This window comes from Halteromyces radiatus (assembly GCF_025201355.1).
Source record: "Halteromyces radiatus strain CBS 162.75 chromosome Unknown BX664scaffold_11, whole genome shotgun sequence".
In the NCBI taxonomy this organism is placed as follows: domain Eukaryota; kingdom Fungi; phylum Mucoromycota; class Mucoromycetes; order Mucorales; family Cunninghamellaceae; genus Halteromyces; species Halteromyces radiatus.
The window spans coordinates 1-125,452 of record NW_026251697.1 but is presented as its reverse complement, the minus strand read 5'-3'; the positions used below and the strand labels follow the sequence as shown (position 1 = coordinate 125,452).

The 125,452-nt window shown below is 33.3% G+C and overlaps 52 protein-coding genes across 52 annotated transcripts in view; 23 read left to right on the top strand and 29 right to left on the bottom strand.

Moving 5' to 3' along the window:
- Window positions 1-250, top strand: part of BX664DRAFT_303865 (uncharacterized protein) — a gene marked incomplete at its 3' end in the record, with an annotated part of 2,922 nt that extends 2,672 nt beyond the window's left edge. The window contains exon 5 of the mRNA XM_051542498.1: window positions 1-250. This exon is cut by the window's left edge and continues 1,246 nt beyond it. Within this exon, the coding sequence (XP_051395965.1) occupies window positions 1-250 (250 nt within the window).
- A 183-nt stretch (window positions 251-433) lies between these two features.
- Window positions 434-2,013, top strand: BX664DRAFT_343325 (uncharacterized protein). The gene is made up of 2 exons (XM_051547286.1): window positions 434-1,723; window positions 1,787-2,013. Exons 1-2 carry the CDS (start codon window positions 509-511, stop codon window positions 2,000-2,002), a joined length of 1,431 nt encoding a protein of 476 aa, XP_051395964.1. The 5' UTR covers window positions 434-508; the 3' UTR covers window positions 2,003-2,013.
- A 168-nt stretch (window positions 2,014-2,181) lies between these two features.
- BX664DRAFT_343323 (uncharacterized protein) lies at window positions 2,182-3,512 on the bottom strand. The gene has a single exon (XM_051547285.1). The coding sequence runs from the start codon at window positions 3,446-3,448 to the stop codon at window positions 2,288-2,290; it is 1,161 nt and encodes a 386-aa protein (XP_051395963.1). The 5' UTR covers window positions 3,449-3,512; the 3' UTR covers window positions 2,182-2,287.
- A 689-nt stretch (window positions 3,513-4,201) lies between these two features.
- On the bottom strand, window positions 4,202-8,611 carry BX664DRAFT_270300 (uncharacterized protein; the record flags this gene model as incomplete). The annotated part of the gene is made up of 8 exons (XM_051541085.1): window positions 4,202-4,769; window positions 4,835-5,233; window positions 5,466-5,643; window positions 5,718-5,919; window positions 6,097-6,790; window positions 6,859-6,981; window positions 7,056-7,437; window positions 7,531-8,611. The coding sequence occupies 8 exons, from the start codon at window positions 8,609-8,611 to the stop codon at window positions 4,202-4,204; spliced, it is 3,627 nt and encodes a 1,208-aa protein (XP_051395962.1).
- Window positions 8,612-11,922: 3,311 nt separating this feature from the next.
- Window positions 11,923-14,037, top strand: BX664DRAFT_270471 (uncharacterized protein; the record flags this gene model as incomplete). The annotated part of the gene is made up of 6 exons (XM_051541098.1): window positions 11,923-12,085; window positions 12,146-12,481; window positions 12,734-12,786; window positions 12,878-13,033; window positions 13,130-13,477; window positions 13,585-14,037. The coding sequence occupies 6 exons, from the start codon at window positions 11,923-11,925 to the stop codon at window positions 14,035-14,037; spliced, it is 1,509 nt and encodes a 502-aa protein (XP_051395961.1).
- Window positions 14,038-14,299: 262 nt separating this feature from the next.
- Window positions 14,300-14,913, bottom strand: BX664DRAFT_42710 (uncharacterized protein). The gene has a single exon (XM_051549577.1). It carries the CDS (start codon window positions 14,753-14,755, stop codon window positions 14,315-14,317), a length of 441 nt encoding a protein of 146 aa, XP_051395960.1. The 5' UTR covers window positions 14,756-14,913; the 3' UTR covers window positions 14,300-14,314.
- A 294-nt stretch (window positions 14,914-15,207) lies between these two features.
- BX664DRAFT_270527 (Myc-type, basic helix-loop-helix domain-containing protein) lies at window positions 15,208-16,082 on the bottom strand (the record flags this gene model as incomplete). Its single annotated transcript, XM_051541101.1, has 3 exons — window positions 15,208-15,305; window positions 15,377-15,546; window positions 15,715-16,082. 3 exons carry the CDS (start codon window positions 16,080-16,082, stop codon window positions 15,208-15,210), a joined length of 636 nt encoding a protein of 211 aa, XP_051395959.1.
- A 2,263-nt stretch (window positions 16,083-18,345) lies between these two features.
- Window positions 18,346-19,476, bottom strand: BX664DRAFT_343312 (uncharacterized protein). Its single transcript, XM_051547284.1, has one exon. The coding sequence runs from the start codon at window positions 19,415-19,417 to the stop codon at window positions 18,476-18,478; it is 942 nt and encodes a 313-aa protein (XP_051395958.1). The 5' UTR covers window positions 19,418-19,476; the 3' UTR covers window positions 18,346-18,475.
- A 444-nt stretch (window positions 19,477-19,920) lies between these two features.
- Window positions 19,921-22,381, bottom strand: BX664DRAFT_343306 (mitochondrial carrier domain-containing protein). The gene is made up of 7 exons (XM_051547283.1): window positions 21,793-22,381; window positions 21,673-21,719; window positions 21,168-21,562; window positions 20,787-21,103; window positions 20,512-20,722; window positions 20,328-20,454; window positions 19,921-20,258 (listed from the first exon to the last, which is right to left on the bottom strand). The coding sequence occupies exons 1-7, from the start codon at window positions 22,265-22,267 to the stop codon at window positions 20,190-20,192; spliced, it is 1,641 nt and encodes a 546-aa protein (XP_051395957.1). The 5' UTR covers window positions 22,268-22,381; the 3' UTR covers window positions 19,921-20,189.
- Window positions 22,382-22,747: 366 nt separating this feature from the next.
- Window positions 22,748-24,160, bottom strand: BX664DRAFT_343300 (uncharacterized protein). Its single transcript, XM_051547282.1, has one exon. It carries the CDS (start codon window positions 24,118-24,120, stop codon window positions 22,801-22,803), a length of 1,320 nt encoding a protein of 439 aa, XP_051395956.1. The 5' UTR covers window positions 24,121-24,160; the 3' UTR covers window positions 22,748-22,800.
- Window positions 24,161-24,272: 112 nt separating this feature from the next.
- Window positions 24,273-25,256, bottom strand: BX664DRAFT_270230 (P-loop containing nucleoside triphosphate hydrolase protein; the record flags this gene model as incomplete). Its single annotated transcript, XM_051541083.1, has 3 exons — window positions 24,273-24,532; window positions 24,613-24,793; window positions 24,861-25,256. 3 exons carry the CDS (start codon window positions 25,254-25,256, stop codon window positions 24,273-24,275), a joined length of 837 nt encoding a protein of 278 aa, XP_051395955.1.
- An 886-nt stretch (window positions 25,257-26,142) lies between these two features.
- On the bottom strand, window positions 26,143-27,720 carry BX664DRAFT_343296 (pyridoxal phosphate-dependent transferase). Its single transcript, XM_051547281.1, has 4 exons — window positions 27,041-27,720; window positions 26,841-26,958; window positions 26,558-26,700; window positions 26,143-26,501 (listed from the first exon to the last, which is right to left on the bottom strand). The coding sequence occupies exons 1-4, from the start codon at window positions 27,662-27,664 to the stop codon at window positions 26,187-26,189; spliced, it is 1,200 nt and encodes a 399-aa protein (XP_051395954.1). The 5' UTR covers window positions 27,665-27,720; the 3' UTR covers window positions 26,143-26,186.
- A 732-nt stretch (window positions 27,721-28,452) lies between these two features.
- On the bottom strand, window positions 28,453-30,288 carry BX664DRAFT_343293 (uncharacterized protein). Its single transcript, XM_051547280.1, has 6 exons — window positions 30,163-30,288; window positions 29,552-29,987; window positions 29,204-29,488; window positions 29,051-29,134; window positions 28,914-28,931; window positions 28,453-28,840 (listed from the first exon to the last, which is right to left on the bottom strand). The coding sequence occupies exons 1-6, from the start codon at window positions 30,196-30,198 to the stop codon at window positions 28,683-28,685; spliced, it is 1,017 nt and encodes a 338-aa protein (XP_051395953.1). The 5' UTR covers window positions 30,199-30,288; the 3' UTR covers window positions 28,453-28,682.
- A 954-nt stretch (window positions 30,289-31,242) lies between these two features.
- On the top strand, window positions 31,243-33,636 carry BX664DRAFT_343287 (cytochrome P450). Its single transcript, XM_051547279.1, has 8 exons — window positions 31,243-31,501; window positions 31,577-31,733; window positions 31,824-32,155; window positions 32,249-32,335; window positions 32,423-32,588; window positions 32,678-32,852; window positions 32,955-33,037; window positions 33,137-33,636. The coding sequence occupies exons 1-8, from the start codon at window positions 31,466-31,468 to the stop codon at window positions 33,259-33,261; spliced, it is 1,161 nt and encodes a 386-aa protein (XP_051395952.1). The 5' UTR covers window positions 31,243-31,465; the 3' UTR covers window positions 33,262-33,636.
- A 1,380-nt stretch (window positions 33,637-35,016) lies between these two features.
- On the bottom strand, window positions 35,017-35,613 carry BX664DRAFT_318289 (uncharacterized protein; the record flags this gene model as incomplete). Its single annotated transcript, XM_051542794.1, has 1 exon — window positions 35,017-35,613. One exon carries the CDS (start codon window positions 35,611-35,613, stop codon window positions 35,017-35,019), a length of 597 nt encoding a protein of 198 aa, XP_051395951.1.
- A 683-nt stretch (window positions 35,614-36,296) lies between these two features.
- BX664DRAFT_343279 (uncharacterized protein) lies at window positions 36,297-37,368 on the top strand. The gene is made up of 3 exons (XM_051547278.1): window positions 36,297-36,673; window positions 36,754-36,899; window positions 37,167-37,368. Exons 1-3 carry the CDS (start codon window positions 36,330-36,332, stop codon window positions 37,202-37,204), a joined length of 528 nt encoding a protein of 175 aa, XP_051395950.1. The 5' UTR covers window positions 36,297-36,329; the 3' UTR covers window positions 37,205-37,368.
- Window positions 37,369-39,000: 1,632 nt separating this feature from the next.
- On the bottom strand, window positions 39,001-39,609 carry BX664DRAFT_318288 (uncharacterized protein; the record flags this gene model as incomplete). Its single annotated transcript, XM_051542793.1, has 1 exon — window positions 39,001-39,609. One exon carries the CDS (start codon window positions 39,607-39,609, stop codon window positions 39,001-39,003), a length of 609 nt encoding a protein of 202 aa, XP_051395949.1.
- Window positions 39,610-42,358: 2,749 nt separating this feature from the next.
- On the bottom strand, window positions 42,359-43,772 carry BX664DRAFT_318287 (uncharacterized protein; the record flags this gene model as incomplete). Its single annotated transcript, XM_051542792.1, has 7 exons — window positions 42,359-42,645; window positions 42,777-42,889; window positions 42,930-42,934; window positions 43,009-43,141; window positions 43,164-43,353; window positions 43,476-43,531; window positions 43,612-43,772. 7 exons carry the CDS (start codon window positions 43,770-43,772, stop codon window positions 42,359-42,361), a joined length of 945 nt encoding a protein of 314 aa, XP_051395948.1.
- A 1,436-nt stretch (window positions 43,773-45,208) lies between these two features.
- Window positions 45,209-47,636, bottom strand: BX664DRAFT_42355 (uncharacterized protein). Its single transcript, XM_051549576.1, has 7 exons — window positions 47,395-47,636; window positions 46,949-47,305; window positions 46,737-46,856; window positions 46,156-46,673; window positions 45,952-46,086; window positions 45,599-45,884; window positions 45,209-45,483 (listed from the first exon to the last, which is right to left on the bottom strand). The coding sequence occupies exons 1-7, from the start codon at window positions 47,614-47,616 to the stop codon at window positions 45,403-45,405; spliced, it is 1,719 nt and encodes a 572-aa protein (XP_051395947.1). The 5' UTR covers window positions 47,617-47,636; the 3' UTR covers window positions 45,209-45,402.
- A 2,535-nt stretch (window positions 47,637-50,171) lies between these two features.
- On the bottom strand, window positions 50,172-50,750 carry BX664DRAFT_353538 (uncharacterized protein; the record flags this gene model as incomplete). Its single annotated transcript, XM_051547707.1, has 1 exon — window positions 50,172-50,750. The coding sequence occupies one exon, from the start codon at window positions 50,748-50,750 to the stop codon at window positions 50,172-50,174; it is 579 nt and encodes a 192-aa protein (XP_051395946.1).
- Window positions 50,751-53,148: 2,398 nt separating this feature from the next.
- BX664DRAFT_270376 (mitochondrial carrier domain-containing protein) lies at window positions 53,149-54,455 on the bottom strand (the record flags this gene model as incomplete). The annotated part of the gene is made up of 5 exons (XM_051541090.1): window positions 53,149-53,367; window positions 53,445-53,656; window positions 53,763-54,042; window positions 54,099-54,181; window positions 54,302-54,455. 5 exons carry the CDS (start codon window positions 54,453-54,455, stop codon window positions 53,149-53,151), a joined length of 948 nt encoding a protein of 315 aa, XP_051395945.1.
- A 503-nt stretch (window positions 54,456-54,958) lies between these two features.
- On the bottom strand, window positions 54,959-56,706 carry BX664DRAFT_343260 (uncharacterized protein). The gene is made up of 5 exons (XM_051547277.1): window positions 56,609-56,706; window positions 55,996-56,476; window positions 55,859-55,907; window positions 55,471-55,795; window positions 54,959-55,379 (listed from the first exon to the last, which is right to left on the bottom strand). The coding sequence occupies exons 1-5, from the start codon at window positions 56,625-56,627 to the stop codon at window positions 55,243-55,245; spliced, it is 1,011 nt and encodes a 336-aa protein (XP_051395944.1). The 5' UTR covers window positions 56,628-56,706; the 3' UTR covers window positions 54,959-55,242.
- A 1,282-nt stretch (window positions 56,707-57,988) lies between these two features.
- On the bottom strand, window positions 57,989-59,565 carry BX664DRAFT_343259 (uncharacterized protein). Its single transcript, XM_051547276.1, has 2 exons — window positions 58,370-59,565; window positions 57,989-58,268 (listed from the first exon to the last, which is right to left on the bottom strand). The coding sequence occupies exons 1-2, from the start codon at window positions 59,533-59,535 to the stop codon at window positions 58,076-58,078; spliced, it is 1,359 nt and encodes a 452-aa protein (XP_051395943.1). The 5' UTR covers window positions 59,536-59,565; the 3' UTR covers window positions 57,989-58,075.
- Window positions 59,566-60,459: 894 nt separating this feature from the next.
- BX664DRAFT_343257 (uncharacterized protein) lies at window positions 60,460-62,584 on the top strand. Its single transcript, XM_051547275.1, has 3 exons — window positions 60,460-61,039; window positions 61,117-61,608; window positions 61,679-62,584. The coding sequence occupies exons 1-3, from the start codon at window positions 60,569-60,571 to the stop codon at window positions 62,360-62,362; spliced, it is 1,647 nt and encodes a 548-aa protein (XP_051395942.1). The 5' UTR covers window positions 60,460-60,568; the 3' UTR covers window positions 62,363-62,584.
- A 635-nt stretch (window positions 62,585-63,219) lies between these two features.
- BX664DRAFT_343253 (uncharacterized protein) lies at window positions 63,220-65,327 on the top strand. Its single transcript, XM_051547274.1, has one exon. It carries the CDS (start codon window positions 63,408-63,410, stop codon window positions 65,310-65,312), a length of 1,905 nt encoding a protein of 634 aa, XP_051395941.1. The 5' UTR covers window positions 63,220-63,407; the 3' UTR covers window positions 65,313-65,327.
- A 278-nt stretch (window positions 65,328-65,605) lies between these two features.
- BX664DRAFT_343251 (uncharacterized protein) lies at window positions 65,606-67,071 on the top strand. The gene is made up of 3 exons (XM_051547273.1): window positions 65,606-65,832; window positions 65,947-66,070; window positions 66,133-67,071. Exons 1-3 carry the CDS (start codon window positions 65,640-65,642, stop codon window positions 66,974-66,976), a joined length of 1,161 nt encoding a protein of 386 aa, XP_051395940.1. The 5' UTR covers window positions 65,606-65,639; the 3' UTR covers window positions 66,977-67,071.
- A 138-nt stretch (window positions 67,072-67,209) lies between these two features.
- Window positions 67,210-68,340, bottom strand: BX664DRAFT_362488 (FRG1-like family-domain-containing protein; the record flags this gene model as incomplete). The annotated part of the gene is made up of 5 exons (XM_051548318.1): window positions 67,210-67,433; window positions 67,496-67,637; window positions 67,696-68,073; window positions 68,155-68,216; window positions 68,282-68,340. The coding sequence occupies 5 exons, from the start codon at window positions 68,338-68,340 to the stop codon at window positions 67,286-67,288; spliced, it is 789 nt and encodes a 262-aa protein (XP_051395939.1). The 3' UTR covers window positions 67,210-67,285.
- A 99-nt stretch (window positions 68,341-68,439) lies between these two features.
- BX664DRAFT_389301 (uncharacterized protein) lies at window positions 68,440-69,486 on the top strand. The gene is made up of 4 exons (XM_051549530.1): window positions 68,440-68,522; window positions 68,656-68,730; window positions 68,795-68,895; window positions 68,981-69,486. Exons 3-4 carry the CDS (start codon window positions 68,848-68,850, stop codon window positions 69,275-69,277), a joined length of 345 nt encoding a protein of 114 aa, XP_051395938.1. The 5' UTR covers window positions 68,440-68,522; window positions 68,656-68,730; window positions 68,795-68,847; the 3' UTR covers window positions 69,278-69,486.
- A 68-nt stretch (window positions 69,487-69,554) lies between these two features.
- BX664DRAFT_343238 (quinon protein alcohol dehydrogenase-like superfamily) lies at window positions 69,555-71,126 on the bottom strand. Its single transcript, XM_051547272.1, has 8 exons — window positions 70,892-71,126; window positions 70,738-70,789; window positions 70,638-70,687; window positions 70,313-70,582; window positions 70,174-70,251; window positions 69,997-70,118; window positions 69,797-69,939; window positions 69,555-69,699 (listed from the first exon to the last, which is right to left on the bottom strand). Exons 1-8 carry the CDS (start codon window positions 71,081-71,083, stop codon window positions 69,575-69,577), a joined length of 1,032 nt encoding a protein of 343 aa, XP_051395937.1. The 5' UTR covers window positions 71,084-71,126; the 3' UTR covers window positions 69,555-69,574.
- A 154-nt stretch (window positions 71,127-71,280) lies between these two features.
- Window positions 71,281-72,006, top strand: BX664DRAFT_42097 (50S ribosomal protein L19). Its single transcript, XM_051549575.1, has 2 exons — window positions 71,281-71,427; window positions 71,490-72,006. The coding sequence occupies exons 1-2, from the start codon at window positions 71,364-71,366 to the stop codon at window positions 71,933-71,935; spliced, it is 510 nt and encodes a 169-aa protein (XP_051395936.1). The 5' UTR covers window positions 71,281-71,363; the 3' UTR covers window positions 71,936-72,006.
- Window positions 72,007-72,198: 192 nt separating this feature from the next.
- On the bottom strand, window positions 72,199-75,111 carry BX664DRAFT_270385 (uncharacterized protein; the record flags this gene model as incomplete). Its single annotated transcript, XM_051541092.1, has 7 exons — window positions 72,199-72,962; window positions 73,029-73,440; window positions 73,545-74,037; window positions 74,102-74,243; window positions 74,304-74,507; window positions 74,602-74,697; window positions 74,826-75,111. 7 exons carry the CDS (start codon window positions 75,109-75,111, stop codon window positions 72,199-72,201), a joined length of 2,397 nt encoding a protein of 798 aa, XP_051395935.1.
- Window positions 75,112-76,742: 1,631 nt separating this feature from the next.
- Window positions 76,743-77,633, bottom strand: BX664DRAFT_343235 (uncharacterized protein). The gene has a single exon (XM_051547271.1). The coding sequence runs from the start codon at window positions 77,570-77,572 to the stop codon at window positions 76,847-76,849; it is 726 nt and encodes a 241-aa protein (XP_051395934.1). The 5' UTR covers window positions 77,573-77,633; the 3' UTR covers window positions 76,743-76,846.
- Window positions 77,634-77,709: 76 nt separating this feature from the next.
- BX664DRAFT_343233 (MRG domain-containing protein) lies at window positions 77,710-79,028 on the bottom strand. Its single transcript, XM_051547270.1, has 6 exons — window positions 78,778-79,028; window positions 78,604-78,705; window positions 78,448-78,521; window positions 78,186-78,352; window positions 78,041-78,125; window positions 77,710-77,961 (listed from the first exon to the last, which is right to left on the bottom strand). Exons 1-6 carry the CDS (start codon window positions 78,871-78,873, stop codon window positions 77,898-77,900), a joined length of 588 nt encoding a protein of 195 aa, XP_051395933.1. The 5' UTR covers window positions 78,874-79,028; the 3' UTR covers window positions 77,710-77,897.
- Window positions 79,029-79,685: 657 nt separating this feature from the next.
- On the top strand, window positions 79,686-81,481 carry BX664DRAFT_343232 (trehalose-phosphatase-domain-containing protein). Its single transcript, XM_051547269.1, has 5 exons — window positions 79,686-80,201; window positions 80,284-80,382; window positions 80,455-80,828; window positions 80,909-80,990; window positions 81,081-81,481. The coding sequence occupies exons 1-5, from the start codon at window positions 79,701-79,703 to the stop codon at window positions 81,333-81,335; spliced, it is 1,311 nt and encodes a 436-aa protein (XP_051395932.1). The 5' UTR covers window positions 79,686-79,700; the 3' UTR covers window positions 81,336-81,481.
- Window positions 81,482-81,542: 61 nt separating this feature from the next.
- On the bottom strand, window positions 81,543-83,902 carry BX664DRAFT_362479 (uncharacterized protein). Its single transcript, XM_051548317.1, has 4 exons — window positions 83,760-83,902; window positions 83,380-83,698; window positions 83,115-83,314; window positions 81,543-83,033 (listed from the first exon to the last, which is right to left on the bottom strand). Exons 1-4 carry the CDS (start codon window positions 83,864-83,866, stop codon window positions 82,010-82,012), a joined length of 1,650 nt encoding a protein of 549 aa, XP_051395931.1. The 5' UTR covers window positions 83,867-83,902; the 3' UTR covers window positions 81,543-82,009.
- A 1,030-nt stretch (window positions 83,903-84,932) lies between these two features.
- On the bottom strand, window positions 84,933-86,368 carry BX664DRAFT_287150 (cyclin-domain-containing protein). Its single transcript, XM_051541733.1, has 2 exons — window positions 85,935-86,368; window positions 84,933-85,866 (listed from the first exon to the last, which is right to left on the bottom strand). Exons 1-2 carry the CDS (start codon window positions 86,083-86,085, stop codon window positions 85,079-85,081), a joined length of 939 nt encoding a protein of 312 aa, XP_051395930.1. The 5' UTR covers window positions 86,086-86,368; the 3' UTR covers window positions 84,933-85,078.
- A 213-nt stretch (window positions 86,369-86,581) lies between these two features.
- On the top strand, window positions 86,582-89,260 carry BX664DRAFT_362477 (dihydroxyacetone kinase). Its single transcript, XM_051548316.1, has 8 exons — window positions 86,582-86,725; window positions 86,796-86,824; window positions 86,883-86,952; window positions 87,050-87,458; window positions 87,533-88,155; window positions 88,291-88,428; window positions 88,567-88,761; window positions 88,853-89,260. The coding sequence occupies exons 1-8, from the start codon at window positions 86,710-86,712 to the stop codon at window positions 89,143-89,145; spliced, it is 1,773 nt and encodes a 590-aa protein (XP_051395929.1). The 5' UTR covers window positions 86,582-86,709; the 3' UTR covers window positions 89,146-89,260.
- On the bottom strand, window positions 89,261-91,627 carry BX664DRAFT_343220 (uncharacterized protein). The gene is made up of 10 exons (XM_051547268.1): window positions 91,400-91,627; window positions 91,297-91,338; window positions 90,875-91,192; window positions 90,717-90,774; window positions 90,417-90,662; window positions 90,230-90,362; window positions 90,018-90,143; window positions 89,884-89,940; window positions 89,686-89,816; window positions 89,261-89,520 (listed from the first exon to the last, which is right to left on the bottom strand). The coding sequence occupies exons 1-10, from the start codon at window positions 91,464-91,466 to the stop codon at window positions 89,475-89,477; spliced, it is 1,224 nt and encodes a 407-aa protein (XP_051395928.1). The 5' UTR covers window positions 91,467-91,627; the 3' UTR covers window positions 89,261-89,474.
- A 185-nt stretch (window positions 91,628-91,812) lies between these two features.
- On the bottom strand, window positions 91,813-94,715 carry BX664DRAFT_343212 (uncharacterized protein). The gene is made up of 4 exons (XM_051547267.1): window positions 94,306-94,715; window positions 93,966-94,233; window positions 93,782-93,890; window positions 91,813-93,706 (listed from the first exon to the last, which is right to left on the bottom strand). The coding sequence occupies exons 1-4, from the start codon at window positions 94,621-94,623 to the stop codon at window positions 92,047-92,049; spliced, it is 2,355 nt and encodes a 784-aa protein (XP_051395927.1). The 5' UTR covers window positions 94,624-94,715; the 3' UTR covers window positions 91,813-92,046.
- A 1,077-nt stretch (window positions 94,716-95,792) lies between these two features.
- BX664DRAFT_303808 (uncharacterized protein) lies at window positions 95,793-97,484 on the top strand (the record flags this gene model as incomplete). Its single annotated transcript, XM_051542497.1, has 3 exons — window positions 95,793-96,357; window positions 96,667-96,857; window positions 96,990-97,484. The coding sequence occupies 3 exons, from the start codon at window positions 95,793-95,795 to the stop codon at window positions 97,449-97,451; spliced, it is 1,218 nt and encodes a 405-aa protein (XP_051395926.1). The 3' UTR covers window positions 97,452-97,484.
- A 425-nt stretch (window positions 97,485-97,909) lies between these two features.
- Window positions 97,910-100,704, top strand: BX664DRAFT_287142 (uncharacterized protein; the record flags this gene model as incomplete). Its single annotated transcript, XM_051541732.1, has 10 exons — window positions 97,910-98,776; window positions 98,836-98,902; window positions 98,979-99,039; window positions 99,116-99,385; window positions 99,511-99,681; window positions 99,796-99,899; window positions 99,984-100,090; window positions 100,153-100,270; window positions 100,344-100,387; window positions 100,490-100,704. Coding segments are annotated over exons 1-10 (2,007 nt in total), but the record flags the coding sequence as incomplete, so codon positions are not given.
- Window positions 100,705-101,274: 570 nt separating this feature from the next.
- Window positions 101,275-102,349, top strand: BX664DRAFT_270429 (kinase-like domain-containing protein; the record flags this gene model as incomplete). The annotated part of the gene is made up of 2 exons (XM_051541094.1): window positions 101,275-101,925; window positions 101,996-102,349. The coding sequence occupies 2 exons, from the start codon at window positions 101,275-101,277 to the stop codon at window positions 102,347-102,349; spliced, it is 1,005 nt and encodes a 334-aa protein (XP_051395924.1).
- Window positions 102,350-104,512: 2,163 nt separating this feature from the next.
- BX664DRAFT_41802 (uncharacterized protein) lies at window positions 104,513-105,696 on the top strand. The gene is made up of 4 exons (XM_051549573.1): window positions 104,513-104,986; window positions 105,096-105,251; window positions 105,337-105,601; window positions 105,684-105,696. The coding sequence occupies exons 1-3, from the start codon at window positions 104,627-104,629 to the stop codon at window positions 105,520-105,522; spliced, it is 702 nt and encodes a 233-aa protein (XP_051395923.1). The 5' UTR covers window positions 104,513-104,626; the 3' UTR covers window positions 105,523-105,601; window positions 105,684-105,696.
- BX664DRAFT_41810 (uncharacterized protein) lies at window positions 105,697-107,175 on the top strand. Its single transcript, XM_051549574.1, has 6 exons — window positions 105,697-105,862; window positions 105,942-106,002; window positions 106,079-106,330; window positions 106,421-106,578; window positions 106,649-106,828; window positions 106,897-107,175. The coding sequence occupies exons 1-6, from the start codon at window positions 105,789-105,791 to the stop codon at window positions 107,021-107,023; spliced, it is 852 nt and encodes a 283-aa protein (XP_051395922.1). The 5' UTR covers window positions 105,697-105,788; the 3' UTR covers window positions 107,024-107,175.
- Window positions 107,176-107,294: 119 nt separating this feature from the next.
- On the top strand, window positions 107,295-108,215 carry BX664DRAFT_343199 (uncharacterized protein). Its single transcript, XM_051547266.1, has 3 exons — window positions 107,295-107,600; window positions 107,677-107,816; window positions 107,912-108,215. Exons 1-3 carry the CDS (start codon window positions 107,327-107,329, stop codon window positions 108,113-108,115), a joined length of 618 nt encoding a protein of 205 aa, XP_051395921.1. The 5' UTR covers window positions 107,295-107,326; the 3' UTR covers window positions 108,116-108,215.
- Window positions 108,216-108,383: 168 nt separating this feature from the next.
- On the top strand, window positions 108,384-109,307 carry BX664DRAFT_343198 (uncharacterized protein; the record flags this gene model as incomplete). The annotated part of the gene is made up of 3 exons (XM_051547265.1): window positions 108,384-108,743; window positions 108,836-109,070; window positions 109,204-109,307. Coding segments are annotated over exons 1-3 (605 nt in total), but the record flags the coding sequence as incomplete, so codon positions are not given.
- On the top strand, window positions 108,961-110,143 carry BX664DRAFT_41793 (uncharacterized protein). The gene is made up of 3 exons (XM_051549572.1): window positions 108,961-109,059; window positions 109,204-109,876; window positions 109,992-110,143. The coding sequence occupies exons 2-3, from the start codon at window positions 109,256-109,258 to the stop codon at window positions 109,998-110,000; spliced, it is 630 nt and encodes a 209-aa protein (XP_051395919.1). The 5' UTR covers window positions 108,961-109,059; window positions 109,204-109,255; the 3' UTR covers window positions 110,001-110,143.
- Window positions 110,144-110,525: 382 nt separating this feature from the next.
- Window positions 110,526-114,721, top strand: BX664DRAFT_362469 (uncharacterized protein). Its single transcript, XM_051548315.1, has 10 exons — window positions 110,526-111,315; window positions 111,389-111,674; window positions 111,759-111,792; window positions 111,858-112,418; window positions 112,498-112,657; window positions 112,724-112,804; window positions 112,857-113,077; window positions 113,141-113,458; window positions 113,542-114,029; window positions 114,121-114,721. Exons 1-10 carry the CDS (start codon window positions 110,539-110,541, stop codon window positions 114,588-114,590), a joined length of 3,396 nt encoding a protein of 1,131 aa, XP_051395918.1. The 5' UTR covers window positions 110,526-110,538; the 3' UTR covers window positions 114,591-114,721.
- Window positions 114,722-115,805: 1,084 nt separating this feature from the next.
- Window positions 115,806-116,631, top strand: BX664DRAFT_343189 (uncharacterized protein). Its single transcript, XM_051547264.1, has 2 exons — window positions 115,806-116,134; window positions 116,223-116,631. Exons 1-2 carry the CDS (start codon window positions 115,846-115,848, stop codon window positions 116,555-116,557), a joined length of 624 nt encoding a protein of 207 aa, XP_051395917.1. The 5' UTR covers window positions 115,806-115,845; the 3' UTR covers window positions 116,558-116,631.
- Window positions 116,632-117,885: 1,254 nt separating this feature from the next.
- Window positions 117,886-121,961, bottom strand: BX664DRAFT_362467 (uncharacterized protein). Its single transcript, XM_051548314.1, has 7 exons — window positions 121,823-121,961; window positions 121,307-121,354; window positions 120,914-120,987; window positions 120,808-120,837; window positions 120,527-120,603; window positions 120,310-120,363; window positions 117,886-118,432 (listed from the first exon to the last, which is right to left on the bottom strand). Exons 1-7 carry the CDS (start codon window positions 121,860-121,862, stop codon window positions 117,904-117,906), a joined length of 852 nt encoding a protein of 283 aa, XP_051395916.1. The 5' UTR covers window positions 121,863-121,961; the 3' UTR covers window positions 117,886-117,903.
- Window positions 121,962-122,912: 951 nt separating this feature from the next.
- BX664DRAFT_353509 (uncharacterized protein) lies at window positions 122,913-123,668 on the top strand (the record flags this gene model as incomplete). Its single annotated transcript, XM_051547706.1, has 3 exons — window positions 122,913-123,009; window positions 123,190-123,244; window positions 123,473-123,668. 3 exons carry the CDS (start codon window positions 122,913-122,915, stop codon window positions 123,666-123,668), a joined length of 348 nt encoding a protein of 115 aa, XP_051395915.1.
- Window positions 123,669-124,339: 671 nt separating this feature from the next.
- BX664DRAFT_41633 (uncharacterized protein) lies at window positions 124,340-125,452 on the bottom strand. Its single transcript, XM_051549571.1, has 3 exons — window positions 125,310-125,452; window positions 125,092-125,234; window positions 124,340-125,029 (listed from the first exon to the last, which is right to left on the bottom strand). The coding sequence occupies exons 1-3, from the start codon at window positions 125,410-125,412 to the stop codon at window positions 124,502-124,504; spliced, it is 774 nt and encodes a 257-aa protein (XP_051395914.1). The 5' UTR covers window positions 125,413-125,452; the 3' UTR covers window positions 124,340-124,501.

The window sequence follows — 125,452 nt, the reverse complement described above, 5'->3', positions numbered from 1 at the left end:
GGAACTTCATAAGAAAAAAATGGAATTACAAGCATGTCAAACTGAATACGATCGACTACAACGACAAATCCAACAAGCTCGACATGATAGTTTGGCAGCCATGGCCCGTGATCTTGAACCACTTGTTCGTCAAATTAATAAATTGAAACAATCTGTTCATGATGAACATCAAGAAGAAGAAGAATCTACTAATCGACGCTTCAAATCATCCAGGGATCGAACATTGTCAAGTTATTTGAATAGGAATTAGACTTGCATGAAAAGGTTGCGGAGTTGCGCATACGCCACCATCTCTTATTATATTTTTTGTACCTTATTTTGAAATAAAAAACCGTCTTTTTTTTTTTTTTTTTCTTTTTATTATTATTATTTCCTTGTTTTCTTATTTTTCCCGTTTTATATATCTATATTTTATACCCCCCCTTTTCTTTTATATCTATTCTCCTTTTCTTTCTTTCTTTTTTTTTTTTTATCTTATTGTTTTATTTATTTATTTCTTTTTAGAAAAATGACTCGAGGCCTTGAATTAGATGTCTCCTTTTTATCTGGTGATACCTCAGAAGTAAATCTACCAGAAGGTTGGGTAGTAAAAGAACGTAAACGGTCACTAGTTGAAGTAGAAACCAATATCCGTACTCTAGGACAATTATTTCGTACATTGACTGATCTCAAGAAACAGTTACCTTCTCCTGTGGCGGCGGCGGTGGAAAACAATAATACTATTAGTCTTCTTGGACAACCGGTCAAAGCAAACAACCATGACAGTGGCGATCTTATTCCAGTGACACCTATTGATCAACCTTCTTCAGCACAACATATTCTTTCGAAATACCCAGCTTCTATCTTTGATCGGTTGATTGAATTACATCTGTGTTGTTGTACATCTTGGCGTGATCCTGACCAGTTTATGATGACGTACCGTCAAGGCCGTTTGGCGCCTGGTTTGATGTATGCGATCTTTGCTCATAGTGCTATCCATGGCATGATGTGTCATCCCGAGGCTTTCCCACAACCATACCTGGTATCGCTTGGACAGGATTGTTATCAGTTGGCATGTGATTGGGTGGAATTTGATGTCATCACGACAAGTACGGTGGAGGCGTTGGTGACCATGCATTTGTATTGTTCCTTTTTACAACAAACAACAAATCATCATTTTTTTGCATTGGCGAAACGACATGTTGATTATTTGGATGTCAAAGGTTGGGGATTTCGTGCTTGGTTACGACGCATTGAATTGGCAACAACGACTTTGGAAGATCCATGTCCATTTGTTTTAAATAAACCACAACAACAACGACAACAACAATCATCAGCATATCCTACGCCCAAGAGTGATGATGGATTTTTGGATCAACAACAAATGTGGATGTATTATGAAATCAAAGGTTGGGAATTGATTCAAACTTCAGCTTCTGTGTCATCTTTACAAAGTTGGATGGATCAAAGTACTGCAGATATGGACAATACTCCGTTATGGCAAACATTACGACTACAGACACTTTATTTGGCAGGGATCCTGAATCGATATCAAGCAGATATGATGGATGTGTTTGAACGTGATGATCGATGGTTATTGGATGATCAAGTGACAGATTATTTTTCGGTGCCTACTCAGAATCGGATTGAACAAGGCTTACATCGGGCCATGTTGGCAGGTTATAAATTGATTCAAGTGGTTTTATATTCTTTCAAGATCAATCATCGATGTTTGTTACCAGAAGTAAATTTAAAAAAATAAATGCGTATGATTTATTTTCATATTTTCTTTTTTATTTTTATTTAGATGATGAATATCATTTCTGCTGCCGTTACCATTCTTTATTTTGGTCATCAAGTGACGTTGGATGAAGTGATTACACAACAGGCAGAACAAGCTTTAGTAGATCTGGTTAAAACATTTGAAAATGAAAAGGGTATGTTGATGAACCCCACCATCTCTTCTTCTGTACTGAAATGGAAAGCCATGGTCAATTCATTTGGAACATCAAGAACTTTTTGATTATTATTTTTATTAGATACAAATTCAATAAAGTTTTTTTTTTTTTTTTTTTAAAAAAAAAATAAAGATATATTTTATTTTATTTGTTTGTTTGTTTGTACAGAAGAAATAAAAGAAGTAATGAGTGTATATATAGTGGAGGGGGGAATCAAAGGAGAAAAAGAGGAAAAATGTGACTAAAAAAAAAAAAAAAAAAAAAAAGGAGAGGAAATCTACCTGGTGTAAAAATCAGTAGAATAATAAGAAAAAAAAAACAAATCAGGAAGTTAAATAAAAAGTGGCTCATCAGGAAGGTTTAAAAGCACTAAAGGCGGCAAAGGTATCTTGTAACATGGAGGTCAAATGATGAAGATCCAATCGATCCAAGTGTCTATCTTGACGTTGATCATGAAGTTGTCCAACCACCACACGTACTAAATCCAATAAGATCATCATTCGTAGTTCTGTTTCTTGAAACCATAATTGCCAACGAGGATGTTCCATACGCATGACAATGTTCCCACCAATGGTATAAATTGTACCTTCATCATCATCATCATCATCATTCTGGTCATAAAGATCGCCTAATCGTCCAAATTGTACATCACTTGGTTGTGTAATAAAGAATTCAGGTAGTTGCCGCGCAAAAGCATTGACATCCGAGACTGAGAGTAATCCATGTTGCACCAGACGACAGATAAATAAGATACAGACACGGAGACCCATCTTTGCCGTTTCAGATTGATCCTTTTTTCGATATTGTTTAGTTAACTGGACAAGTACACGATGAAGATGAGACATGAGCAAACGACGATGAGGTGGAGCCACAAACAAGACATTCAGAATACTATCCAGGATAGATAAGAAATCCGCCATACGTAGAGCTGCACATGTTGTTGAAGTATCATAAGAAGAGTTCATGGGTGTTACATTGTTGTTCATGGTGGTGGTAGTGGATGACGTATTTGAAGAAGCTAAAGAAGAAGAAGAAGAGGTGGATGGATTGGTATAATATTGTTGATCATAAAAAGGAGGACTGAGTTGATTCCATTGGTGATCAGAACAAGTAGAAGGTAAATCTAAAAAGATAGAATCAATAAGAATGGCAAGACAATGGTCTAGTAAAAAATCCAACGTGGCCGCCATGCCATGAATATCGTCATTGTCGTCTTGATGAGGAGTACGGTCATTGATGGCGACAGTAAGGTGATTAGCAACAGATTGAATGGTAGTGGTAAGATGACCGTAACGTTCCAGATAAGCAACAGCAGCATGAACAAGTTGAGCAAATGGATTGATCACTTTAGGTCGAATAAGATTGATTTGATACTTGGTGAGAATCAATTCCCAGGCTAATCGTCGTAATGATTTAGAACAGGTGCCAAAATACCACAAGTCAGAAAATGTCAGGTGCTGGGCTACTTTGAAAAGAAGTTCATAAGGTAAATCTGAAAGGATGATGGTCATATGTTTGTAATATTTTGTATAAAGAAAGAAAGAAAGAAAGAAAGAAAGAAAGAAAGGAAAGAAAAAAAGAGATAAAAAAAGAAAAAAGGGATGCAGAAAATGGTGAATTTTTATGACCTATTTTTATGTGGGCGTTTGAGTCACCGATAAAAGCATATCCACGCTAACAATTTCCTACTTGCCGATCCAAGGAAGTTGGCAATGGCTTTTTTATTCTTACAACTTATCCTTTATAGGGAAAACTCATGTGAGGCTACATCGGATCGCCAATATCAAAAAGGGATTCCCTTTTCTGGTACTTGATTGTAACATACGATGATATCATAAAAAAAAAAAATAAACATACTGTAAATATAATTTTTTATTATAATATATTGATATAAATATTATATAGTAAAAAAAAAAGGGTAAAAAAAATAAAATAAAATAAGTACAAGGTAGCGTCAAGAACGAATTTGAGAAGGAGGGTAAAATGCTGTTATTACGGTCAACGTAACCAGAAATAATCAAAAAGGAATGATGAATAAATAATGTCAGTAAAGAGTAAAAAAAAAAAAAAAAAAAAGTAAATAATAATGATGATGATAATGACGATGATAATATGATAATGAAGATAATGAAAATAATAAATAATAAAAATGATGATGAAAATAATAATATAAAGTTAAACTAAACACATGACAGCAAAAGTTAAAATATATAAAAATAGATAGATAAATATGGAGGAGTATAGAGGAAACATAAAAGTATTTATCAATCTAGTTTCATATCCATGAGCTTTCTTGATCGTCCTTTGCTTTTTGTATTTGTTCCACCATTACCACGTCTTGCCCTTTTGTTTCGCTTATCATCAGTTGTTGTTGTTGCTGTCACTGTTCCCGCATTCGAATTAGTGGTAGAAGTGGCGTCATTGTAGTCAAAACCATACATGGTTTTCACCTTCCTAGTAGCACGAGTTTCGGATGAATACATTTTCCATTCATTCAGTAATCCAATGCGAATATCATCTTGTCCAAGCCACTCTAGTATATCAGCAGCAGTATCACGATCTTGAGGTCGAGTACGAAGACATTTAAGTAATAATTGTCGACTTAATTCACCATGCACTTCATGTTCCAATGCTCGTTGAATCCTATAATCATCTTCTGCCACATATCGTAGTCCTTGCAAATCTGTATCCAAAATTCCTCGCCATGGCTCTGTTTCCGTAAATATTTTCCAAATCATGACTCCAATCGAGTAAACATCTTCTGATTGTGGATGAATTAGCCAAGGTAGTACTTGAGTATCTGAACGTGTCTTTGGAAGTGTTTGAATGGATCTAAAAAAAAAAAAAGAGTAATCATATTTGAGTAAAATCAATAATATGAAATAAAGTTATCTTACCTATACATCCTATATCCATGATCAGGTTTGCCTTTAATCCAAGGTAAAGATTCACACCATGTTTTCAATTCTTCTTCGCTTTCAGGTACCACATCACCATCATATTCACCAGCAGAACGAGGTACATCCACAAACCATTCACATAAATCTTGAGAATCACAAAAGACCGCTTTACCAAAATCAATCAAATAAAGACATATTTTGCTAGTGCCATCTTCTAATTCCCCATCGATCGTATTCACCATAATGTTGACTTCAGATAGGTCCCGATGAGCAAGTCCAGCCTTGTGGATTGTTTTCATACAATCAAGCATCTGATAAACAATGTCATATTTCTGATAAGCTGTCAAACGATGATGGGAGTGGGCATGTGTATATTGTTTCAATGTTGTTTGGTATCTATAACACAAATAAAAATAGATTATAAATATTCTATATTCAATATGATATCTCTCTTTTTTTTTTCTTTTTCTTCATCTTCTTACCTTTCCATGGATAATCCAATAATATCACCATTGTTATTGTAAAGAACTTCCCTTAATTGTGCCATATGTGGTAAATTACGTAGTTTCCTATGAATAGATGGTATAAATATACTATTGTGATAATCTCATTTTTTTTATTTTCTTACATGAGACATGCCACTTCAGTGATACGTTGATACATGGTCATTTGTCGGAATGTCTGTACAACCACTTGATTCAAAAAATAAACTTGTTTGAAGAAACCTTCAGAATCGGGTGCACTCCAATTGAGGTGATCATATTTTTCTTGAACATTGACAATATCGGCACCTTTCGATGTACAAACTATAAAGAAAATAAATACAAAGGAAGAAACAGAAATGAGTTATGATCTATATACCTTTTTTTTTTTTTTTTACCATTCAGTAGTTTTTGCCAAACTTTGTGAGACATTTCAGATTTTCTTGAATGTGAGACAGGGATAGTCGGAATGACTGTTTCCAAGGCTTTGGTTTGAGGAGAGACAATGGATGAGACTGATTCTGGAGATAGTGTAGATCGCTGATTATCTTCTGGTGTCGAAAATGATGCTGAAGAGAAAGACTCATTGGGTTTTTCTTTCTTGATTGTCATGATAACATCTTCCTGTTGCATTTTTCCAGTCCAAGTATCCACATCCATAAGATCCTTATCCTTCTGGTCTTCATCACCAACATGATTCTTATTTTCATCGTCCACTTCCATTTCTGACGATGAGATTCTTCCAACTTGCTGTTTGATGTTTCTAACATTGATAACTGATGTTGTTGTCGAAGCGGATGGTTTGTGATGTTTTTGTTTTTGTTGTTGTCGATGATTTGATGACTGTCTCCTATCAAGGATTTGTTCTCTTGAGTCTTCATCTTCATTGTTATCATCAGTCTCTGGTAGATCCAATATCTGTTGCACCATTTTCTTTAATATCCTTTTGGTTTCACTTTTGTTGTTGTTGGCCGCGGCAGAAGTTGGCTTGTTGTTGTCATCCATCACTGTAAATTTGGAAGTTGCAAACATACGTCGAAAGTAGTCCCTTTCAATTGTTTCATTGACACTAAATACCATCTTTTCTATCACCTTGAGAGGCCGAAGATGGATCCAACCTTTGGGAGCAAAATCATCTGTTTGATCAATGTCAAAGAGAGGGCTTGCTGGGTAAGCGATCACTACATCCGTTTCCACCTTATGAGCTTTTGATCCAGTTCGAGTTGTTTTTGTATTGTAAAAAATCGCCAATACACCTTGAGCGCGAACCTGTCGAAGTAGTGTACGATTCTTAGCAATGTAAAATCTTGGTACTGGTGGATGATTCCCAAAAGGATCTTGTTTCATTTGTTCAACCGCATGGAAAAAGGGTCCGTTAAGTTGAAGGTATAATTGTTTGTCGTAAGTGAGTCCTTTTGGTTTCTTTGCTTTTGGTTCCAAAGGTGAGATAGCTGCAATACCATACAGAATACTAATGATAATGGATTTTAGTTTTAACATTAACATTTCCTTTTTTTTTTTTTTTTTTTTTTTTTTTACCTTTGTTTGGAGAAAACCTGTTTCATAGGTGGGTATGAGAAATCAGATTCTTCAGGTAATGCATCAGAGGTATCAAATTTGAACTGGCATGTAACACGTTGATGTAATGGTTTTCGATAATTACTATATATATATAAAATAAAAGATGAATAAAAAGTTCTCATATTTTTTACTATCTGTTTTTTTTTTCTCTTTACCTAATTTGCTTCTTCAGGTCCAGTACCACCTTGTAAAAAAGATTTTCCAAGTTTTCAGCGTGCTTTGGTATTGCACCAGCATTCCGGTGAAAAGATTTGGCGTTCTTCCAGATTAGTTGCATATCTTGTTCAAACTTGGCAAAACGAGTATACAATCCATTCCACATATTTTGTTCAATTGTTGATAAATCCATGGGGTATTTGATTTCTTGATGATAAAATACAGCAGATGCAGGCACAGGTTGAATAAATGGCCAGCAATCGGGTGTGGATAAAAGTATATTGAGAATAAATCGATAAAGTCGTAGAAACAAACGAGTAACATTAGATGGTGTATGATAAGTGACTGTAGATAGGTCAAAAGTAACCTTTTGAGATGATACTCTTGACTTGGTATCTCCATTGTCTTTGGTGTTGTTGATGTTTGTTAAATTATTTGATTTTTGTTGCAGATGTGTCTTTGTCTCGCTGTTACCTGCTGAAGGCGTTGCTATAGAAGGTGATGATGATGAAGGCATAGATGTTTGTACGGTATGTATGACAATATTTTTCGTTTTCAATCCAGCCACTATCATTCGTTGTAAAGCCACTAAATCACCATTACAGATTTGAGATCCAACTGTTTGCGATACCTCTTTATCCCCAGACGTTCCCAAAATCATTGTTGTAATCAATTGCATCGCAGCTGCAGGTAGTACTTGTTCTGAATCCGTTGGTAAATGTTGATCTATATCTACAGTTGGTAATTCATCGACAGTCATCACAACACCAAGATTCTTCAAAATGGCAACCGTAAGACGTCGAAGGTTCACCTTATCCAGTTCAGGTAACATTGGGTCGGTATCCTCTTTCACACAAGGTCTTGGACTTTGTGGTCGTCGTTTCTTAATATGAACTCGTAATTGAGGGCGAGGTTGTAGAACTTGCTTTGGTGGAGGTGGGGAAGCGGTTTTCTGTTGAAGCATGGGTGACTGTTGCATACCGATCATTGATCTATTTGACTGTGGCAAATGTTCAGTAGCAGTGGTTAGTCGATTTGTTGTTGGTGAGAGCTGAGTAGTCATATCAGAAGTAGTAGTAGTTGTAATAGTCGCAGTAGCGGTAGTAGAAGCGAAAGAAGAAGGTGATGGAGCAGTAGTAATATTATTATTAGTAGTAACAGTCGTCGTCGTCGTCGTCGTCGTAGATGGTCTCTTTTGTATCGGTGATTGAAGGTCAGTAATGATAGATCGACTTTGTACTGGTGATTGGCGACTGGTAATGGTAGGTCGACTTTGTACTGGTGATTGATGACTGGTAATGGTAGGTCGACTTTGTATTGGTGATTGATGACTGGTAATGGTAGGTCGAGTTTGTACTGGCGATTGATGACTGGTAATTGTAGGTCGAGTTTGTACTGGTGATTGATGAGCAGCAGCCGGCCGAGTTTGTGCTGATGGATGAATATGAATATTAGATGCATTAGCTACTGGTGAATGAGTCGATAATGAGTGCTGAGCAGGAGATGATAATGGTATAGATGCTGAACCTAACGGTGATCCAGCGGGTATGTTCATAGGAACACGTTGTATAGGTGTTTGCTGCTGCTGCTGCTGCGGTGGAGGAGTTGCGTATGGTTTCTGAGGTGAAAAGATTGAAGAAGAACCAAGTCGTTCGATATCAGAAGTTGTCGCCTTATCTTGCAAATTCAAAGGAGAGTTATCGTAAGATGATTGAGGTGGTATTGCTGTTGGTGTGGTAGATACTGATGTGGTACGATACGGAATGTTGTATATGACTGGATTGATTATCAAATTATTCCCTAACGAATCTGGATCTACAAATGGTTGCCTATTAATAGTAGGAGTAAGTTGTTCAGAGTTGGTAGGTGAGTGTGATCGTTTTCGTGATGATGATAATGTTGGAGAAACAGTGTTAGCATGTTGATGCAAGTTGTAACTTCCTGGAGAGAGTAAAGGGTTGGATGATATGTGACCAGGAGATATGTGCGCTTGACCTAAAAAAAAAAAAAAAAAAAAAAAAAAAATACAAATACAAATAAAGAAAATGAATGGGTCAGACATGATACGTGCATACTCCTCCCCCGTTTTAACCCTCCTTTGATTTCTCTTGTATACATACCAAGAGATGATTGACTATGATTGAATGTTTGCTGTGTACGATGTTCTTGATATGAAGGATGTACTGTTTGATATGAAGATGATTGTTGTTGATATTGTTTGTGTAGATGTTGTTGTTGTTGTTGTTGCTGTTCCTGCTGTAACTGTTGCTGTACATGTAGATGCTGTTGCTGCTGTGCTTCTTGTTGTTGTTGTTGTAAAGTAAAAGTCTGTTGGAATAATTTTTCAATATCTTCCTGAATATCAGTTGATGGCATTTGACCAGAGGTAAAGGACAAAGGTTGTTGAGGTGAAGATAAACCATTGTCTTCCGTATTGGATAAGTTCAAAGGATTGAAAGGGGATTGTTTCCAATATCCGGCGGTACCCACCATACCGTTGATAGAGTTAAGCGTCGAGTCAGGGTTGTCCGGCAAAGACCAATCCTCCATCTGGGAGTGAAAAAACAATAGGTATAAAGAGCAAGTATGATGTAAAAAGGTTTGTAAGATTTGGTGATAGGAATAAAAATTGGCAATAGGTGATACAAGTATAAAGAAACCGTTTGAACCTGTAAATGTTTAAAGGATGAGTTAAAAAAAAAACGTCGTCATGCTTTGTTTTGTTTGTTTTAATAATATTATAAGTATAGCAATTTCAATAATAAACATACCAACTATCTATTATAGAATCCCAAAATCAGTCTGTTCCTGTAGTGGTCTTATATAAAGAAGAAGAAGAAGAAGAAGAAGAAGAAAAAAAAAAGGGATTGAAGTCAAGAACAACAAAGAATACTAAAAAAGAAAAAGAAAGAACAAAAAAAAAAGTGGGAAAAGAACAAAATAGAAAGACAGCCAATCAGCCAAATCGCCAGCCAACCAGTCAATCTATTCTGAACGTCATCGGCCATTCCCAAAAAGGTAATTACAGATCATAGAAATTAGAAATCACTCATATATTATATATTTAAAGATGAAGAGTTAGTTACTAATAAATAAAAAAAAATGTTTTCTATATGATTTACATTATATAATAAACAATATTATTACAAGTAGGATAAATATTGTATGAATATATATATATATATATAAAAGAAGAAGACCCTAATGTTCATACGGTATTGATCATTGTAATTTAAGCAAGTGGGAAAGAATAATTATTTTTTTTTTCTTCTACTCCCTAATTATAGGTCTTACATTTGTATTAGTCAAGGTATGATGCGGGAAAAAACAACCTTATCAATTGTAGAACTCTTTTTCATAAATAAACCCCTTCCCCACCGAGTAACCTTCCTTTCCTTTTCTTTTCTTTTCTTTTTTTTTCTTTTTTTTTTTCTCTTCTTTTTTTTAAATTTCTTACTTTATTATTTTTATCATGGTATCTAACTATCAAACATATGATTTACCAAATTCAAGAATGGTAAATGATACTTCCTTATTCGACGCGCTTGTTCATGATATAAATAGTAAGTTCATAACTATGGTTGTCATCATTAAACAACTTATGTTTTATAATTAGATCATCGTATAAAATCATTCATTAATACTGAATCCACTTCTTCCAATGCCTGGTTCAAAGTAAAAGAAAAAAAAAAGAATTTTTATGCTTCAATCCATCATTTTCTTATGTTCACCCCCTTCTTTCGTAGAGATTGAAATCTTTCTGTGTCTCAAAACTACGCCCATGTGTAGGTTAACAAAATGTCTTTTTTGAACTTGATTTTTTAAAATACCGCCTTTTTTTCCCCTTTCTCATTTTCTTTTTTTTTTTATTATACATAGACTTCTACCAGCACTATAACAACAACCTCATTTCGTCAACATGATATCCTCTCCCATCATTCTAATGACTTTTGTTTTATGCTTGACCAAACTGCTATTCATCGTTTATCTATCATTGATGCTGAAGCCATCTATCAAGGGGTAGCCTCATCACAATCCTCTCCACATTCCTTTTATGACAAAAACTCTACCTCCCGTTATTCAATTCAACCAAATATTAAACGGCAATCACCAACTGCAGAAGGGACTCATATTCAGGGGAGAAGCATACAGGACAAACGATACTATCCACATCGTGAACCACACCAACTTCAGAATGACATGCATTGCAGTTCATCTCCGCAACATCCACGCTATCTTCATTATTCTGCTGATACATTATCTATATCATCAACATCAACAGCATCATCCTTATCCTATCTTGATCAACTCAACAAAATGGAATATCGTAAGGATAGTAGAGATACTGATGCCAGTTATTCAACTATCCACTCTCTATACAGTACATTTGCAACATCCATAGCCAACAATATTCATGCGACTAATATCTCTTCACCCTCACCTCCTCTTTCTCCTATATCTACTCAACCAGCTCATGTCTCCTATTCTTCACCATCATCATCATCATCATCACCGCCATCATCAACAGCACAGACAGCATCTGACAGCCCCTTCTTGGATTGGATACATAGTTCAGCACCATCTCTCTTTAATTCTCATCATGAAAATACTCCACCAACTATGACTTCATCTATGTCTCCAACTTCTTTCTCTTTGAACGATGTCTCCTTTGCTGAAACTCTTGCTAACGATTTTTGGAATGGAAATCAAATTGTGTGTGATGATGTCAAAGCGGCTATGTGGCTAGGAACAAAGTAAGGAGTACATTCAAAAAAAAAAAAAGAAAGAATATTCATTAACAGCCTCTGAATTTTTTTTTTTTTTTATATTAGTGATCCATTTCGTACAGCTGTATTGACATCTTATATGGCTCATTTTGATTTTAAAGATCAGCGATTGGATCAAGCATTTCGAACTTTATGTGGCAAACTTTATTTCAAGGCAGAAGCACAACAATTGGATCGTATCATTGAAGTATTTGCAAAACGATATTGGGAATGTAATTCAACAGAATTATACCATAGTGCTGGTAGGTATATATAAAAAAATGAGGAATGTTAATCTGACCTATATTTTTTTTGATAATTAGATGTTGTTTATGCTATAGCATACTCTTTACTGTTATTAAATACAGATCTCCATGCGGCACATCAACATCATCAAAAGATGAAAAGAGCAAGATTTGTCAAAAACACTATGGAAACTATTACAGCACTCATCTCTTCTACTTCAGAACTCGTGAACAATTTGGATTCGATACGTAATAGTCAACAGCAACCACCGAGACTGAAATCATTACCACTGCAGCATTTAAGAAAATCGAAATCACATCACAGTCTGTCATTGGCACCGGTATCCTTGAAGACACTTGTGTTCTGGCGCAACAGGAACAATCACAACAACAATAATACTGATCAACAAGAATGTGTTGGACATGATATAGGAGATGACATCGACGACGATGACGATGACGATGACGACGACGATGACGATGATGATGATGATGATGATGATGACGGTAATGATGATGGTGATGATTGTAAACAGGACAGGAATATCCAAGCGGAACAAGCAACCATCAAACCGAAAAGTTCGTTAATGAAAGATACAAAATCTCAATCATTGATGGATTTATCACACTACTTGAAAACACGACATACATTTCTGGATGGTCAAGTTTGGACAAAAGAACAAAAACGATGGTTACTCAATATCGAACAATTGTTAAAGGTAAAAAAAAAAAAAAAAAAAAAAAATAGAATTTATGGCCTATATGATCTGACTCTTGTTTATTTTATTTTTTTTTTTTTTGTTGATATAGGAAATGTATACATCCATCAAATCCAAAGAAATAATTCAGCCTACCTACGATCATCCAGAAACAAAAGGTGACCGAAGGTATTCTCTCGAAAACGAAACAAGGAAGACAACGATTATTCGACGCAAGCGAGGACAAAGCGCACCACCGACGTCCGGAGTGTCACTACAACAACGATCGATTGGAGCCAATAATGATGAAAGCAAAAAGGATAAGAACAATGACAATGATGATGATCAGCGCCGACTCCGTAAGTCACTACCCCCTCTACCGTCTATTCAATTGCGCAGTCACCAACAAAACGACGCCGTAACAAGCATACAACCAAGGACATTGGAAGGATGGGTGATGCGTAAACAACTGATGAAAGGAGCATGTCAAAAAGCAAAACAACGCTACTGGAAACGATGTTACTTGAAAATTGACAATGGAAAGGTATCTATGCGACAAGTGAATGATTGGATTTTACCTGCACAACACCTGATGTACCAATTGACACGACATCAAAACAATGGACCATGGCCACTTAGACGGAAATCTACCTCTTCACAGGATGAAGAGCTACAAGATCGTACTGATCATCGTCATCTCTCTTTGGGCAAGGTAAGAAAATGAAAAGTAAAAAAAAAAAAAAAAAAAAAAAATGGAATTGACCCACTCTTTTTTTTTACTATTATTATTGTTATTGAATGGATTAGGAAGAAATCAAGGATCTCAAACACAGTTTATCTAGTTTATTACCACCACCAGGCTGGCATGGAGAAAGAACACATGTATTTTGTTTACAATTGACGGATGGCATCAGTTGGTTATTTCAAGTGGAATCGCATGAAAAAGGCAAGTTATGGACGGACGTGCTGAATCATTGGGCAGCGTTACACAGCAAGGAACCATTACAGGGTGCAGTGACTAATGTGGATTATGGTTGGCAACATCATTCAACAAACGATCGACTTGCGTCTTGGGAAATCCCTCTCTCTTGTATGATTCAAAGCCAGCAATCAAGGAAAGATCAATTGGATTCTATTCTTGCTTATCTTGAAAAGTTACATATACAAGTGGAAGATCATAGGAATTTACGTGAATTGGTAGAAAAAAGGGTAATAAATCTTATTATCAAAATAATCCCATTTTTACTCATTTATTATTTTATATATCCTTAGTTTTCTCCGCGCACTCCGAATGGGATCAAAGCCATGGCCAATTGGGAAAAGAAGATGCAATATCTTTTATATGAAAAAGTCAAATTCCAAACATACCGAGACACGTTGATGACTAAGTGTTAGTTTAGATAGTTATTTTTTTTTCTTTCCACGTGCATTTTGAATAAAAACAGATAAAAAATCACCCCGCCTTGTTATCCCTCTTCCTTGTTGAAAATCAAGCTTTATTGTCGTACAAAACTTTATACATACATGCATATATATTATTATATATAAACTATATAAAAAAAAACACACCCAAAATGAAATAATAGGAAATAGGATTCACCGCAGTAGCAGAAGAAGAAACTCGTAAACGACCATTCTTGCCAATTGTATCATCAGGGAGAGGAGCCGATAATGGTGGTCGATTTGTATTATTGTTATTATTATTGTTTGTATTATTGGTATTGGTATTATTATTGTTATTAGTATTGGTATTATTTGATGATGATGAAGGAGTAGCCATGGCACCACGACTGGCCGTCATACCATTGATAGTAACAATATCATTGCCTATTGTTGTACTACTGCCACTACTACTACTACTATTACTACTAGTACTACTCATCGTCGTTGAAGTGGGAGATGGATCATTTGTGGTGGGGGTGGGGGTAGATTGTTGTTGCGCCATCACGATGGAAAGGAGAAGAATACATATGATATGGAATGGTCGCATGATTATCAATCAATCAATAAAAAAAAAAAAGGTATAAAAAAAAGTGGATGATATAAAATTAATGCTAAATAAAACTATCAATAGGTTAATAGTAATTGATTAAGAAAAACAAACAAATAAAAAAAAAAAAAAAAGAAAAAGAAAGAAAAAAAGAAATAGGATGGAATCATCGTAAATAAAGAGGAGAAAAAAAAAGGGAGTTGTATTCCAGGAGAAGTGGATGATAAAGAAGTAGAAGTGTTGATTTAAGAAGGAGAGAGGGGTAAGGTAATATATACAAGTCGAAAGAGAGGAGAGAAACATACAACTTTTTTTTTTCTTTTTATTAGGATCATTCAAAATAAACTATATATATATATATATATATATAATAAAGGGTAATAGTTGACTAGCTAGATAATCAATAATAAAAGAAGACAGAGAGTATATAAAAAAAAAAAAAGTCTCATGAATCACTGTTGTTTCAAGATCATCAATTCCCGTCGTAATTCTTCTGCTTCCTTTGCAAAGCTTTCTTCCCTTTCATGTAAATGACTGATATATCCAACAGCTATGAAAAAATAAAAAAAAAGTGTCAATATTTTATGCATTTTATGATTTTTTTTTTTTTTTTTTTTTTACCTTTACTAAGGATTTCCCATTTACTTGTTTTTAACCCCTTGTCAACCGGAAGTAATTCCCGTAAATCATCAAATAAATCCTTCATTTCTTTACGCCGTTTTCGTTCGGCCAATTTATGACTGACACGTAGTTCCGGTGATCTTGAATAAGGCGCCTGAGAGCTGAGTCTTCTTGAAGATGCATGATTGTTGATCGTATTATTATTATTATTTGATGGTGATGAACATACAGAAGAACAAGTGGATGGTTGAGTAGATGATGGTCCAGAATAAGATTCTCGTTTATTGGTTGGCGCTATGGCAATAGAATGACGGCGTAAATGAGCATCTTCCAATAACAAACTGGCTGGTGAAGAAGTATGTCGAGTTCGAGCAATGGTATGATTTGGATAAGTAAATTGATGCTCAAGTTCACTTGTCAATTGACTAATGGAGGGTAAAGAGTCTCTTCGCCAAGGTGAATGTAAAGGTGGACTAGATATCAGGTCAGGGCGGTGTTCCAACGGTGAAGGTCTCAGGGTATGTGAAGGTGAAGAAGGTGGTGAAGTATGAGTAGAAGGTCGATGTGGTGAATCTATCATGGACCCTCTTCGTGAATTGACTGGACTTGGTGATGCATAGTGACAAGGATTGGTATGTGACCGGAAGCTTGGGTTAGTAGGTGGTTGTAAAATCCTAGAGTTGGGATCTAAACTTTCATAGTCCATAGTCTTTTGCGATACTTGGTCTTCATCATGAGGTGGTGTGGAATAATGATTAGAAAGAAGCATCGTAAATAATAAATAATAAGTAATGTTAGAGAGAAAAAAAAAAGAAATATATATGTAAAAGAAAGAAAAAAGGGTTTCCACAAAATAAAAAAAAAAAAAAGGTCAGCCTGTATACACAAAAAAAAAAAAAAAACATAGTGGACGAAAAAAAAAAAAATATAAGAATAATTCGACTCCGCAAACACGTGCGATCTGTAGCAAAAACACATGCATAGAGATTTGTTCAAGTTTTTTCACACAGGTCCTCTCTTTTCCGTGGTCGTCTTGTTAAAAAAAAAAAAAAAAAATCCATTTTGAAAAGATTCGGTACGTATTTCCATTTTCGTCCCTACGCCTTTTTTAAGCAACCATAGTAATAGCGTACATATGATAAACTATGTTTTTCCTTCATTTCCATATAACATATTTTTTTTTATCTATATTTTGTTTAAGATCTTATATACATTTTATGATAAATAATCACAAGAAGAAAAAGAGAAAACAGTTTACAATGATATAACAACATCTTATCAATTTACATGTAAGGAAATCAGATCAATTAAAACAAAATCAATTATATAATATATATATATAAAAAGAAAGACTGTTTTTCTTACAAGAACAGCTTTGAAAAAAAAAGGAACATTCTCAAATTGATAGAGAGAGGAACCACACAGCACAATGCTGAAAATTCAAAGTCAGGGAACGAAGTATGGGACTCGATCGATCTGGGTTCCCCCGTTTTTTTTTCTCTTCCTCTACCCCCCAAAAAAAATATCACTCACCATGTACAATTAGCTTTTTTTTTTTGTTGGCTATAAAGATAACAGGTTAATATCAACATTATTACTTTGTTGACAATTTTAAAGTGTTTATTTTATTCATTGAGACCCTTTTTATATGTAGGAAAATTCGGTCTTTACAAAAGGGAATGTTCAAATCCAACGAAAAGTTTTATTTGAAGAAAACTGTTAACATTATTTAATAGGTAAAGAGAAAAGAAAAAAAAACGTAATAACTATAATATGACTTGTCTATTGACGTATTCTATTCAAATAGGATGATTCATAACAGTCTGTTATGCCATCAACTAATTCAAAGCAAACACTCTGAACGCATAGTATTCAACAAAAAAAAAAAAAAAAAAGGAAAGGACGAATAGATCAGCACTTCATTCGGGTAACGATCTATTTTATGTGTATAACAAGCAACCTTTTTTTTTTTTTTTGTGTGTGTGTGTACCAAAATAAAATGGAAATTGTAAACGGAGTGTATCGGATAGGAAATCAAGATCAGGTCGATCACTCAACATTATCGTGGGATATCAAGATATAAGTAAAGTTTGACTTGTAAGGAATGAAATGATGGTAACACGATGTCTGATTATCTGTTATTATTCTTATTATTATTATAATTAGTATTCATCTTTTATGACAACAAAAAGCACTATTGCACAATCCGACAAATTGAGTATGAATGATATTTTTTTTTTTGTTGGGGAAAAAGATGGCTATACATGACGCTTTATGCACTCATTCATTATTATTTGTTTTTCAAAATAGGCAACAGTTGGATCCATATTCTTGGGAACTTGATATTACCAAAAAAACGTGTATGTGCGTGTTACAAGAAAAAAGATCCATCCACTCATTTCCGCGATTGCTTATTACTTTATCATAGACAAGTTGCTGGATCCCTCTTATTGACTTCCAAGGCAAGTAATTGGCAATTTATTTTTTATATATCAATGATTTACTAACAATGAATTTCAAATCTTGATAGTGAATCTTTTCGTTATTATTAAGTTTGAATTCGCTTTTCTGTCATTATTAATTCACCAAGTCATATCACTCTGATCAGAATGATGAATATGGATGCAATCAAGGAGCAATTTCATTTTGGTGTTCGAAGGAACGCGTTGGACGATGTGAAGATCTTTCTGATAGTATCGATTTTTAGGATGATAGCCTTTTGTGATTAAATAACTTAGTTTTTTTTTTTTTTTTTGAAATAAAAATGTGGAAGTCGAAAAAAAGAAAATTGATAACTCTGATGATTGTCTGTTATGATACCTAGGGAAGATAATCACGAGCAAGGATGTTTATTCTTCTTGTTGTAAGCGTGAAAAAAAACAATGCTGTCTTTATGTACTTTTTACATCCAGGTTTACTTGCATATCTAACCAAATCGATATTTTTTTCCAATGTAAAATCAATCCCAATACTTTTATATCACGCTTTTCTTTTTTTTTTTTTTATTAAGTTATGCTTTTGGAATTAAAAAAAAAAAAAGAGTAATAACTATACTACACTATAGCCATGATCAAAACCTACTACTAAAAGGAAGACCAACTAGGAGGCTTGTCTATATTTTCTCTTTGCAAAACCATCAATCCAAGATCTTGATAGCCAGAGAGCCCAATAGTAGTAACCAGGGAGATAAACTTCACGTTCACGAGCATCGGAAGCCAAAAGGATACGTTCAGCCACGACTTGAGGAGACAATTTCCCTTTGGTTGAACCAGCAATCACAGACGTTGATGCATCAAGATCCACCGCTGATTGACGTAAATCAGTATCCACAGTACCAGGACATACAATTCCCACATGGATGTTGTACGGAGCCAGTTCCACACGTAAAGAATCAAAAAAGCCATGAACAGCATGTTTGGAGCCACTATACAAAGATCGTGTCGGTGCGCCTACTTTACCTGCCATGGAGGAAATCACTATCAAATTGGGTTGTCGTTGTTGGAAAAAACTCTTGAGAAGGAAAGGTAAGACCAATCTTGTTGTATGTACTGCGGCAAAATAATTGATATTGGTAATATCTTTCATAGCTTGATCGACTTTTTCTTCTTCTTGTTGTATGATCTTGTTGTCACTAATGATAATACCACTAATGTCCATGAATGGCCGAACAGAGATAGCACCTGCACAGTAAATCACAGTATCTATTCCATCTTGAAACGGACTTGTAGCTACGATCCTTGCCATATCTTCCACTTGCGTCACATCCCCTGCCATCCCCACTGCCAATGAAGCACCTGCTGCGAGACATTCTTCAACTAACGCATCCAAAAGTGGTTTACGTCTTGCCACGAGAACAAGCTTAGCTCCACGTCTTGCATAAAGTAATGCCAATGCTTTCCCAATCCCACTGGAACATCCTACCAGGAACACTTTTTCGCCATGGCTTGCTACCACTTGTAATCTTGTTCTTCGTTTTTTCCTGGATACAAGGTATGCTGTAAAGAGTGCAATACAGATGGATATAATGGTACGGTTTATCATGTTAGATATACACGAGAAGATTAAAAAAAAAAAATAAAGGGAAAAAAAAAGAAAGATGCTGAAAAGTTAAAAAAAGTTGAAGACGAAGAAAAAAAAAAAAAAAAAAAAACTTTAGTAGGCGGCACCTAAATTGCAGACAAGTCTGATCCTCTGAAAAATCATGCATTGCATTCGATTAGGAAAGGATGGAAATCATAAAGAGTGGTTCCCTAGAAAAGAAAATGAGCATAATGGAAGTGATTCGTCGCTGCTTTCTCCAGGATGAAAAAAAGAAAGATCATCATCCGTCGAACGATAATAACATAGCATCAGGTAATCTATCTTACATTAGATGATTGTATTTGAAAAGAGAAATTGTGATTATCATGGAAAAAGATGAAAACTCGTTCATGAGATCAATATATAGAGAGAATAGAGTCAAGGTAAGAATGATTTTTTATTTTTTATTTTATTTACAGCTAGTCTCTAAAAAAAAGAAAAAGGAAATAAAGGTCATCAACATGGGGTAAAAAAAAAAAAAAGCTAGTATTCAACAAGTGAGTAAACCATAAATGTATAAAAATAAGAGAGGAAGAAACTTGTATATATATACTATAATAGGAACGATGATGATGATAATGAAGGGGAAATGTGACCATTCTTCTATAAAGTAAAATTAACGAACGGGAATGGAGGGGGACAACAATAATGAGAATAATAATAATAGTAAAAAGAAAAAAAAAAAAGGGAAGGAAACTACAATAAACAAGGGAGAAGAAAGATACAAGAAGGTCTATGATATACCAAGGGAACGTTTGCTCATTTCATAAACAGCATAACTAATACTGACAGATGGCACAACCTACAACAATAACATTAAAAAAAAAAGGAGTCAACTTTATGATTCATCTTAATTAACTTATTCTTTTACCTTGAACAAAGTTGGTCCTAAACCACGATAAAAACCTTTGACACCATCGATTTGATAAGTTTTCTTTGCTGCATCCCAAGCAGAGGTATATGTATATGGATGACCAGGAGTACCTTGAGCTTGTAACCTAAATACGAGAAAAATCAATAAGACAATTGAATACATATTTTTTTTTTCGTCTTACCTGGTTCGAATCATATTCAAGGGATAAACACTAGTAGCACCAATACAACCACTCACCATACCACAAGACCATAGGACCAAAATATTTGGTTGAGGAGCTTGTTCACCCACACGTCCAGTAGATTGAGCCTTCATATATTGTAGATAAGTCACTTTCAATGTTTCATAGATCCCCATATCTAAAGCTTGATAAGGAAACACACCCATGAGGCCTAGAATATAAAATAAGGATGAATAAGAATATCAATATTTTTTTTTCTCTCATTGCCTTCTTACCCAAAGTCAGTCCAGGCCAAAAGGAGCGAATCCCTTGACTACGATACATTTGTTTTGCTGTATTCAAGACAAGTGATTTTTTAGCTGTGGATGCTGTTTGTACTGCAGTTGTAGATGATGACGATGATGATGATCCAACACTTGTCGACATGATTCTTGTTTTTAAAGTTTCCACAGGATAAATACAAAATTGAGAACAAAGACCAGCCACACCACCAGCAATAAATCTTGCACCAACAGGAATAGCATTCTTATCCTCTGAATGTGTCAATTCTGCAAGTACTGTTTTGGCCGTTTCAAACACATAAAATTTGATCCTAATGAAAAAAAAAAAAATCAATAAAAAAAAAATAAAAAAAAAAAACATTATTTTAAACTTACGAAGATTCAGGAACAATTTTGAATACATTCAAACCATTACCAACAAAAAATGCACGAAAACCACCTTGGGAATATATACTACGTACAGCAGAAACAATACTTGAAGAAGTAGAACGAGAAGTAACAGCAGTACTAGTAGAAGAAGCAGCAGCAGCGGCAGCAGTGGATTTGGCATGATATGAAGTTTGAGTAATAAGATATACCTTGAGTCGATCGAATGGAGCAGTACAAGTGCGAGAGACAGCGCCAGCAATGCCGCCGGCGGCTAGATATTTGTAGGCGTTGCGTGCAGCTTCATCCGTATGAGGAAATACCACTTCAGCATCATGAGTCAGTTGTGTTGATGTTTGATAATATCGATAGATTTCCGTGATAGTTGTTTCCCTTGGTAGTAACTTTTAACATAAAAATAAATAATAAATGAAAAATCAACATTCCTATGATATCAACACGTGGGCACAAACAAATGTAAAAAAAAAAAAAGTTCATTTCCTTGTTTGCTTACCAGTAAGAAATCCCGCCAATCTTGAAAATCAATATAACCATTTCCCTCTAACAGAAAGAAAAAAAAAATAGTTAAGATCAAAGATGTATTTTTTTTTTTTTTTTTTTTTTTTTTTTTTACCTGTATCAATAACATGAATAAAATCTTCAATTTCTTCCTTTGTCACTCTAATACCCGCCGATTTGAGAGCATATTCCAATTCGTTGGGATGCAAGCGATTATCACCCGATTTGTTGATTTCGGCAAACAAGGACCATAAATCCTTTTCCTTTTCCAGTACATAAGCCCTGAATTCTCCATAATCAATCAAACCATCCCTTGCTGTATCACACATTGCCAATAAATCCGTCGCATAACGTGTATGTGCAGGTAAATGTGTCAGTTTCAGAAACCCACCAAGAATACAATCAGCATCAAGTACTCCTGTACCATGTCGGTCCAAAGAATCAAACAAACTCCGGATACGTGCTTCTCGTTCGCCAGCCTTTTCATCATAGTATGGATGTCGTACCTGTTGTGTTGTTTGATCTTCTCCTGTTGTCGTTGTTATCGTTGTTGTTGGTACCGAGGTGGTTGTCTTCGTCGTCGTCATCATACTGGGAAAAAAAGAAACAAGTGTGAGATGATGAAGGTACGTATAGATAAGTAAAAGCCAATAACGTCGTAGAAAGGAGTATCAAAAAAAAATATGAAAAACCAAAAAAAAAAAAAAAAAAAAGAGAGAGAGAGAGAGGGGAGGATAAATACAATGAATGAGAAGAAGAAGAAAAAAGGTGTGTGTGTTAAAAAAAAACAGTAACGGAAAAGGAACAAATCTAATCTAGTTTAAAGGAAAATAAGGGAGTGGATGAAAGAACGAGAGAGAGAGAGTATATTATCGAAATACACTCTTGAGAGTGGGTAAAAAAAGGGAATCGTAATGAAAAGTCAAAAAAAGAAAAACAAGTGGTGTTCCAAAAATACGCTATAAAAAGAAAAAGAAAGGAACGAGGGGGGAACGAAAAAACAAGTGAGATATATCATTCTTTTTTTTTTTTTTTGTCTTCAGCTTTTTAAAAATCAACCAATGAAAAGCCACTTTTTCAGTCATCCGTCAAAACTTTATTTAAAAAAATCTAAATGACATTTTTATCTATTATACACTACTTCTCTTGATGTTTCTAAATCCATGGTTTCTTCCGCCTGGGATATTTGCCAATCATCATCATTTTCTTCTTGTACAGTTTCTTGTTGTGATGGTATTTGAACCATAGGAATGTTACATGATTCGATTTGATCTGTTGTTCGTACTGTAGAACCATAGTTTGGAGGTGGCGGTAATAATGTCATAACAGGATGGCCAGAGGAAGCTCGTTGTTCAATTACAAAGTAATGATCGTTTGGTAATTCCATATTGCGTAATAATTCATTTAACCTTCGACGTCTTGCTCGACTGACTTGTCGTTCCAATTGGAATACTTCACGTGCATGTCGCTGATGATAACTAAAAAAGAAAAAAACACCTAGACAATATAAACCCAAGGGTAACCAGAGTAACTTGGCAACAGGAGGAAGACCAGGTACAAACACAGACACCGCACCCACAAACACTAGAACAATGACCCAAAATGCCATATAGAATCCAGTAAACTGACTTGTAATAAAGGATACAAACATACTTTTGACACTGGCGAATGAATCTCCTTCCGATGAAAAGAGTTGATGCAGAATGCCATTGTTTTGTTCTTGGTTGTACAAATGTTCCAATCGTCGAAGTGCTTCCATATCTCTTGCCTGTTGTTCTTCTTGTTCCGGATTATCATATCGTTTGTATGTTGGTGGTCGTGATAACATTGGTCGCAAGTTACTACTATGTCGAGTGACAAAGGAAAACCTTGATGTTGGCCTACTGAGGATGCTGCTACTGTTACTGTTGCCACTAACTGATTCTGAACGACCAGGCACCCTAATGCTTCGACTCGATATCTCATGATTACTTTGTTGGACAATGTCAGATTCTTCAAGAGGTACTATCCGGTTAGGGTAACTGGTTGGATTCAAAGTAGGATTGCGGTAAAGACTATTGCCATCGTTGTTGGTATTGCTGTTATAAGACGACATACCGTCATTAGAATCATGTGGTAAAATGGTGGCACTCTGGCTTCGAAACAGTCGTGAAACAATGGATGGGCGCTTCGTACTTGGTTGAGCGGATCTACATGGACGAAGAGTTGTTGAAGATGGGTTATTCGTTGAGATGGGAGTAATATCGATATAGTCAGAGGTTTCATTTGCATGTATGATAAAAGCTGTGTCAGGTGAAAGATGGGCAAAAGACTGAGACCTGGTTAAGGTTTGCAATGATGGTGGTGGTTGCAGGAAACTACTAGAGTCGGTATTGTTGCTGGTATCGTTACTGACAGTACTGGGTTCCGTTGATGTGCGTTCAGTCACATGATCAGCTATCATACCAATAACCTGAAATAAAATAAAAAAAAAATAAAAAAAAGGGAAAGATGAATAATAGAATATTGGAAAGAGAGAAAATTTCTTTAACTGAAACCCTGATGATGCGCTAATTTGAGTCCCGAAGGCTAAACCAATCCAATAAATTTTACCTTTTAATCAATACGATTTTGCTTTGAATAAGTTTCCGCAAGTAGTTTCAATTGTTGAGGAATTTCATCCAAGTTTTCGCGGTAAAGTACCATTGTTCGCATCACTTCACTTGGAGGAATTATAAATTCAGGCATCATTGCTTCTAGTTCGGGGAATATATCATCCAATGTCAAACCATTATCATGTAGTTGAATCATTGAGAATATTCTTCGCATTTGATAATGAGTTGCAAGTGTCAAATCCAGATGAGTATCCATTCGTCCTATATTAATATAACAATAAGATGAGTCGAATTATATTTTTAATCTTTTTTTTTTTTTTTTTTTTTTTTTTTTTGTTTACCAGGTCGAATCACAGCAGGATCTAATAATTCTTTATGATTGGTTGTCATGATGAAAATAATTCCATCTTCCAATGTATGTCCATCCAAAATAGATAAAAAGGTACTAAGGTTAAATCCATCAGTCTCTTCTTGATCTGTATTTGATGAGATGATTTTTCTATTTGTTCGATGATGTAGAACCTAAAGATCAAAAAAAAAAAATAGTGATTAGAATGATTAACAAATAAAATCAATTTTTTTTTCTTACTGTTGTTTGAGTATCCACATCTTCAAGTACTACAATGACATTAGCAGGTAAAGAGGCAAAAGCTTGAATCAATGCAGTATCCGATCGAATGTAACCAAGATTGATAAAATATAATGATGCTTCTAAATGTGAGGCAAGAGCTAAAACCAAACTTGTTTTCCCTGTTCCTGGTTCACCATGAAACAAATAACCACGACGAAAAGCCAATCCAATACGTTTGTAGAATGACTTGTTGTTGACGAATGATGTCACATCCTTGATCAATCGTTTTTCATTTTCAGGACAAAGGGCTACAGTTGATAGTCCTAATGTATTGGTCAAAGGACAAATCCTTGTCCATTTCGCTTGTTGAGGTACATATTCATATCGTGCTCTTGTTCGTTTGTTGCGTTCCATATCCATGTGTAAAAGATAATCTTTGGCAATAGTATCCAAGAAATTTGTCAATGTAGCAACAGTAGAGTTCTTATCCATGGTTGATATTCGTAAAGGAGGATCAGGATTCATATTTCGTAACGAAGGAGGCAGACCATGTATCATATCTGTTGGAATTTCTGGAGTTGTAGTTGGTGAGGTAGTTGTATTCAAAAATGTAATCTGAAATTTGAGCTTATTATATTCAATAGTTTCCACTAGATACAAACAAAAAAAGGTAAATCATAAGAAAAGAAAAATGAAATATCCTTTCATTTTTTTTTTTTTTTTTTTTTACCTTGTTGAGGTTGAGGTACCATATTGAAAGGAGGTGGTTCTAAAGAATGGTGATCAAAATCAGTAGTTGGTTTGAGATTATATGTACCAAAAGATTTTTGTTGAGCTTGAGTTGATAACAAATGACAAATAGCCTGATGATAAACATTAGTATCTAGTATTATGAAATTAAAGAGAATGGATGAATAAATAAATAATTCTTTTTTTTTTTGTCATAACTTACTTGAGCGATAATCATCTTGTACAGTAGCATTAATTACAATAGAGATCAATTGTTCTTCTTGAGGTACTTTCTTTTTTGTTGTTTGCGCCAATTGTTGAAGAGTAAAATAAACAAGTCGTAAGAAAATCAAGACAAAGGTGACTATGGTGTTGACAATGAAAGTATCAACAGAATATATTCCAGTCTTTTCAACGAGTTGATCTAATCGATTGGGTAGATATGCATAAAGTAGAGTTTCTATTTGATGAAAAGAAAAAACACTAGATAAAGGAGCTAAAATACTTGATAGATCATTGGATTCACCATTCATAATATTGTATTGGAAGAAAAAGAAAAAGAAGACATCAATTGAAGCGGAGGAGCAAAAATTTATTGAAGTAAAAAAAAATTGACTATAATTTTGATTCTAAGCTATTATTTACATTAAAAAAAGTATGAATAGATTGAACAAGATCATCCACCTGGGAGACTGTATTATGACCATGTAAACAAATACGAACACGTTCTTGACCTTTAGGTACAGTTGGAGAACAAATAGGTTTGACAATAAATCCAAGTTGATTGAGATAACTAGCTAAAGCACGTACAGGAGCATTTCCATTCAATACTACACCTTGAATTGGACTATTAGAAGGTAATAAATTACCAGTTGGTAAACAAATTGTATTTCTAAATCGTCGAGTGAGATTATGTAAATGATCTTGAATCTATCATAATAATAATAAAAAGATGAGTGAATGACAAGGTGTAACCTGATCATTACCTTCTTTGTTTCATCTGATTCTAATTGATTGTATGCTGTCTGGATTAATGCCAAACTGCTAAAAGACATAAAAGTAGAATAAATAAGAGGTCTAGCATAATTAATCAAATATTGTCGAAGAGTTTCAGATCCAAGAATAACAGCTATTTTCATCCATATATTATATATAAAAAAAAAAAGAAAAAATGAATAAATTATTATTATCATTTTTTTTTTTGTTGGGGCAAAAAAAAAGGAAGGGAAGGAAAAAATGAATTCATTTTTGTCAGCTTTTTCATTTTACCTCCGTTACTTGCCAGTGCTTTGCTAAAAGTATGGAGCCGTGCGAAGACCATCTTTTCCAATCCAAATTGTGATACAATACCCCGGCCATGATCACCATATACACCAGTTGCATGAGCCTAACAAAAGAAAATAATTAAAAAAAAAAAAATTGAATATCCAAAAAAAAAAAAAAAAAATAGAATCATATTATATATATACTTCATCTACGATCAAAAATCCATTTTCTCCATTCGGCCAATAAGAACGTAAAACTTGTACAATTTCATTCAAAGGTGCAATATCCCCATCCATAGAATAAACCGTTTCCACTGCCACAAAAATATTTTGTTTGGTATCTTTGATCCCTTCCAATTTCATCGTCAAATCACCCACATCCGAATGAGCAAAAGGAATAAGTTGTGCTGCTCGTGATATACGCATCCCTTCGTGTACACTTGCATGAACCAAAGCATCATAGAGAATAATATCACCCTTTTGTGGTACTGTGCTAAATAACCCAGCGTTGGCATCAAATCCAGAGTTAAAGATCAAAGCTGATTCTGCACCGTGAAACTTGGCAATTCTTTCTTCAAGATCATGTGCATACTGTGAGTTACCATCTAATAGTCTTGATCCCGTTGATCCCAAGATAAACGGCATCGATTGTAATTCATTCAAGTATTCTTGTCGCATTGTCTTACTATAAGATAATCCCAAAAAGTCATTGGAAGAGAAATCAATATTATCCACAGGGTTCACCACAAGTCGTCGAAGTTTTGCAATGTCACGTCGTCTATCCAGTGTTGCATTCATTTGAAGTTGAAGTTGATTCATATTATTCATCGTAGTCGGGTAATAATAAAATAAAAAAAAAGAAAAGAAAAGAGAAAAGAATGAAAGAAAAAGGAACCAATTTTTTTTTTTTTTTTTTTTTTGGGAAAGATGGGATTGCATTAAATTGAAACACAGCGAAACGCTTTTTGCAATCTTTGGGGTTTACAAAGTGAGAGATCAGGTGGCTGGCTCTATTGAAAACAAAAGTTGTCAAATAAGCTCAATGTCCATGCGTTCAGGGCGATCTTTACCCTCTTTTTTATTTTAATCTGTCAATAAATAAATTAACTTGGTTTGCATAATCATCAGTGATAAGCTCCGTATTCATTTGTGTAGTATTAGAATGTTAAGAAGAAACTGGAAAAAAAAGGACAAGAAAATGGAACAGAGAAAGAGAGAGAGAAAAAAAAAAGGAAGATCAAAATTGGATCATCTTTGTGTGTGTTACCCTTTTTTTTTCTGACAGATGTTTTTGTATCATGTGAAATAGTATGATGAGAAAGAAATGGTCTTTGATTTACATGATAAAAGATGTAGTACAAAAAGAGAGGGAATCAATAACCATACTATTTGAAGATGTCATCCAGGAAAACCAACATGCATTAAAAGCATCATTGCAATGTTAACAAAGTGGGCTTTATTAAAGAGTATAAAAATAAAGCAACGATGATCTTAACATCATAGAGAAATCGAGTTGGTCATAACACTTAGCGAATTGAATATATACATTGGATGGTATTTTTAAAAAGGTACAACGAGTCGCTATAAAAAAAAAGGAGAAGATAATATCAAAGAAGAAAAGATCGAACTATACAACAGATTGAAGAGTTTTTTTTTTATTATTATCACAAGAATTCAATTTTGTCGGGGGTAAACAAACAACAAAAGAAAAGGAAAGAGTAATAATAACAAAAGGTAATAGTGAAATCAAAAAAAAAAAAGGATAGAATAAATAGTGTATAAGACTACGATCAAAACAATATACAAAGGACAAAAGAATAAGAATAAAAAGTAAAAGAAGGGTTATCTAGAGTTTTTCAGTGATTTCAGGGACAGCCTTAAAAAGATCTTCCACAAGACCATAGTCAGCCACTTGGAAGATGGGAGCATCAGCGTCCTTGTTAATGGCAACAATAGTCTTGGAATCCTTCATACCAGCCAAATGTTGAATAGCACCGGAGATACCTAAAGAAAAGAAAAACAATGAGTTAGATAAATTTTCCCACGGTTGTAATCCTGTTCTGCTCCGAAGCTTTACCAACAGCAATGTATAATTCTAATTCAAAAAAAAAAATAATAAACGATGAGTAAATGAATCATCATCATCATACAATGAATCCTTTTTTTCTGTCTCTCTCTCTCTCTCTCTCTCTTTTTTTATTTCTTTGTTCTTACCAGGAGCAACGATCTTGCCAGTTTGACCAACTTGTAAAGAATTGTCAACGAAACCAGCATCAACGGCAGCACGAGAAGCACCCACTATAATCGAAGAAAAAAAATAAAGATTATGAATTTTCTTTTTTTCAATTTGATATATATTATATTTACCAGCAGCATTCATCTTATCAGCCATAGCATACAACAATTGGAAATTTTCACCATTCTTCATACCACGACCACCAGAGATAACACGACTAGCAGAACCCAAATCAGGACGATCACTCTTTTGAATTTCTTCACCAACCCATTGAGTAGTACCCACCTTTTCAGCTTCAGGAGCAGCTTCAACAGTAGCATCAGCATTACCACCAGATTGAGCAGCTTCAAAAGCAGTACCACGAACAGTGACAAATTTGACAGCATCGTTGGATTTGACAGTAGCAATGGCATTACCTAAATAAAATCATCAAATATTTAATACATATATATATTAATAAGAATAGTAGAATCACTTACCAGCATAGATAGGACGAACAAAGGTATCTTCAGATTGAACAGCAGTGATATCAGAAATAGGAGCAACGTCCAAAAGAGCAGCAGCACGAGGGAACACGTTCTTACCAACAGCAGTATGACCACCAATAATGTGAGTAAAGTTATACTTATTTTGAACAGCCAATAACAAGGAAGTGACATCTTCAGCCAAGTTCTTTCCATAAGTGGCATCGGTAGCAGTTAAAACTTTGGAAACACCTTGATAATCAGCAATGGACTTGGCAACGGCTTCAGGAGCATCACCAGCAACAAGAGCAGTAACAGAACCTCCCAATTGTTTGGCAGCAGTCAAAGCATTCAAGGTAGCATTGGAGATCACACCATCTTTATGTTCAACAAAAAGTAAAGTGTTAGCGCCAGCACTGGAAGCGTAAAAACGTTGAGCGGTCACGCCAGTCTATATAAAAATACACGTTTGTTGAAAAAGAGAGTAATTGATGAATAATGTGATATACCAACATATAATATATTAATATAGACAAAAAAAAAAAGAAGAGAATGGTTTAGTTATATTATAAATAATGGCTGTAAATCAATGAAATTGATTCATTCTTTCTTTTTTTTTTCTGTACCTGACGAAGAAAACGAGAAGCAGTAGTAGATAACATTATGAGAGGGGAAGTTCAAAAAATACAAAAAAGGTGAAAGGAAAAAAAAAAGAAGAAAAAAGAAGAGGAAAATAAAAAAAATCAAAAAAAGATTGAATTTGAATTGTGGGGATGTTGAGAGCAAATGAGGTCACCTCTAAACCGCCGGGGCAACGACTAGGGCAAAAAATAAAAAAATGAGCGGTTACTGAAATCTACATTGATTGGTAGAAGGGGATCAACCAATCAAAGAAGAAGATGAACAAGTAAAAAAAAAAGTTATTGTGCATAACTAGTACTTTGATGATGATGGCTAAAACAAAATGATATGACCGTATTTATTCTATAGTGATTAAAAGGAGGAAAATATTTCAGATTCGGTTGTCAAATTCAGAACAAACCATTAAAATAAAATGTCACTGTCTATGTATGACTTTGTTGGTAATAGGAATCAGAAGATTTTTTTTTTTTTTACTCTATTTTGATTTACTACCAATAACTATACAATAATAATGATAATAATCAATCCGATTATTGGTGAAACCAACCACCCAACATTTGTACACATATTTTATTTCTTGATCATCCATATAAAAGTTTATTCTTTTTCTTTTTTTTCCATTCTTTTTTTTTAATCATCATCATCATCATGTCTTTATTAAAATCGAACAATAATACAGGCATCATCAAGTTGTATATGACCCTCCTATTGTCGCAACTACGTAAAAAGAAGACGATTGCTCTTACTTTTACCTTGGCTCTCTTGTATTCATTGTTCAAAAAGATCAACGCACCACCTTCTTATTTGCGTCATTTGCCATACGTCAGCTTCTCTACTTTTTTCAAGTGTATCATTGCAGATATGCCTCTTGATCGTTATTCTAAAGAAATCATCTCTCCTGTATTGAAGAAGTCACCTGATGCCTTTGTGGTAATAAAAAAAAAAAAGCTCTTCGTCAGTGAAATGATCATCCAACCATCTTTCTATTTACTATTATAGTGTCCTACTGTTGGTTATTGGGCTATCATGCTTACTGATCCCATTGCCGTCAAACAATTTCTAATGAGAGCAGGTATCGTATAAGAAAAAAAAAAAAAAAAAGAAACAAGTACTACCGTTATTCCTATCATATGAGGTTAATTGATCATATCAATCATCCATCATCATCCCATAATCCATCTGTTTTTATATTTTCTTTTTTTCATAGATATTTTTCCAAAGGCAGAAATTAACTCTGGACGTCCAGGTTCATTAATTCATCGATTTGTAAGTAATCCCAACATTGTCATGTTGAGTGGGGATGCTTGGAGAAGACATCGAAAGGTAAAGCAAAAAAAAAAAAAAAAAAAAAAAAAAGATATTTGATTTGACTACCATTACCATTTCGGTTTATCGCAGATAGTCAACCCAGCTTTCAATTTATCTATGCCTATTGGACTTTTTGGTGAATTTACTCAAGTCATGTTCAACACTATCGACAAATTAGGTTCAAAGGTGGATGTATTGACACTTTTTGAACGATTGACTTTAGATGTGATGGGACGATATTTACTTTGTAAGATATCCTTTTTTTTTTTTATGAGAAGATTCCATGGTAACGCAATGTGACACGGATGATTTTTTTTTCTTCTTAAAATATTTGTAGCTTTCGACTTTAAGGCACTTGAAGATCAAGAAAATGAATGGGTATCCGTTTATAATAGTGTTAAAGATGGTATCATGAGTCCTTTCTTTTTAGTCTTTTCTATTTTTGATACAGATTGGGTACATTTGTTTCCAAAGCGTGCTAAAGCCCATGACAATATGACACGCTTTTTAAACATGTTGGATAGCATCATTGAAAAGAAAAGGCTGGCTTTGAAAGAAAACAAAAATAGAAATCAATCCTTGGATGCACAAGATCGCGACCTTTTGACCATGATGATTGAAAGTGAAGATGGAAATGGCGGTGCCGCTTTGTCCAACGAAGAACTTCGAGTAAGATAAAAAAAAAAAAAAAAAAAAGGAATGATTTTTTTTCTCTATATCCAACGTTAATGAACATCTTTCTGTATTACCATTTTTAATAAGAAAAACTTGTGCATGTTCTTCTTGGCTGGTCATGATACAACAGCTTTCACCTTATCTTTCATGGTCTATGAACTAGCAAAGCATCCGGTATGATCTATAAAAAAAAAGGGGGAATGGAGAACAAGGTCGATTTATCTTATCATCATCATTTTTTTTTTTTTTTTTTTTACTTAGGATGTACAAGAGAAGGCACGACAAGAAGCAATCAGGATTTTGGGTGATAAACCTATGGATGTATTGCCAACGATTGAAGATATCCGCAAAATGACATACATCAATGCTGTCATGAAAGAAACCATGAGATTACATAATCCACTGTTGGCTACTACTACTCGACAAGGTAAAAAAACATCTATCCAATGGAAGAGCATCTTTTTTTTTTTTTTTTTTTTTTTTTTTTTTTGTTAAACTTACCTCTCCACATTTCAGCAACGGAGGACTGTCAGTTAGGTTCTGTTTATGTACCACGTGGGGCCTTTGTTTGTGCAGATATGACGAACCTTCATCGAAATCCTAAAGTTTGGAGTTCACCATATACATTCAATCCAGATCGCTTTTTACCAGGTGGTGAAGCTGAACGTCATCCAGGTAGTGGTTTAGCTTGGTATGTAAAAGAAAGTCTTTTTTTTTTATATTCTAAAAAAAAAAAAGACATTGTAACGATGAAGATGATGATGATATTTATATAAACAATATCTCTTTTTAGGATTCCTTTTTCAAATGGTAGTCGAATGTGTGTTGGTGCCAACTTTAGCATGAATGAACAGAGAGTAGTGATGTCTATGCTATGTATGTAAAAAGAAAAAAAAATCATGATCATCAGGACTCTACAACTGGTTTTTCACATATATATTAATGCACATGTCTCCTCTTTTCATTTATTAACAGTGCGAAAGTTTACATGGAAGTTACCTAGCGATTCTATTCATGCCAATGGATTGATTACTCGTGGACTTGCTTTTAGTATTATATCTACTACTAGCTTGGATATCAATTTCGAAAAACGATACTAATCTTCAAACAAGTATGTCCTTCTTCTACTTTATGAAATCATCATTTCAAGAAAAATAAAAGTCACCAATAAAAGATGTAATGAACAGATATTTAGTATAAACTACTAATATAAAATAATAATAAAGTAAAAACCTTATATCTAATGTTACTGATGTAATACATATAATGACTATGTAAGTGGTGATGGATTGATGATGATAGGTGGATGATGTTAATGAATAAATAAATGAGCGTTAAGAACATTGAGGACGATGGTAACCAAAATAATCTTGATAATGAGAGAGATCAATGAATATGACTTTATTAATAAAAAAATACGAAAATAAATGTTTATACTATATTGATTTAAAGCTGCTAATATAACTAACCCTAACTACCAAAAAAAAAAAAAAAAAAAAAAAAAAAAAAAAAAGAATCATCGCCATAACACAAGAGTGGCCAGACGAAGACCATCAAACGGATATATGTACCCCACATCCAGTCCATATACATGTTGAACCTTCATTCAATTTATCCAGTTGTACATTCACTTTTTGTCTATTTGCTGTCCATCCAGTTGAAATCCTTCTCGCCGTATATCTATCCAGTTGATCCAGTCCTGCCTCCATTCCTACCAAAGCAAGCCAAGCGTGATGACAAAGATGAAGAAGAAAGTGTAGAATTACACAATCTAGATCAGAATATAAAAAAAAAGCGGTTGACAAAGAGAAGCAAGTATCAAACTATATCTAAAATAAGAGAAGAACAACAGTAGTCTATTAATAAAAAGTTAGATATAATATCATCATCACTTTCTCCTGGTTGATATTACCTTTTCCTTCCCTCTTGACTACCTATGGGGTATCCATCGATATGTATTTATATTGATTGTCATTCATAATCTTAATGAGTATTTATTTAGTTAAACGACAAAAAGGATTTGAATCAGTAAATAATAAAGACTGTAGTTTTGATTGTTATTACCTTTTGGATATAATAAAATTGTTTGTTATGTCTATAGAGCAAAGTCTTGTCCAGGGATAGTGTGATAGCTGTTCAAATGATAAATCTCCATGCCTTCAAAAATCAAGTATCTAGGATATTGGAAAGGAATGTGGTAAGTATTGAAATAGTATTGATTCATTTTGGTATCTACTCTTCAATCATAAAGTCTACATAAGGATACCTAATAAAAATGGCAATTACCATACCAATCTCTAAGGTTACCAAGTCAAGTTTTCAACAGAATCAACACTACATGATTGCGTATAATGTCCTTCTTATTTCGGCCACTTTGTAAAGTCGTGTCAAAACGTAAAAGAAGCTGGTAGGAAAGTAACATATTCAAGAAAAAAAAAAGAAAAGAAAAGTGAGTGTTTTGGCAATGGATAATTAATAATATATTTACATTCTTCAATTGGCTGTCGTTCAGTTGCCATATCTTGATAACGTTGTTTCCACCCGATTGTCGTATTCTTGTTCACCATCAAATTGTACTATAGTTTCTGCATCCGTATAGTCATGTTGACGCGAAATCCAAAAGTCCCAGTGATAAAAAGAAAGCAATCAACAACAACAATATCCGAAGGAATCAATAAAACAGTACCTTTATTTAAATAACAGCGATAAAGTATAGTAGTGGAGTATAATAATAATGGAAAAGTGAAGGAAAAAAAAAAAAAAAAAAAGAAGAAAAAAAAAAAAAAAAAAAAAGGAAGGGAAATAAATAATTCTGCACCCAAAATCAGAATGTCAGACAACCCGTATATTAGCGTTTATAAACTTTTACATAATTGTTGAGAGTATTCTTGAATTAAGGTTCTTATATTGATTGGTGATTCTTCTTTAGATTTTCCGAGCGGTACATCATTCATTATATGTGTGGCAATACCAATACCTTTCTTACATTCACCAGCCATAGGTAACATTCCCAATACTTTAGGCATTGCTTTTTTGCTAGCTATTTGCTTAGCCTTAGCTATTATATTTTGGTGTTCTGAAATCTTCCAATCAAATTTACAAATATCTTCATGATTGGAAAATGCTTCACAGCTAGCTGATAAAACAGATGCTATCCATTCTGGCGTCATACCTTTTGGTGTTTTGGGAACTTTACTTCTAACATATGGAATAATCTTATCAGCAATCTCTTTTGAGGCTTTATTTATGTATGGTTCTGCTTTAGAATAAGGAATAGGTTTTCCACATTGGATACAAAAATCTTGGATCATCCAACTGTATACTTGAGGAGCATATGTTTCTACCTCGTTGGCAATTTCCATACATTTTTTAGGAATTATAGAAATTATAGCATAGCTATTAACGAAAAATAAAGTAAAGATGTAAATGAAGATAATCGGCTTCATGATCATATTGAATACTGTTACTGTTATTATTCTATTTGAATTTATATAAGAGTAAAAAAATATATGCAACACCCCCTTGTCATCTCCTTGAGAAATCAAAACTTGAGTTGATGATAGCCACATTGCATAGATAAAAGGTTGATCATACTTCCTATACCTTTAGAGAGTATTGAATATCGCGTCAAAGAAAAGAATAAAATAAAATAAAGCAAGATCGTCTTCTCTTTCTTATTATTATTTTTGTCCTTCTGATGTCTACTATAGCAAGCATCCGACTTTGAAAAAATTATAAAGCAGAGAAATCCTTGCAGCGAATGACAAGAAAATAAGATCATTTTAAATCATGGACTCCTCATGGCGATACCGCCGGTTTGAATCTTGGTTTTCTCCTGTTTCCTTGATGACCCTATCTGAACTACTTTATATGTGCCTGCAATGATGAAATTTCGTTCTGAAAAAAAAAAAAAAAAAAAAAAAAACAGGATTGTCCAGTGTTGTTTTCTGCGTTTTGTGGAGAAATCACGCACAAAAAAAAAAAAAAAAAAGAATAACAGGATTGTCCAGTATTATTTTCTGCGTTTTGTGGAGAAACCAATCACAAAAAAGGTTAAAAAAGGAAAAGAATACTAGGATACATAATTGTAAAAAAAAGACTGAAGATGTATACATGACCATAGAATACACATACATGATATCACAACCATAATTTTATTTCATTTCCAATGATTATATCAATATTGCTAAATTGTAATGATGATAATCTATACTATCAACTGTCAATAAAAAAAAAGGATAACCAGGTAGTCGTCTTCGCTGTTATCACCATTTTCGTTATCGTGAAAGGTGTGATCTTGTTCCCTGTCGTCGTTGTTCCCATATTATTACATGTAGAAAGAGGTGTCGTCTTTTTTCGATGGAATTTCCATAGTTTTGCCTCTCCACGGCTGTTATCCAAATATCGACTTTTTTTTCTTGTGTTTCTTTCTCTAACGATGTCGTCCATTGCATCCCTGAGGCCACAGTCAACGTTTTTTGCAGATCTTCAAGTCAGCAATCATAACGTAGTCTACATAAAAAAAAAAAGATTATGAATCCATTTACGGTTTTACTTCTTGGCCTATTTTTTTTTTTTTTTTTATTTTGTACGATAAGAGTCAGACAAGAGAACCAAACCAGAAGAAGATCATCAAAAAGAGACATGTGTAACAGCATTGAATTGCCTTTTTTGTCCAGTCGAATCCAGTTATATGTCCATCTTGTACATTTATGTTGTATTTCCTTCCAATTGTACACTTTATTCAATAATAATTGACGGAATTCAAAGAATAAGATGTCGCAAAAATAGGAAATAAAATATCGTAAGGATAGAAAATAAATGACAGAAGAAAAAAAAATATAATTGTCGCATAATCAAATAGAGAATATAAGAAAATAGATATCATGAAAAAAAGAGTAATCAAAAAAAAAAAAAGGAAATCCACCAATTGAGTTCACCAAGTTAACATATAAAAAAAAAAATGAGTGATATTTATCCAGATAAAAATATTTCACTAGCTTACCATTTAAGTGTAATGTGATCACTGCACCGCTGCAGTGAAAGTGGGTGACCTGGCGATAACCAGCCCGGAATTTGTTGAATATAAAAAAAGAAAAGGCGGACCGTAACCACGCAAATGCGCATTAGCGACCACGGTCAAGCCCAGAAAGCAAAAAAGAAGTAGGTCAATTGAGATACAGGCAAAGGTGGTTGAACTATAAAAGAATACTTGTAAAGAAAAAGATAGGCCAAAAAAGAAAGAAGGCAGACCAAAAAGCAGGCAGGTAAGATGAATGTAATGTAAAGAAATAAAAAAAAAAGTTAAATCAAAGGGATCCCTTTATAAGAAAATGAATCACCCTTGCAATTATGAGCTAATTTTAGTAGATAAAATGATGAGACAAGATGTAAGCGAGTTTTATCATCTTTTTTTTAAAAATATTAGCAACATTTCTATCTTTATATTGTATCTAATTCATCATCATTTTTTTTTTAGTATTAACAACATTTCTTTCTTTAGATTGTATCTAATTTATTATTTGTCTTTTTTAGTATCTACTTTATTATTTTTAGTATCTACTTCATCATTTTTTTTTAGTATTAGCAACATTTCTCTCTCTATAATAAAGTTAATTACATAGGTGTTCTACATTAAATTCTATTATTACAATATCCATGTACTAAGTGATACATGATACTGACTTTTTTTGCCGTGTTTTATTTGATGACTAGATTTTTTTTTTTTTTAGTTGTTCTATTTTAAATGGTAGTATGATTGTGTACAGCACATTTATTATTGTATTTTTTAATTTCCATAGATGTTTGATGAATCATCGTTATTATATTGATTTATCATGTTGGCTGATAAAAGAGTGTTTTGACATTTTTCAAAGAAAAAAAGAAAAGAAAAAGAAAATGTTGTTCTGTCAGAAGGTAACTAGAATGAAGTATTTTGTATTTTATCAGAAATTTGTACAGTGACTGATCATAATGTTCCATCATCCATTCTATAATCATCCATCATACAATCATCCATCATACAATCATCCATCATACAATCATCCATCATACAATCATCCATCATACAATCATCCATCATCCATCCTATAATCATCCATCCTATAATCATCCAACATACAATCATCCGTTATCACATATCATCGATCATGAATCATCAATCAATTGATACCTAAAAAAGAATGGACAACACCCAAAGCTGCTAAAAATATGAAAAGCCTATGTTACTTTTCTTTTGTATCTTTTATTATTAATAAACAAGTTATCATCAATATGTTATGTGTTTTTAGTGTACTCTACCGACATCTCTGGAGCGATATCTGAAAAAGTGGTAACGCGACATTCATTTTGGGAAAGTACGATATTTTATTTTATAACATCACGAAAAGCATTTTCTTGTGACCCGACAAAAAACCTTGAAAACACTGTATATCCACCTGGTTCATCCATTTAGATCCATCCTGTTGATCCAATCTTGCCTCCATTTATATATAAGGAAACAAAGTGTGACAAGAACGACGAAGAAAGAAGAATAGAATACACAGTCTAGATTCGAATAAAAAGGGATTAAAAAAAAAGAAATAGGTCGAATATCAAACTCTGCGCAAACGAAGAGTAAAATGGTAAGTTATTAATAAAAAATAGATTCGTAATGTAGATTAGCAGCATTGTAACTTACATGTTCAAGAGTGATTGATCTAAAGACAAAAAGAGAAAAGGGAAAAAAAACGTACAAAAAGGAAAAAAAAAAAAAAAAAAAAAAAGGAAAAGAGAAAAGAAAAATGTCAGCGCTTTATTTTTTTTTTATGTCAGCGATCATCCTTTAATTTAAATTTTATTTATAAACTTTTGCATAATTGTCGAGAATATTTTTGAACTAAACCTCTTACATTGGCTGGTCCTCCTTTGGATTTTCCGGATGATACATCGTGCATTATCAATTTTGGAATACGTACAAGTTTTTTACATTCACTAGCCGTAGGTAATAACCCCATTGCTGTAGGTATTACTTTAGGTAATGCTTTAGATATTGCTTTGTTGATAGCTATTTGCATAGCTTTTTCTATTTCTAGTGGATTATTGATAGCAAATTTACATATATCTTTGTGATGGGAAAATGAATCTTCAAGAGCTGATGAAACATTCTCTACGAATTCGGGTAGTATATCTTTTGGTAATTCGGGAGCTCGACTTCTAATATACGGAATAGTCGTTTCGGCAAGTTCTCTTGTAGCCCTTTCTATGAACAGTTTTGCTATGGAATAATCAATAGGTTTTCCACATTGAGTACAAAAATCTCGGATTGTCCAACTTTTTACTGGATAAACATATTTTTTTACTTCATTGACAAGTTCTATACACTGTTCAGGAATTATAGAAATTCTAGCATAGCTACCAAAGAAAAGTAAAGTAAAGGTGTAGATAAAGATAATCGTCTTCATGATCATATTGAATACTTTTACTGTTATTATTTTTATGAGTATTTATAGGTAAAAATATACGCAACACGCCCTTAACCCTTATAATCTCTTCCAGAAATAGAAATTCGAATTGATGATCGGCATATTGCATCATATTGATAAAGAATCAAGGGTTGATCATACTTCTATGCTATTAGAGAGAAGTGAACATTGCATCAAAAAAAAAAAAAAAAAAAAAGAGAATAAGGTCCCTCCTCTTTCTTTACTAGCTTATTATTATCATTTCCCATTTACAACAAATACCTGATTTTGAGAAGGATATAATGCAGAGAAACTCCTGCAGTAGATGACAAGAAGATAAGTCCCTTTCAAATCATATACTCCTCGTACCGATATCGCCGTTCTGAGCCTAGAATTTCCTCCCACTTCTTTGATGATCCTATCTAAGTTAGATCATAATGATGATGGTGTCGTTCGTCTTGTCCCTGATATTCGATTGAATCGAGGTGTGGAATTGGTGTAGATGTGGTTAAAAAAAAAAATAAAAAAGAGACGAGAACAAGTCTGTGAGATTTATTTTTATTGAAAAAAAAAAAAAAGATCGGGTTGCGACTTATAAGCATTTTGCATCCTACTATGGGTATAGATAGATATTTAAAATAAAATAGACAGTGAGAGTGAGATTCCTTTATAGTCCTATTTGGGGATAAAAAATTGTTATCAGTGGACGGGCTTCAAAAATTAATCACCCCTTTACGTGCGTTTTGCTCTTTTTTCATTTTTTTTCTCTCTTTTTCTTTTCTTCATCCACTTTTTTTTCCACATTAGGTGTCCTCTTTATCTGTGCGATCTTGTCAAGGTAGATTTTATTGGATTTGGAGCGTTTTGAAAAAGGGATTTACAAAATACATGGGGAAACTCTTTCATTTTGGATGTAGGATTTAATACAGGTAATAACAAAAAATATTTCATATAGTCTTGTTTTTTTCATATGAATTGCTTGACCTAGATTTATTTCATTGGTAATGTGAACTGACTGGATAGGAAACTTCGTTTGGTTAGAATCTCTTGGCGGTGGACGAACGCTTCTGGCGTAATAGATACAGTAGAATGGATAGTAGTGATAGTTTTACTAGTTAGTATATGGAAATATCTTTTTTTTGTTTGAAATAAAAATTATATTGCATTTTATGATACATAGTTTCCGTGGTTTTTTTTTTTTTTTTTTTTTTTTTTTTTTTTTTTTTTTTTTTTTGAGCAAGAGTAACAGTGAGGTAATATAGAATCGTTTTCCTCAACTCCATCCGATGAAAAAGATTACTATGACGACTAGGCGATTCCTAGGCAATTCTAGGCTATTTTCAAGTATGGACAATTATTCATAGTTAGATACAAACAATGAAAAAGAATATTTTACAATATGATTCTCATTCTCTTTTTCTTAATTATTTTGGGGTGTATCGGTCACTATCATTATCAAACAACAAGCATTATCATCCTGGACATATTTGGATCACAACATCAAACGAAAGTGGATAAAACAAAAAAAGGGACGAACAGCCAATAGCAAAAAATTACATAGACAACGGCTGGAAGGATCTATTACAGGAATCTACTGAAAACGCTAGTCAATTTGTGTGCAAATGGGTAATATTCCTCTGTTTTGTGTCTCCCTTCCATCTGGATCTTTTTGTTATTATTGATAGTTTCATCTTATTATACCAATTATTTCGCCATCTTCTTTAATAAAGTTTTTATTCATATTTTTTATTATCATATTTAATTGTATACGATTTATTACCAATCATCATCATCTATTATATCCATCGGTTTGATCCAATCATCCATCCAATCCATCATCATCCATCGTCAAGCATAAAATATCAGGCACTATTATCCAATCTAGATATTCATCAAAATGCAAAAATGATACAAAAAAAAAAAAAAAAAAAAAGGAAAAGAGACGAGTATATTGAAAACAAGCTTTATTCGAGTTAATATAAAATCATATTTGAATAAAATAAAATACACTGAAGCAAAAGATCCAAAAAAAAACAGAACAGTCAACATCTTACCATTTTATGTTAACATCCCTTTCATCCAATTGTTATTATTGGTTGGATCAATTTCTAAATTAGGGACTCGACCCTTTTTTTTCTTCCCTTTCCACTTCGTTGCTTACAAAGCAGAAACTATCCCATGATGATGATCGAATTTACTCACTTTTCCCCTTGTCAAATAGACAGCCTTTTTTTTCTTCTTTCAAATGTAAAATGATATATTAGCATTTTTTTTTTTATTTTTATTATTTTATACATTTTGATCTAGGTTGTCAAACATCATACATTGCGGCGTAAAAATAACAAAGAAATGAACAAAGCGCATTTGTTTTACTGTAATCCTATATACGCGTTTAACCGTAAGGCTTAGAGATGGATTCGTTCAAGAATGTTCAAGATTTCCATCAAACCAATCGCAACAACGGAACTAAAACAATTTTTCTTTTTTCTTTTTTTTCTCTGGAACCGGATTTCTCTTAATCAAGCTTTTTTTTTTTTTTTTGAAAGATCTGTGAAACAGGTATACCATGATCATCATTTTTAGTAATGGATGATGTTACCTCATCATCATCATCTAAATGCAGGATATCCCATGAAATCAAACCATTATCATAAACATACACGTAGATCGTTGAAAAAGGAAAACTTTTTTATAAGTATAAAGTGTAAATGACATTGATATATTTTATTGAAGATAAAAAAAATAATATGTATTATCATAGGGAATGTATAAAAGAAAGAAAAAAAAACGAATGTAATCGATGTGAAAGACTTTCTGCGATGTTGATTGCATCCAATAAGACATCGCCAGGGAATTTGCGTGTCATGCCCCAATCTTCGAGGTTACGTTTCCGGATTTTGTTGTAGAGCTTGTTACCAAAAAACGGTACCATGACTTGATGAAGTCGGTTGTTGTTTTGCAGTAGGAGAATGGAAGCTAATGACAGGATAAGATGAGTACCAGACTCCAAGGCTAAGTTATTGGTTTTCACGAAATCGCTTCCTATAAAAAAAAGATGAATAGTCAATCTATTATCCAGACAATATATATGTATATATATCGTACTTCTACAATCACAATAAGCTTGGTGACCAAATCTAGAGGAAGTCGAGCATTCATCATAGCAGTAATACCCATCATTTCTTGAATGTCCTCCGCAAATAAATCCAGATATTCTTCACCAAAAATATTGCCCATACCTTCAGGCATCCTTCCAGGTTTGATAAGCAAGATGGAGAATGCAGCCCTAAAAAAAAATATAAGAATAATAAAAACAATAAGGATACCATCTCTTTTTTTTTTTTTTGAAAAAAAAAAAAAAAAAAAAAAAAAAAAAAAAAAAAAAACTCAGTCATCGTCACTTACAAGATGTGATACAGCATAGGTGAGTTTCCATATGGAGTTTTTGTTGATGATTCGCAATAGAGAGCTGGAAATCATAAAAGGCTTGTGAAGCGTTGAAATCATCAATAGAGTATCAGTCATTGTTCTGTTGAGACTTTAAAATAATATTGATAAACCGCCTATAGACATGTTGTGGGTGTGGAAAGGACGGTTGTCGAATACAAATTTCCAATGATGATGCCAAATGTGTTGGATGATGACAGCGCATAAGGTAAACATCTTGGAAATAGGTGGAAGGCTCGGTACAGGTTGGAGATTCAAAAGAAAAACACTGATGTCTTGTTGATTGAAGAAGTAAACCGGAAGCTGTATAGATAGCAGATTCAAAAAAGAAAAAAAATAAGAAAAGAGGTTCAAAAAAAAAAAAAAAGAAAGTGCGGGAGATTGATAGTCAAAAGCCGTAATATCGTGGAACTCGTCGATATCACCACTAATTTCTTCCTGTTGCTGCTGTCTTTTCTTGGCAGGCCCTTCAGTTAGATCGCTGTAGAGAAAAAAAAATTAAAAAAATATATTGTCTTAGTTTCGTGATGGATAATATCATATTCAGTTTCATTCATTTACCTTTTGCGCTTCACTTTTGTTTTTTTGTCCTCTTGTTCTTGTTGTAGCTGTGGTTGTGAATAAGAAGAGCACTGAATAGCTCCAATGATATTATTGTTGCCGCCTATTGTGAGCAATGTACTTGTTGATAATAGTCGACTTGTCCGCTTTGTTAATGTCATCCAGCAGTGAAGTGACCTTCGATTTTGTCAAATTCTAAGGGAAGATAAGATAAAATCAAATTAGGTAAGATATGAGGTGATTGTTATTTTATTTTTCAATAAATTGACCTACCTTCATTATGTGCAAGGCGTTTTTTAATTCAGAAAGCTGTTGATCACTGGTGCCTTGCCTTCGTTTAGCCCCATCCAGGTCATTCTTGTAAAATTGTAGGTATTTCGCCACGTTGTCCTCAGAGATGCCTATTGACTTGATGTATAAAGAGAAGAAAGAAAGAAAATAAAATAAAATAAAAATATCTTTTAACAAAAAATAAAAAAATACGGACTTCGAAAATTATCATGCTGATGGTCCATAATCATGGTAAATCATTACACAAATGATGTTTCATCACTTTCCCTATATAGTCAATAAAAAACAACCATCATCATCCGATGACTGATAAAAAATATAATTCACATCCGTTTCTATTCTTAGCGTCCATGAAAAAGAGCCAATTTGTGCCATAGAAAAGGTAAGCTCCTTTTTTGCAATTTTTTTTTTTTTTTCGTTGTTTGTCGTCACTCTTTTCTATAATAAATAAAAAGCAATCATCATCCAATGATTGATAAAAAGGGTGCCTCCTTTTAAGTTTAGCATCCCTATGAAAAACTTACTGTAGAAAAAGTAAGCTCCTTTTTTTTCATTGTTTCTCTTTTTCTATCATCAATGGAAAACAATCATCATCATCATCATCCGATCACTGATCCAAAAGAAAAAAAAAGAAAAAAAAAAAGAAAAAAAAAAAAGAAAAAAAAAAAAAGAAAAAAAAAAAAAGAAAGAACTAATCACCCCTTTCTATTTTTTCATTTTCTATAAAATACTCTTCCATGATCTTTCTTTATTTTACTTTGCTTTTCTTTATCCTTTCCTTATTTGACATTCAAATACTGTCTTGATATATTATTTGATCATCCATTGTACAAATCATATGATGGTAAGTTCCTTTTTTTTTTTTTTTTTTTTTTATCTGGTCAATAGGAATTACACTAACTCCTTATATCTACGTTTATGTTAGTGATTCTATGATCCAAAATCATCTTTTTATTTTTCTTGCTTAAAAAAAAAAAAAAAAAAAAAAAAAACAAAACAAAAAGATGATTTTGGGTCATTAAAATAGTGGTCATCATGGAAACGGAAACCCGAATTAGTGTAGTTTAGTTTGCCTTGTCGTTTTACCTTTAGTTTACATGATTTGATTTGATTCTTTTTACTACTACTCCCAATAAACTTTTTTTTTATTGTATACTACTGTTTTTTTTTTTTTTTTTTTTTTTTTTTTTTTTTTTTTTTTAAAAAAAAAAAAACTAGCAACCGAAATCATCAGACATGTATACCCAATCTTGATGACACCAATTGCATCGTCAATATCACAGATACCATACCATGGTTTCCTATATATTTGATAAAGAGACTTCAAGCATCAACACAACTGTTTATTGCTATTCATGATAAAAAGAAAGAGAAATTATACTAACATGTATATATATGTACAATTAAAGAAGAAACAGAGAGGGGATCATTGATAGTAAGAATAAAGGTAAAAATAAATTGTACTAATTTATATATGCAGCTGAAGAAGGGGAGAGGGGATCATTTCAATGCATCTTGGACAGTCAGTCCTACATCGGCAATGCCCACACATTCTTGTTCCAGCAACGCAGTAACATTTTCCTGTTCCAGTAAGTCAGCCTATATATATATATATATATATATATAAAGGTTGATGAGTTGTTTATATGATTTGCATATATTTGATCTTTCTTTTTTCAATATCATCATAGCTTACCTTCAATTTCAGTAGTAACTCAAAAACCTTGACCCACTTCCAGCGATCCTTGTATGAGGTTGGGATCCTTGCACACCGGGTTTCAATAAATGCATATCGTTCTTTGTCAACGATGCGAGTAGTGGTGAGAGTCATTTTGTCGTGGATAAATTGCAGTCCAAAGACCTGACGGCGTCGGAATGTATTGAAGGAAGCAGTTTGGTAGTTCTTCATGTCCATCTTGAGGCAATTGCTAGTATTGCAGATTTGTTTGATTGTATCTTCTGCTGAATGTTCCACATCATCGCTATACATAATATAAAGAGGGGAGGAAAGATATCAGCTTATTATTTTTTTTTTCATATCTTTCTTACCCTGATGATTCTATTAACAGCCGCTCAACACTGTCTTTAATAGATATACCGATTCCATCCAGTAGGGACCGGAGCATAATCTTGTTCGGGAGACATAATGATAATAGGCGGTTGGATACCAGACCTTTTTCGCACCTACATGGGGAATTTAAATAAAATGAGCTTTTAGATGATAACGTTGTTACTGGTTTTTTGACTTCTTACCAGGTAAATTTCATGAGATGGGTGATGCCTGCAAAAACCTTGAAGATTGGTATGAGATGTTCGGAGAATGGGGTCCTTTCATTCGCTGCTGTTGCTGTTGAATTGTTATCAATGGTGATATTACAATTGATATAGAAATCAGTGAGAATGTGTCTAATCATTTCATTGTTCATAGATTCTTCCTTGTTTTCATTATATCCGTTTGACCAAACGTATTGGCGGATATTGTCTAGTGGCTGTTTCAACGCTGCAACCAAAAATTCCATTGTTCCGGGGGCGTCATTCAAACTTTGGTTTCGAGCTTGCTGTTCCCTGTTTATCTTATAGAGTTGTTGACTGTATGGCGTTGCTGATGATGATGATGATGATGATTGATCTTCCGAAAGAAGGATATCGAAGTTTGATTTCAGCTTGCAGAAGTCGTCGTTTTGTAGGTGAGGTTTGTGCGGTGAGATGAGATGGATTTGAGGAATGATTGCATTGTATGTTTTATTCTTTTTCTGTAGTCGAAGAATGTTCTATAATAATAAAAAAAAAAAAGAGTCAATTCGAACCTCAAATTTTCATCCAATTAAACTTACGTTTTCGTTCAGGAAAATATCATAACCATCATCGTCATTGGTATCATTGTTATTATTGTTGTTATCCGAGTCGTCCTTGCCATCGTTGATATCATCTTGCCGCCTTTTTCCATTTCTTTTCTACAAAAAAAAAAAAAAAAAAAAGAGGTATGAGCCTTGTAGTCATCCTTGCTATTGTAAAGATAACGCGACTTCATTTTTTTCTAACTTACCGCCGTTTCAGGCCCAGAGATATCCTTGCTAATATCTTGTTGTTTTTGTTGTTTTTGTTGTTTTTGTTGTTGTTGTTGTTGTTCGTGTTGTTGTTGTTGTTGTTGTTGTTGTTGTTGTTGTTGTTGTTGTTGTTGTTGTTGTTGTTGTTGTTGTTGTTGTTGTTGTTGTTGTTGTTGTTGTTGTTGTTCTCCTTCTTCTTCTTCAACTTGTTGTTGTGGTTGCTGTGAGAAAGAAGCATATTTCACACTGCCGGCTATACCGTTGTTTGATTTTATGATATATTTATTTATTGTCGTCGATCTTTCTGCCTGATTGATTTCTGCTAAGATTGATCGAGCTTCCCCTGGTGTCAGTTTCTGTCGTGACGAAGAGGAGAAAAGAAAACAAGTTAGTACCAAAATGTAGCCATAGATATTCCTCTTCTGTTTTAATAACTGCGACCTACCTTCGCTGAAGCCAGTGCATTATGAACAGTATTCCGATGTCGTCGACCAATGATTTTTTCTGTCATAATCGATAAATCCGTTTTATACCATTGCAGATATAAATCTAACATGTCTTCGCTGAGAATATGTTGTTTTGCTTTGATATGTGACAAATAACTTTTAAATGAGTAAGTAGGAGATGCAGAAGGCACAGTGTCAAAGTAGTCCGCAAAGTGCGACATAGCAGGAAGATATACAAAAGAAAAGGAGGTACTAAAAAAAGGAAAAAAAAAAAAAAAAAAAAAAAAAAAGAAGAAAGGGACAGGTTCTCCTGACGCGACGGAATAATTAGAGCCACACAAATGCCGCTCATGGCTTCTTGTGGGGAGATCACTCGATCACAAAAAAAAAAATTGAAGTCACACTCACGTCAAAGAAATTTTATCCGGAGAAAAAAGAAACCGCCCCAAATTTCTCTCTTCCTCTCTTTGGACACATCTTTTGGGAAGTCAGAACTAGGGCGAAAGTCGACAAATGTTCACTCATACCGTCGGATCATTAGTAAAGGTATGACTTGGACTGTTCTGCTCAGTTGTCTTGTACTAGGGTGCCTATCCTGGGGTCGACAAATTCCACAGCTTGTGTGGTGGCAAGATTTCAACAGCTTGTCGTTGCCTTGTCTCTTGGTAGTCAAGTGACTGATATTGCTTTCCATGGTACAACGAAGATGTGAAGGGATGGCCAGAACTTGGGCGAAGGTCGACAAATGTTCACTCATACCGTCGGATCATTAGTGAAGGTATGACTTGGACTGTTCTGCTCAGTTGTCTTGTACTAGGGTGCCTATCCTGGGGTCGACAAATTCCACAGCTTGTGCGGTGACAAGATTTCAACAGCTTGTCGTTGCCTTGTCTCTTGGTAGTCAAGTGACTGATACTGCCATCTCGTCCTGTATGATGAACTGATTAACAGCAATATGAAGCAAGTAGAATGGTAATGAAAAATATAAATTCTGTTTGTGTCATGATGATAATACACTTTTTTTTTCCTTGATAGTCAAAGAACAAAGTACTACGGTTGCAAGGTCATGTATCTTATACTTTACTCTATCTGAACTGGATCTTATCAAGTCTTCCAAAGGAAAAGTACATTCCGAAAACGAAAAGGTGGAAGGATAATGGATACTTGGTTCAATAACACTGATGATTCACAGATATCCTTACAGTGATCGGTCTCTCTTGGCTGATTATGATTATATGTAAACATATAGATTCCTCTTTTTATCTGTTTGTTATCCGATATCTCTCTTTTTTTTTTTTTTTTTTTCTTTTTTTTTTTAATCTGTTTATTGTATATTATCATCTTCAAATAAAATAGTCTTCTTTATAAAGCCATTGTCTTTATTCTCGTGATTGTCTCCGTTAATCCCCAATCACCATCAACAGCCATCATAATAGGGATACAGTAACATGAATCATCATTTTATCCATCTTTATAAGGCCCAATGGTAAATCATTCATCATCAACGTCAATCTCATTAAAAATCATCACACATACATCTTAAAGTCGATCATCGAGTATATTGAAAAGAGTATTTTATTTGGATATCCTTTTTTTTATATAAAATCAATTGAATAAGATAAAAGATGAATACTACATTATTTTTTCTATTATTCTCTATACTAAAGGGAGAAGGATGAAGGACGGTGATAGTTCTTTTGTCATGAAAAAAAAAAAAAATATAGAGAGAGAGAGACAGAAGAAGATCATCAAAAAAGATACGTGTACACAACATCTAATTGCTTTTTTCTTGTGCTGTCCATCCAATTGATCCAGTATTGCATCCATTCATATATAAGCAAGGAAAGCGTGATGACAAAAGATGAAGAAGAAAGCGTAGTAGGTTATCAAGATATGAATAAAAAAGGATTGAGACCAAATATCAAACTATATAAAGAGAAAGAGAAAAGACAATAATAAAGTATTAATAAAAAAATTAGATTAATATCATCACTCAATTCATTATCACTTTCTCTTATTGATAGTACCTTTTTCCTTCCCTTCTCGAATGTACATCGATATATATGTATTTCTATTGATTTTCATCCAGAATTTTAATGAGTATCTATTTAGTTAAACAGTAAAAAAGGATTTGAATAAGTAAATAACATGAGACTGTAGTTTTCATTGTTATTACCTTTTAGATAATAATAAAATTGCTTTGTTATTTTCTATAGAGTAACGTTTTTTTCCAGGAATAGTATAATGGATTAAATCACCACGTCTTCAAAAAATCAAGTATATAAAATATTGAAAAAAGAAGATAGTAAGTATTAAATAAAGTTATTGAATCATAATTAACGTTTATTGTACCTTCAATTATATATCCACCTGGTTCATCCATTTAGATCCATCCTGTTGATCCAATCTTGTCTCCATTCATATACAAGCAAACAAAGTGTGACAAGAACGACGAAGAAAGAAGAATAGAATACACAGTCTAGATTCGAGTAAAAAAGGATTAAAAAAAAAAAAAAGAAATAGGTCGAACATCAAACTGTGTGCAAGCGAAGAGTAAAATGGTAAGTTATTAATAAAAAGTAGATTCGTAACGTAGATTAGTAGCATTGTAACTTACATGTTCAAAAGTGATTGATCTAAAGACAAAACGAGAAAAGGGAAAAAAAGTACAAAAAGAAAAAAAAAAGAAAAAAGGAAAAGAGAAAAGAAAAAGGTCAGCACTTTATTTATTTATTTTTTTTTTTTGTCAGAGATCATCCTTTAATTTAAATTTTATTTATAGACTTTTGCATAATTGTTGAGAATATTTTTGAATTAAACTTCTTATATTGATTGGTGGTCCTCTAGATATTCCTTTTGGTATATCATTCATTATCAATTTTGGAATACCTACAAGTTTTTTACATTCACCAGCCATAGGTAGTAACCCCATTGCTTTAGGCATTGCTTTGTTAATAGCTATTTGCTTAGCTTTTTCTATCTCTTTTTTATGTTGTGGATTATTCATATCAAATTTACACATGTCTTTGTGATGGGAAAACGCATCTCCAATAGCTGATGAAACATGTACTACCCATTGGGGTGTTATATCTTTTGGTAATTTGGGAGCTCTACTTCTAACATACGGAATAATCGTTCCGGCAAGTTCATTTGTAGCACTTTCTATGAACGGTTTTGCTTTGGAATAAGGAATAGGTTTTCCACATTGAGTACAAAAATCTTGGATCATCCAACTTTTTACTTGAGGAGCATATTTTTTTACTTCATTGACAATTTCCATACATTGTTTAGGAATGATAGCATAGCTACTAAAGAAAAATAAAGTAAAGATGTAAATAAAGGTAATCGTCTTCATGATCATATTGAATACTTTTACTGTTATTATTTTTATGAGTATTTATAGGTAAAAATATACGCCACACGCCCTTAACCCTTATAATCTCTTCCAGAAATCGAAATTCGAATTGATGATCGGCATATTGCATCCTATTGATAAAGAATCAAGGGTTGATCATACTTCTATACTATTAGAGAGAAGTGGAAATTGCATCAAAAGAAAAAAAAGAGAATAAGGTCCCTCCTCTTTCTTTACGAGCTTATTATTATTAATTCCCATTTACAACAAATACCCGATTTTGAGAAGGATATAATGCAGAGAAACTCCTGCAGTAGATGACAGGAAGATAAGTCCCTTTCAAATCATATACTCCTCGTACCGACATCGCCATTCTGAGCCTAGAATTTCCTCCTACTTCCTTGATGATCCTATCTAAGTTAGATCATAATGATGATGGTGTCGTTCGTCTTGTCCCTGATATTCGATTGAATCGAGGTGTGGAATTGGTGTAGAAGTGGTTAAAAAAAAAATAAAAAAGAGACGAGAACAAGTCTGTGAGATTTATTTTTATTGAAAAAAAAAAAAAAGATCGGGTTGCGACTTATAAGCATTTTGCATCCTACTATGGGTATAGATAGATATTTAAAATAAGATAGACAGTGAGATTTCTTTTATAGTCCTATTTGGGAATAAAAATTAAAAATAAAAAAGCAAAAAATCAATGTCAAATTGCTATCAGTGGACGGGCTTCAAAAATTAATCACGCCCTTTGCTTTTTTTCATTTTTTTTCTTTCTTTTTCTTTTCTCCATCCAATTTTTTTTTCCACATTAGGTGTCCTCTTTGTCTGTGCGATCTTGTCAAGGTAAATTTTATTGGATTTGGAGCGTTTTGAAAAAGGGATTTACAAAATACATGGGGAAACCGTTTCATTTTGGATGTAGGATTTAGTACAGGTAATGAAGAAAAATATTTGATATCTTTTTTTATATGAATTGCTTGACCTAGATTTATTTCATTGGTAATGTGAACTGACTGGATAGGAAACTTTGTCTGGTTAGGATCTCTTGGTGGTGGACGAATGCTTCTGGTGTAATATGTAGAGTAGAGTGGATAGTAGTGATAGTTTTACTAGTTAGTATATGGATTACTTTTTGTTTGAAATAAAAATTATATTGCATTTTATGATACATAGTTTCCTTTTTTTTTTTTTTTTTTTTTTTTTTTGAGCAAGAGTAACAGTGAGGTGACAGAGAAATCGTTTTCCTCAACTCCATCTGATGAAAAAGATTACTATGACGTCTAGGCTACTCCTAGGCAATTTCTAGGCTATTTTCAACTATGGACAATTATTCATAGTAAGATACAAAAAAATGAAAAAGAATATTTTACAATATGATTCTCATTCTCTTTTTCTTATTATTTTGGGGTGTATCGGTCACTATCATCGTCAAACAACAGCATTATCATCCTGGACATATATGGATCACAACATCAAACGAAAATGGATAAAACAGAAAAAAGGGATGAACAGCCAATAGCAAACAACTATATTAACTACTGTATTTTATTATACTTTCAATAAAATCATCTTTATTTTATATCATTCCATCTCATCTGATTCTACTCTAGCTGTTTGCTAGTCTTAGTAGTTACGTACATACGAGTTAATTTATATTTTCCTTCTTTTAACAAAATAAATCATTATTGTCATTATTGTTTTATCATCATACCACTCATTCGTTCATATCATCATATTATATGAATATGATAAAAAGGGAGAGATGTACTTGTCATTAAAGTAGAGTATCATAGAAGAAATGATGCTGTAGTTAATAATCATCTTATTACTGTAGTTATATTGAAAAACAATCATTTCTTTACATTCATATTTATTATTGTTTTCTAATAATTCAATCCAAAACATCACCTTATTGTTATTATTATTATTTATTCATCATTCTAATTACTTTTGTGCAAACATAAGCTTCTTCCATAGACAGTATACATGCAAAAGTTGGGCTCAATATGAGGCGTTGGAAACAAGTATCAATCAAGGTGGAAGAGAATAGGCATTAATTAAGCAGATGGATCAATTCATCTGCGTCTTTATATTTGAGTAAAAAAAAAAAAATCTTTATTTTTGTCTATATGATGAGATATATATATGCAGTAAGATGTCTAAAACTATGTACAATTATATAAAACAGAGGTATGATAATAATAAAAAGAATAAAAAGATACTATAAAATATAAAAGATGTTGGAAGAGTAATCTATGAATATATAAATATGTGAAGAGTAGAATTGATTATTATCCATCAGTTTGATGTATCTTGATCCCGATGAGCAAAAAAGTGTTTTCCAACTTCATAACTAGAGATCATGATACCACTGGCTATCGAGACTTTCATCACTCTAGGAATAACCCCTATTAATAAAATACGAATTAGTATATACAACACGGTAATGTCCTCTTCCTTTTTTTATTTCTCTTTGCTTACCTCTAAAGAATCCAGGAATACCTTCAGTGACAGCTAGGTTTTGAATTAATCGTAAAAGATGTCGTTCTTTATTGGAGCTGACTTGCCGTCTTGTCTTGACTACATCAAAGGGTGTCGTCACTACTGCTGCCACCTTTCAAAAAAGAAAAAGTATATTAGTAATTCATCCTCCCTAGATCCTTTATCTTATAATCCTAAATTCCCACTTACTGTTCCAGAAGTAGCGCCAGCCAAAAACGAGAATTGGAATTGTTGCAGATGTGTTTTTTGATGATCAGCGTGTAGATCGCGTTTAAGTTCTTCATACATCATCCAATAAATAGCCGAGAAAGGAACATCTCTTAACATGGTTGGGACCAAACCTCGCCACAATGATAGAATACCTTCATTTTGAACCATTAGTCGTACACCTGTCAAAGCATCTATCAATTATTATTATTAATAATAATATTATAATTTTAAGAAAGGGTAATGAATGACATGTCAAATAAATCCTACTTTTTTCTTTTTCTTTTTCTTTATGTTTACCTTTAAATCCACCAGCACCTTCAGCTGATTGAAGTCGAGTACGAAATAATTCCATAGGAGAGATTACAGCGGCAGTTACTGTTCTTGCCAATCCACCAATCCATAAAGGAGCATAAGTATCCATGGCAGTCCCTTGAAACCTAGATCTAGTATGATCCCGAATATAATCGTATCCAACATAATATATTGAAGTGGATGGAATAGCCATTAATAATCCCGGTGATAATCCTTTCCATAAAGCAAACGTTCCTTCGTTTCGTACAATTTTAGTCAGTCCATCCTAGAAAAAAAGAATACATCAATACCAACCTATTTATTTGAATTTAGTTTAGTTACCATTGTTCCCAAATATTGTCCTTCCAAGTTGGGCATTTTGGCCACTTCTTGAAGTCTTGTTTTGACAAGATCAAATGGATTCACTAATGTTAAAAAAAAAAAAAAAAAGAGAGAAAGAGATGGAGGGAGATTCTTGGTAAGACTTATCATTCAACATTGATGACAATGATATTTTTCTATAATGATATTGTACGAGAACTTACCGAAAAGCATAGTAGCTACAGCCCCTGCACAAGCAGAAATCACTCTTTCAGTAGACGAAGTTGTTTTCTGTTGTTGTTGTTGTTGTTTTGTTGGGTAGACATTGAACAACGATTGTTGTTGATCTGAATCTTGAATGGTTGCAGCTGTATTCATTGAAGAAAACCCTTCCAACGGAAATAGACAGAGATAAAGAAAAAAAAAAAAAAAAGGAATGGAAGAAGAAGGACAAAGAAAAAAAAAAGTTAAGAAATTTTTGTTGTAGAATCCCTTTCTCCAATTTCAGTCGCCGCACTGGACTAACGACACAAACGATAAAAAAAGCGATGGATAAGGAACGAAACATAAACAATGAGATTGATCGATGTTTCATTTCAGTCGATACAATCTGATAAGCTCATTTTACTACAAATGTTCCTAATATGATTAAAGTAAAAAAGATGTCAATATATTCAATAGTTTCGTTTGTATGAGTCAGCATACCTATAACAAGAACAATGGCGTTTCCTTGTAAATCTTATCGTTGATTGGCTAGATTACATAATGCGGAATATACCGACATCTTTTGAGTCAAAAAAAAAAAAATAGATTAAATGAATCAGAACTCCAAATTTGGGTGTAATGCATATGAAGGCTATATTGTTAAAAAGAAAAGACAGGTTTTATTTCAAAAGGGGTAATATCAAGTAGAATAAAATAGATACATATGATGGATGATAACATACTTATTAAAGATAAAAAAAAAAAAGGAAACAAAAGGAAGTGATTGTGTATATATAACAAGAAGGTAAGATCAATAAACAATAAGGGAGAAAAAGGTTAGAAGACAGTGAGAAGGTAAAATAACATAAAAAGACTACTAGTACAAAGATAAAGCATAAAAATACACAAAGATGAAGGAAAGAAAGGTAGGAGAAGAAAAAAAAACAAAAAGAAGGGATCATTAGAGTTCCATATCGGCTACAGTCAAGGTTTGGTCAATTTCTATTGGATCGACACGATTTGGTTCCATCTTGGATCGAAAAGAGGAGAGACCATATCCAACCATAGTGAGTCCCATACCAGTAATGACAATGCTTACTATAATTAATACACAAAAAAAAAAAAAAAAATGAACAAAAAAGAAAAAAAAAAGAAAAGAAAAGAAAAGAGAAAAAAAAAGTTAACTTACATAAACTTTGCCAGATTGTTTCCCATTTCATTCGTTCCAAAGCCATATTTGCATCTGCTTGCATTACTGTCAACCGATGATTGACTTGTTGTGTTTCAATCATGATCACCTTTTGTTCTTGTCGTATATCAGCTCGAAAATCATTCAATGTGAGATCAATCGAATTTTGTAAATAGTTAACATCTTCGTTCAAATGCTGTTCCAAATTTTCAATATCCCTGGCAATCGTGTTCAAATTCGATTTCAATAATGCTGCATCGTTTTTCCGAGTCAATGTCACTGCGTTTCGAAGATCTTCAATACTGGCATTAAGTATATGTGTATCCTAATATTGAAAGAATACGTTAGTAAATACAATTTTTTTTTTGTTCATATGTTTAATAATTACGTTTTCCAATTGAGCCGAGCTGAGTAAATCAGCTTTTGTCGTCGTGACCCTATCATCAATTGTCATTTTTAGCATGTGATCATTTCAAATAATAACAATAAAAATAATAATAATAAAAAAAAAAGAAACTGTCATACTTGGATCGGATCTGTTCTTGCATAATTTCCATAAGAAAGCGAGCTTGGATGCGAGTAAAACCACCTTCTGATTGTAATCTTTCCACTAGAGCAAAAGTATCAAAATGATGTGATAATGGTGAAGATGATGAGGGAAAATCATATACAGAAGGTTTTCTTTCTTGTAACCATTGTGAGGATCGTAGAGAAGGAGTATATTGATCCATTACAGCCGGGGACGAGAATGAAATATCTTCATCAAGTAAGACAAAGTCTGATGATGATGTTGAGGAAGGAACTTGGGATGTAGTCACCACTTCAGAAGATGACTGTCTATTGGATGATAATGATGGTGGTGGTGGTGGTGTGTTGGTTGATGATGTATTTGTAGTAAGATCTTGGGCTGGTTTGCGTTGTGGTGCTGCAGATGATATATAGTTTCGAGATGGTTGTTTATGTACAACAGAAGTGGCAGATCGTGTCAAAACGAAAAAATGGGAAGCTATAGATGAATAAAATGACAGTAAATAATCAATATGACTCCTTGGTGAATTTCAGTTCCTTTTTCTTTTTTTTTTTTTTGTCTGTCTAGGTCTTGCTCCTCACAAACTCTTCTACTTTTTTTTTTCTTTACCTTGTGCGCGGTTAAACATTATTGGGTAAATCAACAGTACGTAAAATAATGATAAGGAAGGTATTTTTTTTCTTTCTATTGTAACAAGTGAGTGAAAAGGGAAAGTTGGAAAAAGGAGAGCAAACAGAAAAAAAAAAGCTATAAATATCACCCAGCCAATCAAATTGTTCGGGTGACAAATAAAAGGTGCAGAAATCAAAGTGCGTGAGTTCCTTTTTTCGGGGTACAGTGTTTTCAAAAGTTTTTTGTCGGGTCACAAGAAAATAGTTTTCGTGATTTTATTAAACAAAATATCGGATTTTCCCAAAATGAATAGCGCATTTCCACTATTATAGATATCGCTTCAGAGATGTCGATTAGAGTATATTGATGGATGGGTGATGGATCCTTTTTTTTTTTTTTTTTTTTTTTTTTCTTTTTTACATCGTCATTACATACTCACATTTATGAATATATGGTATAGGCAACTCCAGTAGCAAATTGACCTCATAGTTGACAAATGTAATAAAACTGCATAATGTTACTTCTTTTTTTCTTCACATACAAAATAAATTTCTTTTCACATGTGAAACCTATTTAAAAGTGCCATTTTTCTGTTTTTTTTTTTCTTGTTCTTTCTTTTTTTTCCTTTTCTTTTTTTTGTCTTTTCCTTTCTTTATGTTTTTTTTATATCAACTTCTAAACCTCTCTACAAGCTACAAGTCTCTTTATCTTTCTATCCATATCAAATACAAGTCTTATCTGAAGTACAAGTATAACGACATCAAGACGGGCTAAGGCCTATTTGCTTCTTTTTTCTTGTTGCTCTGTTGTTTTGATCCACTGTTTCCGCTCCTCATCCTTTTCTTCTTCTTGGTTGGCTGTATCTTTGTCGTAGGATCAAGATCTCAAAAATCATTACCTTACATGTGCAGATCAGTCAACCCTCGCCTTCCTCTATTTCCACCAGTGGTATCAACAACAACATCAATAATATCTTTTTGCGTGTCTCTCTCTCTCTTCTCTGTGGCTCTTACAATTTTTCCGTGTACTGAAAACACGTAGATGTTTACAGTTTTGTAAGTTTTTTTTTTTTTTTTTTTTTTTTTTTTTTTTTTTTTTTAATTGATGAATATGATGATGGATGATATACTAACGAATTTTTTTTTTTATTTTTCCAATATGATCTCTCTTTGTATTTCCTATTTGATTTGTCCTTCTATCTCAATTTTTTTTTTTATGCGTCATCCATTATCTGTTTTGTCCGTCATTCATTCTCTATCCTTACGATATCTTATTTCCTATTTTGGCGACATCTTATTTTTGAAACTGCGTCATGTATTAGTGGACAAACTGTATAACTTTTTTACGCAAAAAAAGAAATAAAATAGTAAGAAAAAAAAAAGGTATGAGAAGATTTATTCAATAAAATAGACAATAATAAACTAAACATATATATATATATTTATAAACGTAGGTATGACTACATCATCCAAAAATAAAACTAAAGACACGTCTGAAGAGACCCATAGGTTGAGCATTATCTTGTTGTAGTTCGGTATCCTTATTGTCATCTACATGTTTGTCTCCATTGATCATATCAGAGCATTCTTTCTTAGTTAAATCTTGATGTTCCTTATCCAATAGAGATTTCGTTGATGTATCATCGAGCTTGTCATAACTATATATATATATGTAAAATATAAAACAATGAGATATAAATCAATCGATCACTACCTTTAACTATATTTTTTTCTCTCTTTTTTTTTTTTTTTCTATTACCTGTTAGATATCATTGAGGTTGTAGTATCATTTGTGCTTGTTATATTTGTTTCACTGATAGAACCAAAGTCATAACCATAATCCATATCATTGATTGAAGTCGAATCATCCATATCATCTTCTTTCTTGATTGTGGCCATAGTTGGGTATGATTGTTCAAAAGTTTTTGAGGTATTGTTGAATGAGGCAGGAATAAATGAATGTTGACTAAGATCCAATTCATGATCATCGATCTGTTGGCGTAACTTTTCCAAAACATTGGTCACATTTCGTTTTCTTTTACTGTTTTCTGGCGGAGAAGTGGGAGTGGGCGACATAGGATGGCTCTGATCAGATTGATCCAAGATTGTCATTTTGGTTGAGAGATGATTGGTACTTTCGGTAAAGGGATTGATACCAGGAACAGGAGATTCTGGAGAAAATGGCCGCCTTGATTGATCTGAGCACGTTGTTTTCAGTTTGGAAGGCGATCCAAGCACGACAGTTGATTGGTATGGTGAATTTCTCAAAGTATTGTTGTTGCTGGTATATTCCATATCTAAATCTTCATCGATATCATCCATGGTATTGCTTGTAAAGTCCACAAAATTACTTTTGATTGATCGTAGTTTCCGTTTCTTATGTTGATGCTGAACAGGGGAATTATCGTTACTGTTGATTGTGTCGACTTGGTCTTCTATAGTTGCATCTTCATGAGTACCACCTCCTCTTTTTCGCGCACTTTGTCTATCTACGTCAAATAATGCTAATTGTTGTTCCAAAGAAAGAGTAGGTGTTTTATTTTGTTGTCGTAATCGTCTTGTCGTCCTTTTGGTTGTTTTTATGTACATTTCGTCCATGTCATCCATATCACTATCGCTGTATTCAAAACTACTTCCCTCATCGTCATCATCGTCAATGTCGTTGTCACTATCATTTTCAACATTGGTACCTTTTTCAAATGCTTCGTCTATCATATTGGTTTGTTCTGTAGTGTTCATCGAAGGAGCTGATTTGTCTCTGAGAGCTTTAATGGAAGATGTATCAAGAGTGTCGTGTACTAAAAGATATAAATGAGTGAAACAGGAAAATGACATAAAAATAAGTTTTATCTTACATTGATAGACATTTTTCTTTTTGTTGGATAGAATAGATCGAGTCTTAGTTGGTGTGGTATGAGATGACATGGTATTAAAACAAGTAGATGAAAAAAAAAAAAAAAAAAAAAAAAAAAAAGAGAGAAAGGCAAATCAGTGAAAAAAAAAATATAATATACAAAAGATAAACTTAATTTATACCCCGCATATATGAATGTTCTCCCTCTCGTTCTCATTTTGTTTCCCTCTCCTTAATACATATCTATATAATAAACAAGCAAGTAAAGAAACTACATGAACAAAAACTGATTTCACAGAAAAAAAAAAAAAAAAGATAGTAACCCCCTTGTACCGGGTATGATTCTTCGACTTTTGCGGAACTTCGACGCCTTAAACATAGATCACTTAGTAATAAATCCGAATTACCCAATTGGCTAAGACATTCCGAACCCTTTTTGCCACGTGGAATTCTTTTTTCTTCTTCTTTTATAAATAATGTCAGGGTTTTCACTTTTTGATAAATCATTTTATTACTGATGATGATAATGTTCAATGATATAGTTACACTGATGATCATTTTTATCCAAACAAGAAAGAAGAGATCATCATGTTCCTGAAGAAAAAAAAGAGTGAATTATAGGAGATTAAAATCCGGAAAAAGGTTGTACAAATATCACCCGGTAGACAACGGGAAATACAAAATGAAATCAAAAGTGAGTCAAAAATAATGGAAGTCATTCCGATAAAAAAAGAAAAAAGTTTGAAATAGATTTTTTATGTTTAACAAGTCATGATTTATAGCAAATGATCCATTTGGCTCAGCAAAATAGTAATAATGTATCCCGATCGGCTTTGTCATTTCTAAAATTCTTTGTGTTAAGAAATAGAATGAAAGAAATCAAAGAAGTAAAAAAAAAAAGGGGGGCATGAAAAGGATCCCATCCGATACAAACCCCGATTTTTTGATTTTTTCAATATATCTATCCAATCTGCTTCTGCTTTTTTTCTTTTGTTTTCTTCTTTTTTTTTTATTATCAATTTATGTAAATTACCTAAATTTTTTTTTTGTGTACTTTCTATAAATTACCCCTACTTCTTTTATTTCATTTATTACTTGTATATTATGGATTTACTTTCTTCACCATTCACTTCATTACCTTCCGTTTTTACTATGCCCACTTCTTCTTGTTACTTTGAAACGTTACACAAGTCAACTGAATCTGTGGTCTCTATTCAAGACTTGATCAATGCACCTTCAAAAATAGAACCTGTCTTGGACCAATTAACCATGGAACAAATAACCACTATTGAGCAAAGTATACGAAAAATCAAGAAAAGAAAGGCACGTGAAGCAAATGAAATGACTACAAACAAAAAGAAGAAAATCTCTGAAAAGAGTAAAAATGATCAACAACCTGTCAATCCTAATCATAGAACTGTTCTTGGTCCTCCTGCTATTGAAATACGTGATGGTATTGAATGGGTCTCTTTTGTTTATTCTCATAATAGAGTATTGAAACGATATTCTATTCGTACAGATATTGATGATATTTGTTTAGATGATCTTGATGAAAAGTTTCAACTTGATAATTGTGTAAGTAAATATATATATAGAAGTATGATTCATACTGATCATTCCTATTTATTATTATTATTATTATTTTCTTCTAGGTATATCCTCGTGCGAATGTACCCAAAGAAACATATCAAGGCAATCGATGGAATTATGAAACTCAATGCAATGTTTTGGGATGGAAATTAGCCTCTATTAATGACTGTATAGCTGGTAAACGTGGTCTTATCCAACGAGCGGTGGATTCTTATCGAAATCGAAATCCAAACATGCGATCAAGACGGGTGACTCGACAAACTAAACTTCTCAATGGCACTCTACGAAGAAGAAAGACTATCAATACTCCAAATGATGAATCAGCATCTCATATCAATATTCCAAAAACAATGACAATGGAAGATGAACATCAAGAACGATTCCGTGTCAAGATTACTTTAGATCAAGTGGATTTAAATGACATTGATCCTCTCTTCCGTGCTGCCAACTGTGTTTACCCGCGATCAATGAGAATGGACTCGACAAGCTTGCCTGATCAACAACAACAAAGACGTTTGGAAGAAAATATGTTGAACGAGCTAGGTTGGAAGTTGGTATGTAAATTCATCTAAAACAAAAAAAGAAAAAAAAGGATTGGTATTCTCATCATTTATCATTTACTAGGCTTGGTTGAATCCTCGACTTGTCAACAAACGAAATCTTTTACAACGAGCTTTGGACCTATATCGACTCAAGTTCTTACCCATAATGGCGCCTAGGAAAAATTCGGCTCGTACAGCACCAACGACGACTGCTACTCAATTGACATCATGGTTATTATCAACTTTGGACCAACCATCAAATGAAGAAGAATGTAATGACAACAACGATGATATCATTATACCAGTCTCACCAAGTACATCCTGTACGACAGAATCGACAGAATCACTTGATTTTAGTGAATGTTTTTCATTGGAGGAAGATGACATGATGATGGATGGATGCGACATGGCTAGTATTAACACATCTCTCACCACTACATCGACAACCTTATCGTATGGAAGTATATTGAATACACCCACTTCTTCGCCTGTGGATTTATTGGAAAAACAACTTTTAGAATGTGATCCTTCTACTTGCTCAACTTTATGTGGTAATATTTGTCTCTTTGAAAAAGATATGCCTCTTCTTTCATCTACTGACAATGACAACAACAACAACAACAACAATAATGGTGATTTGATGATGGCGGATTTACCTTCAAATACGATGATGGATTTTACTCAAACATATGATAATAGTGCCTTTGATCATGATCTTTTGATCAAAATGGAACAAACTGCTGATGATCTCTTCAATTTTTTATGATTTTACACATTTCTTTTTGAATAATATGATTTTTATCCATGTATATTTATTTTATTTTATTTTATATATTCCTTCCCCTCTCCTTTCTTGTAAATAATCTTTAGTATAGTATGATATGCCTTATGCCTTTTGTTTTATAGACTTTGTTTTGTTGTTTTGTTTTATACTTTATGCATAATAAAATCCTCAAGTCCTTGGCTGGATATTTTATTTATATAGAAATTAATTTAAAAAATGAATCTTTTTTTTTAATAATCGATGTCTTATGTTGGTTATAGATGATCGATAAATTGTATATTTGTTTTATATGCAGAACCTGAGTTCCAAGTTGATGTCCTAATTATCTAGAATGCCAGTCATCGGATAAGACAAGAAAGGAATGATGACTTTATTTATATGTTTACAATTATCCATAAAGAACTTAAACTTATTTGAAGATATGTGAAAAGAGAAAATAGACATGACTTTAACATAAAAAAAGGAAGATGACATATCAATGAATGATTGATGATTAGATCCTATAAATATATATATATATATACATTGGTTGCTAGGAAATAAGTGGAAACACTAAGATAATGATGATATGTATTAAAATACAAGAGGATGATGTAAAATTATATGAATAATGAGAAAGTATGAGGATGATGGTTCAAAGAATCATTTTTTTGATCTTTAAACGGTAGTTGGTCACTGAGTTTGAATCATGACGGTGTATATTATATATATATATGTGTGTGTGGGGGCAACAAATGATTCACTCGTTTTTTTTTTTTCTATTTTTCTCTTCTTTTTGACTTTGTTCACCTGAATTGATATATATTTTCTACATTCTTCTTCATTGATTATCCTTTTTTTTTTTTTTTTGTTTTTATACATCTTCTTTTTATACATATATTCTTTTTATATATACATATTGCGACTGTTCGTTTTTTTTACATTTTATCTACTACTTTGAAAATATATATCCTTCACTTTTGAATCAACGATTATTTTACTTTTTATTTTCTTTTTACCATACACCGATATATACTTCCATCTACTTATGACCATCACTCATCGACCAAAATCAAGTGGTAGTGCCTTGAGTGCAAATGTTGACGAAAGTACTTCTCAAATTGATGATAAAGAACCTCCCAAATATCATTGTGATGCCTGTAGCAACGATGTCACCAACACAGTGCGTATCCGATGTGCTGACAAGAATTGTCCCGACTTTGACTTGTGTGTTACTTGTTTCTGTAGTGGTAGCGAACCAGTCAAACACAAGACATGGCATGAATACAGGGTGGTGAAACCTCATACTTTTCCTATCTTTAGTGAAGATTGGGATGCGGACGAAGAACTTTTATTGATCCAAGCAGCAGAAAAGAATGGGATTGGTAACTGGCAAGCTATAGCAGAGTATGTGGGCACGCGAAACAAAACAGAATGCGAACAACATTACTTGGATGTGTATGTGGCTAGTCCGAAATGGCCAATGCCTCCTATGGATAAGGTGTTTGATGTATTAACGGAACACGACTATCGGGAACGAAAACGACAACGATTACAACTTTCAAGATCACCAAGGAAACCACCTCCACCAGTGACAACAGGCAAACCAGTGAGCAGTCAACCAGCCTTTCACGAATTACAAGGATATATGCCTCGACGATATGACTTTGAAATCGAACACGAAAATGAAGCAGAACAACATGTGAAGGATATGGTGTTTAATGATGATGATACCCAAGAAGAAATCGATCTCAAGATAATGGTATTGGACATTTATAATTCAAGGTTGGATAAACGACAGGAAAGGAAACAATTGATATTTGAAAGAGGATGGTTGGAATTTAAAAAGTTGCAAGCAATGGATCGACGGAGGCAAAAAGAAGAACGCGATATTTATAATAAAACCCGAGTGTTTTGTCGATTGCAAACGGCTGAGGATTATGATATGTTTGTACAAGGCTTGATCAAGGAACAACATTTACGAGATAGGATTGCGGCATTGACGGAATGGCGACAGGCGGGCCTGACCACATTACGACATGGCGATCAATATGAACGTGACAAACAAGCTCGACTTTCTCATTTGAAAACCGTTTCAGCATTATCCAATGATCGTATCAATGGTACTTATCAACAACGTGGTGGACTTCGTGCTCAGATGGCGGCTTTGGCTCCTTGTCCTGGTGCTAGTTATTATAGGGAAAGACTATTATCACCTTCGAACACTATCAAGAAACAACAATCATCATTATCTTATCAACAACATCATCTCAATATCATGGAAGCGGATGGATACCATTTATTAACCAAGGAAGAACAAGATATATGCTCAACTCTCTACATGATGCCTCGACCTTATTTGGTAATCAAGGATCTGATACTAAAACAATATGCCAAACAAGGCTTCTTGAAAAGGAAACAATTGAGGGATTTGGTTAGGATTGATTCGACAAAGGCTAATCGTATTTTTGACTTTTTTGTGGAAAATGGATGGATCAAGGCATGGCAAAATCCTGCAGAAGTGTTGGCAGCACAACAATGGGAACAACAACAACAAATTTTACAACTTCAACAAATTCAAGAACAATCGATTCAAGAACAAGCAGCAGCGATGGCAGCAGCAACAGCATCATCAATGACAACAACAACAGCAGCAACAACAACAACAACAACAACAGCAGCAGAGGTATCAGAAATGACAGATATATCCATGTCAGAATCAACAATGACAACTTTGGAATCAATGGCAAATTTGGATGCAATGGCCATGGATATAGAATCGACTATAGTTGAACAAAATACAGAAACAGTGACAGATATATCAATGGATGGCACTTTACCGAATACTGAAGCAGAAACATCGACAGATGCAGTGGAAACAAGAATGACTCTACCAACAACATCAGATAATATGCCAGAAAATCCTCCTCCTCCACTTTGGGATCAAGATTAGAAATAGATAGATAATTTTTTATTTTTTATTTTTTTTTTTTTTTTGATGAAATAAAAGCATGTTATTATCTTTATTAGACGGCAAATTTATCCGAAGAAGGAGATAGGTCAGCAGATGGACGATCGATTAAGAATAGATGAAAAAGGAGTATATATAGGGTTTAGTTAGTGTGTTATCTGTTTTTCAAAATAAAAATAAAAAAAAAAATCCAAAAATAAAACTCACCGAGGTGGTTTTTTTTTTTTTTTTATCTTTTCTTCTTTTTATCTTCTTTTTTTTTTTTTATTTGCTTTTTTTTTTTTTTTGTTTGTTTGTGAATTATTTATCATGTCTTATCAAACATTATTTCCTCATCGTATGAATCAGTTACCTATAGATGACGTTGTTTGTTGTCAAACGACGATTCCTCGATCATGCTTAATGAATATGCTTCATGATGTTCATTTTTTATATCCTATGGAATGTGAACATCGGCCAAATATTTTGTCGCGTGTGCTCGTGTGTATGTATGAATTACAAGGTAATCAAATAATAAGATAAAAAAATAGCATGATGAAAAATGATTGGCTATGAACTAATTATTTCCCCCATCTTGTCTCCCTCCTTTCTTCATTTTTCTTTTTTTTTTTATTAGGTGATAAAACTCAAGCTACCAATGCCTATCAACAACTTTTATCTTCTTTACATTTTTTACGACCTGTTTCTACTGCCATTGACATTCATGTAGATAATTGGGAAAAACATCTGGGTGATACAACGTAAAACTATACATTTCGATCCCCGTTCTATCTATCCATACTAATTTTTTTTTTTTTTTTAGATGTTATAAAAGTTATTTATATTTTTTTGATAAGGAAATCAAACAACATGGAATGGTCAATACATTATATCGATACTTGAATGCTATGCCTTTATCTATTCATGCTCAACTTCAACCTCTTGTTCATTTGACTTTTGGTTTGGAACATGACTTGCCTCTCATGGTATCTGAAGGTCTAGCTTATTATGCCAGTACTTTGGACTATGCTTCACCATGGATTCTTGAAAACACCACCACTACACAACCACCTTGTTCTTTTGATGATATTCTATTTGATTGCATTCAATCTGATCCTCGATTCAATGGTGTTATGGAAGGAGGTCGTCCTCTGGCGGCCAAAATCAAACTTTTACTGAAAAATCATGGTCCTTTACTACAGCAATATCTTAGTCAATGGTTCAACACATCTTTGGACAATGAAAAAAGGATGGATGAATTGATGCATACGACTTTACAACTATTGAAACAGCATCTCTTGGATGAACCCACACAACAACTCTTGGCTTCTCTTCTTGCCATCCGTACTCTTTATGATCATCAACTTCTATCGTCATCACATGTTTTTCCATGGCTCCAGGTCCAAGCATTATTGATGATGTGTACATTTATTATTCAAGGACGAACGCGTCGTAATAGTAGTAGTAGTAGTGATATTCAACATCCATCATCGTTACAACAGGATTGGCATCATTGTATTCAAGCTTTTGTCACGACAACAAACCCTCCTCCTTCCTCTATCTTACTCATGCGGTCCTTGTGGAAAGCTCAACAATATACGGATGTCCCTAATTTGTGTTTATTAATTGCGAATGACTTGGTCTTTTCCATACAAGAAGTACCTTGATCCTCTTTTTTTCGGATTAGTTGTACGATTTTTAATCAATAAAGATTTTTTTTTTTTTGAAAGACTTAAGATCAGTTGACTTGACGGGAATAAACTGGTTTTTTTTTTTTTTTTAATCTGACCGATGATTGGTTTCTATTTTTGATTCTATAGTAACAAATAGAGAAAGAAAGGACCCTATCACTATTGTAAATCATGAACCCTCATCGATTCAATTCATCGTTTATATGTATATCTTAAGAATTCAATTCACAATTTTATTTCAACAAAAGAGATCCAAAAAAAAAAAATATGTAATATATATATATCCTATTTACAATAACGATCCGCTTTCATCATCGATCTACGATCCAACATGGCTTCATTCATTCTTCCTTCCGCCTTGGCCTTTTTCAGTCGTTTTGAATCTTCTCGGGTCATATGTAATTTGCCACCACCCCAAGATTGATTCTTTTTCCTATTTACCAAAAAAAATAAATAAATAAATAAATCTATGCTTGATATCCAACTATAGCTTACACATTATCCAGTTCGGCACGATCGGCATTGAATTTCTTTTCTTTGGATTCCTTCTTGCGTTTATACTTGAATCTTGCTTGACAAAATACACGGAATGTTTCACAGAATCCAATTTCTTCAGCATCTGTCCGGATTTTAAAACCTAATGGATAGAAAAAGGTTATGTATTCATCATCTTTATTATTTATTTATTTATTTACCACCATTGGCTACTTGATCTACCATCATGAATTTCCCATAGGTATTTTGAAAAGCCACACCAGCTTCTGTAATAACAGGTTCCCATTCTTCCGGTCCACTAATGGCTTCACGATCACATCGCGTCACACCCACCTTGTCACTACTGAGAAATTTGCCAAGATAAGACTTGAATGTGAATCGTTGAGTAGATCCTACCGATCGAGCACCGACAAATACTTGGTTGACAATCATGGGTTCTTCAGACGACACATCTTCCGGTAATGGATAGGCCAGAAATCGATCGTTTTCATCTACCGTTAGACATACCGTAGGATCACTAGGATGAGTAATGAAAACCGGACCAACTAGATCATCCAAACCATCTACACGAACCCAACCTATGGTTATATTAAAAAAAAAAAAAAAAAAAAAAAAGAAGAAAGTTTAGTTTCATTCCTTTTTTTTTTTTATTTTATTACCGTCCTCAGTCAGTTGTGCTTGATCGCGATCTTCTTCATCACGATGTTTTCTTTTCTTTTTTCTATTTGTTTAATTAAAAAAAAAAAAGAGAGTCAATATAAGATAGTTTTTATGACATGGTCATACTTTTCTTTCTTATCGCCTTTGAATAAAAGTTTGCCTTTCTTTGGTGGTTTATCAGCCATGAATTTAAAAAAATAATAAAAAAAAAAAAGAAAAGAAGAAAAAAAAAAAGGTAAAATTCTACCTTAAAGTGAGGCAAGCGGCAACTCCGCTGAGAGTATCCAAAACGTTGAATTGCCCACTTTCCCTTTCCTTTTTTTTTTTTTCTTTCTCCTCCCCTATTCTTTATCCATTGAAAGATGAAGTAAGTACATCCATCCATCCATCCATCCATCTTGACACAACCAACGATAGGCGATTTTTATGACGTATCGACATTTCATACCTATTTGACGTTATATCCAACTTTTTTTTTAACCATTGTTTTACATCTATAGGCTCGAGATTTGTTCCTTCTCCGGTTTCAAGATCTACCCTGCCAAGGGTAAGACTTATGTCCGTATTGACAGCAGGTAACTTTAATTGTAAACTATCATTCAACAATTATTCTTACCATGTCTTTTCTTTCCATTATAGAGTACGTATATTATAAAAAACGACGAATAAACGACGAATAAAAAAAAAGAACGATGGATATGACAATAGTGGGACATTATAGAAAGAATGAGAATGGAATAGTTAGATTCTTATTCTCTTCTCTACTTTTGTTAATGGGGGAAAATAAGAGATAAAAGAGACTTACCTTTCTTTTTTTTTTTTTAGACCTTCAAGTTCATCAATGGTAAGGCTGAATCTTACTTCCTTCAACGTTTGAACCCTCGCAAGATCCGCTGGACCACCATCTACCGTCGCTTGAACAAGAAGGGTGTTACTGAAGAAGTGGCCAAGAAGCGATCTCGTCGTACTGTCAAGCATGAACGTGCTATTGCTGGTGCCTCTTGGGATGCCATCCGTGCTAAGCGTAACCAAAAGCCTGATGTCCGTGCTGCTGCTCGTCAAGCCGCCATTGCCAAATCCAAGGAAAGCAAGAAGGCTGCTCAAGCTGCCAAAAAGGCTTAGATTAGATCTTTTTTTGCATCCTCTTTTGTTTTATATCATTCAATAAAGAAAATGCTGGCCCCTTGTCAACCACCACCCTTTCTTTTTAATTATTATAGATCTTTTTGTTTTGGGGAAAATATATCTTGACGTGAAGTATATATGGATGGTACAGCTAATCGATATTTTTTTTTTGAAAGAATTGCATAAAAAGACGGGATCAATGACTGATAAAGTACACATAAAATAAATATTGTTACAAAAGAAAGAACATCATAGATATTATACAATACAATATAAATAAAAAAAAAAGATTTATTAATTGTAGCCAATGGATAAATCATTCAAAGCTACACAAACAGCTGCCTTGTTATGTCCATTGTACTGTCTAATCGTTTCACCTTGAGAGAGTTCCCATAATCTTGCTACATGGTCAGATGAAGCTAATCAAAAAAAAAAAAAAAAAAAAAAAAAAAATTGTGAGCGATTCATGCGATGATCTCTCTCTCTTTTTTTTTTTTTTTTTTTTTTTTTTTTTACCTGTGACCAAATAAGCAGAATCCGCCGAAAAAGCACAATCCCAAACCCATCGTTGGTGTCCAGTCAATGTCATTTCCAAATTGAACTTCTTTTCAGCATTCCATATCTTGACAGTTTTGTCAGCCGAACATGTGGCCAAAAGTCTACAACAAAAAGAATATGTCAATAAAAAAAATATATATACATAGCTTGGATTTTACTTTGTATCAGGACTTAGGACACATCGTAATATATAATCATTATGAGCTTGCCATTTAAAAAGTGGTTCTACATTAGATAGTTCAGACGTACTACTTGACATTTTCCATACATAACAAAATCCCTAAAACAAGATCATATTTAAAAAAAAAAGATGGTATGAATTTTTTTTTTTTTACCTTGTTGTTCACAGCCACAAGCATAGATCCATCTGAAGCAATACTAACAGATCGTAAAGGAACACCTTCATCCGGTACCTAATAACAGAAAAAAAAGTGAGTTTATATATATTTGTTTATTTTTTTTTTTTTTTTTTACCAATTGATGAGTACAAGCATGAGCTGTCAAATCCCAAATTTTGACCACTCCATTTTGATCACAGGTAATTAATTCACCTTGATTTGCATGCATCACGGCATCATTGATCGGTGCATTGTTATCAAAGTTGCGTGTCAAGACTGGATTGCGACCAGATCGGGTATCCCAAATTTTCAAATGACCATCTTCACTTGCTGTAAACATCCATCGTCCTTCACCATGAAATCCTGCTGCCGTAATATTCCCTGTATGTTCTCCAAAAACAACCAACTATAAAAAAAAAAGAATAAGAGATCATATATCCAATCGTTATTATTTCAATTACCGGATTGCCATTGGAACTAGTGATATCATAAAGTCGTACATTGTGATTACCTATTGAAAACAAATATTATCAATATGGCTTTTTTTATAATTCAATCTACCTGCTGCTGCCAAAGTTGTCTTATCAGGAGATATACATAAACGATTCACTTGCTAATAAAATGAAATGTAAAAAAAAAAAAAAAGGGTTAAGAATATATTCATCATAGTGTTCAGTTTTCTTTTTTTTTTTTTTTTTTTTTGTTCTATTATTACCGAGTCAGCATGTTGTATAGTACGAGAACAAATACCACTTAGAGCTTCCCAGAATCGAATGGTATTATCATAACCAGCTGTAACCAAAATGACAGAGTGGCTATCGTTTTGAAGAGACTGTTGGTATTGTTGCATTTGAGCATAGTTTTGTTGTTGTTGTTGTTGTTCTTGTGAAGGTGATATATCAGACATGAGGTGGAATAATACAAAAAAAAAGAAAGAACACTAAATTCAGTAAACTACACAATAACCAAAAAAAAAAAAAAAAAAAAAAGAAGTGAGCCGCGGTGGTTCAAACCAAGGGGCAGTGAGAAAGAAAGAGTGACTTTTGGATCAAAAGGCCAATTTTTTTTTTTTTTTTTTTTTTTTTGGTCTCATTCGCCCCTTGAAAACTGTATCAACAAAAACAATCTTTTTTTTTTGAATTCTTAATCTCTTCTTCTTTCTATATATATATACACACATACACACTATGAATGCTCTCAGACAATTGTTATCAACACAATGGAGAAGTGCTACTTCATCTTTATCAAAAGGTAAAGGAAAAAAAAAAGAAGAAAAAGAAACAATAGAGACTAATGATATATAATAAATATAGTACAATATACAACGGCCAGTAGTGTAAAGAAGAATGTCATGGAACATATTACACAACAACAAATCGAACAACGTAGTACGGATGGACGTCATTTATTATTTTCACGCAAGAATCCTCAAGGGATCAAACCAGGATCAGTGGTACTTGTGGAAACATTAAATGGACCTGGGGAAACCACCACGTCTCAGTTTATGGGGATCTGTATTGCCATTCGTCGTAAAGGCATCGATACATCATTCACTTTACGCAACATTGTCATGCGAGTAGGTGTGGAACAACGTTATTCTCTCTATTCTCCTTTACTTCAATCCATCAAGGTCTTGCAGCAACCCAACGATCTCAAGATCCGTCGTGCCAAATTGTTTTACTTACGAGACCAACCTGGCAAAGTCTTCCAACCTTTACAAGCCCTTTGGCGTCAAGAACAAGCAAAGTCCAAGAAATAAATTAATAGATATCTGTTATGTATACTTCCTCACACATCCCCCCCCTTTTTTTTTTTTTTTAGTTAGACATCACTATTTTAACTTTTTCATTTTACAAAAAAAAAAAAAAATTGAATCAAAAAAGCATACATCATTATACAGTTTTATACATAGATAAATATCATCAATAAACCCGAATTTACACAAGATTCTTTTTTTTATTGAATGACTAAAAAAAAAAAAAAAAAAAGGATAAACTACCCTAACTAGAAAAGTATAATTCATCATTGAAGATAAACTACAGGATAATGTACCACGGATAAACCAACACCACCTTTGATAGTCAAAGCTTGATTTTCAGGTAAACGATTTCGTAAATGAGTAAATGCTGGTAATTCACCTTGAGTCCAATCATCATAAAGACAAGATAATTGTACTGTATGATTCCCATGAGCAGCTACATCCATTTCCCATTGTACAGGTTGACCCACTTGCTTGATATAAGACATCACGGCTTGCATACTACCTTCAGGCAGAATTGTTTGTCCATTCACTTGTGCCTTGTGGATAGGAACATTCATCTTGATTTGACAAAGTTGACTATGTTTCACGGTGGTTGTCAACTGTATACGTTGTGTTTGATATATCACTTCATTCTTGATATCCATCTTGTATTCACCCCGTTCTTGCGCACGAGCAGGCACATCCTTGGTCTCATACTTGCACATGATTTGATGATCTTGATCTTCACATTGCACTGTAGCTGCTTCGTCTTCAGGTAAGTAATGATCCAAAATCTTGTCCAAGCCTTCACCTGTCACCAATTGTACGGTTGAAGTGGATTCAATTTGATTGTATTCTTGATGGAATACAATTCGATTAGGTGAGTCGACCCGATTGTATGGACTATGGGTAAGACAGCTGATGAAAACAACTATCAAAGCAAAAGTCAATACACCTACAATATGTCGCTTGTCCCCAGCCACATGGATCCATGGTAATAGATGTAATGTGATAATTGCAATAGGTATCACCATAAGGATATAAACTATACATTAAAACAAAAACAAAAAAATATTAGAAAAGTACCAATAAAATACATATTTGGCTTTACCTGATAGTTCGGGAGTACCATCAGCAGTAGTATGACGAAGAGCATCAATAACAAGGAAACAGAATTCAGACATAAAGATCACAGGTAAGGTGAGTTGAAAAATAAAGACAATAGGGAATCTTGCTTTGGGAAGTTTATTGATGAGGGCATGAGACACAAGGATAGCCGACACTCCACTGACCAAGAAGAAAATAGCAAAGTAACCTCCAGCAATTTCATCAGCTCCAAGTACAGTGGCATATACCAGCAATCCCCACCAAAGAGTCACCAATCCATACAATGAAGTGTTTAATCGAAGTAAAATTCGATGCATACGTTTGATTCTTGTCAATACCAATTGAGATAGCGTCAAACCCAACAAGGATGCCAGAGTGAGATAAAATCCAACTAAGTAAGCATTCCCATAGGTTAACTAAAAAGAAACAGAAGAGCAGAAGAAGAAAAAAAAAACATAAGATTTTTTGCTTTTTGTTTTTTTTTTTTACTTTTTTTTGTTTTTGTATTTTTTTCATTTACCAGAGGTTTCAATTGAACAAGTGCATAGATAACCAAAGCATCGATACCACCAATAAACACACTTGCTACAAGGACAGAGATAAGACCATAACCATAGGTAGTTAGAACACCAAACCAAAAAGTACGTTTATCAGTACCACGAGATTGGAGAACAAGCCAAAGAAGAGCCACCAAGGGAGTGATCACCAACATAACTATATTGATGATCTGACTTGTTTCGAAAGAATACACTAGCATGACTCTACCCAAGATATCAAAATAAATAAACCTTTCCATTTTCGCGTCAGCAAGCACATCATCCTTGTTGTCAGTAATAGGTGTTTGATCAAGTTCACGGACAACGCCAAGAGCCATTTGACCCATGTGTTGGAGAGCTGATGGAGTTGTATGTACAAGATCGTCCCTTTGAGTATGATAATGAGATCGGGGTGTATAGAAAGCAATATCCAGTCCAGGTACGCCCTTTCCAGTAAATGTTGTATAATCAGTGTCACTAGATAAAAGAAAAAAAAATGAATAAAAAAATAAAATGTCACATCTTTTTCTTGAAGCATTACCTTCGAATCAATTTTGATTTTAATAGATCATTACCAAAAGGACTTGCATGTAAAAGACGAGCACGAGATGAAGCCAATTTCTTCACTGCATTCAAATTACTACTTCGAAACAAAAGACTTCTACCACCACTTCCAGTTCCCTCTATCAAATAATAATAAAAGATCAGATATAAAACTATATTGTTATTGTAATAGTATTTACCAAGATTGACGAAAAGCTTGATGGTAGAAAACCAAGGATGATTCACAAATGATTGCGCACCAATAAGACCACCTTCTTCATAGTTGTTGAATAAAAAGATCAAGGTACGTTGAGGAGGGTTTTGCACAAAGTAATTTAAAAGTTCCAAAGCAGTAGCAGTACCCATACCATTATCTGTCACACCATGACTAGTTGACACACTATCTATCAAAAAAAAAAAAAAAAAAAAAAAAGGAATTCAACATGAGTATCATTGTTTCATCCAATTACTGCTTTTTCATATTATTATTAATTTTACCATAGTGCGCATTGATCATCAGAGCATTGTCCACAGAGCCTTGTTGACCATGCAATCGAATCATAACATTACGAGATTCCACATACCAATATTCATCTAATAAAAGAAGAAACGCGTTTGAACTATTTTTGGTTTACAAATAATGACCCCCCATCTCTTTGTTGTTATGTTCTGGGAACCAAGGAGAAAGAAAGTTCGTTTCAAAAAAAAAAAAAAAAACTTACCTTCACTGTACCTATCACGCTTCACCACCAAATTGGTTGTATCATTGGTAATAAGGTCAACTTTGATATTGTTCTTTTCAGCTTGGTCTGCAAATTGAGTCAAGGTATGAGAAAGCCAATGATACATATCAGCATTGCCTTGTTGATTGGCAGAATGAGGTGTGTTGAAATGAGACAAGTATTCATTGTAACTGTGAATCCCAGAAAAGTCGTCTTGTTCTTGTGCTTCCACTTGAGATAATGGTCGTGGTAAAGTTGAACGATACGAATAGATAAATCCAATCATAATAATGAGACTACCAAATATCCAAAAGTATGCTTTCCAACCATTGCGTCTTGATAAGTAACTCTCTTCTTCAAACCTGGCATTATTTTCTTCGTCTTGATGATCACCAACTGCTCGGCGATACCCACTGCCTAGTAATGGGGTGTTTTCTGTCACAGATGCCATGAAGAAATAAGTAAATACAAAAAAAAAAAAGGCAAAAGGAAAGAAAGGTGGACCAAAAAAAAAAAAAAAAAAAAAAAAGAGTCTATCTCATTTTCACACACGTACATATCATAAATTATTCAAACACAGTCAAGCATAAAGGCAATACGTGATCATTATTATGCTCTTAATAAAAACTATACATGATCTCTTACAAGTTTATTATATGAGATATGAATTCTATATGCTATTTTATGACATATAATAATTGGATCATTGGTTCGATTTAATAGAATAATCATGATTATTTGATAGCTTCAATGTGATTGGAGGAAAAAAAATAATATAAAAGAGACTTTTTTTTATTTTCTCTTTCTTTCTTCTACAAAAAAAAACATTTGCTTCTTTTTAGCTGCTTCGTTGTTGGTGGCTTCTTCTTTCCGATCGCCTGGTCACATGCGATAGAATATTGATTCTTGTATCCGCGTTTTCCTCGTTGTTCTTAGTCTTGTTGTGCCTCTGATTATTTGTCCTTGTGTCTCTCTGTCTTTCTTGCTGCTTGGATCCCTTTTTTTTTTTTGTAAGTGCACATATACAAATGATATTTAGTTGACACTAACCATTTTTCCATTTCTTCTCTTCAAACACCAAAATGGAGGGCGAAATACGTAGATCCACGAAGGTCCTAATATAGTTACTTCACTGCTTCAAATAAAAAACGTTTTTTGTAAACCATTTCCTTTTCATATATCAATCTATCTTTTTTTAATTTGTTAAAGAATGTTTTCAATGATGGATTACAAAAAATGGGTCATCATGACATCGTCATTTGATTGGTCAAAGATTCACCATATAGAGTATAATCACAGTATGCACATCCATCACTTTTTCATTGGGAAAAAAAAAGTGTATGCTCTAACATCATGTGATCTCAACAATAAGTGATGAACGCCATCTCACGTTGGATTTAACAAAAATGTCTTATTGGTAGTTACTAAAATGCAGTAAATAAATAAAAAAGATGCATGATTGTAAAGGTGAGAATAATTCTATTGACAGAAACTTTAAAAACAAGTTGAGGGTGTCACATTGAATCATAAGAGAATTGGGGGTTAGAAAAAATTATTTTAAGGAATTGAGTAGATCATTCGTTCAATTCATATAATGGATGATGATTGGGAAAAAAAAAAAAAAAGAAATTATAAACTACTATAAAGGGTGAAAATCGTATCATAGTTCTCTATCAAATGATAGTAGGGGAAAAATGAGACTTTTATGGAAAAAAGAGAGAGAGAGAGAGAGAGAACATTATTCAATATCCGATAGGTACCGAGCAAAAGTTTTGAAGCATGATATTCTTTGATTTCTTTAGAACTAATCCATACAAATAACAAAAAAAAAAAAGCATATTGGTGATTGAAAAATAATTTCCTTCATTTTATCGAATGATTCTTTTGTATTGATTTGTTGTATTTACAAAAAGGCATATTTTTTTATTATTAGTTTTATAAAGATGGTAAGGGGGGTATCATCATCATAAAAAGATATATATATATAATACAAAAAGAATGACAAGTAGAGAAGACATCATCTAGGAAGAAATGGAAGTAAACCAGGGGGAATGATATTTTGAAGGAGGAGTGGCAATATCCAGCTTGTCGGGTGATTTGACATCATTATTATTACAAGGTGCAAAGAAGGTTTTGTTTGGTTGTTGTTTCCTTTTATTGGATTGAATACGTTCTTGTAATCGAAGAGTTTGTTGTTGGACGACTTTAGTCAAAAGAGATGGATGGAAAAGGTGTAAATTGCATGATAATCCAGTGGAAGAGGATGGCTTGAAAATAACGTGATCGCCGTCATGATCATCATCTTCATATTCACCAGACATTGACCATTGTTTTTGTTTTTCGATTGTCCAAGTGGTTGAGTCACCTTTTGTCATCATGATAGGTGATTGATAGGTAATACTATAATGTTGTTTGGATCCATTATTGTTGTTGTGTTGTATAGTACATCCATCAACATAAACAGGTTGATGATGATTGAATTGAATAGGTTGATGATTGGCAAAAGAAAAATGAACAGTATCGAATGAAGCTAAAGTAGGTTGATTAAAATCAATGGGAGTATGTGCCATGGTACCAGGTTGATGCATCCATAACCGGATAGAAGCATGTTGGAGATGATGATGATAAAGATGATTGGTTGACAAGTAACGCAGAACATGAGACACTTGAATTAATTGATACAAGGTTGAAGCATCAGCAAAATATAAGATATGATCAATGATTTCAAGAGGTAATTCAATGTTCATTGTAAAAGGTTCAAAAAAGAAAGTAAGAAAAAAAAAAAGGATCGAAAGAAAATCGAAAGTTTATATAATAAGGAGACCGGAGATTTAAATTGATATATATCTTCTTTATTGAATAATGACAAAAAAAAAAAAAAAAACGCAAAGAGAGAGAGAGTGTGTGTATGCAGAAAAAATAAAATAAATATGGAGTAATAATAATAATAAAGGAGGAAAGGGGGGGGGGAAGGTGATTGTTATCGATAGGAAAAAGATATGGTGCCTAACTATATGACGAAGTTGAGTTTCCCGCAATGGTATGGTTGGAGACTGACATCATTGTTCAACCTTATCTATTCCGATTGGCTTGATAAGTTTTCATGAAAATTTCCTTTTCATTATCTTGTAGAAATCTATAACAGAAAATAATAATAAATGACGTTAAATATACATAAATAAAATTATATACATTTTTCTTTTTTTTAATTTTACATCAAAATATCCATAAAAGTAGATTTCATAATTTCCAAAGTTTCATCATCCACATTAGCTTGACTCATCAATGTTGGTAATTCCACTATAATAAAAAAAAATAGTGTGAGTTGATATTTACATTTGTTTTTATTTGGAAATTTACCAAATAATCGTAAAAAATGTTCACCACCATAGATATCTACAAGTGGTTTTGTTGATACTAATTCTTCATATTGTTTCCGTTCTGATCGATAAAGTAACATGTTGCCCAATGTATGATTAAAATAAAGTTTGAGACCCTGAACCGTTTGTTCTAACATTTCGTTATTTCTATTACCCCCCCCCCCAAAAAAAAAAAAAATATTAGAGTCTCATTATCAGCTGAAATCATAACCATCATCCCTTTTTTTTTTTATTTATTTTACCCATTCATTTGATGACTTTGTAAATATCGATCTAGAATATCCGTCACTGTCATTTTGGATGGTAAAACTACAATCTAAATAATAATAATAAAAAAAGAAATCAATTATCATTATTATTTTATTTTATTTTTATTTTATTTTATTTTATTTTATTACTTGATCTTCTTTATTAATATTTTCCCAATCTTCTATCAATATATCTTTTAATGACTTTGGCATTTCCAATTGATATTCATCGTCTACTGATCTATTATCTTCCTATTAAAAAAAAAAGAAAAAGAAAAGATGAATACGTGTTCTATATAAATAAAACTATTTAGCTTACCATACCATTTTGACTTTTTCTGTACTTGTATCACGATTTCGTTTTCGCCCACGATTGTCTGATGATTCTTGAGTTTTGGTTGTTTTTCGTTTTGTTTGCATATCACTTTTTGTTAATTGTTAATTGTATACAACACTATTATTGTTTGTTGAATTGTTCAAGTAATTATTATTATTGTTGTTGTTGTTATCAATCTTCCGCAAGCCATTCGTTCTAATCTTTCACTTTTTTTTCTTCTTCTTCTTTATATACAATCGTACGAATAAAAAAAAAAAAAAGCGAAGATTGTCTTTTTGGAAAGTGAGAAAAAAAGAAAAAGAACCCGTCAGCGCGTTTTGGTGCTATGAAAAAAAAAAAAGAAAAAAATTGGGGAATTTCAAATTGCGCAAAGCCATTTTGACCAAAATGAACTAAAAATTCATTAGCGTGCGTTTTGATATATAGTATCAATGTTGATGATGTAAAAAACCATGGAATTTATTATATATATCATATATAGTAATCCATAAATATATATCATATATATATAGATGATTAAAGAAAAACAAGTATAAATGATAAATATGATAAAAGGGAAAAAAAATACAGTAATCGATTGCATATGAACTGATCCAAAAAGATGTTATCAACGTACAGGATTGGTTCAACTTTAAGGATATCGGGATCTCCAAAAATAAGACCCAAACTGTATTTGTTCTGTTGTTTCCAATCACCGCTTATCAAGTTCATAAACCGTTCATTTCCTTTTTAAATCAGGAATTGTGTTACTTTTTTTTTCCATTTTCTTTCTTTCTTTCTTTTTTTCTTTCTTTATTTTACTTTACTATTTCGTCATATTTTTATTTTCTTTTATTCGTTTTATATATTATAACTTATACTTATTAGATAGTTTTTTATTATTATTATTATTATTATTATTATACAAGTTATGCCCATTCAATCAACTTATAATACCTTCAAGCAACACTTAACTCATCGACATCTACTTTATTGTCATCAACGTACAGATGAATTACAACTGACTTCTTTATTAAAACAATTCCTTATCAGATACCCACAATGGCAATCTCAATTAGCAATCACTCATATTTCTTCAAAACGACAACAACTCGATGCCATTCCTTTTTATCATCAAGACATTCCCGATATTTCCCTGGTGGCTTTAGCGGATATTTGTCTTTTGATAATGAAACCTGAAGATCAACAAAAATGGTTAAAGGAAGCTTATCATCATCGTCAACATGATATCTCAACAAAGAATCATCCTAAACAACAATATATTATCCTTATTGATCCTTCAGCTCCTTTACTTCCTCCATCTCCTCCATTATTACCTGTTGATCTATACAAAATTATTACTATTCGACATATTCATCAAATCCCATCTACTCTTCATTCCATCTTATCTACCCTTGACAACAAACCATCGGTAAAGATGATTATTATTATTATTATTATTGATTTCACTGGTTGACTCGTTCTTTTACTTCTTTTTTTTTTTCTTTCTATAGGCCATCTTACCTTCTTATCCTACCTCTTTGAATTTAAATCAAGTGATTCAATCATATCAAGATGCAAAGAATCGACGTTTATTCTTATTTGATTATGATGTAAGTTTTTTTTTTTTTTTTTTGCCGAAACCAAGAAAGGGCATTGTTTTTTAACTATTTTTATCTATGTAGGGTACATTGACGCCGATTGTTCAGCGACCTGAAATGGCCCTTCCCAGTAATGCATTGATGAATGATTTGACCATGCTGAGTCGGGATCCCCTGAATACGGTTTGGATTATTTCTGGTCGAGATCGAAAGTTTTTACACAATTGTTTTGGTCATTTGCATGCTCTTGGACTTAGCGCAGAACATGGATCATTTATGAAAATGCCAGGAGATACAGTGTGGATGGAGATGTTGACTGAAGCAATGGTATTACCTTGGAAACGACAAGCCTTGGATATTTTTTCTTTCTATACTCAACAATTACCTGGCACTGAAATCGAAGAAAAAAAATCCTCTATTACTTGGCATTATCGAAATGCACATGATCAACAAGCTGCGTAAGTCTCTATCATACCAAAAAAAAAAAAAAAAAAAAAAAAAATAGGGTTTTAAAACTTATCTTTTTTTAAAAAAACAGTTTAAGGAAATCTCATGCATGTCATCAAGCTCTTTTGGATATTCCTGGTGTGGATGTTTTGGTTGGAAAAATGAATCTTGAGGTAAAAAAAAAAAAAAAAAAAAAAAAAAAAAAAAAAAAAAAAAAAAAAAAAAAAAAAAAAAAAAGAAACTAATGATGAATGAATGAATAGGTAAAATCAGTACTTGTGAATAAAGGCAATGTAGTGAAACGGATTTGTCAACAACAAGAGAATGCGGACTTTGTAATGTGTGCAGGCGATGATCAAACGGATGAAGATATGTTTAAAGCACTTTATGATACTTCGGCTTATACTATCTTGGTCGGTCCTTCCAACAAATTGACATTGGCAAGAACTTGTGTAGATTCCAGTCATCATGTGGTAGATTTGTTGGGTCAGCTGGTCCACAACTCAAGTTCTTTATAACCTCTTCTTTATATCATTTATTTATCGGTTTTTTTTATTTATTTATTTAACGTGTATATATATTTCTTTTTCCTTTGATACCGTTTCTTTTTTTCTTCTTTTTCTTAATAAACAATCCATGCTTTCCAAAATATCTTAAAATAACATCATTGTACGACTTATCATTCATTATTATTATCATTATTATTATTTTTTTTTTTTTTTTTTGGGATGATCACTTTTATCGCGCTATTATTCCTTTTTTTTAGTCAGCCTGAGGGTTTCAGTGAGTGGGGTGATCACACACAAGCGCCACTTTTTTTTACTTTTTGGTTTCAAGGTAGTGATAAAGTTGAATGATGAGTTGGATATCTTCCATTGGATGGACAGCATGACAAAAAAATATTTTCATGCGCCGCAAGGTCAAACAACAACATTGGAAAACGGATGTTTAGTTTTTCCCTATAAACCGAAAGACCATCAAACATACAAGGATTTTATTATTATTATTATTTTATTAAAAAGAATCATAAGAAAAAAATATACACACACACACAAAAGAAGGGAAATAATATCAAAAGTACATAAGAAAAAGTGTCATCATGGAAAAAAAAATAATAACCACTACAAGAAAAGGTATCATAAAAAAAAAATTACAAACTAAATAAATACAAACAAAAAATATATATAAACTGTCATTCTAGATGGATCAACCGAAGAGCAATTTGCCGAGCATCATGAATATTTTGAGCCATGTTGAGATTCAAAGCTTGCCAAGTGATAGTTTGGATGACTTGTTCATCCCATTTGGAAGAGTGATTATTTTGTTGAGGAGAATCATAAGTAAAAACAAGTGGAGTCATGGAGAGAGAGGTCATCAAAGGGTTTTCCAACGAAACAAGCACCGGGCCGAGTCGTGAGGTTGAAGGTACTGTACACACCAAAGTAGTAGGACTCCAATAAGACGTCAATGCAGGTTGGTCACCAAAATAACATGTCAATCCTTCATGGAAATGAGAGCCCAAAATAGTGATTTCCATCCCACCTTCTATCGATGCATGATCAGGAATCATTCTTTCCATCTTGGGTGCCATCATAGGTGGTGGTAACATGCTGAAGGATGATGATGGATAAATTGGTTGGTGACTAAGTTGATCCTTTAATTGTTGTTGTTGATGGAATTGTTGTTGATAGAGCCCAGGGGACGTGATAGCTGATGATGATGTGGTTGTCAAAGGCGAAGAGGGTGAAGAGGAGGATAAAGGCGAACCTATTTCAGTGGATGAGGTAGGTGGTGAAGAAGTAGGTGATGGCCATAATGATGGTAAAAACATTTGAAGATCTTGCATAGGAGGAGGAGGAGTCGTTGGGAATAATAGACAAGGATCCAAAAGTGATTCATCTGATTGTAAAGAAGATGACATTGCCGTCAAGGAATGATCATCAAATGTAGCCAAATCAAATACATCTTCTTCTTTCTTTATCGCCATTGGTTCGGTAGTGTTCAAGATATGAGAATCATCAAATGTAGCCAAAACATCTTCTTCGGGTGTAGGTAAGGATTCATTGACTTCTAATACAGACTTTCGTCGTCGTCGTCGTCTACGTTTATTGTCACCTAGTTTAGATAAGTTCTTATGATCATCTGTGATCATAATAGGAGGCGATTGACCTGAACCCACCAATTGTCCAAGATGATTGTGCATAGTAAATTTGATCCTATAATGTAGGGAAAGATAACGTATGTTGGTAATTTATCCATTTTTATTTTTATTTTTTTTTATTTTTGTGAATTTTTACCTGAAACCTTGACGTTCATCATGATGACGAGAATAACAAGTGATACGAGTAGGTAGTACACATTCGCCGGCATTGAAATCCAACAAAGGATCACTATTGAATAACAGAATACGTTGTCGTTCCCGTTCCATCAATCCTTCGTCATAAACAGAGGTTGTTCCAAGTTTTCTACCCGCCTTTTTTCGATCAGCACGTTTCCACTATTTATAATATAAAAAAAAAATAGATAAGAAACATATACGTCTTTTTATAAAAATTGACTTACCTCACGCCAAACACATCTTTGACACATTTTCACTTTGCGATGAATATCACTTTCACAAATCACAGAAGCACGAAGATGAAGTATAGCCTCTTCAGGAATCACATGATTTTCATCATCAAGATCCTCGTTGGATTTTCTTTTATTGGTTGCACGTCGTTTAAGAGTCAATAAAGGTTCAGGGAGGCGTAAGTGAGACCATTGTTGTACCTTTTCCCCTTGTCCATTGGTTAATTCGAGATAAAGTCGGATTTGAGTTTCTACGCGAGATTTAGCACCTTGTTCATCAATCCCGAGAACACGAATATGATAGTCGCCACTACTAAAAAAAAAAAAGATGAATATGATAAGCATGACCGAGATTACCAAAAAAAAAAGTTTACCTTGTGTTATGCAAGTCTATCGCGTTATTTTTATTAAGTGTATGTTGTTTTTCAGTTTTAATAGTCGAGCAAGATGATGAGTTAACATTGGAAAGAGAAGTGGTCATACTATGAGGAATAATAAAGAAGAAGAAAAGAAAAATGAAACAAAAAGAAGAAAAAAGAAAAGGGGAGGAAAAAAAAAAAGTTGACTGATATGCGGTATTCAAAGTGGAAAGAGCGGTAAATAGTGGGAAGTGTGACTTTTTGGGACCCAGTGGTGGTAAGATCGATTATCGATCAAAATTTGTCTGATAATGAAAATAAGTTTTACAACATATAGTTAAAGGAAAAAAAAAAAAAAAAGATGGGGAAAACCAAAAAAAAAACGTGGCTTTCCAATAGATCATCAAAATGATAATCAATAACTAGTCTTTAAGTTCTAATACAGTTTAGATAAAATAGGTACTCATTTGATTGATAAGAGTTGAATTGAACGAATAAGAAGAAAGAAGGAACAATAAACATTGAAATGCCGTCAGTAAGGTTACCAAATACAGTGACACTGTAAATGATGGTGGTCTATTTGATTGGCTTGGAACAAAAAAAAAAAAAAATAATATTCCTTAAGTACCATATCCGGCCAATGACTGGCGACAATCTTGGGTTATCTTCTAGTCACACATAAACTATAAATGATGTAAGTGAGTGTAACAAATTGCATTGATATCCCTCTCTTTCTAAATTTTTATCATCCTTTTTTTTTTTTTTTTTTTTTTTTAATGATATGCTAATCAATCATGATAGTAAAAAAAAAAAATTTATTATAATGATAATTATCGAATATTCTAAATGGTAGATGTTTCAAATAAAGTGAAAATTATTCTTTTATGTAGTAACGTTGCACTAGGTCCCTGAATAATAATAATAAAAAAAAAAATACCAACTTTTTTTTTCTTTTCTATAGATGATTCATATAGTAATAATGCCTCCATCTTTTTTTTTTTTTTTTTTTAAAAAAAAAAAAACGTATCATCCGTTCCTCACATATATGATTCGAAACGTATTTTACTTGATGATTTCAGCCAATCGATGTGGGCTAAAAATAATAATAAAACAAAACAAATTAAAAACAAATAACAACTCATCATGCCATGTCATGTCATGTACTCCTTTTGAATTTTCTATATAATATTCGTTTCAAATAAACCAAATGATGATTATAACTTTATTCTTCAAAAATAATAATAATAATCACTAACAAGTCATCCATCAGATAAAACCTAAAAAAAAAAGCATAAACATACATATATATATACAACATACAAAAGCATCATCATTCATGAGTTATGATGGAATCGCTTGACCGAGAGTTGTTCTTCTTGATCATCATCCAAATATCGTTTGATACCGCAACCATTTTTCTTGTTGATATGAGAACCATCGATGATATCACTGTTGGGAGGGGATGGATAATAAGATCGATCAGGAGAAGAAACAGATTGTAGATAACATTTGATACAAGTGGGTGATGGTGGTAATGAAGGTGATGATTGTGGAGATGATGATAAACAGGGTTCCAAAGCTGGGGTACTTTCATGATGATAATAATCATAACGAGGATTATTATGATTGGAGAAGGTCAAAGGCGGTAACAAGTAAGTTTGTTGTTTCTGATAAAGATAGGATTGTAATAAACAGTACCATTGATCAAAAGTAGATTTGTTGATATAAAGATTGTAGTTGATGAGGTTCAAAAACACACGTTCGGCAGCATTGATTTCCGTCAAACTGAGTCCACTGATACGAGCCCATGCCCTATTTCTATAATTCTTATCCTGAAGAAACTTGGCTGAGACCATCAAGGAGGCCAAGAACATACGTCGCCCGCATCCAATGATACTTTCGTGGAGAGTTTTCTTCTTATCGTTGTTGTTCATCAGATGATGTATGATCATCTTCTTGACTCGGAATAAATAAAACAAACAAACTTGTAAATTGGAATAAGTTGTCTTTGATCTTCGTAGGATTTCTTGAATAAAAGTTTTCGTACTGACGACTTTGAGATGGGATGATTGTTCATTGTACGATGGTTGCCATATAGAATCAATGATTTCTGCTGAAGTATCTATGGAATAAAAAAAAAAAATCAGATCAATGTTTGTCATAAACTAAAATGAGATGAATGGAACATACCGACAAGACGATCAATGAAATCTAGATTTTGTGTTGGATGTATTCTTGTTGGTAAAAAGTGATTATAATTTTTTGTTGTTGATCCTTGAAGGTTGGAATGAAGTGTATAATAGGGACTAATATGTATATGATTTGAAGAAGGTAAAGTCATGATAATAAACTATCGTCAATAAAAATAATATTTTTTTTTTTATTTGGGATAATAAGAGTAACAATCACACCAACAAAATCGTAAAATAATAAATAATAATACGATTTTTTAATTGGACATGATCGAAGAATAATATTAGATAAGAAGAAAGGAAAGAAAAGAAAACATAAAAAGAAATAGGATCAATTATTTATATTACCGCTTGCGCCTTTCGATCACATGTATTATTTATCAAATACTGGAAAACTCATTTGCTGCGCAAACTAAAGAAAGGATTGTCCGGCTTCTAGGATCCTTTACTTGTAACAAATCGTTATGTGGGAAGTTTTTATATAATAATAAAAAAAAAAAAAAAAAAACTTGATTACGCCATGTTTTCCTGTGTCAACTCTTTCTTTTTTTTTTTTTTTGCATTAGAAGTAGTATGTATCGAATCGCGGGGCTAAAAAAGCATTGCCTTTTTAAGCTATCCCCGTTCCTTTTAGATTTTTTTTTTATAGTTTGTTCACATGTTTTCACCAACCCATCTTTTTTTTTTTATGTCTGCGTATGTGTGTGTGAAAGCGCGCGTACTTATTTAGTTTGTTTTTTTTTTATATATTTTATTTAATACCATTCTAACTTATGACAAAAGACCAAGGTAAGAAAAGAACCATTCAATGAAAGAATTATATAGTTTTATCATGACCGAATTGCTTTTTTTATTTTAGGAAAACACTTTTTAAACGATCCTACCACTGTAAGATATTCTATATTTATTATTACTGAGACTCATGTCCAACTTTTTTTTTTAATAGCTTGTATCCGATAGTATACGAGGACTCTGTTATTCACAACCTCATCTTCGTTACTTACCTCAACAGAATGGTAAAAAAAAAAAAAATATGTATATATTCATTTTTTTTTTAAAAAAAAAAAAACAACAATCTAGTATGTATCAAAACTAATCATTCTTTACATATAGTTGTTTACGATTCAAAGGTACGCCAAATAGCCAAGCAACAGGTGACATTGGTTGCTGGGGGAGGATCAGGCCATGAACCAGCACATGCAGGATTTGTGGGAGAAGGAATGTTGACGGCAGCTGTGTGTGGCCACGTGTTTGCATCGCCTTCGGCAAGTCAAGTCTTAGATGCTTTGGAACTGATCAAGTCGCCTTTTGGAACCTTGGTCATCATCTTCAATTATACGGGTGATTGTTTACATTTTGGATTGGCTGTGGAACGGGCAAAGGCACGAGGGATACACATTGCTATGTTGGTGGTAGGCGATGACATTTCCGTGGGTCGTAGCAAGGGACACAAAGTTGGAAGAAGAGGAATGGCAGCTACGGCTTTGGTGATTAAAGTTTGTGGCGCTTTAGCTTCGAAAGGGCAAGTAATATTATTAATATATATTTTTATATAGATAAAAAAAATTTTTTTAAACCTTTTTTTTTTTTTATTAGAGCGTCATTGGAACAAATAGTTGAAACAGGACAATACGTGATTGATCATAGTGCCACTTTGGGTGTTGCTTTAAATCATTGTCATGTACCTGGAACTGCAAGTAACGTGGCTTTTTTAGAATCATTTGAAATGGAACTAGGAACGGGGATTCATAATGAACCTGGACTAACAAAGATGTCTTTGATGGAAGCTCAGCCTTTGGTGGAACGTATGGTGAACATGTTATTAGATCAAGAAGATCAAGATCGTGCATATTTGACATACAACAACAAAGAAATGACGCCTGTGGTGCTTTTGACCAACAATTATGGTGGCACTCCAAGTCTAGAATTCAATGTGATCATCAAAGAAGCCGTAGAAGCTATCTCTAGAAGATCTTCCTTGTGTTTGAAACGTATCCTTTCAGGGTCTTTTGTCACCAGTCTCAACATGCCTGGTTTCTCACTTAGTCTTCTAATTCTTGATGATGATCATCTGTTGGAACTTTTGGATCAACCTGTACAAGCAATTGGTTGGTCATCCTCTTCTATTTCTTGTTTCAGTCCTTCTCTTCATGATGATCCTGCTACTTCTCTATCTTTATTAGATACTGGTTCGCATGATACCAGAATTATTGATAAAAGTAAGTAAAGAAAAAAAAAAAAAGAGAATGATGTAGGACAAAATGGCATGACCTAGATTGGGCGTGGGTATTGACCGGGGAATATATATTATATATGCTCTTTCTAATCAACTATTTCCCAATAAAAATTATTAGGTAGTGATGGAACTTTTATTATTAAAGTGATTCAAATGGTGATCCAAGCCCTTTTAAAAGCTGAACCCACGGTGACGTCTTATGACACTATTTTAGGAGATGGAGATTGTGGCTATACTTTGAAATCAATTGCTGAAGGTAAAAAAAAAAAAAAAAAATAAGGTGAATTGTTATCTATTATATTCTAACGACTATTTTTTTTTTTCAATCTATTTTTTTTTTCCCTTCCACATCCTACCATTTTTATTTTATTTTCCTTTTTTTTTTTTTTCTTAGCCTTTGAAAAAGAGTTGGTAAATTTTCCGGTTTCATCTATCCCCGACACGCTACTGGCTCTAGCAGATACGATTGACCAAGCAGCAGGTGGTACTTCCTCAGCCATTTATTGTATTTTTCTAAGTGCTTTGGCCAATGACTTGAACAAGCAAATGACACAAGACCAAGCACCTTCATTGATTATGTGGGCAAAAGGTAATACAAAAAAAAAAAAGAATTAGACTGAACAATGACTTTTGTTGGGTGGTTCATCTTTTTTTTTTTTTTTTTTTTTTTTTTTTGATAGCATGTCAACAGGCTTTGGATTCTTTACAAGTATATACCCAAGCTAGAGTAGGTGATCGAACAATGATGGATACTTTGATTCCTTTTGTCAAGACATTGAATGAGCCTGATACTTCACTTACCAAAGCGATCGAAGCTGCTCGTCAAGGCATGTGGGCAACACAAACACAAACTACACAATTAGGACGCACCGCGTATTTATCGGATCAACATGTATTGGATGCTGGGATCCCAGATGCTGGGGCATTTGGTTTGATGGCAGTCCTGGATGCAATTGCCCTGGCCTTAACCTGACATTATGGATGATTCTTTTTTTTTTTTTTGGAGGAAGAGATAAGTGGTAGTAATAGTATTTATTGTTTTGTGTTTTATTCAATAAATTATCATATATGTTTTAATCAAGGCGACTCAATATAATTTTTGATATTTGTAAGTTACGTTTTATTTTTGTTTTGTATGATAATGACTCATAAGCTGGATGGAGAGAAGGGTGATATAAAAATAAGAATGTACAATAGTGTTGAAGAAGAATAGCTAAAACTAAGTGGAGGAGGAATAAATAAATAAAAAAAGGGGAATGATAGAGGTGGTATCATAATAAAAATTATCATAATCAAGGTGTATCAGTTTTGAATATCAATTGGTAAAAAGTTGCCAACAATGATTGTCTAAATTTGGAAATTCATTCAATATAAAGATGGTTATTAGTCTATTGTTGTTATACAAATAGAAATCTTATGTACTTACCGGTCTATTGATTAAAAGGTTGATACAGAGAAAGAGAGAGAGAGAGAGAATGAGTGTTGATGAAATATAATTCTATTTTCAACTTACATATTATATTTATCACGTCGAACTGTAAAAGAGAAGCAACAGGACATAATTGTTTGTGTTTTCTGATGCCTAATCAAACAAGAAGTAAGCACAGCCTTTTGTCGAGGATCAAAAGCAATATTCCCATATTTCTATACATACATAAAATTGGAATAACAAAAAATCAATTCAAAAAAAAAAGATATAAATTTTTCTTACCTCCCAATAATTCACAGTTGATTCTTCAGCCATGATTTCATAAATACACATTCTTCCCTAATCAAAAAATAATAATGATAATACAAAAAAAGATCAATCCCACATATTTTTTTTTTTTTTTTTTTTTTACTTACATCTCTTAATTCATCCACAGAGACATCTATCAAAGTAGCAAATTCTTTATTTCCTTTGTATATTTCTCCAGTACGTCGCCAAAGACATGCTGGAATGGCCATAGCACTAAACACTCGATCATAATCCTAAAATAGAGTAAAAGCAGGAGGGAAATAAGGACCACAGCGGAGTTTTCCAATAAGCATTGTATACATTTTTTTTTTCTTCTTACCAATAACAGTCGTTCAAAAGCTTCTTCTACCAAGATAAGATCAACATCAGTCAGTGATTGTGCAACATCTCTAAAAGTAGGTCGAAATGTTCCCATGACATTCAATATACGTTGTCTACTGTCTGGTGACATACTAAAGTTGGAAATAAAAATGAATATCATCATCATTATTCTAATTGTCACTTACTATTGATCCATATAACGTTGTAATCTTGCATAGCCATTCACATAATTATAAGGTTTCAAGAAGCCAGCTTCATATTTCGCATTGATCACCTCATTCAATCGATCTTCCAATTTTCCATCTTTTGGATCAGCTGCAGTCAAAAAGAAGTTTTCTTTGGTAGATACTTTATTGTCGTTGTTGGTACTCACATCATTGTTGTTGTTATTATAATGTTCCGAACCTTTTGATACATCATCCAAGAAATCACTAATATATAAAAACATTTAATGACATTGTATGAATAGAGTAGATTATACTTACTTTAAAACATTCAATTCATTTCCCATAGATTCACTGGCAAATGTAAATGATGGAGTGTCTATTAAAAAAAAAAAAAAGGAATAAGTCATCTCCGCTGGTTTTCTTTTATGAGATTCCCACGCCACTACTGCATATATGCTTTGTTTGTGTTTACTTGCCCCAAATGTTTTCATTGAATGGAATAGAATCATCGATATCTTCTAGTTGATGGTTGGGTGGTGTTGGTAATGGTGTAGCCATATTCTTATTATTATTAGACTTTAAAGGATTGGCATCGTCATACATATCATCATCATCTTCTTCTTCGTCATCATTATTTTCATTTAATCCATTCTGTTGTAATTTTCGTTGTTTTTGCTGCGTATGTGAAGAAGGAGATGTAGGTTTACTTGATTTCTTTCTTCCATGATTGGATCTTGGTTCATCATGACACATATTTCCAATATTTCGTTTAATACATCGTTGGCAAGGTCGTCCTTTGAAAAAAAAAATCATCAGTATAAGTTTTTCTTCTCGTCCTACCTTAATAACTCGTACTTTTTTTTTTAATATATAATATATATATTATACATTCATTTACCTTCATCACATGTCATATGAGATCGTCGACAAAACACACAAGCTATACACAATGACACAAATGAGTATTTGTCTTCTTTTTTTTTTCTTTTTTTTCGTCTTACCTAAAGAAACCTTTTTTCGTTTACGTTTCAAAGTAAGATCAGGAGGTAATGGAGGTGACTGAGACATGAAGAAATGAATATAAACGAAACGTATATGGAAGAAGAGAGATTGATATTTAATTATATGTTTATGCGTGTATATAAGGTATTAAAAAAAAAAAGAAAAGGTAATGTATGAAAAAAGACAAAAAGAAAAGGGAAAAAAAGGGAAAAAAGAAAAAAAAAAAAAGAAAAAGGACCCCCCTTACATCCCCACAATATCTGGGATTGAATCACCTAAAAAGGAGACAGTGAGAGAAAAAGAGAAAATAAATTGTTAAGCACCAACTCATTGGACGTGGAACTTTCTTCTTTATACACTATAGTTTTTGTTTTTTTCTTAAATGATCTATAAAAAACTCCCCAATATAATCAACATCATCAAACATGATTTCAGACGCACCTGACAACAGTTGGTGTTACACAGAGAATAGACGCTCAAACCAATATAATTTTACAAAGGGAAAAGTTTTGTTTTTGGAAAAAAAAGGTGGGGAGAATTATCATATTATTTATTAGTAAAAGTAGGACAAAAAAAAATAAGTACAAGGTATAAAATAAATAAATAAATATATGTTAAAAAAAAAAACTATACTACATCGTCATCATTATTGCCAATAACCAGATTCTTCTTGTTTTCCTCTTCGAGCCAATAATGATAAAAAATCATTTTCATCAGAATCAGAATCTTCTATATCAGACATTTCGTGAGGTTTGTCATAAATATCTTGTTCCAATGGCCCATTGTCTTGGTAATGTTGATTATTTCGTTGTTTAGATCCAATATGTGCTGCACTGACGTCCAAAGCTTCAATTGTACTTTCCGGCTTGTATACCGATGTCATTCCATCTACACTTCCTTTTCCGTCACTTTTACCTGCATATTGTTGTTGATCATCCTCTTCTTCCACTAATGGTTGTCGATAATTACTAAACGTCGTCAAAAGGCGATAACTACCTGATATTGGAGAATAACCTTTCTTCTCTTCGTTGTCGTCGTTATTATTATTATTATTATTATTATTATTATTTGTTGGTTTCGTATCAACTGACTCTTGATGATTGCTGATATCTTTTATAGATCCTTCCGCTTGTCGTGATTGGTCTATTTCATCTTGATCAGTCGTTGTTGTTTTTGTTTCATCTTTATCAAATGTGACGTTCTTCACTGTAATATCACTTGCTATTGATAGATTTGTTGATGCCGTTGGTCTTTCTGATAATAATGTTTCATTAGAATATCTTGGCATAAGATTATCGAAAGTTGAAGGTAACGGCGTTTCTGTAAGTAGGGATGTTTCATTTTTTTCATCATCGTTGGTTGAAGTCATGGGTGATGGTGTTGGTGTTGATGGTGAGAATGACGTTTGTAGTGTTGGTGATAATGGTACAGACAATGATGGTGTTGTTATTGTTGTTGATGATGATGATAATGACATTTTGTTGGTCATTTGATCAAACCAGCTCACAGTATCATCAAGTCCTATAGAATGATCGAATGGTTCACCCAGCGAAAGCGGTAAATAAAAAGAAGGCGAAGTTGTTTGGGTCACATTTGCTGAGGACGAAGATATAGAATGTGATGATTTTGACGTTTCAGAAGTGGAATATTGTTGTTTTTCATTGACGGATAATAAACTGGATACTTTTGATTGGTGTGAGTGCTGCTGTTGGTAGGCGGGTATCGAGTTGGGCTCTTGGTATGGATGACTCTTCTGAGAGATTATATTGGAAGCACGTTTGAAAGAAGAAGAAATATCCCAACGGAAACTTGTAGATGATATTTCGAGGACATTGGATGGAAGTGAAAATAATAAATCCATGGATGCCAACGAAGATAGTACAGATGGTTGTTGTTTTGGTTGTTGCTGTTGCTGTTGTTGTTGTTGCATTGATTGATTTTCTTGTCCAATATGCTTAACGCCTTTCACAAACTTTGGATCCAATATATCAGGAGGTAAGGTAGATAACTTCATGGGTAACGTGCCAATCACAATAGGAAGTTCAACACGCATAGATGCTAGGTTGGTACAAGTCCGTCGTTTATCCATAAGATAAGTACTAAGATCATTGATGGTATCTTCTCCATCCATCTCTGCCCGAACTTCAATACGGTAATCCACTTGCATAAGCCTTGCGTTGAGAGTGATGGTAGGTGAAATATATTTGGGTATCAATAAAGATGTTGTAATAGTTTGGCCACTTGTACGTTGAATATCGATATCTAGTTTTGTTGAAGTAACCACGGTCGAAGATAATAGATATGCCCTATTTCATAAAAAAAAAAAAAATACACATAAAAGTCAATGATCTAATCGATTTATCATTTTCCTTTACACTTACTTTTCTTTGCATAAAATACGAGTACATCGAATCAATGACACTGTGAGTCCATTAGCACGTTGATAAGGTTGAAAGTGTTGAATATCCACAGTAATAGGAATGACTTGGTCTAATATCAAATAAAATAAAGGTAAATCAAAAATCTATTTCAAAAGATATTTATATTTATATATATATATATTACCTCTGGTATATCCTTTGTGTGGTATGGAGGCGGAAACAGTTGTTTGATCATATCCATGATAGTCATCTTGATCTATCATATCTTCAGAATTTTCTGCATGCCAAGAGACTCGATTCCAAATAGGTTCTATTAAATCAGATTTGCTGATATCAAGTCTTTCTAGGACAGGAATATGAATAGATGTTGTGATGGGTGACCAATCGCGAGAAGGACGTTCTATTGTTGCTGTAATAATGTATTCAATAATCCCTCCAATATTTGTATCGCTCTAAAATAAAATAATAATAATAAGAATAAAACAATGTTAAATCTATAGTAATAGTATCACTCTTAAACTTACTTCAGTACAACTTGGTAAAGTCGAATCCACCGGTAAATTGACTTGAAAGGAGTATGTATAAGTTTGACCTTCTTTCACAGTACCAGGACAAACATCTAATAGCATTGTTTCCTTAAAATAATAATGATCATCTTGTTTCTTGGAACTAATATAAGTTCGAATACGACCAAAGAAATCCAATTTGATCCCAGAGACTTTGTATGACCTTGTTGGTATGAGGACAATCCGACCTTTTATACAATCTCCACGAAAGTAATATTTATATTCATCCAACGTAATAGTAAAGACTGATCCATGTTTTGGAACTATCTTTTTCATAATGTGTCTATATAAATAAGATAGGTTGATTAGGCCATGAAGTTTTCAAAAAATAAAAAAAAAGAAAAAAAAAAAGAAAGAGGATAAAAAAAAAAAAAAAGGCAGGGAGATCCTTTAATCGCGCGCAAATAGATCCGTGCAAAATCCTGACGGGAAATGAAATGACTGGAATATTTGCCACCGGTACATCTTGGGTCAGAAAGAGTGCGAGATATACATATAGAGAAATAAAGAGATGAGGATTTACTTTTTCCAGAGGAACTGATTTGTTTCAAATTTTTCATACTTCTCCCTATTTTGTTTTATGTGAATTCTATCAAAATGCATTTATAGGGGTCAGTTTATACAAAATTCGCATGTTCATATCTGATTGGCAATGATCCAATCATCCTGGTTCATATTTAAAAAAAAATCAGATAAATATTTGAAGTCCGTTTCCTATATTTATCTGTTTTTCATTTTTTGTTTTCTTTACTCTTCTTCTTTTTTTTATTTTTTTTTTTTATATATATATTTGTAATATCTCAATCTTATATATTGTTCATTCAATGTTACCCAATCTACTGGGTGGTAAACTCTTGACAGGAGTATTGCCTCCAGACAAACATGACCATTCTAATCCTTGGTTGCCATCTCATTCACCCATTGCCGATATAGAATCATGTATAGACGATCCAACTCTTGCTCCTCTTGGTGGTCATATTCGTACAATATCTTACAAGCAAAAACAAAAGAAAAAGGACTACAAGGGTCAAGTGAAGATTCAACGGAAATATGACTTATTACACAAAGATATTCATGGAGCTGGGCTCCTTATGTTACGACGCAAAAATCTTACAGCTATCGATCTTGCTCAACTACTTAATACAATGGCTCCTTTGGCTCCTTTTTTGAAAAAACAACATTTACAAAGCAATAGTTATTTTGATGGTCTCGTGGAATTAGATATCTCTAGGAACAAGTTATCATCACTCCCATCTGAAATTTCACTCCTTACCCAGTTACGAACCCTCAATGCATCATCAAACCTGCTGACTCACCTACCAACAGAACTTTATCACCTGACTCAATTGGAGGTTCTTCTTTTATCTCAAAACCAGTTACAGATCATTCCTGATGATCTACCTATTCAACTTCCTTGTCTGGTCACACTTTCCGTTGCTGGCAACATGATCGATTATTTGACTCACAAAGTGAACCAATGGAAACATATGCGTCATCTTCAACTTGGTTCTGTTTTTGGTGGAAATCTTTTGACTCAAATACCCGATACGATAGTAGAAATGCCTAGTCTCGAAGAATTGGATCTATCCTTCAATCAATTATGTGTACTTCCAAGCAACATGTATATTCCTTCTTTATTACATTTGAATGTTTCTCGTAACAAGTTGGATTCTTTACCCACAAGTATCGGTCGATGCCATGGTTTGAAAACTCTGAATGTTAGCAAGAATCATCTTACAACATTACCTGCGAATTTGGTGGAACTGGACAATTTAGAATTATTGGATATATCGGAAAACTTGTTATGTATTATGCCTGCTGATATATTGGAACGAATGAAAACTACTTTACTGATCAGTGGGAATCCACTCACTCGTCCTGGACATTGTGATCTTTCCAATTCTTCAGATGCCTATGCTCAAGTACTCAAACGAATGACTATGCGTGCCTTACCTATGATGCCTTCATCATCAGCTTCTTCATCTTCTTCAACAACATCATCCAAATCTGGTGGATTGATTCATAGTTATCATCATCATCGTCATCATCAATGTGGTCCTCAAGGTTCTGGATGTCTAGGTTCAACGTCTTTACAGCAACAACAACAAGAATCAACGGTATCATCTTCACTATCTCCTGATGATCAAAAATACACATCTTCTCTTCGTCCTCATCCATCAATGATTTCTTCACCAACTGCAGCCCCATCATCATCTCCATCATCATCATCAACATCATCACGAATATCGTCTAGTTTTGGGTCTCTATCAACTTCAACGTCATTATCGCAACCTTCGTTATCGATACCTATACCATCAGTCTCTGTACCAACAATAACACTAAGGGATGATCATCACAACAACAATAACAATGACAATGATGATGATGCTTCGATTGATCGTGAATTATCCTTTTTAGCTCAACAATTGAATGTACAAGGTGCACGATATCCTCTTACAGCAACTTTATCTAGATCTGGCTCACCATTATCAGAGAATCCAGCGACAACAGTAGATAATGACAATACATCTTCAAGAACAGCAGCAACAACACCAACAGGTAGTCGAATAGGAACACCTCTGCAAGATGATATGTTCTCACGATCATTATTAATGGAAACAATGGCAGCCAATATGGAGGAGGATGATACGATGATGGAAAATTCTGGTGGACTTGCATGTACATTATATGACCATTCAACAAATTCGGAAACATCAGTAAATACCAACATTGTTCATTCATTACGGGAACTAGCTACACGAGTGATATTACAATCCAAGAAGAAGGTACCTTTACATATGATTCCTCCTCATTTAGCCAATGATCTCGCCAAACATAATCGTCGCTGGTGTGCCAAATGTCAACAACCTTTTGTGAATGAATGGTTAACTTCTGTGCAAGTCAAAAGCTATAGTGGTCATCCTGCTGTTGTTCGTCGTGTCCGATTTTGTTCTACTCGTTGTTGGCAACAGTATCTTCATTCAAGGAAATCTGTGGTATGTGTCCATCGTGCTGAATCTCAACCTATTTTACGACAAAGTGCTGAACAAGAAGAAAGTGATTGGTTACAAGCATCATCTCTGGTTACTGACTCTCTATGTTGATCTCTTTTTTTTTTTTTTTATCATTATTATTTTAATTAATTTATTCCCTCCACTTTTTTTTTTTTTTTTTTTTTTACCCTACATCATATAGTTATATAAATATATATTACATTGTACATAGTCTTCTTTATTATGATGGTTTATTTATTGATTGGTTCAAATTGACAGGAAATAAAAACAACAATTTATATTATTTTCTTTTTATACAATATATTCTCTAACTCAATAGATATGATGATGATAGTAACCATGTCTGATGATCATTTCGGTATTTTTTATGTATGAATTACCAGGTAACCTTATGGCGGAGAAACCCTAATTTGGTCAAGTGTGAAGAAACTACTTTTTGTTCTGTAACGATATTGGCTGCACTTGGACATTAGACTTTCGTACCCAGCAAGAAAAAAAAAAAAAAAAAAAAAAAGCTCTCGAAAAAATTGTATTGTTATCTTTCTCTTTTCTCTTTCTCCACAAATGGATACTTATCAAAACCCAACGTCTCATTATCCACCTGCTCAAGGATATGGTGCACCAGAAAACCCTGCCAATTATGTATCACCCAATGACTTGAACTTGAATCAAATGAATATTCATTCAAACCAACAACATCACCCTTCTCACCATCCTAGCTTCCATCTTGGAGGGACTGAATATCATTTACATCGCCCTCATCTTCATGAACTCAAGGATCAAATCTTCCATCACCAAGGACCAACCGAAGTTGTGTGTGGCCCTTTACTTCGCTATAGTGATATTGATTACCATTCTCGTACCTGGCGCGGCTCTTGCTTGATTGTATCCAATGAACATCGAGCACCTCCTCTCCATGTAGAACTCAAGTCTGGCCAAAGTCAAGTATTAGAATTCCATGCTTACCGTTTGGATAGTTTCCGACATCGCTACCACTTTTGGCGTTATGAGCTCATGCTACCTTTGACCTCACAACCTCAACGAGTGGTGTACTCGACCCCTAGTTTACCTGGTCAAACCTTTGATTTCCACTTACCTGCCATTCAAGAATCGATGCGTTTTATGTTCCACTCGTGTAATGGGTTTTCTGATATACCTCAAGAAGTCAAGGACAAGTTTGGTGGATTGGATGTTCCTCTCTGGCAAGATGTCTTGGATCGTCATCAAGTCATGCCTTTCCACGTTTTGATTGGTGGTGGTGATCAATTGTATCAAGACAAGATTATCAAAGAAGCCTTTATGAAACCTTGGAATGATGAAAAGGATCCCAAAACGCGTTTGGCTATGCAACTATCTTCTGAAATGATCGAAGGCATGGAAACATTTTATTTCAACAATTATATTGACAACTTTGGGTAAGGTGATGATGATCTCTTTTTTTTTTTTTTTTCTCATTATGTCTTTATTTTTTTAGAAAAAAGAATCCATGGGTTGCCAAAGCCTTTGCTACTATACCATCAATCAATATGTGGGATGATCATGTAAGCAAGATCAGAGTATTAGTGATGATGTAGCTATCATTATTCATGACTTATTTTTTTTTTATTTTTTGAATAGGATATTATTGATGGTTATGGATCGTATCCTTCTGATATGCAAAATGCTCATTGTTTTAAAAGTAAATAGTCGATATTACCTTCTAGATAATGCAAGACTAACCTTTTCTTTCTCTCTCTCTCTCTATATATATATAGCTCTATTTACAAATGCGTGTCGCTTCTATTACCTTTTCCAACATCATACTACGGTACAATTGGCAGAACAACATGGGATGATTCGTGGTGCAAAACCGGAAAGTAATAGTGTAGTGACTACTCTTGGTCCTGATATTGGTATTCTATCCTTAGATTGTCGTGGTGAACGAACTAAACATGATATTTGTAATCCTAAAACCTATGATACTGTTATGAATGCTCTATATACACGGTTGCCAACTACTGTGAAACATTTACTTGTGGTTACTGGTAAGGATTCTTTACATATATATATTGATAGGCGGTCTATGTGTGTGACCATGTGTGCGCATATATTTTTTTTACTCATGCAAACTCTTTTCGTTTTTTTTTTTCCTTTTTTTTTTTTTTTTAAGGCGTTCCTCTCATCTATCCACGACTTACACTATTTGAAAAGGCTATGGACGGTGCAGCTGGGTTCAATTTGGCAACATTGGCTGGCAAGACTGGTGCACTTGGTGATGTGATCAATGGATCCTTAAATAAATGGAATGGTGACCCTGAATTATTAGATGATATGAATGATCGTAAGTTGAAAATCAATCATTGATGTACATATATGCAGATACATGCGCATAAGTCTGACCAATTCTTTCCTATTATAAATACTTCAAAATGCTTCATTATATCATTTATTATAGACTGGACCGCTGGAAACCATTTGGTGGAACGAAAGAAATTCATTGAAAGTTTACAACAATATGCTCGTCATAAATCTATTCGTGTCTCATTCCTTGGTGGTGATGTAAGTAAAAACAAAAAAAAAAAAAAAAAAAAAAAAAAAAAGGAAGAGGGAAACTATTAGATTAAATATTGATTATTATTATAGGTTCATTGTTGCGCTGCAGGCAAATTATACTCCAAGGATATGAAGGAAAAAGAAGAAGGCGATCCTTATCTTATGGTTCAAATTATCTCAAGTGCTATTGTGAATGTGTAAGTAATTTGATTTCGTGTGTCACCTTTGATGATACTTAATTTTTTTTGTATGATGATAGTCCTCCTCCTCAAGCTCTATTGACTATTCTGAATCAAAATTCATCTTATATTACATTCAATGGCAATACTGAAGAAAAAATGTTTAATATTTTCAAGAGATCACCCAATGGAAATACGGTAAAGTGGTTATATCTATCTATCAATATATTGTCTTCATTTATGCTTATCTATCTTTCTCTCTCTTCTTTAGCGACAAAACAAAAAGCTAATGGGATGCCGAAATTATTGCGCAGGGTAAAGAAAAAAAAATGTTGAATCAATGGATTTTTTTTTATTATTGTTATTAGTATTATAAAGCTCAACTTTCTTTTTTTTTTTTTCCTATTTATATTATAGATATTTTGATGAAGCAACTGGTAAAATCAACTTTTGGATTCAAGCAGAAAAGGAAGTTGGTGTGAAGGGCACAATGGGTTACCTTGTAGATGTTCCCAAATTAGTATTTGGACAAGCTGGTTACCATTTACATACTCAAGGAAAGCAACATTTATTATCAACAAGAGCTGGTTATGGTTATAAAGACTCTTTCCCAGGCAGTCATCATCATCAACAACAACAACAACAACAACAACAATATCAGTCAACATCACCTCCTCCTCCATCAAAAGGTTCTGGACCTGGTGGTTTTATCATGCCCCAACCTTATGCATGAACAAACAAGGAAATAACGATTACAATGTGCAGCAGCAATGATATCCGTTGGTCCTTTGATTGTATCTATATTTATCTATCTTTAGTCATAGCTATACTTTTATATTATCTTTATAGGAGGAACACATGGTCGATCACTATCATCATTCTTCTTATATAAATATTGTCTTTATTTTCTTTTTCTTTCTTTTTTTTTTTTTCTTTGTCTTTCTATTACTTTATTTGGCTTTCGGTAAATAAAAAAAAGATCCTGTTTTCTTTTCATTGTCTCTTTGTTATTTTTATGCCATACACATATATATATATAAGAACTTGACCCCTGAATTCATCATCGATATTTTTTTCTTCTTCTTCTTCTTACTCTTTAGTAAAAAAAAAAAAAAAAAATGAAGGACGGATCTACATGTCTTTATTACCAACCACCATCACCAATCCATAATAATATGATCAAAACAAAAACAGTAACGACTATGAAATGTACAAAGGCAGGCTCTTCATATACATCTGGTCAACAAGGATCCAATTCACATAAAGAACGATCAGATTTACCATTTCATCCATCCTTAATAAAACGTTATCAACTCGGCAAAGTATTAGGGAATGGAGGATATGGGTTTGTATTGTCAGCTGTTGATCGGCTGACACGTCAACGTTGTGCAGTTAAATTCATCTACAGGCACAAGATACCATCCACTGGTTGGACGCACGTTCCATCATCATCATCATCATCCTTATTATCGCATGCTTCGACCGTTCCTTCCCGGGTTCCGACGGAAGTTTACCTTTTACAACATACCCAGCATAAAAATATCATCCGGATGTTAGATGTATATCAAGACTCCTATTTTTATTATTTAGTTATGGAAACCCATGGATCTGATTGGCGTTCTCAACAACAATGTGATCCTTCTTTGATCTCCCGTGACCTTCCTTTTAGTCATAATGATGATGGTGGGGCCCAGGATCTATTTGAATGCCTTGAACAAAATCATCATTTCTCTGAAGAAAGAGCCCATCATATCTTTAATCAAGTCTTGGATGCTGTCTTACATTTAAAAGAAAATGGATTTTATCATCGTGATATTAAGGATGAAAATATTTTAATCGATCATGATTTCAATGTAATATTTTGTTTTTGATTTTTGAAAGAAAAAAAAAAGTCTAATTACTATTTTTTTTTTTTTTGAATAGATCAAATTGATTGATTTTGGATCAGCCATTAGTAAGACATATCAATCATCATGGTTAAATCAATTTCATGGTACATTATCATTTGCATCACCTGAAATTCTAAGTGGGAAATTATATCAACCGGAACCTGCCGAAGTCTGGAGTTTGGGTGTCCTTTTATATACTTTACTCTATGGTCAAGTGCCCTTCTCTACTCCATTTCAAGTCATCCATGGTCATTATCATACACCGTCCATCCAAAGCTCAAAACAGTGCTCTTCTCTTCTTGCTAGTCTATTCTGTAAAAATCCATATGATCGTCCTTCCCTTGAAGATATTCGACATCATCCATGGATAACTTCGAAGAAAATGTAATCACATTGTATTTAATATTTTTTTTTACTGTAACGATGTTTTTTTTTTTTATCTGATATCACGTTTATCTATAGTTTTTTTTTTTATTTTTTATTCAAATTCATAATCATATCATAATAAAGGATACATTCTTTATTTTTTTTTTATTAAGGCTGAATACGAAGTATGAAAAAAGCCTTCTTACGTTCAGTTTTCTTTCAACACCGCTTTTGGAAATGGATACCATACACTTTATTCAATAATAATTGACGGAATTCAAAGAATAAGATGACGCAAAAATAGGAAATAAAATATATAATAAGGATAGAAAATAAATGACAGAAGAAAAAAAAAATATAATTGTCGCATAATCAAATAGAGAATATAAGAAAATAGATATCATTAAAAAAAAAAGAGCAATCAAAAAAAAAAAGGAAATCCACCAATTGAGTTCACCAAGTTTGTATATAAAAAAAAAATAAAAAATGAGTAATACTTATCCAGATGAAAACCTTTCACTAGCTTACCATGTAAGTGTAACGTGATCACCGTACCGCTACGGTGAAAGTGGGTAACCTGGCGATAACCAGCCCGGAAATTGTTGAATAAAAAAGAAGAAAAGGCGGACCGTAACCACGCAAATGCGCATTAGCGACCACGGTCAAGCCCAAAAACAAAATAAAAGCAGGTCAATTGAGATACAGACAAAGGTGGTTGAACTATAAAAGAATACTTGTAAAGAAAAGGATAAGCCAAAAAAAAAAAAAAAGAAGGCAGATCAAAAAGCAGGCAGGTAAGATGAATGTAATGTAAAGAAATAAAAAAAAAAGTTAAATCAAAGAGATCCTTTTATAAGAAAATGAATCACCCTTGCAATTATGAGCTAATTTTAGTAGATAAAATGATGAGACAAGATGTAAGCGAGTTTTATCATCTTTTTTTAAAAATATTAGCAACATTTCTATCTTTATATTGTATCTAATTCATCATCATTTTTTTTTTAGTACTAACAACATTTCTTTCTTTCTATTGTATTTAATTTATCATTTGTCTTTTTTAGTATCCACTTTATTATTTTTACTATCTACTTCATCATTTTTTTTCTTTAGTATTAGCAACATTTCTCTCTTTATAATAAAGTTAATTACATAGATGTTCTACATTAAATTCTATTATTACAATATTTATGTACTAAATGATACATGGTACTGACTTGTTTTTGCCGTGTTTTAGTTTAATGACTAGATTCCTTTTTTTTTTAGTTGTTCTAGTTTAAATGATAGTATGATTGTGTACTAGCACATTTATTATTGTTATTTTTTAATTTCCATAGATGTTTGATGAATCATCGTTATTATACTGATTTATCATGTTGGCTGATAAAAGAGTGTTTTGACATTTTTCAAAGAAAAAAAGAAAAGAAAATGAAAATGTTGTTCTGTCAGAAGGTAACTAGAATGAAGTATTTTGTATTTTATCAGTAATTTGTACAGCGATTGACGACAATGTTTCATCATCCATCATACAATCATACAATCATCCAACATATAATCATCCATTATCACATATCATCCATCATACAGTCATCCATCATCCATCCTGTAATCATCCAATATACCATCATCCGTTATCACATATCATCAATCATGAATCATCAATCATGAATCATCAATTAATTGATACCTAAAAAAGAATGGACAACACCCAAAGCTGCTAAAAATATGAAAAGCCTTGGTTACTTTTCTTTTCTGTCTTTTATTATTAATAAACAAGTTATCATCAATGTGTTGTGTGTTTTTAATGTACTCTACTGACATCCTTAGAGCGATATCTGAAAAAGCGATAATGCGACATTCATTTTGAGAACGTACGATATTTTATTTTATAACATCACGAAAAGCATTTTCTTGTGGCACGACAAAAAACTTTGTATATCTCTTTCTATATTTGGGGGTCGGAGGATGTTAATATTTGGTAGTGATAGATGATTTTTATTAAATAAAATAATAGAAGGCTTTTTATAAATAAAAAAAATGGAGTTGGAATAAATATATTACATATAACTATTCTGATGGATCATTGGTGTAGCTCTAGATGATAGGATAAAAATAAAATAAAATAGAATAAGATGGATTGTTTACCATGTTAATTGTAGTGGATGGAAGAAGATTTCATTCACAGCTGCATAAATAGACCTCTATTTATTAAATTTATTGTTACTGTTTTTTTTTCTTTCTTTCTTTCTTTCTTCTTTTTCTTCTTTTTTTTTTTCTCTAAACTAAATTTATTGTTAATGTTATGGACTCCCGTCAAATTGATTCTGGCTCAAGGCGACAAGGATCTCGACAATACTCTTTCATTAATGAAGGAAGAGGATCTGGTGAATATATTTTCATTCATGAAGGCAATTCTCAACCATCTTCAAATGCAGCTCGCCCACAACAATACACGTTCGTTAATGAAAGGAGCACTTGGAATGTACATCAATCTCTTCCCGGTATACTCAATCACGATGAAAACAGTACTGGGTCATCTTCAACCGACATTCTTTTCCACCCACTTGATAATAGATTGGTTCACGAAGAATACAGTTCTGGTGCCTTACGAACCAATAGACCTATTCAACAGTTGCTAATGGTTTGTCATTCAGATGAAAACGTAAGTACTTTTTTTTTAGAAAAAAAAATCAATATGTGTTTCTTGTAAAATGGAGCGAATGCACTAACTTCTTTCATTATTTTTTTTTTTTATTTTTTCTCCCTTCTAGTGGCAAGTGGTTGTTGATGATTACAATAAAGCCATCAAAAAGGGACCAACGGACTCGTGCACGTGCTGTGATGGACTTTTCTTCCCAGATACAATGAAGGCTATGACAAAAACAACTCTGATGGCCAAGAATATGGATGCTGACTATATCAACAAGGTAATAATCAGAAAAATATATATATTTTGTGGTGATACGTTATTCTTTAATTACTAATGATAAATCTAATATTTCCGCTCACTAGGTTTTCAATGATAGTAGTGAAGAAGTAGGCAAGTTCTGTGCTACCTGTCACCATGATATAACGAAGAAAAAGGTGCCCAATTTGTGTTTGTCAAATGGATTGAAGTTTATGGATGTCCCAACGCAGATTGGCCAACTTACAAGGCTGGAAGAACGACTGGTAGCAGCTCGCCATGTTTTCTTTTAACTCTCTACCTATTCGATATTTGTGCCCTTATCAATGAATAAGACACCTGGCGACCGAATGTCATTTTTTGGCTATGAAGGTAAAGATTAATATTATAGAAAAGTTTGTTATGCTCCATGAAATTTACTTTTTCTTTTCTTTTTGGCGTAAAATACGCGTAGAACTCAAGGATTATATCCAGACGACAAAAAACCCCAGTTTCGACCATTGATGCGCTGAAAACTCGTCCGAAATTGCCGGTTTTTCTTCTACTTTATTGGTGATTGATGGCTTTATTTAGGGCGTGGTCCGGACGATATATGGAAGTTATGGCACAGTTTCGACCAACGAAGCCGATAAGGTAATCTGTCCCTCTCTCTCTCTCTCTTGTTCCTTTTTGCTTACGTTTTTCTCTCTTTTTCTTTGAAAACAATACATAGGAAACCACCACAAATGAAGAATGATGTTTGGACGTTTATTAGCAATCTAGCAAGGCAACGCGTAAGTAAACTGATATTATTGAATGACTTTGGTGACTGACCCACCTTTTTTTTTTTTTTTTTTTTTGATATTATAGAAATCATTATCACAAACATACGAAGTCGAAAGCATTCGTGTATTGGAAAGGTATAGTGCAATAGCTTCTAGTTCAGCTCTCACAGATGCCGACAACCTTCACCAGCTTCAGCATGGCACTCCTATCAGCACCATTGACGACAGTGACACACAGCATAGTACCGATGATGAAAGTGGAATGGCCGATGATCCTACTTATGACTTTGATGGCAATACATTTATCAGCAACGCTTATTACCTATCATTCAAAAAGGTAACGAAAAAATAGATGAGTGGTCAAAATGTTTAGTAGTGTCATTACTTGGTATGTTCATTTTTATTATTTTATATGCCATCTATATAGTTCAAAGGTATCAAATTCAATCAACATGATCGACTTTACCTAGAGAAAGCTGCTTCCACCACCTCATTTGACTCTGGTTTGCATTCCTCAATCTACAATATTGTGCTACATTTACTTCGAAAAGTATATTTGAACAATGATGAAATATCTCTATTGAAGTAAGTTGAGAGGTGGGGGATAAAATTGGAATATGACTTACTCATCATTTATTTGTATATAAATATATAGATTGTCTTTATCAAATGCTATCAATTTTCTGAATCCTGGTGCCGTGAATTTGGTGAAAACGTTTATGGACGATGGCGCAAGAAGTCTATTTGAACAGCAAACAAAGGCAGCAATCACTCAATTTGACTGCGGTCTCTCTGAACAATGTAGCTCCTTATATGATGAATTGATGGAAAAAACGTAAGGCACAAAATGAAGGCTGAAAACAATGAACTTCAAACTCACCGTTTGTTCTTCTTCTACCTTAGCTTGATGACCTCCCCCAATGACGCCAAACTTCTCCAAGCTATCTACCAGAAAAAGGCAGATTTAGTGACTACGATGCATAGAACTGATGAACAATTTTGTCTTTTATCTATATTGGAACATGTGTAAGTAAAAGGATGAGGTGACAATATACATTTTATAGACTGACTGATCTTTTTTTTTTTTATATATATAGTGTGGAAGGAATTGATGATTGGTTGATAACACAAGACGAATCAGAACTCACTCTTTATAGACGATTTGGATCCATTCTTGACATTTTATTTAGACACACGAAAATTTATTTGGCAGAGTAAGTTTTTTTTTTCTTCTTCTTAGATTAAAATAGATAGCTCATATCGCTGATTAACTTCTTTTCATTGTTACTCTTACCGTAGCGGCGAAACCATCAGCGAAGCATCATCAAGGACTATGCGGTACAATGAATGTATATATGGGGACTCGAGGACAACAACAACAACAACAAACAATGTATTTGGCCAGCGAATCGATCTCATAATCAAGTCAAGCAAGGAAAAATCAATTGAACTATGCACCAATGAATGGAAACGACAACAAGCCGACGCCAACTTGGCCATCCACCAACAAAACAAAAATATTCGATTGAACTGTGCGGTCTTGAGCCACCTCCAATCACTCAAATATCCTTCAAAGGTGCCATTCACTGTGGCGATGGATTGGTTGGGTAAAAAAAAAAAATACGGTGGTAGGTTTATCCATTTGACAAACTAACAACATATTTGACTCAATTTTGAAAATAGGCACTGTTGGATACATGTACATATTAGTGGATGTAGAAGGGGCGTTTGTTGCTCGAAATATTGGTCAGGTGATTATGCCTAGGACTATGTTGAATCTCAAAGAATTTAAACGAACTCTGGACTTGCTATTTGCATTGAAGGTAAAAAAAAAAAAAAAAGAAAGAAAGAGAGGAGTCAAAAAGAAGGGAGTCAATCATGATGAATATTGTTTTTACTCATAGTATTTTTATAATAGCGTTTTCTAGTGGACCTTGGTTGTCAAATGGAATGTGCTCTTCAAAAGTGTGAATCGGATGACCAACTACGACAGGTGATTTTTTTGGATGATGACAACGACACCAATGGGGATGATGATGGAACCAACCCAAAGCAGCGCATGGTATTCTTTACGCCTAGGAGCAGCCGGATCAAGAAGATGAAGATTGATGGTCTGGACTGAATGATTCTTTTAGTTTATATTTGTGTACATATTATATATAGTTATTATTATACCTCTTTTTTTTGTCATTACATTTAATAAAAATGCATTGTTTTACTCTTTATGACTTTTGGGATTAGGTGTTACATAGTTAGAATGGAGTGAGATTGGTATATATACTGTATGTCGCCATTTACAAAAAAGGAAACCGGTATCCATGACAGCGGAGGCTTTTTTTGGGAGCACCTTTTTTGTCTCTCTCTTTTCTTTTTCTTTTTTTTTTTTTTTTTTTTTTTATTGTTGTCCTTGTTCATGTCTTCAACTTTTCTTCGCTCCTCCTCCTCCTCCTCTTCTTCTTCTACTTCGACTCCCAATGAACAATATCAACAGTTCGTAGCTCAACAAATTGCAATTCAGAATCATGATCTGGAAGATGATTCATATGATACGTTTGAAGGATCATATGTTGGTAGTTACTACTGGAGTGCCTTGGAAAAGAAACGGTTTTTCTTGGCCTTGGATCGCTATGGACCACATGAACCCAGTTTAATCCAACAACGTATTGGCTCCACCAAATCTGTCTTTCAAGTATCTTTGTATCTGGACTTATTGGCAACAGCATCTGAACAACATCCTATGGAACAAGAAGGTAAAAAAAAAAAAAAAAAAGCTTGCGGTCAGGATATGATTCACGTCAACAAATCTTCCTTTTTTTTTTTCTTCTTCTTTTTGTTTAAATAGATCACACGTACATTCCTTTTGCCTACGAAATGAGTGATCATTGGATGTCACTGGAGGAAGATCTTGCTGAACAATGTATGTCCTTATCTGATGACCATATGATCGAATTGAACACTCGTTGGATCAAGGAAAGGCAGACAACAAGAAGGAAACGAAGGACGCATACTAGCAAGGAAGTGTTCGCTGCTTGGGATATATTTGACCGTATAGCAATGGATAACTTGGTATCCCGACGGTAATGTGGATTACGTATAATAGGCACAACATATTTAACTCTATGTTGATCCCCTTACTTTTTTTTTCTCAGTACGTTAGACTGACATTCCTTTTTTTTTCTTTTTCTTTTTTTAACTTCTTTCTTCCTATAGATTTAAAACTGACGAGAATGGCAAAAAAGATAACGGCGAAGATCAAGATGACATGGAAGAAGTCAAAGCTGAGGACAATACTGATGATGATGATGATGATGATGATGACAAAACTGAGGACAAGGATGGTGATGATGACATGGAAGAAGTCAAAGCTGAGGACAAGGATGATGATGATGATGATGATGATGATGACAAAACTGAGGACAAGGATGATGATGATGACAAAGCTGACGTCGAGGATGAATGCAATACAGGCGACGAGAACGATGACGATGATGGCGATGAAGATGAATGTGACAAGCATGTGGATATCAACCCGTGTATTTCTACTTTGATTTGTGAAGAAACTTCCGTTTTACTATATCGGATCTTACGACAATATATCAAGGATATCATAGCTATGGTTATTTGGACCCAGAGATACCTTATTACTGGCGATGATAATGAACAAAATGACAGTGATGATGAAGAAAATGATAGTAGCAACGACAATACTGATGATGAAGTAATAGAAGATGACATTACTGACGACGAAGCAATAAAAGATGAAAATACTGATGGCGAAGCAACAATAGAAGATACCAAAGTAATATCATTTTCATCATCTTCAAAACGTAAATCAACATCCACTTCAAAACAACCTAGAAAAAAGAAAAAAGTGACGAAAGTGGTAAGTAATTCGATGGAAAATATACACGTTATTTTATGAAATATTACTGACTTCTCACCTGCATTTTTTTTTTTTTGATGATATGCTTCTCTGTGTTGCAAATGATTCAGTGTAGAATTCATAAGATGCACATCTCCAAGATTCTATCAACCTATTTTGGTCATAAAAATGGCAAGTTTGATAGGGATACCTTGGATCTGATTACAGAAGGGATGGTGGAGGCGAATATTAACAACGACAGTGACAATGATGACAGCTCTGATGAAGAAACTGACGACGAGGATGACTCTAATGACGAAGAGGATGCTACTCTAGACGAGGCTGACGAAGCGTTTATGCGGGAAATGGACGCTCAACATGAACAAGAATTATATCACCTTATCCATTCATGAATTTATATCGTTTTCCTTATGATAGCGTTATACACTTTTTTTTATTCTATTCTTGTAAATAAACATTATACATATTATTTCATTTTTATTTTACATTTGTATCATGTACAAGGATTTTGTACCAACTTTTCTTTACGTGATTATCAAGGGAAAAGAAAAAAGCCGCGAACCTGACTTTGAAAAAAAAAAACTACCTACGGTTCGCGACAGTGTTACTTTTTTTTTTTTTTCTCTTTCTTACTTTTTCCTTGCTTCTTCTTCCATGATCTCATGAGTGTATATCGATCTAGCAAACGTCCACCACATATCGTTTTTCTAGTCGACACTTTACCATTTATACATTTGGAATGTAAAACAGACGAAGAAACATTTGCTAGTATTCAAGCCATCATTCTACGGATTCTACTTTATTATGTAGATAATGTGGACGATCGTATTACTTGGGGCTTCCGTTTCTTCAATACAAACAGTACTTCTATTACCATGTCCAATCGTCGATTCCATCCTGTATCTACTCAATCTATACAAGAATTTGTCAAGGAACTAGGGACAAAGGTGCATCATGACCGTTTCAAAACAGCAGCAGATAAAGATATGATGGCAACTGTCAAAGTCGATCCAACCAACAACAATAATGATTCTTGTTTCTCTAATCTTAAACAAACACTTATGCAAACATTAGCCGAATTTCAATGGAAGGATATTGATCTCTTGGGTGCTTCTCCTCGGTCGCAACGTATTCGAAACTCAGCAAAAGGTAGTACGAGTAGTCATCATGTTCGACGAGATCAACCTGTGGTGCTCAACAATTATATGTATGTGATATCTCATCGTCCTCATACCCTCTCTGATTTACGCCATTATATTGAAGGCCATCATACCAAGAAATCTATTCAAACAAAGCTTACTCCACAAGGTGATATCATGGATGCTTTCCATAGTATTCAACAAATGGCAGATGAACTCAAACGTTGGTTATGGGACGATTATGCAAATCATCAAATATCTATCAATTGGATTGATAGAGAATCTTGGACAACACAAAAGGTATATACTATATTTTTTACATTTTATTCGATATAAATTCATATTTACTTTTTTTTTCCTCTCTCTCTTGTAGGAAATAGATCGATTTATTCAACAAGGGTTTGAATCTATCATGGAAATGTTTGGTGGTCATTTGATACAAGAACCTATGCTTCAATATGACTATGATTATTTTGGATTGTCCTTTGCCACTGTTTTTGATCATTACCGATGTCGCCACATGGATGCTCCACCACAACTAAAACTTTCTATGACTCATCTCCAGCAACAAAAGAAGTTAACAAATGTACCTGAAAACATCAGCAAATTAGATACCCCGGTGTGGTCAGGCCCATTGATTTCCAACCTGGAGAAACTAGGTAAGCAAACAGAAAAAAAAAAAAAAGAGGAATTCCTTTGCATTTATTTTTGTACCTTTTTTTTTTTCTTTTTTGCCCTTTTAGAACAATGCCAAATACATGCCTATCGTATGAATAGGTGAGTACTTTTCTCCTATTGTAATACAATCATATGATTAAAACTGTGTTTTTTTTTATTTTTAGACAGAAATTGAACCATAAAACACAACCTGATCAAGCCACTACTGAAGAATTGGAGAAACCAACAGTCTTTGATGGAATGGAATCATTAAAAATTATATCACTCTTGTACACGGAAGAATTGCGACAAGGGAAATGGATACAGTTTTTGGATGACACTAGTTACGCTCTTTGGTCCCCTAATGTCGAATTTTCAACTATTATCAAACTTCTACAAGATCAACTGATGGTCCTTCTTGTCAAATTATGTCCTTTGGATGCATCTAGACTTGATACTTCAGTAGCAATAGTGGAACCTATTTTGGATGGTTGTGCTTCCGTAACACCATTGTTATTTGACGGTGATACTTTCCTATCGAATCCTGGTGATCAAAAGGATGGTTTACCATTAGAGGATGATGTTTTTCCTTGGAATCCTCCACTTGGGAGCAATATTATTGGTTATTCGAAACTCGGTACTCAGAAATCCATATTACAAGATTTAGACAATGATCATGCTACTGAGTTCAAACTGGATATGGAAACTCTTCCTTGTGTGGATATATTGTCGAATGCATTTTCAAGGTAAAACAGAATTATATAAAATAATTGATTTTGGATATTATGGATTTCTCAATGCTAGTTTATTATTTTTATATATTAGATCAGTGATTGATGATGTCAGGCCATCATTGAATACGCTCGTATCAAAACAAACAAAATCAAAAGGAACAATTGCATCTACAAATACTATGCCAAACAACATTGATGAATTCACTCAAACACTGCAGGATCTTTATCTTGATACATTATACAGCTCAAAGGTAAGACAAATCAAAACAACAAAAAAAAATTGAAATAGCAATTGGAGATTCATTTGTTTTTTCTAGTATACCTTATTAGAATCAATGACTTTACTTCTCTCTTATGTGGATCATGCACTGGATTCAAAACATCAAGGCAACATGGATGTAAGTTAGTGAAAATAAATAAAAACAGTTGATAAACTAATGTACTTCGAAGGGCTCTTTGGTAGTGGCTTCTTTACAATCTTTGATCATGCTTTCTTCTGAATTTGATCAAAAACATCGTACACGAATTCCTGCAATGGTGAACTCTGGTATTGGTGATGGAAATGAACAAGAACACATTTGTCTATCTAGTTGGCTAAGACATATTCGAACTAAATACGGTGACGACATGGAGAAGGAAGAATTATCATTTAAAGCACTCAAGATTAGAGAGTAAGTAGATGTCATCTATTGAAAACAAGCAAACTCATCTGTTATTTGTTATTCTGGTGATAGCGCCAAGCTTCAGATCATCCTTTTATTGACCATTATCCGAGTCCAACAAGAACAACAACGAAACAGTTCTCAAAAACAAAAATCAACCTCTAGAAAGAAAAAGCGATCAGATGGACGTGCCAACACAACGGATTTAGCCAGTGAAAATCCAGAAGAACAGGTAGAAATTTATTTTGATCGAATGTTCATTTGGGAACAAGTATCGAGTGTAGTTGGTTTTTTACAAGAACGTGATGCTGAAGCCTTTGAAAAATCAAAAAAACGACTAGATCAAGCAGATATTTTTATTCATCATTTTTGTGGTCATTTGGATAAATGGTAATGCATCAAAATAATTGAAAAAAGGAATGAGGATTGGTTGATTGTATTGATTTCTTATTTTTTTTTTTATTTTATTTTAGTTTCTCAAAAAAGTTACCTGATCTGATCAAAAAACTTTGGGCAAAAATAGACAAGGATGACAGCGATGATATGGACGATACAATCCCTATAGCCAACAAAAGAAGGAAGACCTTATTGAAAATGCGAATGCGTGGTGATATAGCTGGGGAAACAGTGACGGCAGACTGGATATCTTCTCCTCCTATCAGTGATAGTCAGAATTCACAACGACAACAAGAACAACAAGAAGATTTGGAATACAAGGCTGTACATCAAATGGAATCACCGTCTTCTGGTGCATCAAAGCGAAAGGAGACTATGTTCCCCATATTACCCTTCATGAAACGCGAAATCATCATGTCCAAGACAATCAACGCCAACAAAGGGAAGCAGCAATCAACAATGGATGCGGACAAGACTGGAAATGTAGATAAATCATCGGAGACTTCATCCAAACCAATGATTCGACGAACTGGAAGCTTCACTAAAAGTGCCATTTCTCCAAAACGTAAGTTTTTTTTCTCTCTCTCTTTTTTTATTTCAATTCCTCTCCCACTTTTTTATTTATTTATTTATTGATTGATTGACTCTTACCATAGGTTCTGCCAAACGAAAACCAACCACGGAAACAAACACTGTCGTTTTACGTAAACGTCAAGTTCATTCACCAACGACGCCCAGGACTAGACTAGCAAGAGAATTCGGTATATCTTTGACCCCACAACTAATGACAGAAACCAACAACAACGCGATCCAATTATCACCCGAGTCAACATCCACTTCACTTTCCACAGAACTAGATGCAATGACAAATCGACCAAGGACAAATCGTGAATTAGGTATTGCAGTATCACCAGCAAGATCGGCAGCTCGCAAGATCATTGGCGTTAAATCTCCTCGAATACACCGAAATAAACGACGTGATCAACATGGTGTAGACAAATCGACAACAATCACTGTTCCTCGCAACTTGACGACAGCATTACTGGCAGCTCGATCGCCTTCCAATGATCAACATCGTACAAAACCAAATATCAGCAAGGCGTTTAGTAGTTTATTTGATGAATGATAATTTATAGTCATTGATGGATTCAATAAAAACGAAAAACAATCGATTTATGTACATAGATTTTTTATTTTTTTACGACTTTTTTGTTTTATGTGTAGGATGAGATCTTTTTTTTTTTTTTTTTTTTTTTTGTAGATGATAGAACAAGATCAATGGATGGAATACATGGGATGGATGTACAACATAATCAACAGGTATACGTTTGTGGAACAACCGGATGAATATATGAACGGATCAAAAGAATGGGTAAAGCTAACAATTGGATAATAAAAGAGGATGCAAAACACAATTTGGTTGGCTTTTCTCTCGTGTGTTACTTTATCGTGGTGATTATTCTATGATCTTTAGTAGTAGTTAGTATTTTACATGATAAAGTATATACTTTTCTTTAATAAAATCGTATTCATGTTTATTCTTTTTTTTAAAAAATCAATCTATTATATCGTTAGTGGTCATGCTATTTTCATGCTAACATTAAAACCATCCCGCCGTCATCACATTGTTGTCATCATCCACCATTATCAGTCAACTAGTACCATTAATTATCTGCTGACTCTAGACATTAATTTCATCCAATGTCTCTTTCAATCTCAAAATTTTCCATTGAACTTTGACGCAAAAAAGGAAAAAAAGATCTATTGTAACGTTGTACATTTGACTGTAAAATGGAGAAAGGAAAATAAAGTAACCGAGAGACTAAAGTGGGCTTTGAAGCACCCTACTAAATTTTTTTTTTTTCATCACCACTTTTTTTTTTTTTTTTTTCAAATGCACATGATGACCCTTGGCATGATGGCTGTGATGATGCGCAGTAACGCCATTGGCAAGATCAAAGCAGGGTCTTACAAAGGAGCCACTTCAAAAATAGAAACCCTTTTTTTTGCTATTATAATCATCAGGGTAAAAGAAGGCCCAGTTTTTGACCCGGTAAAATGGGTGTATATGGTATAGTAAAAAAGTAAGGTTCATTTGTGCAACATTGATCACCCACTTTTATTAGACATTTTTTATGATCATCGAGCCCTCCACATCAATGGCTGTATAATTACGATGTATTCTTGAACCCCTGATTCTTTTTTTATTTTTATTTTTATTTTTATTTTTTTTTTTTTGTTTCTATTTGTAGACAATTCCAAGTTCCCTATTTTGCAAACATCCATTTGTACAACATGCATGAAAAACATATATATATATATACATGTATGCTTGATGAAGCATTTGTCTACATCTCAACTTTACTCAAATTCTTTTAAACATGAAATTATCCATCCTTGCTGCTGCTCTTCTTGCTGTCTCTGCTTCCACCGTATCTGCTGCTCCTGCCAACTCCTTGTCTGGTACTGTCTATGTCTATGTGAACAGTATTCCTCATCCCAAGACCACTTTCCTCAAGACTGGCTCCAACAATCAATTGGTGACTGATGGTGTTGCTTGCAAGAATGCCACTACTTTACCTGGTACAGGTGATGCTCTTTCTGGTACTTTCACCACAGTGAAAAATCAATGGGATTTCAATGGTCAACATGATAATGAAATCAATATGGGTAAAAAAAAAAAAAAAAAAAAAAAAAAAAAAAAAAAAAAAAAGATCGTCCTTCAGGATTATTTATATATTTCTTATTTGATGATTAGGTTACGTCAAGATCAATGGTGGCAACAATTGTCTTTCTCTCACCAAAGGTAATGCTTTAACTGCTGCTCCTTGCCCATCATTCAACGACGAAATCAAGGTTGGTAACAAATTTGCTTGGTTCCATGACAAGCGTAACAGTGCCATTTGGGCTTATGGTGGTGATGCCAATGCTACCGAAAGCAACGGTCTCACTTTTGATGCCACCAATCTCCAAACCACTGGCAAGACTTTGACTGGTATTGGTATGAACGATGATCCCCTCAACAACGTTTTCATCGGCCTTGGCCATGTTAGCTTGGGTCATGCTAGTAAGAACCCTACTGGCTGCCAATAGACTAGTTTTTTTTTTTATTTCTTTATAAATACCGGAATAATAAAGTCTTTCTCGTCTTTTGTACTCCCTTCCAATATAACATCAAAATATATAAAGTGTAGTTTTATTAATGTAACAAAACAATAGTTCATATATGTAAAACTAATTGACCAGTAACAAGTATCCGAAAAAAAAAAATTATCATGATAAGAGCCAAGTGACAAAGAGAGTGAAAAAAAAAGGTCAAACAGTTGAGAAGAAGTCCATCAAAAAGATACATATATATATATATATATAAAACATCCAATTGCTTTTTCTTTTCCAGTCGATTCTAACTACATGTCCATCCAGTCAATATTCATGTTGTATCTTCATTCAATTGATCCAGTTGATAATATATATATGTATAATTCAAGTGATCCACTTGCGCACCCTCCTGCTTGTTCCCGTTGAATATCTAAAAAAGGATTGAGAAAAGGAAGTAACTATCGACCAAATATCAAACTATATAAAGAGAAAGAGAAGGACAAGAGTAGGTTATTAGTAGAAATTAGATTAATATCATCACTCAATTCATTATCATTTTCTCTTATCATTATCACTTTCTCTTATTGATATTACCTTTTTCCTTCCCTCCTTAAGCGTACATCGATATGTATTTATATTGATTGTCATCCAGCATCTTAATGAGTTTCTACCTAGTTAAACAGTAAAAAAAGAATTTAAACCAGTAAATAATAACTAAAGGTTGTAGTTTTTCATTGTTATTACCTTTTGGATAATAATAAAATTGCTTTGTTGTCGTCTACAGAGTAACATTTTTTCCAGGAATAGTATGATAGCCGTTCAAGGGATTGAATCACCACGTCTTCAAAAAATCAAATATATAAAATATTAAAAAGAAGATAATAAGTATTAAATAAAGTATTGAATCATAATTAACGTTTATTGTACCTTCAATTAAATATCCACCTGGTTCATCCATTTAGATCCATCCTGTTGACCCAATCTTGTCTTCATTCATATATAAGCAAACAAAGTGTGACAAGAACGACGAAGAAAGAAGAATAGGATACACAGTCTAGATTCGAATAAAAAAGGATTAAAAAAAGAAATAGGTCGAATATCAAACTATGCGCAAACGAAGAGTAAAATGGTAAGTTATTAATAAAAAGTAGATTCGTAATGTAGATTAGCAGCATTGTAGCTTACATGTTCAAAAGTGATTGATCTAAAGACAAAAAGAGAAAAGGGAAAAAAACGTACAAAAAGGGAAAAAAAAAAAAAAGGAAAAGAGAAAAGAATAATGTCAGCGCTTTATTTATTTATTTATTTTGTCAGAGATCATCCTTTAATTTAAATTCTATTTATAAACTTTTGCATAATTGTTGAGAATATTTTTGAATTAAACTTCTTATATTGACAGGTCCTCCTTTGGATTTTCCGAATGGTATATCGTGCAGTATCAATGTTGGAATACCTACAAGTTTTTTACATTCACCAGCCATAGGTAATAACCCTATTGCTTTAGGCATTGCTTTTTGGATAGCTATTTGCTTAGCTTTTTCCATTTCTTTTTTATCTTGTGGATTATTGACATCAAATTTACACATATCTTTGTGATGGGAAAATGCTTCTTCAATAGCTGATGAAACATGTACTACCCATTCGGGTGTTATATCTTTTGGTAATTTGGGAGCTTTACTTCTAACATACGGAATAATCGTTTCGGCAAGTTCTTTTGTAGCACTTTCTATGAACGGTTTTGCTTTGGAATAAGGAATAGGTTTTCCACATTGAGTACAAAAATCTTGGATCATCCAACTTTTTACTTGAGGAGCATATTTTTTTAATTCGTCGGCAATTACCATACAATCTTTAGGGATGAGAGCATAGCTACCAAAGAAAAGTAAAGTAAAGATGTAAACAAAGATAATCGTCTTCATGATCATATTGAATACTTTTACTGTTATTATTTTTATGAGTATTTATAGGTAAAAATATACGCAACACGCCCTTAACCCTTATAATCTCTTCCAGAAATCGAAATTCGAATTGATGATCGGCATATTGCATCCTATTGATAAAGAATCAAGGGTTGATCATACTTCTATACTATTAGAGAGAAGTGGAAATCGCATCAAAAGAAAAAAAAGAAAATAAGGTCCCTCCTCTTTCTTTACGAGCTTATTATTATTAATTCCCATTTACAACAAATACCCGATTTTGAGAAGGATATAATGCAGAGAAACTCCTGCAGTAGATGACAGGAAGATAAGTCCCTTTCAAATCATATACTCCTCGCACCGGCAACGCCATTCTGAGCCTAGAATTTCCTCCTACTTCCTTGATGATCCTATCTAAGTTATCTCATAATGATGATGATGTCGTTCGTCTTGTCCCTGATATTCGATTGAATCGAGGTGTGGAATTGGTCTAGATGTGGTTAAAAAAAAAATAAAATAAAAAGAGACGAGAACAAGTCTGTGAGATTTCTTTTTATTGAAAAAAAAAGATCGGGTTGAGACTTATAAGCATTTTGTATCCTACTATGGGTATAGATAGGTATTTAAAATAAAATAGACAGTGAGATTCCTTTATGGTCCTATTTGGGAATAAAAATTAAAAATACAAATTGTATCAGTGGACGGGCTTCAAAAATTAATCACCCCTTTACGTGCGTTTTGCTCTTTTTTCTTTTTTTTTTTCTTTCTTTTTCTTTTCTTCATCCACTTTTTTTTTCCACATTAGGTGTCCTCTTTGTTTTTGCGATCTTGTCATGGTAGATTTTATTGGATTTGGAGCGTTTTGAAAAAGGGATTTACAAAATACATGGGGAAACCCTTTCATTTTGGATGTAGGATTTAATACAGGTAATAACAAAAAATATTTCATATAGTCTTGTTTTTTCATATGAATTGCTTGACCTAGATTTATTTCATTGGTAATGTGAACGAAAAACTGACTGGATAGGAAACTTTGTTTGGTTAGGATCTCTTGGTGGTGGACGAACGCTTCTGGTGTAATGTATACAGTAGAATGGATAGTAGTGATAGTTTGACTAGTTAGTATATGGATTACCTTTTTTGTTTGAAATAAAAGTTATATTACCTTTTATGATACATAGCTTCCGTGGTTTTTTCTTTCTTTCTTTCTTTTTTTTTTTTTTTTTTTTTTGAGCAAGAGTAACAGTGAGGTAACAGAGAATCGTTTTCCTCAACTCCATCCGATGGAAAAGATTACTATGACGTCTAGGCGACTCCTAGGCAATTTCTAGACTATTTTCAAGTATGGTCAATTATTCAAAAGTAAGATACAATAAATGAAAAAGAATATTTTACAATATGATTCTCATTCCCTTATTCTTAATTATTTTGGGGTGTATCGGTCACTATCATTGTCAAGCAACAGCATTATCATCCTGGACATATATGGATCACAACATCAAATTAAAATGGATAAAACAAAAAAAGCGATGAACAACCAATAGAAAACAACTATATTAACTAGTATGGATAGACAATGGCTGGAAGGATCTATTACAGAAAAAAAAAAAAAAAAGGAAGAAGAGACGAGTATATTGAAAACAAACTTTATTCGAGTTAATATAAATCATTATTTGAATAAAATAAAATACACCTTATATATATTCTACTATTTTCTAAACTAAAGAGGAAATGATGATGGTAGTTCATTTAGCGTTACCCAGGAGCCACCACAAGGAGGTAGAACTACATTGACTCCCAATATTTTTTTTTTTTTTGTTTACTCACCTTTTATATTCCTTGCCAGCCATACGACTTGATATCACCAAGCATAGAGAATTACTATAGAATGGAAAGAAAAAAAAAAGAGAATGATTTTTAGTAATAACTATGATATACTGTATTCGTTGTACAATATTCTTTATGTATTACCTTCCACCACTCATCTCGCGAATAGATAATTCACAGACTACTTGAATCCATTTGATATCTTGATTGGACTTACATTTGAGAGCTGACTTGATCTTGCATCAATTTGATATTTATGATTTGCAGTTCAAAGCAGGTTTGATCAAGACCTAACTCCAACAGAAGATCGTAAGATATCAAATTGATGCAAGACCAAGTCAGTTCAAAAAAGTAAAGTTCAAGCAAGATATATCAAATAGATTCAAGTATCTATTAAACCATCTAGAACTAAAAAAAAATAAAATAAAAAAGAATGGTAATGAGAGGATGAATAGATTATTCATATACAATATGATAAAAATGAGATAAAGTACTTACATAATTCTTTGCTTTCTTTGCTTGCAGCAACTACAAAAGAAGAGTAAAAGAAAAAAAAAAGTAGCGCATAAAGTAGTTTATCACACCCATATTACTTTTGTTTTACCTTTACTTGTTCCTTGTATATGCCTTGTTTATCCCCATCAACCAACCATAAAACATTGACAAGACAAAGAGGTGCTATAATCAGAGCCTCGTATGGTATCGATCATATCTATTATAAAAAGAGAAAGAATGGACGTATTAAAAAAAAAAAAGTAGTTTATGGTAAATTTCATTGATAATACTACCTTTCCTTTGGACCCACCGTCATCACCATCATCCTTCATACACAGAGTTTCTTATTTTGCCAGCAAAAGAAGAAGTCCTCTACCATATCACCATTTTTGGAAAAGTCTCTTCTCGACCCGAGGTGCTAATATAATAAACAAAACACAATGATTTTAGTAACTATTGATTCTTGTTGTGAACAGTTAATATTTATACAATATAAATTTACCGGTGATAGATTGTCGTTGGGGAGCCACACTGAAGTTGCTTCCAAGGCCTATAATATAAATAGAATTAGGTAAGTTTGTTAGTGAAGATTACTTTTTTTTTCTTTTTTTTTTTTTTTAATACTCACCCGTTCGAAAAAAACAATGAAGATAAAAGAAAAAAAAAAAAAAAGAAAATGTGAGTATATGTTGACTTGGTATATTCATTTAAGTACTTACAAAACCTTCCAACAAGAGATGATTTTTTTTTTCTATGTATCCCCTTCATTATCCATTTACTCCCCGTCGCAATCATCCTCCCCACTACGACTTCCTACGACTTCCTACGACTTCTTACGATTTGGTGTTTGTTATAAGTAAATATGATATTGATTATGATACTAACACATTATTATTGTAGCGCTAACAAGAAAGTGTGTGATGCACTTCTTATTCATCATGATGATTCCCATCCTTGTACAGACGCAAATGGCATTCCATGATTTATTTGATGGAATGGGTTTTTGTAAAGCTGATACCTTTGGAGCTAGCCAAGACACCTTCTTTGACTTGGAACATATATCTGAATGAATGTTTTTTCCTATAGATCTCTTTATGATACTGTTTATATATTTCACTAGTTTAGTCTCTATTATCTTTTTTTTTTTTGAATAAAAACCATTCTATTTATATCATTATCGTCTTCCATTTTTTATTGTTTCTCATCTGATTCTAGTTGTTCGTGATGATGGGTACATCGAAGATCGCATTTCTCCTATCTAGGCTAGAAAGCATATGATAGGTATGATTTACCTTTTTTTGTGTAATAAACATAATTATTAGGTCAAATAGGTAGAATTTAAGACTTCTATATAGAGTTGAATAAAATTGGTTTGGTTTTCTAGGTAGAATTTAGGGTTTCTACGTAGAGTTGAATAAAAAATATTGGATTTTCTAGTCCTAATTTGGAAGGAGTATGTTTTGCCCGCAGGCTCGCTGTGCGAAAATTATGCATTGCCAAATAAAAAGGACGTTTGTTTATTTTTACTCTTCTTCTTCTTCTTATTTTTATTTTTATCACATTATTGTTCTTTTTTTTTTTTTCTTTCTGTTATACGTTTACCTTTTAAGACAAATCAAAGTAAGGTATGGAAATAATAATAATAAAAGATTGTCTATACATATATTCATTGTATTCATGAACTGACTGAATCATTCTTTTTCGCTGTATGTGTTTATACCTTTTAGTTAAAACAAGTGAACACAAGTACCTTTAACCTATTATATGCTGTATTACTCATGTTTAATAAGGTAAATCCATTTCATTATGTCACCAACGTTATATGATACTAATCTCTTTTTTTTTTTTATTTGAATCTATATTCTGGATACAAATATGACGACTGAACTAGGCCAAACAAAAAGAAAAAGATAATGATTTTGTTGTTTTCTGACCTTTTCTTCTTTTTATACACGAATCATTCCAACCTCTTTGCTATATCCTTTTCTCTATGTGGTTTTACGGATATTTACTCTTATTAGATGTAAGTCTCGAAAACAAGTGCTTTTCTTCTTTTTCTTTCTAACTTCACTTTTTCTTCCTTTTCTTTTTTTATTCACCAACTCTGTATGAAAGGTACCCTTGACTCTTCTTTTGGCTTGACTTGTATGATTGTACATCAACACATCGACACCGATAATCGATATCGCCAAGGTGACATCATAGGTAGAAAAAAAAAGATCATGATATTCGTGGATTCTTATTCATTTTGTTGTTTTTCTATGTAGATATCAAGATTGTTGTCTATACAACCAAACTAGTAAATTTGTGCAAAAGGAAAAAAAAAGGATCAATCGATATTACATACAATCACTTGCTTCTTTCTTTTTTTTTTTTTTTTTTTAGATCCTTCTTTTTATTGTATTGTTATTGACACATTGACACTGGCGCATGATCCAAGGTAATATGCATATGTAAAAAGAAGAAAAAAAATGAATAGCATCGATGGATTGCTACTCATTTTGTTCATTTTATCTGTAGCTTGCTAGATTATTGTCTATACAATAATGGTGATACAAGCATCCAATGATATAGCCAAGGTAACATTTATATAGAAAAAAGAAAAGAAAAAGAAAAAGAAAAGAGAGCATTGATAGATTACTACGCACTCTGTCAATTTCATCTGTAGATTGCAAACCATACAACAAAGCCAAGATCGAATGCCTTCTAGTTGGAATGACCCTGTTAGACATCCAATTGAAATATCTGTATCAAATAAAATAGTTCTACCCAAAGTGCAAGTCATGCTCGTTGTCCTGGTGATGGCATTGGCTGTGATTCCGGTTGTGATTCTGGTCGTAGTTCACGAATATTATTGCTTATAGTGTAGTTACTTATTATTATAGTTATGTAGTATAGTTATGTAGTATAGAATATTTGTAGTGATGAAATAAAATCATGATTTTAATAGTATATCTGTACTGATCAAGTGAAATTGTTCTGGAGGTCGATCATACCTATATTTCAACTGTAACAGTATCCTACATAGGATTAGTATATTTTTGTCATAGATTTATTGAAGCCAAATATTTTTATTATTTCTTGTGCCATAATGCATATCTAACCTAGAAATTGTATAGGAATCGCCTAGACGTCATAGTAATCTTTTTCGATGTTATTTATCATCATTGAACATTCTTTAATATAAACATAGGATACAATACAGTTTTTTATTAATGAATATGATTCACAAAAAAAAAAAAAAAAAAGGAAACGCTACGTTTTTTTTTGCACTTCTTCCATATCATGTCATCCAAATACATTCAGTTATTTCAAAGTGTGGATGAACATCGATGGCATAATATTAAAAATTATCTCTTACAATTTGAAACTAGCTGATCGTAAACGTGTTTGCATTAATTCAATACCATCTTTAGGTCGTTCTATCCGTTTGATATGTGACAAGACAAGAAAATGATAATTTAAAGCATAAAAGAACCTATAATTTATTAATAGCATAAGAATCATAAACATATAAAAACATAAAAAAAAAAAAGAATGTACTTATAGTGAATTGTCACGGTTCAAATAAAATAAAAAAAAATAACAATAAAAAGGCTAAAGAAATAAAAAAAGAAAGGAGGACAAAAAGAAATAAGGACATAAAAAAGAAAAGGCACAAAATTTAAAAGTCCATGAAATAAAAAAAAAATCATAGTCAGCCATCATCCTCCCATTCCATCCTAGAAGAAGTAGATGCAACAGGGACCACTTCCTGTTCAGTTACTTTGCGCAGATGTTTCCCGTTGACTTGAAACTTGAAGATAGAACCTTGAGGGTAGATCAGTTTGAAAGAGTTTCTGTAGGCAGCGATGATTTTGTATTCGGTAGGCGAGAAGATAGGATCCACTTTGCTTTTACCTGAACGTCGAATATCTTTCATATATACAATGTCTCCAACCTTGAATTTACTGGTGTGTATCATTTCATCCGATTTATCTTGTAGATAGTTAGATTGTTTTTCCAAAATAGTTCTAATTCCCCAGAGTTTAACTAATCGTTCATAGCCAAGAAGCCGACCAAATCGATACAATGTGTCATCAGTAGTAGTAATTGGTGATTGTCCAAACAATGAAGGCTTAACTTCAGACTTAATTTCAGATCCTTGGCTACTACCTTTTCGTTTTCCTTTGGCTTGTTCTAGTTGGTCGTTTTGAATTCTTCTTCCAAGTGTAGCTGCCAAATTCTAAAACCAGAGTAAACACGTGTTAATCAAAATTTGCCCTTTTCATACAGAAAAAAAAATACCTTCAATTGTACGATCGTCTTGAATAACAATGGAAGGGATCCAAATTCACGAAAGTCGGAAATCAAACGTGCTTTACTAAGTTGGATCATTCTGAAGATGTTTCTTCCTTTTGCGTCCACGTAATACGTTTTGATACAAAATCCTAAATAATAGATCATTTTGGTTAGTATTTCGATTTTCCTCCTTGATATAAACCACCTCCTCTTTTTCAAGTTACCTTCAACCAATATACCTAGTACATAGGCATCATTTAGGCCTTGCTTCTGTAAAAACTTCAGCATCTGTCGCATTTGGAAACCCAGTTTCACAAAATCAGACATAGGAGGAACAGACACTTTGTTGACAGGCTTCACTTCACAA

Excerpts from the sequence above, each read along its gene's own strand:
- BX664DRAFT_343253 (XM_051547274.1), top strand. The coding sequence starts at position 63,408 with ATGACCATCACTCATCGACCAAAATCAAGTGGTAGTGCCTTGAGTGCA.
- BX664DRAFT_41633 (XM_051549571.1), bottom strand. The coding sequence starts at position 125,412 with ATGTCTGATTTTGTGAAACTGGGTTTCCAAATGCGACAGATGCTGAAG. Across the intron at positions 125,235-125,309 it reads ACTAGGTATATTGGTTGAAG|GATTTTGTATCAAAACGTAT; the intron begins GTAACTTGAAAA and ends TCTATTATTTAG. Across the intron at positions 125,030-125,091 it reads AGACGATCGTACAATTGAAG|AATTTGGCAGCTACACTTGG; the intron begins GTATTTTTTTTT and ends CTCTGGTTTTAG.
- BX664DRAFT_343325 (XM_051547286.1), top strand. The coding sequence starts at position 509 with ATGACTCGAGGCCTTGAATTAGATGTCTCCTTTTTATCTGGTGATACC. Across the intron at positions 1,724-1,786 it reads ATCGATGTTTGTTACCAGAA|ATGATGAATATCATTTCTGC; the intron begins GTAAATTTAAAA and ends ATTTTTATTTAG.
- BX664DRAFT_287150 (XM_051541733.1), bottom strand. The coding sequence starts at position 86,085 with ATGACTTTACCTTCTTCAAATCATATACATATTAGTCCCTATTATACA. Across the intron at positions 85,867-85,934 it reads TTTCATTGATCGTCTTGTCG|ATACTTCAGCAGAAATCATT; the intron begins GTATGTTCCATT and ends TTTATTCCATAG.
- BX664DRAFT_42355 (XM_051549576.1), bottom strand. The coding sequence starts at position 47,616 with ATGTCGCACTTTGCGGACTACTTTGACACTGTGCCTTCTGCATCTCCT. Across the intron at positions 47,306-47,394 it reads ATGCACTGGCTTCAGCGAAG|AAACTGACACCAGGGGAAGC; the intron begins GTAGGTCGCAGT and ends TCGTCACGACAG. Across the intron at positions 46,857-46,948 it reads TCTCTGGGCCTGAAACGGCG|AAAAGAAATGGAAAAAGGCG; the intron begins GTAAGTTAGAAA and ends TTTTTTTTGTAG.
- BX664DRAFT_343233 (XM_051547270.1), bottom strand. The coding sequence starts at position 78,873 with ATGCAAACAAAACGAAAAACAACCAAAACTCAAGAATCATCAGACAAT. Across the intron at positions 78,353-78,447 it reads CAAAGTCATCAAATGAATGG|AAATAACGAAATGTTAGAAC; the intron begins GTAAAATAAATA and ends GGGGGGTAATAG. Across the intron at positions 78,126-78,185 it reads ACATTTTTTACGATTATTTG|TGGAATTACCAACATTGATG; the intron begins GTAAATTTCCAA and ends TTTTTATTATAG.
- BX664DRAFT_343238 (XM_051547272.1), bottom strand. The coding sequence starts at position 71,083 with ATGTCTGATATATCACCTTCACAAGAACAACAACAACAACAACAAAAC. Across the intron at positions 70,583-70,637 it reads CTAGTTCCAATGGCAATCCG|TTGGTTGTTTTTGGAGAACA; the intron begins GTAATTGAAATA and ends TTTTTTTTATAG. Across the intron at positions 70,252-70,312 it reads ATGCTTGTACTCATCAATTG|GTACCGGATGAAGGTGTTCC; the intron begins GTAAAAAAAAAA and ends TTCTGTTATTAG.
- BX664DRAFT_343235 (XM_051547271.1), bottom strand. The coding sequence starts at position 77,572 with ATGAACATTGAATTACCTCTTGAAATCATTGATCATATCTTATATTTT.
- BX664DRAFT_343189 (XM_051547264.1), top strand. The coding sequence starts at position 115,846 with ATGAAATTATCCATCCTTGCTGCTGCTCTTCTTGCTGTCTCTGCTTCC. Across the intron at positions 116,135-116,222 it reads TGATAATGAAATCAATATGG|GTTACGTCAAGATCAATGGT; the intron begins GTAAAAAAAAAA and ends TTTGATGATTAG.
- BX664DRAFT_343323 (XM_051547285.1), bottom strand. The coding sequence starts at position 3,448 with ATGACCATCATCCTTTCAGATTTACCTTATGAACTTCTTTTCAAAGTA.
- BX664DRAFT_41810 (XM_051549574.1), top strand. The coding sequence starts at position 105,789 with ATGGCTTTATTTAGGGCGTGGTCCGGACGATATATGGAAGTTATGGCA. Across the intron at positions 106,003-106,078 it reads GCAATCTAGCAAGGCAACGC|AAATCATTATCACAAACATA; the intron begins GTAAGTAAACTG and ends TTGATATTATAG. Across the intron at positions 106,579-106,648 it reads GATGAAATATCTCTATTGAA|ATTGTCTTTATCAAATGCTA; the intron begins GTAAGTTGAGAG and ends ATAAATATATAG.
- BX664DRAFT_343260 (XM_051547277.1), bottom strand. Across the intron at positions 55,908-55,995 it reads CAAGAACAGATCCGATCCAA|GGTCACGACGACAAAAGCTG; the intron begins GTATGACAGTTT and ends AATTGATGATAG. Across the intron at positions 55,796-55,858 it reads GCTCGGCTCAATTGGAAAAC|GATACACATATACTTAATGC; the intron begins GTAATTATTAAA and ends TTTCAATATTAG.
- BX664DRAFT_343257 (XM_051547275.1), top strand. The coding sequence starts at position 60,569 with ATGGATTTACTTTCTTCACCATTCACTTCATTACCTTCCGTTTTTACT. Across the intron at positions 61,040-61,116 it reads AGTTTCAACTTGATAATTGT|GTATATCCTCGTGCGAATGT; the intron begins GTAAGTAAATAT and ends ATTTTCTTCTAG. Across the intron at positions 61,609-61,678 it reads ACGAGCTAGGTTGGAAGTTG|GCTTGGTTGAATCCTCGACT; the intron begins GTATGTAAATTC and ends ATCATTTACTAG.
- BX664DRAFT_343251 (XM_051547273.1), top strand. The coding sequence starts at position 65,640 with ATGTCTTATCAAACATTATTTCCTCATCGTATGAATCAGTTACCTATA. Across the intron at positions 65,833-65,946 it reads GTGTATGTATGAATTACAAG|GTGATAAAACTCAAGCTACC; the intron begins GTAATCAAATAA and ends TTTTTTTATTAG. Across the intron at positions 66,071-66,132 it reads AAACATCTGGGTGATACAAC|ATGTTATAAAAGTTATTTAT; the intron begins GTAAAACTATAC and ends TTTTTTTTTTAG.
- BX664DRAFT_343220 (XM_051547268.1), bottom strand. The coding sequence starts at position 91,466 with ATGTCTCAGTCACCTCCATTACCTCCTGATCTTACTTTGAAACGTAAA. Across the intron at positions 90,663-90,716 it reads AATGAATTGAATGTTTTAAA|TGATTTCTTGGATGATGTAT; the intron begins GTAAGTATAATC and ends TTTATATATTAG. Across the intron at positions 89,941-90,017 it reads CTGTGGATGAATTAAGAGAT|GGAAGAATGTGTATTTATGA; the intron begins GTAAGTAAAAAA and ends TTTTTTGATTAG.
- BX664DRAFT_343300 (XM_051547282.1), bottom strand. The coding sequence starts at position 24,120 with ATGATAGCTGATCATGTGACTGAACGCACATCAACGGAACCCAGTACT.
- BX664DRAFT_343312 (XM_051547284.1), bottom strand. The coding sequence starts at position 19,417 with ATGATAAACCGTACCATTATATCCATCTGTATTGCACTCTTTACAGCA.
- BX664DRAFT_343287 (XM_051547279.1), top strand. The coding sequence starts at position 31,466 with ATGTTGAGTGGGGATGCTTGGAGAAGACATCGAAAG. Across the intron at positions 31,734-31,823 it reads GATGGGACGATATTTACTTT|CTTTCGACTTTAAGGCACTT; the intron begins GTAAGATATCCT and ends AAATATTTGTAG. Across the intron at positions 32,156-32,248 it reads TGTCCAACGAAGAACTTCGA|AAAAACTTGTGCATGTTCTT; the intron begins GTAAGATAAAAA and ends ATTTTTAATAAG.
- BX664DRAFT_343199 (XM_051547266.1), top strand. The coding sequence starts at position 107,327 with ATGCGGTACAATGAATGTATATATGGGGACTCGAGGACAACAACAACA. Across the intron at positions 107,601-107,676 it reads TGTGGCGATGGATTGGTTGG|GCACTGTTGGATACATGTAC; the intron begins GTAAAAAAAAAA and ends TTTTGAAAATAG. Across the intron at positions 107,817-107,911 it reads ACTTGCTATTTGCATTGAAG|CGTTTTCTAGTGGACCTTGG; the intron begins GTAAAAAAAAAA and ends TTTTTATAATAG.
- BX664DRAFT_42097 (XM_051549575.1), top strand. The coding sequence starts at position 71,364 with ATGAATGCTCTCAGACAATTGTTATCAACACAATGGAGAAGTGCTACT. Across the intron at positions 71,428-71,489 it reads TACTTCATCTTTATCAAAAG|TACAATATACAACGGCCAGT; the intron begins GTAAAGGAAAAA and ends TAATAAATATAG.
- BX664DRAFT_42710 (XM_051549577.1), bottom strand. The coding sequence starts at position 14,755 with ATGCGACCATTCCATATCATATGTATTCTTCTCCTTTCCATCGTGATG.
- BX664DRAFT_343232 (XM_051547269.1), top strand. The coding sequence starts at position 79,701 with ATGCCCATTCAATCAACTTATAATACCTTCAAGCAACACTTAACTCAT. Across the intron at positions 80,202-80,283 it reads CCCTTGACAACAAACCATCG|GCCATCTTACCTTCTTATCC; the intron begins GTAAAGATGATT and ends TTCTTTCTATAG. Across the intron at positions 80,991-81,080 it reads TTGGAAAAATGAATCTTGAG|GTAAAATCAGTACTTGTGAA; the intron begins GTAAAAAAAAAA and ends ATGAATGAATAG.
- BX664DRAFT_41793 (XM_051549572.1), top strand. The coding sequence starts at position 109,256 with ATGGAAGAAGTCAAAGCTGAGGACAATACTGATGATGATGATGATGAT.
- BX664DRAFT_362477 (XM_051548316.1), top strand. Across the intron at positions 86,825-86,882 it reads TTTTAAACGATCCTACCACT|CTTGTATCCGATAGTATACG; the intron begins GTAAGATATTCT and ends TTTTTTTAATAG. Across the intron at positions 88,156-88,290 it reads TACCAGAATTATTGATAAAA|GTAGTGATGGAACTTTTATT; the intron begins GTAAGTAAAGAA and ends AAAAATTATTAG.
- BX664DRAFT_343212 (XM_051547267.1), bottom strand. The coding sequence starts at position 94,623 with ATGAAAAAGATAGTTCCAAAACATGGATCAGTCTTTACTATTACGTTG. Across the intron at positions 94,234-94,305 it reads CTTTACCAAGTTGTACTGAA|AGCGATACAAATATTGGAGG; the intron begins GTAAGTTTAAGA and ends ATTTTATTTTAG. Across the intron at positions 93,707-93,781 it reads CGTATTTTATGCAAAGAAAA|GGCATATCTATTATCTTCGA; the intron begins GTAAGTGTAAAG and ends TTTATGAAATAG.
- BX664DRAFT_343306 (XM_051547283.1), bottom strand. The coding sequence starts at position 22,267 with ATGATGACGACGACGAAGACAACCACCTCGGTACCAACAACAACGATA. Across the intron at positions 20,723-20,786 it reads TTGGCCTGGACTGACTTTGG|GCCTCATGGGTGTGTTTCCT; the intron begins GTAAGAAGGCAA and ends TTTATATTCTAG. Across the intron at positions 20,259-20,327 it reads TAGGACCAACTTTGTTCAAG|GTTGTGCCATCTGTCAGTAT; the intron begins GTAAAAGAATAA and ends TTATTGTTGTAG.
- BX664DRAFT_362479 (XM_051548317.1), bottom strand. The coding sequence starts at position 83,866 with ATGACCACTTCTCTTTCCAATGTTAACTCATCATCTTGCTCGACTATT. Across the intron at positions 83,315-83,379 it reads AAAGATGTGTTTGGCGTGAG|TGGAAACGTGCTGATCGAAA; the intron begins GTAAGTCAATTT and ends TATTATAAATAG. Across the intron at positions 83,034-83,114 it reads GATGAACGTCAAGGTTTCAG|GATCAAATTTACTATGCACA; the intron begins GTAAAAATTCAC and ends CCTACATTATAG.
- BX664DRAFT_343259 (XM_051547276.1), bottom strand. The coding sequence starts at position 59,535 with ATGTCATCTCATACCACACCAACTAAGACTCGATCTATTCTATCCAAC. Across the intron at positions 58,269-58,369 it reads ACCTCAATGATATCTAACAG|TTATGACAAGCTCGATGATA; the intron begins GTAATAGAAAAA and ends ATATATATATAG.
- BX664DRAFT_343293 (XM_051547280.1), bottom strand. The coding sequence starts at position 30,198 with ATGTTATCTACTACTGCTTCTCGTTTTCTTCGTCAG. Across the intron at positions 29,988-30,162 it reads CTTCTCGTTTTCTTCGTCAG|ACTGGCGTGACCGCTCAACG; the intron begins GTACAGAAAAAA and ends ATTTTTATATAG. Across the intron at positions 29,135-29,203 it reads TGATAAGATGAATGCTGCTG|TGGGTGCTTCTCGTGCTGCC; the intron begins GTAAATATAATA and ends CTTCGATTATAG.
- BX664DRAFT_362469 (XM_051548315.1), top strand. The coding sequence starts at position 110,539 with ATGAGTGTATATCGATCTAGCAAACGTCCACCACATATCGTTTTTCTA. Across the intron at positions 112,805-112,856 it reads AACATCAAGGCAACATGGAT|GGCTCTTTGGTAGTGGCTTC; the intron begins GTAAGTTAGTGA and ends TGTACTTCGAAG. Across the intron at positions 113,078-113,140 it reads AAAGCACTCAAGATTAGAGA|CGCCAAGCTTCAGATCATCC; the intron begins GTAAGTAGATGT and ends TTCTGGTGATAG.
- BX664DRAFT_41802 (XM_051549573.1), top strand. The coding sequence starts at position 104,627 with ATGGACTCCCGTCAAATTGATTCTGGCTCAAGGCGACAAGGATCTCGA. Across the intron at positions 104,987-105,095 it reads TTTGTCATTCAGATGAAAAC|TGGCAAGTGGTTGTTGATGA; the intron begins GTAAGTACTTTT and ends TCTCCCTTCTAG. Across the intron at positions 105,252-105,336 it reads ATGCTGACTATATCAACAAG|GTTTTCAATGATAGTAGTGA; the intron begins GTAATAATCAGA and ends TCCGCTCACTAG.
- BX664DRAFT_343279 (XM_051547278.1), top strand. The coding sequence starts at position 36,330 with ATGATTATATCAATATTGCTAAATTGTAATGATGATAATCTATACTAT. Across the intron at positions 36,674-36,753 it reads GTCAGCAATCATAACGTAGT|GATAAGAGTCAGACAAGAGA; the intron begins CTACATAAAAAA and ends TTTATTTTGTAC. Across the intron at positions 36,900-37,166 it reads TATTTCCTTCCAATTGTACA|CATTTAAGTGTAATGTGATC; the intron begins CTTTATTCAATA and ends TCACTAGCTTAC.
- BX664DRAFT_389301 (XM_051549530.1), top strand. The coding sequence starts at position 68,848 with ATGGATATGACAATAGTGGGACATTATAGAAAGAATGAGAATGGAATA. Across the intron at positions 68,896-68,980 it reads GAAAGAATGAGAATGGAATA|ACCTTCAAGTTCATCAATGG; the intron begins GTTAGATTCTTA and ends TTTTTTTTTTAG.
- BX664DRAFT_343296 (XM_051547281.1), bottom strand. The coding sequence starts at position 27,664 with ATGAATAATATGAATCAACTTCAACTTCAAATGAATGCAACACTGGAT. Across the intron at positions 26,959-27,040 it reads GATTTTTGATCGTAGATGAA|GCTCATGCAACTGGTGTATA; the intron begins GTATATATATAA and ends TTCTTTTGTTAG. Across the intron at positions 26,701-26,840 it reads AGCACTGGCAAGTAACGGAG|CTGTTATTCTTGGATCTGAA; the intron begins GTAAAATGAAAA and ends GGATGAAAATAG.
- BX664DRAFT_362467 (XM_051548314.1), bottom strand. The coding sequence starts at position 121,862 with ATGTTCCAAGTCAAAGAAGGTGTCTTGGCTAGCTCCAAAG. Across the intron at positions 120,988-121,306 it reads CCAACGACAATCTATCACCG|CACCTCTTTGTCTTGTCAAT; the intron begins GTAAATTTATAT and ends CTCTGATTATAG. Across the intron at positions 120,604-120,807 it reads CAAAGAAAGCAAAGAATTAT|TTAGGTCTTGATCAAACCTG; the intron begins GTAAGTACTTTA and ends CTTCTGTTGGAG.